This window comes from Vidua chalybeata, chromosome Z, assembly GCF_026979565.1.
Source record: "Vidua chalybeata isolate OUT-0048 chromosome Z, bVidCha1 merged haplotype, whole genome shotgun sequence".
Lineage (NCBI taxonomy): Eukaryota > Metazoa > Chordata > Aves > Passeriformes > Viduidae > Vidua > Vidua chalybeata.
The window spans coordinates 36,882,123-37,020,581 of NC_071570.1; the positions used below are offsets into that span (position 1 = coordinate 36,882,123).

The 138,459-nt window shown below is 48.7% G+C and overlaps 7 protein-coding genes across 46 annotated transcripts; 5 read left to right on the forward strand and 2 right to left on the reverse strand.

Moving 5' to 3' along the window:
• Positions 1–9,952: 9,952 nt before the first annotated feature.
• Positions 9,953–32,489, forward strand: LOC128781772 (uncharacterized). 20 transcript variants are annotated; one of them, XR_008428507.1, is made up of 14 exons: positions 9,953–10,040; positions 10,566–10,643; positions 10,763–11,613; positions 11,953–16,625; positions 17,151–17,228; positions 17,348–18,198; positions 18,538–23,210; positions 23,736–23,813; positions 23,933–24,783; positions 25,123–25,271; positions 25,431–29,795; positions 30,321–30,398; positions 30,518–31,368; positions 31,708–32,489. XR_008428507.1 is itself a non-coding variant. In XM_053931678.1 (6 exons), the coding sequence occupies exons 1-6, from the start codon at positions 29,705–29,707 to the stop codon at positions 32,085–32,087; spliced, it is 606 nt and encodes a 201-aa protein (XP_053787653.1). In that variant the 5' UTR covers positions 26,406–29,704; the 3' UTR covers positions 32,088–32,489. The 20 variants fall into 20 exon arrangements, 4 of the variants coding, with proteins under 4 accessions (XP_053787654.1, XP_053787651.1, XP_053787653.1 ...); XR_008428510.1 differs by having other exon boundaries at positions 25,434–29,795; XR_008428504.1 differs by having other exon boundaries at positions 23,933–24,025; positions 24,518–24,783; positions 25,123–29,795.
• Positions 32,490–33,146: 657 nt separating this feature from the next.
• On the forward strand, positions 33,147–39,075 carry LOC128802463 (uncharacterized). 4 transcript variants are annotated; one of them, XM_053968872.1, is made up of 6 exons: positions 33,153–36,381; positions 36,907–36,984; positions 37,104–37,196; positions 37,829–37,954; positions 38,294–38,442; positions 38,605–39,075. In XM_053968872.1, the coding sequence occupies exons 1-6, from the start codon at positions 36,291–36,293 to the stop codon at positions 38,671–38,673; spliced, it is 606 nt and encodes a 201-aa protein (XP_053824847.1). In that variant the 5' UTR covers positions 33,153–36,290; the 3' UTR covers positions 38,674–39,075. The 4 variants fall into 4 exon arrangements, with proteins under 4 accessions (XP_053824848.1, XP_053824847.1, XP_053824845.1 ...); XM_053968871.1 differs by having other exon boundaries at positions 33,156–36,381; positions 38,602–39,075; XM_053968873.1 differs by having other exon boundaries at positions 33,147–36,381; positions 37,689–37,954; positions 38,294–39,075.
• A 190-nt stretch (positions 39,076–39,265) lies between these two features.
• On the forward strand, positions 39,266–58,830 carry LOC128802462 (uncharacterized). Of its 15 annotated transcripts, none has more exons than XR_008435450.1 (11): positions 39,266–42,966; positions 43,492–43,569; positions 43,689–44,539; positions 44,879–49,551; positions 50,077–50,154; positions 50,274–51,124; positions 51,464–51,612; positions 51,775–56,136; positions 56,662–56,739; positions 56,859–57,709; positions 58,049–58,830. XR_008435450.1 is itself a non-coding variant. In XM_053968867.1 (6 exons), exons 1-6 carry the CDS (start codon positions 56,046–56,048, stop codon positions 58,426–58,428), a joined length of 606 nt encoding a protein of 201 aa, XP_053824842.1. In that variant the 5' UTR covers positions 52,747–56,045; the 3' UTR covers positions 58,429–58,830. The 15 variants fall into 15 exon arrangements, 4 of the variants coding, with proteins under 4 accessions (XP_053824843.1, XP_053824840.1, XP_053824842.1 ...); XR_008435446.1 differs by having other exon boundaries at positions 50,274–50,366; positions 50,859–51,124; positions 51,464–56,136; XR_008435449.1 differs by having other exon boundaries at positions 44,879–45,027; positions 45,190–49,551; positions 51,464–56,136.
• A 467-nt stretch (positions 58,831–59,297) lies between these two features.
• Positions 59,298–65,415, forward strand: LOC128802464 (uncharacterized). 4 transcript variants are annotated; one of them, XM_053968876.1, is made up of 6 exons: positions 59,332–62,721; positions 63,247–63,324; positions 63,444–63,536; positions 64,169–64,294; positions 64,634–64,782; positions 64,945–65,415. In XM_053968876.1, the coding sequence occupies exons 1-6, from the start codon at positions 62,631–62,633 to the stop codon at positions 65,011–65,013; spliced, it is 606 nt and encodes a 201-aa protein (XP_053824851.1). In that variant the 5' UTR covers positions 59,332–62,630; the 3' UTR covers positions 65,014–65,415. The 4 variants fall into 4 exon arrangements, with proteins under 4 accessions (XP_053824853.1, XP_053824849.1, XP_053824851.1 ...); XM_053968875.1 differs by having other exon boundaries at positions 59,339–62,721; positions 64,942–65,415; XM_053968878.1 differs by having other exon boundaries at positions 59,298–62,721; positions 64,029–64,294; positions 64,634–65,415.
• Positions 65,416–67,141: 1,726 nt separating this feature from the next.
• Positions 67,142–71,999, forward strand: LOC128802465 (uncharacterized). Its single transcript, XM_053968879.1, has 6 exons — positions 67,142–69,306; positions 69,832–69,909; positions 70,029–70,121; positions 70,754–70,879; positions 71,219–71,366; positions 71,526–71,999. Exons 1-6 carry the CDS (start codon positions 69,216–69,218, stop codon positions 71,836–71,838), a joined length of 849 nt encoding a protein of 282 aa, XP_053824854.1. The 5' UTR covers positions 67,142–69,215; the 3' UTR covers positions 71,839–71,999.
• Positions 72,000–113,953: 41,954 nt separating this feature from the next.
• On the reverse strand, positions 113,954–121,877 carry FBXO4 (F-box protein 4). Its single transcript, XM_053932823.1, has 7 exons — positions 121,701–121,877; positions 121,329–121,564; positions 119,487–119,707; positions 118,423–118,498; positions 117,735–117,913; positions 116,712–116,887; positions 113,954–115,664 (listed from the first exon to the last, which is right to left on the reverse strand). The coding sequence occupies exons 1-7, from the start codon at positions 121,875–121,877 to the stop codon at positions 115,575–115,577; spliced, it is 1,155 nt and encodes a 384-aa protein (XP_053788798.1). The 3' UTR covers positions 113,954–115,574.
• A 98-nt stretch (positions 121,878–121,975) lies between these two features.
• Positions 121,976–125,666, reverse strand: RIMOC1 (RAB7A interacting MON1-CCZ1 complex subunit 1). The gene is made up of 6 exons (XM_053931521.1): positions 125,594–125,666; positions 125,178–125,278; positions 124,647–124,790; positions 124,121–124,252; positions 123,795–123,909; positions 121,976–122,393 (listed from the first exon to the last, which is right to left on the reverse strand). Exons 1-6 carry the CDS (start codon positions 125,664–125,666, stop codon positions 122,104–122,106), a joined length of 855 nt encoding a protein of 284 aa, XP_053787496.1. The 3' UTR covers positions 121,976–122,103.
• Positions 125,667–138,459: the final 12,793 nt, after the last annotated feature.

A 138,459-nucleotide genomic window follows, 5' to 3' on the forward strand; every position in this document is an offset into this window, starting at 1 on the left:
GGGATCACCACCGAGGACCTCGTGCTATTGTTCCAGCTTCTGAAGGGTGATGAGGACCTTGATGCTCTGCAATCCCTCACACCTGAGGCCAAAGTAGCGGTACAAAAAGTAGCTGGTGCCCGACAAACCAAACAGGCGCACAGGTACACTCCTAACTTATCATTTTCCTTGGCTATCCTTGGCACAAGTCCCAAATTCCATGCTTTAATTTTCCAATGGGACTCAAAAACATCTGATCCCTTGATAATCATAGAATGGGTTTTCAGAACCCGCCAACCTAATAAGACAATCACCATGCCACCAGAAGTAATGGCCCAACTGATAATAACGGCTAGAATGTGTCTGTAGTCCCTAGCAGGAATAGACTTTGCCAATATATACCTTCCCTTCACAACAAACACCTTAACTGGCTCTTGCAAACATCCGAGCTGCTGCAGTAAGCCTTGGACAGATATTCTGGACAGATTTCTATTCATTTTCCAAAACATAAATTATTTAATTCAGCCTTTAATTTGGTCCCCAAACCTTTAAGGAGTCAAACTCCATTAAAGGCTCTGAATGTCTTTACAGATGAATTGTGGGAGTTCCCATAAGTCTGTTATTACCTGTAAAGACCCTGCAATGGGAGTCAGATATTGAAATCGTTCATGGGTCCCCCCAGATAGCAGAATTAGCCGCAGTAGTCAGAAGCCTTTTTCCAAATCAGAAAAACAAATTAATTTGATTACAGATTCGGCCTATGTCTTTGGCGTAGTGCAGCGTGCTGAAAATTCAATCCTAGAAGATATCCCCAATCCCCAATTATATGATTTACTCTCCCACTTTATTTATCTTTTATCCCATAGAAAACATCCATACTACATAATGCAAACAAGATCCCATATCACCCTTCCTGGCTTTATCGCAGAGGGAAACCAGAGAGCAGACACTCTAGCAATGGTGGCACAAAACACCACACTTCTTAAAATATTTGAGCAGACTAAAATCAGCCACCAGTTTTTTCACCCAAATGTTCCTGCCTTAGTCCACATATTTAGAATCACTAGGGAGCAAGCTAAGTCCATCATAGCAACCTGCCCAAATTGTCAATCCTACATGCTTCCCTCTGATGGAGCAGGAGTCAATCCCAGAGGATTGAACAGTCTCCAGCTCTGGCAGACTTATGTGACCCACTATGCCCCTTTTGGGCGATTGAAATACATACACGTGTCAATAGACACTTTATCTGGTGCAGTCTCCATCACACGCTGGGGAATAAACAAAGGATGTGATAAAACATTACTTGTTAGCATTCTCCACCTTAGGCATTCCACAAGAAATAAAAACAGACAAAAAATAAGCAGCTTTCTGATCTCCAAAGGTCTGTCCTTCACCTCTTTCATCAGCCATCACAGCAAGTGTGCTCTGGGCCATAAAAGCACTGGTTTCTCTCAGAAGAACCTGTTGAAGTGTGCTGGTTTAGTTTGGGATTTTCCCCAAACCCCAAGCTATCCAATCTGACAATGGTACCCACTTTGCAGCAAGAGTGGTACAAGAGTGGACTACCGAGGAGTGAAGTAAGTGGGTGTTTCATGCACCCTACTATCCCCAGGCAAAGGGGATAGTTCAGAGGACAAATTGACTATTAAAAAGGTACGTAAAACCTCAAAAACCAAAATGGGCTAAATGATTCAGTGAAGTGGTGGCGCTTGTGAACAACAGATGGGGGGTGAATATGAATGATTGCCCTAAGGTTAATGCTTTTATGTCCCCAAGCACCAACAACCCTGCCTGTTCATCCGAGCCCAGAACACTCCCGCAAACCCATCCTGGACAGCCAGCGCTGGCAAAACTCCTGACCATCTGTCTTAATTTAGGGTAAAATTTGGGAGAAGACTTCCAGAAGGATCCCCCAGAAAGCAAACCCCCTACAACCCCTCCTCTACCTGGTTTGGGAAGGATTTCCTTAGAGAGAAATGGAAAAAAACCTGCTTATTTAACAAGCAAAAACACTCCCCAATACAAAAAAAAAAAAAAAAAAAAAAAAAATCAACACCAGATGACAAAACCCTTTTACCGTTCTGAAGAGATGACAAATTCAGAAAGTCTCTCCTGGGAGTGGTCGCCCAGCTATCAGTCTCCGGTGCTGGGGATGGCTGCTGCAGGTCACAAAATATAGACTCTTGGTGTTTCTTGATGTTTTCCAGGTCCAGGTCTAGAGCAGGTTCAGATGATATTCAGGAAAGGGAAAGGGAAGGGAAAAAGAAACAGTCTAGGGTAAAAATTGGACTGCCTAGCTAAACTAACTAATAAGCAAAAGCAAAAGCAAAAGCAAAAGCAAAAGCAAGCCAGCAAGCAAACTCAAGCCAGCCAAGCCTCTCTTAGGCACAGACTATGGGGGGAGGTGAGCCGGCTGATAACAAGACAAAACAATCCTTCACTTTCAGAGTCAGTCCTGAAGGCACAGAACATAATATCAGGCATAAACAGAACACACAATTTGGGATACAAACACTATAGGACCTTAGGACATTCTACCCCTTATCTCCAAATTGTCAACATAACTACTAAACATCATATAAAAACTTTATCAAGTAAAACTTCTTTCACTTATTCAGACCTTTAACACTTACACATTTCTTTTTATTTTACTTGCTCAAACTTTTGACACACATTTTTTTCTGTCTCATGTTTGTGTGGTTTAATGTATAAACAATGGCAGTAACACCTAGCAAATTGAGATATTTGTATATGAGTCTCACCCCACAATCAGGTCTTCTTGAGGTACACATTGTGTTCTTCTATCTTTTTGCATTATCTACCATGTATAACCTGGTCCTTCACCAAAGACAATTTCACAAATGGGTTCATCTGTACTTGAGGCAGAATTGATCTACACTGTCTTTCTTAACAAACTTTTGATATGTGCTACTGGGACTTTATTTCTGTCTACTATATTTAGGGACTCAGACTGGGCAGGACCTGCTCGACTGGTGGAACTTCGGGTGTTAACTAACTAGGTGGCCTTTGCTAAACGCTGCTCCCAGTTTTTGAAAGATCTCTCACTTAATGCTTTTAAGGTGGCTTTTAACAGTCTACTGTACTTCTCTACCTTGCTTGTAGCTGTTGTATGGTAGGGGATATGGTACACCTACTTAATGCCATGTTTTCTAGCTTAGGAGTTGCTAAGGCTGTTCTTAAAATTAGTTTTATTGTCTGACTCAATCTTTTTAGAGGTACTATGCTTCTAAAGGACTTGCCTTTTAAGGCTTAGGATGGTGTTATGGGCTGTAGCATGAGACACAGGGCAGGTTTCTAACTATTCCGTGGTGGCTTCTACTATTGTGAGCACGTAGCGCTTGCTTTGGCGTGTTTGGGGCAGTGTGATGTAGTTAATTTGCTACGTTTCTCTATACCTGTACTTGGACCACCGTCCCCCATACTATAGGGGCTTTACTCGCTTGGCCTGTTTGGTGGCAGCACACGTCTTACAGTCATGGATAACTTGAGAAATACTGTCTATGGTTAAATTTACCCTTCGGTCTTGTGCTTACTTATAGGTGGCATCTTTATCTTGATAGCCTGAGGCATCATGGGCTCATCGTGCTAGGAATAACTCTCTCTTGTGTTGCTAATCTAAATTTATTTTTGACACCTCTATTTTTGCAGCTTGATTTACTTGCTGATTGTTTTGCTGCTCTTCATTAGTTCTACTCTTGGGGACATGAGCATCTACATGGCGAAACTTCACAGGTAGTTTCTCTACTTGGGTAGTAATGTCTTTCTGTTCTTTAGTAGCTTAAATTGGTTTTCTTCTATGCTGCTAGTTAGCCCCTTTCTATCTCTCTAGCTATCTTTACAGAGCATTGGCTACTATTCATGAATTAGTGTAGAGGTAGAGAGCTGTGGCCACTTCTCTCTTTTTGCAATGTCTAGGGCTAGTTGAACGACTTTGAGTTTAGCAAGTTGACTTGATCCACCTTCTCCTTCAGTAGCTTCAGCAACCTGCAGTGTGGGGCTCCACATGGCTGCTTTCCACTTCCGTTTCATTCCCACAATACGGCAAGAACCATCAGTGAAAAGAGCGTAACGTGTTTCTTCTGCTGGCAGTTAGTTATATGGTGGAGCTTCTTCAGCCCGTGTCACTGGTTCTTGTTCTTTATCTGTGACACTAAAGTTTTTACTTTTAGGCTAATTTGTAATTACTTCTAAAATTTCAGGGCGATTTAGTTTACTAATATGGGTGCGCTGTGTGATGAGAGCAATCTACTTGCTCTGTGTAGCACTGGTGGCATGGTGGGTAGTAGGAACTTTTTTTCTGAACATCTATTTTAGCACCGGTAGTCGGGGTGCTAGGAGGAGTTGTGCTTCTGTACTAATCACTTTTGAGGCAGCTTGGACTCCTTCGCAGGTAGCTAAGATTTCTTTTTCTGTTGGGGTGTAGTTGGCTTTAGACCCTTTGTAGCTCTGACTCTAAAATTTTAGCGGTTGGCTTCAAGTCTTAATAGGCACTTTCTGCTAAAGGCTCCAGGACAGACCATGGTTCTTGGCTACAGAGTACAGCACATTCTTGACTTCTGTTCCTGTCCTGACTGGGCTAAGGGCTATTTCATGAGCAATTTCTTGCTTAATCTGGGTAAAAGCTTGTTGCTGCTCAGGGCCTCAATGGAAATCGTTCTTCTTGTGGGTGACCAGGTAAAGAGGGCTTACGATCTGACTGTACTTAGGAATGTGCATTCTCCAAAAGCCTATGGCACTTAAGAAAGCTTGCGTTTCTCTTTTGTTGGTTGGTGGGGACATAGCTGTGATCTTGTTGATGACATTTGTAGGAATTTGATGCCGCCCATCTTGCTACTTTACTCTTAGGAACTGGATTTCTTGAGCAGGTCCCTTAACTTTACTCTTCTTGATGGCGAAACTAGCTTCCAGGAGGATTTGGATGATTTCTTCTCTTTTCTCAAACACTTTTGTTCCTGTGTTCCTCTACACAATGATATCATCAATATACTGTAAATGTTCTGGAGCCTTACTCTTTTCTAGTGCAGCCTGGATCAGTTTATGGCAGATGGTAGGACTGTGCTTCCACCCCTGGGGCAGTCGATTCCAGGTATATTGCACTCCCCTCTACGTAAAGGCAAACTGAGGCCTGCATTCTGCTGCCAGAGGAATGGAGAAAAACGCGTTAGCAATGTTAATAGTGGCGTACTACTTTGCTGCCTTGGACTTCAGCTCGTACTGGAGTTCCAGCATGTCTGGCACAGCAGCGCTCAGTGGTGGAGTCACTTCGTTTAATGCACGGTAGTTTACAGTCAATCTCTATTCTCTTTCAGATTTACGCACAGGTTAAATAGGGCTGTTGAAGGGTGAGTGGGTTTTGCTGACTACCTCTTGACTCTCTAGCTCTCAACTCATCTTATGGATGGGAACTACAGCATTTCAAGTTGTTCTGTATTGCCGGCAATGCACTGTTGAAGTGGCAATTGGTACCTTTTGCTCTTTTCTCTTTAGAAGTCTTACTGTAGTTGGATTTTTAGACAGACTAGGCAAGGTGTTTAATTGTTGGATGCCTTCTGTTACTGCTGCTGCTATCTTAAATGCCCACCTGAGTCCTTTTGGGTCTTTAAAATACTTCCTTTGGAGGTAATATCCAAAATATATGGGGCCTCTGGGCCAGTCACAATAGGGTGTTTTTTCTACTCATTACCGGTCAGGTTCACTTTAGCTTCTATTAAGGCAAAGTCTTGTGATCTCCCTGTCACGCCAGCAATGGAGACAGATTCTGTTCTTACATGTCTTGATGGAACTAATGTGCATTGTGCACTAGTGTCAACTAAAGTCTTATATTTCTGTGGTTCTGATATGTCAGGCCAACGGATCCACACAGTCCAGAAAACTAGGTTTTCCTTCATCTCTACCTGGCTAGAGGCAGAGCCCCTCTAAGCCTGGTTATCTTTCTTTCTTTGGGCATATGTTTTAGAGGTTTTTTCAGGGGATCGGACATGTCACCATCATACTTGGAGGCTTGGCTACGGGCATTTGGGGCTGCTTTCTTTTTGGTGGAACTTCTTTTTTGAGTCTTACTTTCTTTTAATTCACGCACCCATTGTGCTAGAGCAGCAGTAGATTTTTTGTCTCATCTCCTCATGTTTTTTCTGCAATTACGCAAGAAGAACCACAGTTCAGCTCGTAGGGTGTACTTTCTCTCCCCATCTGGGGAACAACTGCTTTGGATACCAGCGCCTCTAATTTGTACTGCTGATATTTGGAGAAGGTCCTCTTTAATTTCTTCCTTGAGTTTCTGGTGATTCTTCTCTATCTTGTCTTCTAATTTTTGTAGACATGTTTCTACTGCTACAATTCTGGCATGTTTCGGGCTATGTACAGCATCTGCATATGCTCGGAGCTTTTTTGCTATATCAAGCACGGTCTCATTCCTGTCATCCCGCTTCATTACTGCTAAAGCAGAAGCGTATTCATGTGGCCTAAGCTGTACAAGTTTTCGCCACATTACAGATGTACATGGTACCATGTCTGGATTCTTAGTTGTTATTTTATCAGAGAAGATAATTTCTGCCACTGCCATTTCTCTCAGGCATTGGATTTCTTGTTCTATAGTCTTCTACTGGGTCTGCTGTATGTAAAGATCATCTGCACACAGGTATCTTTGTGCTACACTTTCCAGGACCTGTGCCCAGAGGCTGTGAGGGTTAGCTCCCCTCATCATTTTTTGGTTGATGACAGGATCATGTGATAGGGATCCCAAATGCCTCGCTTCAGTGCTATCCAGGATTGTGGCTTTACTTGCAGCATCCCAAAGACGGACCAACCAACTAATTATAGACTCATCAGGTCATCGAGTGTAATCCTTTCTCAGGCCACGGAGGTCCTTTAGGGAAAAGGACTTAATATTGGCCTCTGATCTTGTACTAGTTGCTCTGACTCCTGATTTCATGTCAGGAGGCGTTGAGGGTCCTTCTCTTGCATTATAATCATCATCGTCATCTACTGGTTGATCGGTCTTGTCTGTGCACTTTTCACTTCTCGTGCTAGTAGCAACAGCCATTGGTTGAGGCTTACAGTCTGGTTTAGCTGCTGGCTTCAGGTATGGGCTGTTGGCTGCAGCCTGAGTGACTGGGATAGCTGCTGGTTTATCTCCCTGCCCCTCTTCCTCTGTCTGCTGCCTTACAGTATCTAGCAGAGTGCGATAAGCATATGCCAGGGCCCAGCTCACTGCAATGATCTTTTTCTCCTTAAGGGTATCATGGCACTTTTTTTTCAGGTACTTTGCCACCTCAGCTGGGTTCTGAATTTGTTCACATGAAAAGTCTCAGACTATAGGGTCAGAAAACTCTTCTAAGATTTGGCCCATATCCTTTCATTTCCCACACCACTCAGGATTTCTTACACTTTGGGTCTGCTCTTGGGTCAGGGGTCTCATCAGCCCTACTAGAAATCTCAGCCCTCATTCTAGAGAAGCTGCAGATTGTATAGAGAAAGCTTACTAAATTAAATACCAGAAAGATGGTATCTTTAACATTTAGGGGAAACTGAACATTCTCTAATAGGGATGTAACAGATTCAGAGGAGAAGAAGGAAAGCAAAGGCTGAAAAGCCTCATCTCCTGCTTCTCCTCTAACAAACTGGGTGCACAACTATAACTACGAACTATACATTCCTGGAACAGACTCCAGCACCTTTATAAACCTCCTGCAAGCCATTACAACCAAAACTAGCCCGATGGATATTCTGGTCAGTGCCCCTCTACTGCAAAAACTACATATTAGGGACAATACTGAAGCTACTTCTGGATAAGAAAGTAAACTTAAGGACTATTGAGGTATTAAGATTTCAAAAAACCCTAGGGACCAGAAACACATGTAGGCCTGCACCCCGAGAGACATTATGAATTCAAACAACATAACCAGTAACTGCTTTATACTAGCCCAGAGTAATTGCAACCAAAATATGATTAGAACAGGGTTTTTTCTACTCTCTCAAGCCCCACATTGGGCGCCAAAATATTTGTCTTAGTTTAGGGTAAAATTTGGGAGAAGACCTCCGGAAGGATCCCCCAGAAAGCAAACCCCCTACAGCCCCTCCTCTACCTGGTTTGGGAAGGATTTCCTTAGAGAGAAATGGAAAAAAACCTGCTTATTTAACAAGCAAAAACACTCCCCAATACAAAAAAAAAAAAAAAAAAAAAAAAAAAAAAAAAAAATCAACACCAGATGACAAAACCCTTTTACCGTTCTGAAGAGATGACAAATTCAGAAAGTCTCTCCTGGGAGTGGTCGCCCAGCTATCAGTCTCCGGTGCTGGGGATGGCTGCTGCAGGTCACAAAATATAGACTCTTGGTGTTTCTTGATGTTTTCCAGGTCCAGGTCTAGAGCAGGTTCAGATGATATTCAGGAAAGGGAAAGGGAAGGGAAAAAGAAACAGTCTAGGGTAAAAATTGGACTGCCTAGCTAAACTAACTAATAAGCAAAAGCAAAAGCAAAAGCAAAAGCAAAAGCAAAAGCAAAAGCAAGCAAGCCAGCAAGCAAGCCAGCAAGCAAACTCAAGCCAGCCAAGCTTCTCTTAGACACAGACTATGGGGGGAGGTGAGCCGGTTGATAACAAGACAAAACAATCCTTCACTTTCAGAGTCAGTCCTGAAGGCACAGAACATAATATCAGGCATAAACAGAACACACGACTTGGGATACAAACACCATACCATCACCTTAGGACACAATCAGAAAGGTACCATTAGTATTCAATGCTCCTTTGAACAAATACACCTGGAGGGCAAGAAATGCTTAAGGAAAGGAGCACAAAATTAACATTAGATGGATTGTTTCCTCATTTGCAGGTTACACTTTCTCAGCTTTGGGAGGACTGAGAATCTGTGTTGCAGGGTGAAGATCAGGAGACAGAGGCAGTTTGGCTATGTTGATGTTTTACCCTACATTGTTCCATTTTTAATCCATTTAATTTACCATGCTGTTGGAAAAATGAATTCTGTAGTTGTGACATTGACTGACAGCATTAAATATGTAAAGCCACACTGCCATTTTGCCTCCACATCCTTGCCTGCTGATCCAGCCTGCCCTGCCAGCCTGATGCAGCCTGATGCTGCAATCCTCACCATGACCCTCTCCAGGGCCCTGGACCTCCAGTCCAAGAGCCCACTCAGTGCTTGCCCCTTTGCCCATCACAGTGGGAGCCGCATCTGTGAAGCCACACCTCTCCTAGAGCTATGCAGGCTCACACAGATTCCAAAAGCACTCCCTGATAACTGGTGGTAATGCCCTTTTTCCTCCACATCTTCCCTCTCTGTCTCTCTCTCCTCCTCCTATTCCTTTACCATTTTGATCCCCTCTTTTCTGTCTTTTCCAGCCCTCCTTTGCTTGGGTAACTCCATTTGCTTTTTGTTTTTTCATAAGCACTAAATGATTCTTAAGTATAACATTTCCCTTGTTTGGCATAATTTTGTTCCTGACAATCTAATTCTAAAAGAACTCTTTGTGATTTCTCTCAGTGGAACACAACACTTGCCAGAATGCTGCTGGACAAAAATAGTACCAAAAAAAGATACTTGCAGTTAGGTTTTTTTAATGCAGCCTTCGAGGTTTTTTATAGGGATTTCTGTGGAGAAAGATCACAGTGTCTCTGCACTCCAATTCACAGTACTGTGTCTCATCCATCCTTCTCTATTATGCTCCTTCCAGGCCTGTGCACAATGAGGAAATTGCACAGAGGGGAGGTCCAGGAATTCACAAGCAACAAGGGTGTACATTGGGAAGCATTGGCAGAGGAGTAAAGGCCCAATGGTGAGCGCTAAGTTCAAAGATTGCACTTTGTCATGAGATCACAGATCTCTGATGTGAGGTTCCAGAGCCCCACTGCTGCTCTTCAGTGCTCGCTCTGGGCAACACTGCAGCAGCAGCAGTGGCAGGAGCAGCAGAATGTTGCGAGCAGGGGGGGATCATGGTCCTGGGCCACTACCTCCTGCTCCTCTTTCTCCTGGCCCTGCAAGCCCAGAATGCCCAGAGTGCTCCAACACCTGGGCAGGGAGCAGGTAGGCAGGCAGGGGCCAGCACATAGCCCTGGCTGATGGCAGTGGGGCCAGGACTGGGGCTGGCTGAGCCAGGAAGCCACCACGGTGCAGGCAGTGGGGCAGACACACCAGGGGAGGTGGGAGGGGCTGCAGCTGCTTTAGGGTGCAGCATGGAGAGAGAGTCCTAAGGAGCAAGGAGGTGGGAAGTGGCAGTTCAGGCCCAGAACCACAGCAGTGCTTATCCATCACTCAGCTCTGGTTATCTATCACTCGGCTCTGGTTGTCCATCACTCAGCTCTGGTTATCCAGCTTCCCGGCCTGGCTTCAGGGCTGAGGCCCCCACAGGTCATGTGTGCACGCCATGGCTTTTCACTTCATGTGAGAGCTGCCAGCTCAGTGTCCCAAGGGCAGCCAGACCCCCCTGCAGCTGTGAGAACACACACCTGCTTGTGCGTGCCCTGTCAATACCTTCCACATCCAGGCCTTGAGGTATGACCATGAGGGCAGTGCATGTGATGGTAAATTCTTGTGGGTGTTTGGTTGTAGTTGTGGACACAGAGAGAACTCTTTCAGCCCCTGAGCTGGAGCCAAATACCATGCTGATTCCGAGCTGGTACCTCAAGCGTGAGTCATCAGTCTCTACCGCCTTCACGAGAATGAGCACTCCTTTCTCCTTTTCCCTGTGTTATTCATGAGAAATACACCTTCATAGGTATGTCATCCTTTCATAAATCTAACAATAGGGAATAATTATGACAAGGTTCCTGAAGAATTCCCTGAAGGATTCCCAGATGTTTCAGAGGAGCTCCTGAACACCTTGCATGAAGCCCCATCTGGTTAGTATATCCCACTCTGTTAACCCTGGGACCTGGGAAGCTGAGCTTTTGGTTCCTGGAGGGATGTGCTGTATCCTGGACAGCCAGAAGTGCTGCAGGGATTTCACACCATTTCACACCTCCTGGAGTGAGCCATAGAGATGGTCCAGCACAGCGTCTGCTCACAGCTCTGCTTCCAGACGATTGCCAGGGGCATCTCCAGATGCTGCTGCAATTGTACCATTACTGGCCAGAGCTGCTGTGTGCAGACACTGGCATCCAGATGTGGGGAAAAGGCCTGTGCTGAATTTGTGTTCGCCTCACACTCAGCACAGCATGGAGGCAGAAATGCTATCCCACAAAATCTTGGCTGCCCCTGCCAAACCTCAGGCTCAGGGATGGGCTGAAGCTGGACCCCAAGTGTGAGGGTGAACCTGGAGGTATTCCTTCTGTGGGTCATTTGGTTGATTAAGTCTTGGCTGGTTTGGGTCTGCATTTCTTGTTGCACTGCAGAAAATCTGGCTATGGATTCCTCTTGTCTTGGGGGACAGCAGGCTCCTCACTGCCACTTGCCAGAATGCCCGGCCACGGTACTGTGCTCTTGGAAAGGGACAGTGGCTTCTGGTTACAGTGTCCAGTGTTTTTTTCTGAAGAGACGGATTCTGAGACTGTGCTGGAGACCTTCCCTATGGAAGAAAATGGCAGCCTGCCAGGCTCAGATGAAGAAAGAGAACCAACAGAGGACACCAGCACACTTGCTGAGCCTGGGGAATATTCATGTGAGTGCTTGAGCGATGCTGTCTTGGAAGAAGAGCAGCTTTTCTGCTATATCCCTGCAGTGCCCTCCAGGGATGAGTTGCAGCGCCCAGCACACAGCCCTGGCCTGCAGCTTGGAAGAAGAGATAGGAACTGTGCTGGTGCAGCTGCTCCCTGGCACACACTGGGCTCTTCTCCATGGGAACTTTATGGGATCCCTCTTGTTCCTTTGTGCTGAGACACCAGAGCCAGAGGAACAGATCTCTGAAGACAATAATCCTTGGGCATCTAAAGCACACTGTGGGATTATCCCTAGTGCAGAGTACAAACATTGTCTCTCACATTGTCTTTTGTCCTGCCAGGGTCAGCTGCTGGGCAAAAAGCCAAGACTGCTGGACAGTGGGAATTTAGCAAGAACTACATTCTAGCATCTGTAGCAGTCTCGGCTCTGCTGCTGCTTGCAGCAGTGGTTGGGTACATAATCATGTACCAGGCTGCTGAAGCGAGACATGTGAGTTATTCATTGCTGCCATTGGCAATGAAGGGTTTGCACCAGGCTGGAGTGCCCAGGCAGCTCCTAGCAAGGCTCTGTGGAAACCGCTGCAGTGCAATGCTTTAACTGTGCTCCAAATTCATATCTATGAGGAGTCTTGGAAATCTGTTTCTACAGCAGGACTCAGGAAGACAAGGAGGCAACAAGACAGGACTGGGACTCTTCCAGGGAAAGCTGTGGTCTGCCTAGACGTGAAGCAGAATCAAGCTGCCGCCTGTTTCCTGAGGTCTTTGCAGCAGAGCTTGCCCAGGTGTACAAGAACATGGGCACAGACCGCTCACCTCTGCCCATGTGTTCCTTCTGTGCTCTGGCTGACGGTGCTTCTTCACGGGACCACTGGATTTCCCTGGACTCACCTCAGCCCACACCATTCTGGTGCCCCTGCTACCAGTACCAGCAGGAACACTTTATATTAGGGGACCATGATTAGTGATAGTGAGAGTTATAAATAGTGATAGGGATGGTGACACCTGCAGTGATACTTTTAGTGGTAGTGACACTTTTAGTGATAGTGATACTTTATATTAGAGGATAACGATTATTTTACTGATAGTGGTAGCATATAAATAAATGTATTTCCAAAAGCAGTAAGTCCTTGGCTGTTGCGGATGTTTCTGTTGGGGTAGAATGCACAGAGCTGGGAGCAGGTCTGGGGCTGGTAGAGGAGCTCTGAGCAACTTGCACTGCAGTGCAGGAGCTGTTTGTGCCAGCCTCAGCCTGCTTTCCCAGCAGTGGCCAGTAACAAGGCTTTCCTTCACCAGAATAAGGACACGCTAGTGAGGAGTGACATGCAGAAACTCCTCTACGAGCTCATTTGGGATGCTGCCCAGAATCAGGAAGGTCTGGACAGAGAGGATAGGATGTTGTGGGAAGGATGGCTGTCCAGTGCTAATCACATCAAGGAGACCTGAGATCGTGACTTAGATCATGGGGGATGTGGCAGTTCCCTCCCCAAAGAACTCAAAGAGGATCAAGGAGCAGAAAGCTGGAGCTGGGCTGTGTGAGATGCAGAGGGGAAGGAATGCGATACTAGTCACAGGAGCATTACTAAAAATTATATTGATAACAGAGAGAGCAGTTATAATAAAAAACACAGTATTTTCCCACTCACTATGGGAAAAAAGCCGAAGGTGGAGCAAAGCTTGGGAAGTTTGCTCTGGGCTTTTGCTTGAGCAAGTGCGGCAGTTGCAGGCTGTGTGTGGCTCCTTAGTTGCTGTTTTGGGACTTGGCTTTTGTTTCAGGGAGATTAAGACCAAAGCAATACAGACCTGGGCATTTCCTGCTCAATTTCTAAAGTAACGGAATGTAGGACTGTGAAGAAGGCCGTTGAGGTAGAAAGAAGTGACAGAGTGCCCGCCTCAGATGAAGAAAGTGAGGCAGTGCAAGAAACCAGCATGATGGAATAGCTGCCCTGGGATGATGAGTCAGATTCACTGTGGTCCCGCAGGCCTTTCCTCATGCCTGCTCCAGCTTGGCCACCTACAGCCAAAGCTGGAGGTGTGAGTGCAGCAAAGCTGTTGTCCAGAATCACGGCACAGGCTCTGAGGCTGATTGTTGCCTGCAGTGTGTGGGGAGGATATTGCCAGCAGCAATTGCCAGAGAGATGCTTGACGGCATCTCTGGACACTGTGGGGTTTTGGAGGGGTTCTTACACTTTTAGCTCAGGCAGTAAAGACTGTCCCAAGACAATGCTATTCCCTTTGAAGTGCTGAAGAGGAACCACTGAGCTCCTCACCCTTGTCCCTCTCCTCTCCACAGCAGCTCCAGCTCCACCTCTGGGCTGTCTCTCATGGGGCTCTTAGCAGCCTCTGAGATACCCCACCTCCTGAGAGGGCAGCCCAAGCTCTTTTCAGAAGAGAGCTGTGCCTCAACACTTGAACCAAGCCTTGCAAACTCTTGTGATATAGACATCCACACTTGCAGCCCTGCAGATGCACATGTGAACTGAGATGCACATGTGGGACACATGCATGCCCATGCCCTGCAGTGCTATTTCTGAAATGCCCGGGCTGCTTCTGAGGGAGCTGACGTGCCACTGCAGCAGGAAAACACCTCTGCATACAAGGGGCTGCAGCAACAACCACCCCTGGGTTTCTCCTTGTGTGTTGTTCTGTTCAGTCGCCAGTCCCTTGGTTTCTCGCTATATTCCTGTTCTCTCCCACTCCCTCTCTGTCTTGCTGTCTATCCAAAGCTTCTTCAACAATCTCCATCCCGCCCCAACCCAGACTTCGTTCTCTCCTACTCATTCTGCTCCTTTCTGCTCATTCTGCGTCTCTTCCTCTTTCCCTGCTGCGTCTTCCTGCAGCTCTGCTCCCATTCCCTGCCCCTCTTTTGCTCTCGTTGCCTCTCCGTTCTGCTTCCTGTCCCTGTCTCTTCTGTCTTTATTTCTCGGCTCTGCTCCCTGTGCCACGCTCAGCTCAGACTCCCAGGCGAGCTGCCCCGGCAGCCGGGACACGGCGGAGAGCTCTCCTGCAGCAGCGGCGAATCGGGCCCGGGAGAGGCGCCTCGGCCCTCGGGCCGGAGCGGGGGCGCTCCGCGCCAGCGGGAGCAGCTGGAGCTGCGGCCCGGGAGGCGGGGCGGGCACAGCCCCACAGCCCCGTTCCCGCCCCTCATGGCCACAATGGGAAAGAACAGGGGTTCTCTTGGGAAACCAAGAGACTGGCAACTGGACAGAGCAACACACAAGGGGAAACCCAGGGGCGGTTTTTGCTGCAGCCCAATAAATCCAGAGGTGTTTTCCTGCTGCAGTGGTTGCTCCGAGCCAGCGGGAGCAGCTGGAGCTGCGGGGCGGGCACAGCCCCACAACCGCGTGCCCGCCCCTCACGGCCCCGTGCGAAATGGCGGCAGCAGGGGGCAAGGAGGCCGCGGGCCCCGGGCAGCGCTGCCTCCGTGCCGTGCCACACACGCGGCAGGCGGCTTCAGCAGCAGCACAGGTCTCGGGGCACTGGTCCCACAGCTGGTGACGAGCCGCCGAGCAGCGCAATGCCTCGAGTGCGTTAAAGGAGAGACTGGGTGTATAACCCGTTAAAGGAACAAAGAAGGGCAGTGTTCATCGGTGCCACCCCTCGGGCAGGAATAGAGGGCCCGAGATAGCACTCAGACTCAATGCCGAGGCAGCTGGGCAGCCTGCCTGGCTTCTGGGCAGGAGATGTCACCAAGACATCCTCCAGCCTGGTACGGCCCTCTGCTTATCATTATGTGCCACAGCCTTCAAGGTGGGCTGTGATCTGTGCTCAATTCCAGAGGATGGCATTGGCCAAGCTGATGCGGCTTGTCGGTTGGAGTCTGCTTATGAGCCTTGGAGAGACACCCTAAAGGGGGAAATCTGTCCGTGCCTCTGTGCTTGCAGCTCTAAACACCTGGGGGTTAACTGGTGCTTCAGGGGCAATTATACCAAAGGTGCTCTAGAAGGCTTTCCAAGAGATTCTAGCGTAGCGTGCCTGGCGCACGTAAATCCTGAATATTTCCTTCCCAGAAGAGCTGCTAAGCTAAAAGGCTACCCGTGTTAACTGTTACCTGCAGGAACTGACACATTTGTGTGTCTCCCATGGCATTACCACCTGGGGTCTGAGGACAAGCAAGAGGGAGCTCAGGGCCTCTGGATGACTGCTTGAGGGATCTGGGCCGCATGTGGTATTTACTTCTGCCACTTGCAGTGACCCAGACACAGAAAGGTTCTAGAGGTGAATACCTGGCACCCTGGTGTGCCCAACAGAAGTGTAGGGCTTTGACTGTGGGTTACTCCACAGGACACCAGGCCTGATGGTGGCACATGGGCTACACCTGCCTCCAAGGGAAAAAGGATCTTGGCTCAGGAGTTAGTGGGGCTCCTTAAGAGGGCTTTACGTAGGTTTGGAAGTGGAAAGGGAATATACTAGGCTCACCTGGGAGAAGCATGAGCACTGCAAACACATGTTTGCATGACAGTGGAGGATGGAAGCAGTGCTGCCATCAAAGATCATGAAACTGTAGCACAAGTAATGGGGAAAACAGGTTTCTTGCCAGAATGCTGTCAGACAAAAATACTACCAAAGAAAGACACAATTGAGTTTTTTACAGCAGCCTTCATACAGGGCTGCTGATGGGGATTTATGAAGAATAAATCATGAGTGCCTCTGCATTCCCATGCACAGTGCTGCCTCCCAGAATACATCAACCCTTCTCCATTTTGCTCCTTCCATTCCTATGCAGAATAAGGAAATCAATAGAGGGCGGGTCCAGGAATTCACATGCAATGTGGGTGTACATTGGGGAGTTCACAGACACCACTATGTTATGAGGTCACAGAGCCCTGTTTGATGTGAGGTTCCAGAGCCCCACTGCTGCTCTTCAGTGCTCGCTCTGGGCAACACTGCAGCAGCAGCAGCAGCAGTGGCAGGAGCAGCAGAATCATGGTCCTGGGCCACTACCTCCTGCTCCTCTTTCTCCTGGCCCTGCAAGCCCAGAATGCCCAGAGTGCTCCAACACCTGGGCAGGGAGCAGGTAGGCAGGCAGGGGCCAGCACATAGCCCTGGCTGATGGCAGTGGGGCCAGGACTGGGGCTGGCTGAGCCAGGAAGCCACCACGGTGCAGGCAGTGGGGCAGACACACCAGGGGAGGTGGGAGGGGCTGCAGCTGCTTTAGGGTGCAGCATGGAGAGAGAGTCCTAAGGAGCAAGGAGGTGGGAAGTGGCAGTTCAGGCCCAGAACCACAGCAGTGCTTATCCATCACTCAGCTCTGGTTATCTATCACTCGGCTCTGGTTGTCCATCACTCAGCTCTGGTTATCCAGCTTCCCGGCCTGGCTTCAGGGCTGAGGCCCCCACAGGTCATGTGTGCACGCCATGGCTTTTCACTTCATGTGAGAGCTGCCAGCTCAGTGTCCCAAGGGCAGCCAGACCCCCCTGCAGCTGTGAGAACACACACCTGCTTGTGCGTGCCCTGTCAATACCTTCCACATCCAGGCCTTGAGGTATGACCATGAGGGCAGTGCATGTGATGGTAAATTCTTGTGGGTGTTTGGTTGTAGTTGTGGACACAGAGAGAACTCTTTCAGCCCCTGAGCTGGAGCCAAATACCATGCTGATTCCGAGCTGGTACCTCAAGCGTGAGTCATCAGTCTCTACCGCCTTCACGAGAATGAGCACTCCTTTCTCCTTTTCCCTGTGTTATTCATGAGAAATACACCTTCATAGGTATGTCATCCTTTCATAAATCTAACAATAGGGAATAATTATGACAAGGTTCCTGAAGAATTCCCTGAAGGATTCCCAGATGTTTCAGAGGAGCTCCTGAACACCTTGCATGAAGCCCCATCTGGTTAGTATATCCCACTCTGTTAACCCTGGGACCTGGGAAGCTGAGCTTTTGGTTCCTGGAGGGATGTGCTGTATCCTGGACAGCCAGAAGTGCTGCAGGGATTTCACACCATTTCACACCTCCTGGAGTGAGCCATAGAGATGGTCCAGCACAGCGTCTGCTCACAGCTCTGCTTCCAGACGATTGCCAGGGGCATCTCCAGATGCTGCTGCAATTGTACCATTACTGGCCAGAGCTGCTGTGTGCAGACACTGGCATCCAGATGTGGGGAAAAGGCCTGTGCTGAATTTGTGTTCGCCTCACACTCAGCACAGCATGGAGGCAGAAATGCTATCCCACAAAATCTTGGCTGCCCCTGCCAAACCTCAGGCTCAGGGATGGGCTGAAGCTGGACCCCAAGTGTGAGGGTGAACCTGGAGGTATTCCTTCTGTGGGTCATTTGGTTGATTAAGTCTTGGCTGGTTTGGGTCTGCATTTCTTGTTGCACTGCAGAAAATCTGGCTATGGATTCCTCTTGTCTTGGGGGACAGCAGGCTCCTCACTGCCACTTGCCAGAATGCCCGGCCACGGTACTGTGCTCTTGGAAAGGGACAGTGGCTTCTGGTTACAGTGTCCAGTGTTTTTTTCTGAAGAGACGGATTCTGAGACTGTGCTGGAGACCTTCCCTATGGAAGAAAATGGCAGCCTGCCAGGCTCAGATGAAGAAAGAGAACCAACAGAGGACACCAGCACACTTGCTGAGCCTGGGGAATATTCATGTGAGTGCTTGAGCGATGCTGTCTTGGAAGAAGAGCAGCTTTTCTGCTATATCCCTGCAGTGCCCTCCAGGGATGAGTTGCAGCGCCCAGCACACAGCCCTGGCCTGCAGCTTGGAAGAAGAGATAGGAACTGTGCTGGTGCAGCTGCTCCCTGGCACACACTGGGCTCTTCTCCATGGGAACTTTATGGGATCCCTCTTGTTCCTTTGTGCTGAGACACCAGAGCCAGAGGAACAGATCTCTGAAGACAATAATCCTTGGGCATCTAAAGCACACTGTGGGATTATCCCTAGTGCAGAGTACAAACATTGTCTCTCACATTGTCTTTTGTCCTGCCAGGGTCAGCTGCTGGGCAAAAAGCCAAGACTGCTGGACAGTGGGAATTTAGCAAGAACTACATTCTAGCATCTGTAGCAGTCTCGGCTCTGCTGCTGCTTGCAGCAGTGGTTGGGTACATAATCATGTACCAGGCTGCTGAAGCGAGACATGTGAGTTATTCATTGCTGCCATTGGCAATGAAGGGTTTGCACCAGGCTGGAGTGCCCAGGCAGCTCCTAGCAAGGCTCTGTGGAAACCGCTGCAGTGCAATGCTTTAACTGTGCTCCAAATTCATATCTATGAGGAGTCTTGGAAATCTGTTTCTACAGCAGGACTCAGGAAGACAAGGAGGCAACAAGACAGGACTGGGACTCTTCCAGGGAAAGCTGTGGTCTGCCTAGACGTGAAGCAGAATCAAGCTGCCGCCTGTTTCCTGAGGTCTTTGCAGCAGAGCTTGCCCAGGTGTACAAGAACATGGGCACAGACCGCTCACCTCTGCCCATGTGTTCCTTCTGTGCTCTGGCTGACGGTGCTTCTTCACGGGACCACTGGATTTCCCTGGACTCACCTCAGCCCACACCATTCTGGTGCCCCTGCTACCAGTACCAGCAGGAACACTTTATATTAGGGGACCATGATTAGTGATAGTGAGAGTTATAAATAGTGATAGGGATGGTGACACCTGCAGTGATACTTTTAGTGGTAGTGACACTTTTAGTGATAGTGATACTTTATATTAGAGGATAACGATTATTTTACTGATAGTGGTAGCATATAAATAAATGTATTTCCAAAAGCAGTAAGTCCTTGGCTGTTGCGGATGTTTCTGTTGGGGTAGAATGCACAGAGCTGGGAGCAGGTCTGGGGCTGGTAGAGGAGCTCTGAGCAACTTGCACTGCAGTGCAGGAGCTGTTTGTGCCAGCCTCAGCCTGCTTTCCCAGCAGTGGCCAGTAACAAGGCTTTCCTTCACCAGAATAAGGACACGCTAGTGAGGAGTGACATGCAGAAACTCCTCTACGAGCTCATTTGGGATGCTGCCCAGAATCAGGAAGGTCTGGACAGAGAGGATAGGATGTTGTGGGAAGGATGGCTGTCCAGTGCTAATCACATCAAGGAGACCTGAGATCGTGACTTAGATCATGGGGGATGTGGCAGTTCCCTCCCCAAAGAACTCAAAGAGGATCAAGGAGCAGAAAGCTGGAGCTGGGCTGTGTGAGATGCAGAGGGGAAGGAATGCGATACTAGTCACAGGAGCATTACTAAAAATTATATTGATAACAGAGAGAGCAGTTATAATAAAAAACACAGTATTTTCCCACTCACTATGGGAAAAAAGCCGAAGGTGGAGCAAAGCTTGGGAAGTTTGCTCTGGGCTTTTGCTTGAGCAAGTGCGGCAGTTGCAGGCTGTGTGTGGCTCCTTAGTTGCTGTTTTGGGACTTGGCTTTTGTTTCAGGGAGATTAAGACCAAAGCAATACAGACCTGGGCATTTCCTGCTCAATTTCTAAAGTAACGGAATGTAGGACTGTGAAGAAGGCCGTTGAGGTAGAAAGAAGTGACAGAGTGCCCGCCTCAGATGAAGAAAGTGAGGCAGTGCAAGAAACCAGCATGATGGAATAGCTGCCCTGGGATGATGAGTCAGATTCACTGTGGTCCCGCAGGCCTTTCCTCATGCCTGCTCCAGCTTGGCCACCTACAGCCAAAGCTGGAGGTGTGAGTGCAGCAAAGCTGTTGTCCAGAATCACGGCACAGGCTCTGAGGCTGATTGTTGCCTGCAGTGTGTGGGGAGGATATTGCCAGCAGCAATTGCCAGAGAGATGCTTGACGGCATCTCTGGACACTGTGGGGTTTTGGAGGGGTTCTTACACTTTTAGCTCAGGCAGTAAAGACTGTCCCAAGACAATGCTATTCCCTTTGAAGTGCTGAAGAGGAACCACTGAGCTCCTCACCCTTGTCCCTCTCCTCTCCACAGCAGCTCCAGCTCCACCTCTGGGCTGTCTCTCATGGGGCTCTTAGCAGCCTCTGAGATACCCCACCTCCTGAGAGGGCAGCCCAAGCTCTTTTCAGAAGAGAGCTGTGCCTCAACACTTGAACCAAGCCTTGCAAACTCTTGTGATATAGACATCCACACTTGCAGCCCTGCAGATGCACATGTGAACTGAGATGCACATGTGGGACACATGCATGCCCATGCCCTGCAGTGCTATTTCTGAAATGCCCGGGCTGCTTCTGAGGGAGCTGACGTGCCACTGCAGCAGGAAAACACCTCTGCATACAAGGGGCTGCAGCAACAACCACCCCTGGGTTTCTCCTTGTGTGTTGTTCTGTTCAGTCGCCAGTCCCTTGGTTTCTCGCTATATTCCTGTTCTCTCCCACTCCCTCTCTGTCTTGCTGTCTATCCAAAGCTTCTTCAACAATCTCCATCCCGCCCCAACCCAGACTTCGTTCTCTCCTACTCATTCTGCTCCTTTCTGCTCATTCTGCGTCTCTTCCTCTTTCCCTGCTGCGTCTTCCTGCAGCTCTGCTCCCATTCCCTGCCCCTCTTTTGCTCTCGTTGCCTCTCCGTTCTGCTTCCTGTCCCTGTCTCTTCTGTCTTTATTTCTCGGCTCTGCTCCCTGTGCCACGCTCAGCTCAGACTCCCAGGCGAGCTGCCCCGGCAGCCGGGACACGGCGGAGAGCTCTCCTGCAGCAGCGGCGAATCGGGCCCGGGAGAGGCGCCTCGGCCCTCGGGCCGGAGCGGGGGCGCTCCGCGCCAGCGGGAGCAGCTGGAGCTGCGGCCCGGGAGGCGGGGCGGGCACAGCCCCACAGCCCCGTTCCCGCCCCTCATGGCCACAATGGGAAAGAACAGGGGTTCTCTTGGGAAACCAAGAGACTGGCAACTGGACAGAGCAACACACAAGGGGAAACCCAGGGGCGGTTTTTGCTGCAGCCCAATAAATCCAGAGGTGTTTTCCTGCTGCAGTGGTTGCTCCGAGCCAGCGGGAGCAGCTGGAGCTGCGGGGCGGGCACAGCCCCACAACCGCGTGCCCGCCCCTCACGGCCCCGTGCGAAATGGCGGCAGCAGGGGGCAAGGAGGCCGCGGGCCCCGGGCAGCGCTGCCTCCGTGCCGTGCCACACACGCGGCAGGCGGCTTCAGCAGCAGCACAGGTCTCGGGGCACTGGTCCCACAGCTGGTGACGAGCCGCCGAGCAGCGCAATGCCTCGAGTGCGTTAAAGGAGAGACTGGGTGTATAACCCGTTAAAGGAACAAAGAAGGGCAGTGTTCATCGGTGCCACCCCTCGGGCAGGAATAGAGGGCCCGAGATAGCACTCAGACTCAATGCCGAGGCAGCTGGGCAGCCTGCCTGGCTTCTGGGCAGGAGATGTCACCAAGACATCCTCCAGCCTGGTACGGCCCTCTGCTTATCATTATGTGCCACAGCCTTCAAGGTGGGCTGTGATCTGTGCTCAATTCCAGAGGATGGCATTGGCCAAGCTGATGCGGCTTGTCGGTTGGAGTCTGCTTATGAGCCTTGGAGAGACACCCTAAAGGGGGAAATCTGTCCGTGCCTCTGTGCTTGCAGCTCTAAACACCTGGGGGTTAACTGGTGCTTCAGGGGCAATTATACCAAAGGTGCTCTAGAAGGCTTTCCAAGAGATTCTAGCGTAGCGTGCCTGGCGCACGTAAATCCTGAATATTTCCTTCCCAGAAGAGCTGCTAAGCTAAAAGGCTACCCGTGTTAACTGTTACCTGCAGGAACTGACACATTTGTGTGTCTCCCATGGCATTACCACCTGGGGTCTGAGGACAAGCAAGAGGGAGCTCAGGGCCTCTGGATGACTGCTTGAGGGATCTGGGCCGCATGTGGTATTTACTTCTGCCACTTGCAGTGACCCAGACACAGAAAGGTTCTAGAGGTGAATACCTGGCACCCTGGTGTGCCCAACAGAAGTGTAGGGCTTTGACTGTGGGTTACTCCACAGGACACCAGGCCTGATGGTGGCACATGGGCTACACCTGCCTCCAAGGGAAAAAGGATCTTGGCTCAGGAGTTAGTGGGGCTCCTTAAGAGGGCTTTACGTAGGTTTGGAAGTGGAAAGGGAATATACTAGGCTCACCTGGGAGAAGCATGAGCACTGCAAACACATGTTTGCATGACAGTGGAGGATGGAAGCAGTGCTGCCATCAAAGATCATGAAACTGTAGCACAAGTAATGGGGAAAACAGGTTTCTTGCCAGAATGCTGTCAGACAAAAATACTACCAAAGAAAGACACAATTGAGTTTTTTACAGCAGCCTTCATACAGGGCTGCTGATGGGGATTTATGAAGAATAAATCATGAGTGCCTCTGCATTCCCATGCACAGTGCTGCCTCCCAGAATACATCAACCCTTCTCCATTTTGCTCCTTCCATTCCTATGCAGAATAAGGAAATCAATAGAGGGCGGGTCCAGGAATTCACATGCAATGTGGGTGTACATTGGGGAGTTCACAGACACCACTATGTTATGAGGTCACAGAGCCCTGTTTGATGTGAGGTTCCAGAGCCCCACTGCTGCTCTTCAGTGCTCGCTCTGGGCAACACTGCAGCAGCAGCAGCAGCAGTGGCAGGAGCAGCAGAATCATGGTCCTGGGCCACTACCTCCTGCTCCTCTTTCTCCTGGCCCTGCAAGCCCAGAATGCCCAGAGTGCTCCAACACCTGGGCAGGGAGCAGGTAGGCAGGCAGGGGCCAGCACATAGCCCTGGCTGATGGCAGTGGGGCCAGGACTGGGGCTGGCTGAGCCAGGAAGCCACCACGGTGCAGGCAGTGGGGCAGACACACCAGGGGAGGTGGGAGGGGCTGCAGCTGCTTTAGGGTGCAGCATGGAGAGAGAGTCCTAAGGAGCAAGGAGGTGGGAAGTGGCAGTTCAGGCCCAGAACCACAGCAGTGCTTATCCATCACTCAGCTCTGGTTATCTATCACTCGGCTCTGGTTGTCCATCACTCAGCTCTGGTTATCCAGCTTCCCGGCCTGGCTTCAGGGCTGAGGCCCCCACAGGTCATGTGTGCACGCCATGGCTTTTCACTTCATGTGAGAGCTGCCAGCTCAGTGTCCCAAGGGCAGCCAGACCCCCCTGCAGCTGTGAGAACACACACCTGCTTGTGCGTGCCCTGTCAATACCTTCCACATCCAGGCCTTGAGGTATGACCATGAGGGCAGTGCATGTGATGGTAAATTCTTGTGGGTGTTTGGTTGTAGTTGTGGACACAGAGAGAACTCTTTCAGCCCCTGAGCTGGAGCCAAATACCATGCTGATTCCGAGCTGGTACCTCAAGCGTGAGTCATCAGTCTCTACCGCCTTCACGAGAATGAGCACTCCTTTCTCCTTTTCCCTGTGTTATTCATGAGAAATACACCTTCATAGGTATGACATCCTTTCATAAATCTAACAATAGGGAATAATTATGACAAGGTTCCTGAAGAATTCCCTGAAGGATTCCCAGATGTTTCAGAGGAGCTCCTGAACACCTTGCATGAAGCCCCATCTGGTTAGTATATCCCACTCTGTTAACCCTGGGACCTGGGAAGCTGAGCTTTTGGTTCCTGGAGGGATGTGCTGTATCCTGGACAGCCAGAAGTGCTGCAGGGATTTCACACCATTTCACACCTCCTGGAGTGAGCCATAGAGATGGTCCAGCACAGCGTCTGCTCACAGCTCTGCTTCCAGACGATTGCCAGGGGCATCTCCAGATGCTGCTGCAATTGTACCATTACTGGCCAGAGCTGCTGTGTGCAGACACTGGCATCCAGATGTGGGGAAAAGGCCTGTGCTGAATTTGTGTTCGCCTCACACTCAGCACAGCATGGAGGCAGAAATGCTATCCCACAAAATCTTGGCTGCCCCTGCCAAACCTCAGGCTCAGGGATGGGCTGAAGCTGGACCCCAAGTGTGAGGGTGAACCTGGAGGTATTCCTTCTGTGGGTCATTTGGTTGATTAAGTCTTGGCTGGTTTGGGTCTGCATTTCTTGTTGCACTGCAGAAAATCTGGCTATGGATTCCTCTTGTCTTGGGGGACAGCAGGCTCCTCACTGCCACTTGCCAGAATGCCCGGCCACGGTACTGTGCTCTTGGAAAGGGACAGTGGCTTCTGGTTACAGTGTCCAGTGTTTTTTTCTGAAGAGACGGATTCTGAGACTGTGCTGGAGACCTTCCCTATGGAAGAAAATGGCAGCCTGCCAGGCTCAGATGAAGAAAGAGAACCAACAGAGGACACCAGCACACTTGCTGAGCCTGGGGAATATTCATGTGAGTGCTTGAGCGATGCTGTCTTGGAAGAAGAGCAGCTTTTCTGCTATATCCCTGCAGTGCCCTCCAGGGATGAGTTGCAGCGCCCAGCACACAGCCCTGGCCTGCAGCTTGGAAGAAGAGATAGGAACTGTGCTGGTGCAGCTGCTCCCTGGCACACACTGGGCTCTTCTCCATGGGAACTTTATGGGATCCCTCTTGTTCCTTTGTGCTGAGACACCAGAGCCAGAGGAACAGATCTCTGAAGACAATAATCCTTGGGCATCTAAAGCACACTGTGGGATTATCCCTAGTGCAGAGTACAAACATTGTCTCTCACATTGTCTTTTGTCCTGCCAGGGTCAGCTGCTGGGCAAAAAGCCAAGACTGCTGGACAGTGGGAATTTAGCAAGAACTACATTCTAGCATCTGTAGCAGTCTCGGCTCTGCTGCTGCTTGCAGCAGTGGTTGGGTACATAATCATGTACCAGGCTGCTGAAGCGAGACATGTGAGTTATTCATTGCTGCCATTGGCAATGAAGGGTTTGCACCAGGCTGGAGTGCCCAGGCAGCTCCTAGCAAGGCTCTGTGGAAACCGCTGCAGTGCAATGCTTTAACTGTGCTCCAAATTCATATCTATGAGGAGTCTTGGAAATCTGTTTCTACAGCAGGACTCAGGAAGACAAGGAGGCAACAAGACAGGACTGGGACTCTTCCAGGGAAAGCTGTGGTCTGCCTAGACGTGAAGCAGAATCAAGCTGCCGCCTGTTTCCTGAGGTCTTTGCAGCAGAGCTTGCCCAGGTGTACAAGAACATGGGCACAGACCGCTCACCTCTGCCCATGTGTTCCTTCTGTGCTCTGGCTGACGGTGCTTCTTCACGGGACCACTGGATTTCCCTGGACTCACCTCAGCCCACACCATTCTGGTGCCCCTGCTACCAGTACCAGCAGGAACACTTTATATTAGGGGACCATGATTAGTGATAGTGAGAGTTATAAATAGTGATAGGGATGGTGACACCTGCAGTGATACTTTTAGTGGTAGTGACACTTTTAGTGATAGTGATACTTTATATTAGAGGATAACGATTATTTTACTGATAGTGGTAGCATATAAATAAATGTATTTCCAAAAGCAGTAAGTCCTTGGCTGTTGCGGATGTTTCTGTTGGGGTAGAATGCACAGAGCTGGGAGCAGGTCTGGGGCTGGTAGAGGAGCTCTGAGCAACTTGCACTGCAGTGCAGGAGCTGTTTGTGCCAGCCTCAGCCTGCTTTCCCAGCAGTGGCCAGTAACAAGGCTTTCCTTCACCAGAATAAGGACACGCTAGTGAGGAGTGACATGCAGAAACTCCTCTACGAGCTCATTTGGGATGCTGCCCAGAATCAGGAAGGTCTGGACAGAGAGGATAGGATGTTGTGGGAAGGATGGCTGTCCAGTGCTAATCACATCAAGGAGACCTGAGATCGTGACTTAGATCATGGGGGATGTGGCAGTTCCCTCCCCAAAGAACTCAAAGAGGATCAAGGAGCAGAAAGCTGGAGCTGGGCTGTGTGAGATGCAGAGGGGAAGGAATGCGATACTAGTCACAGGAGCATTACTAAAAATTATATTGATAACAGAGAGAGCAGTTATAATAAAAAACACAGTATTTTCCCACTCACTATGGGAAAAAAGCCGAAGGTGGAGCAAAGCTTGGGAAGTTTGCTCTGGGCTTTTGCTTGAGCAAGTGCGGCAGTTGCAGGCTGTGTGTGGCTCCTTAGTTGCTGTTTTGGGACTTGGCTTTTGTTTCAGGGAGATTAAGACCAAAGCAATACAGACCTGGGCATTTCCTGCTCAATTTCTAAAGTAACGGAATGTAGGACTGTGAAGAAGGCCGTTGAGGTAGAAAGAAGTGACAGAGTGCCCGCCTCAGATGAAGAAAGTGAGGCAGTGCAAGAAACCAGCATGATGGAATAGCTGCCCTGGGATGATGAGTCAGATTCACTGTGGTCCCGCAGGCCTTTCCTCATGCCTGCTCCAGCTTGGCCACCTACAGCCAAAGCTGGAGGTGTGAGTGCAGCAAAGCTGTTGTCCAGAATCACGGCACAGGCTCTGAGGCTGATTGTTGCCTGCAGTGTGTGGGGAGGATATTGCCAGCAGCAATTGCCAGAGAGATGCTTGACGGCATCTCTGGACACTGTGGGGTTTTGGAGGGGTTCTTACACTTTTAGCTCAGGCAGTAAAGACTGTCCCAAGACAATGCTATTCCCTTTGAAGTGCTGAAGAGGAACCACTGAGCTCCTCACCCTTGTCCCTCTCCTCTCCACAGCAGCTCCAGCTCCACCTCTGGGCTGTCTCTCATGGGGCTCTTAGCAGCCTCTGAGATACCCCACCTCCTGAGAGGGCAGCCCAAGCTCTTTTCAGAAGAGAGCTGTGCCTCAACACTTGAACCAAGCCTTGCAAACTCTTGTGATATAGACATCCACACTTGCAGCCCTGCAGATGCACATGTGAACTGAGATGCACATGTGGGACACATGCATGCCCATGCCCTGCAGTGCTATTTCTGAAATGCCCGGGCTGCTTCTGAGGGAGCTGACGTGCCACTGCAGCAGGAAAACACCTCTGCATACAAGGGGCTGCAGCAACAACCACCCCTGGGTTTCTCCTTGTGTGTTGTTCTGTTCAGTCGCCAGTCCCTTGGTTTCTCGCTATATTCCTGTTCTCTCCCACTCCCTCTCTGTCTTGCTGTCTATCCAAAGCTTCTTCAACAATCTCCATCCCGCCCCAACCCAGACTTCGTTCTCTCCTACTCATTCTGCTCCTTTCTGCTCATTCTGCGTCTCTTCCTCTTTCCCTGCTGCGTCTTCCTGCAGCTCTGCTCCCATTCCCTGCCCCTCTTTTGCTCTCGTTGCCTCTCCGTTCTGCTTCCTGTCCCTGTCTCTTCTGTCTTTATTTCTCGGCTCTGCTCCCTGTGCCACGCTCAGCTCAGACTCCCAGGCGAGCTGCCCCGGCAGCCGGGACACGGCGGAGAGCTCTCCTGCAGCAGCGGCGAATCGGGCCCGGGAGAGGCGCCTCGGCCCTCGGGCCGGAGCGGGGGCGCTCCGCGCCAGCGGGAGCAGCTGGAGCTGCGGCCCGGGAGGCGGGGCGGGCACAGCCCCACAGCCCCGTTCCCGCCCCTCATGGCCACAATGGGAAAGAACAGGGGTTCTCTTGGGAAACCAAGAGACTGGCAACTGGACAGAGCAACACACAAGGGGAAACCCAGGGGCGGTTTTTGCTGCAGCCCAATAAATCCAGAGGTGTTTTCCTGCTGCAGTGGTTGCTCCGAGCCAGCGGGAGCAGCTGGAGCTGCGGGGCGGGCACAGCCCCACAACCGCGTGCCCGCCCCTCACGGCCCCGTGCGAAATGGCGGCAGCAGGGGGCAAGGAGGCCGCGGGCCCCGGGCAGCGCTGCCTCCGTGCCGTGCCACACACGCGGCAGGCGGCTTCAGCAGCAGCACAGGTCTCGGGGCACTGGTCCCACAGCTGGTGACGAGCCGCCGAGCAGCGCAATGCCTCGAGTGCGTTAAAGGAGAGACTGGGTGTATAACCCGTTAAAGGAACAAAGAAGGGCAGTGTTCATCGGTGCCACCCCTCGGGCAGGAATAGAGGGCCCGAGATAGCACTCAGACTCAATGCCGAGGCAGCTGGGCAGCCTGCCTGGCTTCTGGGCAGGAGATGTCACCAAGACATCCTCCAGCCTGGTACGGCCCTCTGCTTATCATTATGTGCCACAGCCTTCAAGGTGGGCTGTGATCTGTGCTCAATTCCAGAGGATGGCATTGGCCAAGCTGATGCGGCTTGTCGGTTGGAGTCTGCTTATGAGCCTTGGAGAGACACCCTAAAGGGGGAAATCTGTCCGTGCCTCTGTGCTTGCAGCTCTAAACACCTGGGGGTTAACTGGTGCTTCAGGGGCAATTATACCAAAGGTGCTCTAGAAGGCTTTCCAAGAGATTCTAGCGTAGCGTGCCTGGCGCACGTAAATCCTGAATATTTCCTTCCCAGAAGAGCTGCTAAGCTAAAAGGCTACCCGTGTTAACTGTTACCTGCAGGAACTGACACATTTGTGTGTCTCCCATGGCATTACCACCTGGGGTCTGAGGACAAGCAAGAGGGAGCTCAGGGCCTCTGGATGACTGCTTGAGGGATCTGGGCCGCATGTGGTATTTACTTCTGCCACTTGCAGTGACCCAGACACAGAAAGGTTCTAGAGGTGAATACCTGGCACCCTGGTGTGCCCAACAGAAGTGTAGGGCTTTGACTGTGGGTTACTCCACAGGACACCAGGCCTGATGGTGGCACATGGGCTACACCTGCCTCCAAGGGAAAAAGGATCTTGGCTCAGGAGTTAGTGGGGCTCCTTAAGAGGGCTTTACGTAGGTTTGGAAGTGGAAAGGGAATATACTAGGCTCACCTGGGAGAAGCATGAGCACTGCAAACACATGTTTGCATGACAGTGGAGGATGGAAGCAGTGCTGCCATCAAAGATCATGAAACTGTAGCACAAGTAATGGGGAAAACAGGTTTCTTGCCAGAATGCTGTCAGACAAAAATACTACCAAAGAAAGACACAATTGAGTTTTTTACAGCAGCCTTCATACAGGGCTGCTGATGGGGATTTATGAAGAATAGGACCTGAGTGCCTCTGCATTCCCATGCACAGTGCTGCCTCCCAGAATACATCAACCCTTCTCCATTTTGCTCCTTCCATTCCTATGCAGAATAAGGAAATCAATAGAGGGCGGGTCCAGGAATTCACATGCAATGTGGGTGTACATTGGGGAGTTCACAGACACCACTATGTTATGAGGTCACAGAGCCCTGTTTGATGTGAGGTTCCAGAGCCCCACTGCTGCTCTTCAGTGCTCGCTCTGGGCAACACTGCAGCAGCAGCAGCAGCAGTGGCAGGAGCAGCAGAATCATGGTCCTGGGCCACTACCTCCTGCTCCTCTTTCTCCTGGCCCTGCAAGCCCAGAATGCCCAGAGTGCTCCAACACCTGGGCAGGGAGCAGGTAGGCAGGCAGGGGCCAGCACATAGCCCTGGCTGATGGCAGTGGGGCCAGGACTGGGGCTGGCTGAGCCAGGAAGCCACCACGGTGCAGGCAGTGGGGCAGACACACCAGGGGAGGTGGGAGGGGCTGCAGCTGCTTTAGGGTGCAGCATGGAGAGAGAGTCCTAAGGAGCAAGGAGGTGGGAAGTGGCAGTTCAGGCCCAGAACCACAGCAGTGCTTATCCATCACTCAGCTCTGGTTATCTATCACTCGGCTCTGGTTGTCCATCACTCAGCTCTGGTTATCCAGCTTCCCGGCCTGGCTTCAGGGCTGAGGCCCCCACAGGTCATGTGTGCACGCCATGGCTTTTCACTTCATGTGAGAGCTGCCAGCTCAGTGTCCCAAGGGCAGCCAGACCCCCCTGCAGCTGTGAGAACACACACCTGCTTGTGCGTGCCCTGTCAATACCTTCCACATCCAGGCCTTGAGGTATGACCATGAGGGCAGTGCATGTGATGGTAAATTCTTGTGGGTGTTTGGTTGTAGTTGTGGACACAGAGAGAACTCTTTCAGCCCCTGAGCTGGAGCCAAATACCATGCTGATTCCGAGCTGGTACCTCAAGCGTGAGTCATCAGTCTCTACCGCCTTCACGAGAATGAGCACTCCTTTCTCCTTTTCCCTGTGTTATTCATGAGAAATACACCTTCATAGGTATGTCATCCTTTCATAAATCTAACAATAGGGAATAATTATGACAAGGTTCCTGAAGAATTCCCTGAAGGATTCCCAGATGTTTCAGAGGAGCTCCTGAACACCTTGCATGAAGCCCCATCTGGTTAGTATATCCCACTCTGTTAACCCTGGGACCTGGGAAGCTGAGCTTTTGGTTCCTGGAGGGATGTGCTGTATCCTGGACAGCCAGAAGTGCTGCAGGGATTTCACACCATTTCACACCTCCTGGAGTGAGCCATAGAGATGGTCCAGCACAGCGTCTGCTCACAGCTCTGCTTCCAGACGATTGCCAGGGGCATCTCCAGATGCTGCTGCAATTGTACCATTACTGGCCAGAGCTGCTGTGTGCAGACACTGGCATCCAGATGTGGGGAAAAGGCCTGTGCTGAATTTGTGTTCGCCTCACACTCAGCACAGCATGGAGGCAGAAATGCTATCCCACAAAATCTTGGCTGCCCCTGCCAAACCTCAGGCTCAGGGATGGGCTGAAGCTGGACCCCAAGTGTGAGGGTGAACCTGGAGGTATTCCTTCTGTGGGTCATTTGGTTGATTAAGTCTTGGCTGGTTTGGGTCTGCATTTCTTGTTGCACTGCAGAAAATCTGGCTATGGATTCCTCTTGTCTTGGGGGACAGCAGGCTCCTCACTGCCACTTGCCAGAATGCCCGGCCACGGTACTGTGCTCTTGGAAAGGGACAGTGGCTTCTGGTTACAGTGTCCAGTGTTTTTTTCTGAAGAGACGGATTCTGAGACTGTGCTGGAGACCTTCCCTATGGAAGAAAATGGCAGCCTGCCAGGCTCAGATGAAGAAAGAGAACCAACAGAGGACACCAGCACACTTGCTGAGCCTGGGGAATATTCATGTGAGTGCTTGAGCGATGCTGTCTTGGAAGAAGAGCAGCTTTTCTGCTATATCCCTGCAGTGCCCTCCAGGGATGAGTTGCAGCGCCCAGCACACAGCCCTGGCCTGCAGCTTGGAAGAAGAGATAGGAACTGTGCTGGTGCAGCTGCTCCCTGGCACACACTGGGCTCTTCTCCATGGGAACTTTATGGGATCCCTCTTGTTCCTTTGTGCTGAGACACCAGAGCCAGAGGAACAGATCTCTGAAGACAATAATCCTTGGGCATCTAAAGCACACTGTGGGATTATCCCTAGTGCAGAGTACAAACATTGTCTCTCACATTGTCTTTTGTCCTGCCAGGGTCAGCTGCTGGGCAAAAAGCCAAGACTGCTGGACAGTGGGAATTTAGCAAGAACTACATTCTAGCATCTGTAGCAGTCTCGGCTCTGCTGCTGCTTGCAGCAGTGGTTGGGTACATAATCATGTACCAGGCTGCTGAAGCGAGACATGTGAGTTATTCATTGCTGCCATTGGCAATGAAGGGTTTGCACCAGGCTGGAGTGCCCAGGCAGCTCCTAGCAAGGCTCTGTGGAAACCGCTGCAGTGCAATGCTTTAACTGTGCTCCAAATTCATATCTATGAGGAGTCTTGGAAATCTGTTTCTACAGCAGGACTCAGGAAGACAAGGAGGCAACAAGACAGGACTGGGACTCTTCCAGGGAAAGCTGTGGTCTGCCTAGACGTGAAGCAGAATCAAGCTGCCGCCTGTTTCCTGAGGTCTTTGCAGCAGAGCTTGCCCAGGTGTACAAGAACATGGGCACAGACCGCTCACCTCTGCCCATGTGTTCCTTCTGTGCTCTGGCTGACGGTGCTTCTTCACGGGACCACTGGATTTCCCTGGACTCACCTCAGCCCACACCATTCTGGTGCCCCTGCTACCAGTACCAGCAGGAACACTTTATATTAGGGGACCATGATTAGTGATAGTGAGAGTTATAAATAGTGATAGGGATGGTGACACCTGCAGTGATACTTTTAGTGGTAGTGACACTTTTAGTGATAGTGATACTTTATATTAGAGGATAACGATTATTTTACTGATAGTGGTAGCATATAAATAAATGTATTTCCAAAAGCAGTAAGTCCTTGGCTGTTGCGGATGTTTCTGTTGGGGTAGAATGCACAGAGCTGGGAGCAGGTCTGGGGCTGGTAGAGGAGCTCTGAGCAACTTGCACTGCAGTGCAGGAGCTGTTTGTGCCAGCCTCAGCCTGCTTTCCCAGCAGTGGCCAGTAACAAGGCTTTCCTTCACCAGAATAAGGACACGCTAGTGAGGAGTGACATGCAGAAACTCCTCTACGAGCTCATTTGGGATGCTGCCCAGAATCAGGAAGGTCTGGACAGAGAGGATAGGATGTTGTGGGAAGGATGGCTGTCCAGTGCTAATCACATCAAGGAGACCTGAGATCGTGACTTAGATCATGGGGGATGTGGCAGTTCCCTCCCCAAAGAACTCAAAGAGGATCAAGGAGCAGAAAGCTGGAGCTGGGCTGTGTGAGATGCAGAGGGGAAGGAATGCGATACTAGTCACAGGAGCATTACTAAAAATTATATTGATAACAGAGAGAGCAGTTATAATAAAAAACACAGTATTTTCCCACTCACTATGGGAAAAAAGCCGAAGGTGGAGCAAAGCTTGGGAAGTTTGCTCTGGGCTTTTGCTTGAGCAAGTGCGGCAGTTGCAGGCTGTGTGTGGCTCCTTAGTTGCTGTTTTTGGGACTTGGCTTTTGTTTCAGGGAGATTAAGACCAAAGCAATACAGACCTGGGCATTTCCTGCTCAATTTCTAAAGTAACGGAATGTAGGACTGTGAAGAAGGCCGTTGAGGTAGAAAGAAGTGACAGAGTGCCCGCCTCAGATGAAGAAAGTGAGGCAGTGCAAGAAACCAGCATGATGGAATAGCTGCCCTGGGATGATGAGTCAGATTCACTGTGGTCCCGCAGGCCTTTCCTCATGCCTGCTCCAGCTTGGCCACCTACAGCCAAAGCTGGAGGTGTGAGTGCAGCAAAGCTGTTGTCCAGAATCACGGCACAGGCTCTGAGGCTGATTGTTGCCTGCAGTGTGTGGGGAGGATATTGCCAGCAGCAATTGCCAGAGAGATGCTTGACGGCATCTCTGGACACTGTGGGGTTTTGGAGGGGTTCTTACACTTTTAGCTCAGGCAGTAAAGACTGTCCCAAGACAATGCTATTCCCTTTGAAGTGCTGAAGAGGAACCACTGAGCTCCTCACCCTTGTCCCTCTCCTCTCCACAGCAGCTCCAGCTCCACCTCTGGGCTGTCTCTCATGGGGCTCTTAGCAGCCTCTGAGATACCCCACCTCCTGAGAGGGCAGCCCAAGCTCTTTTCAGAAGAGAGCTGTGCCTCAACACTTGAACCAAGCCTTGCAAACTCTTGTGATATAGACATCCACACTTGCAGCCCTGCAGATGCACATGTGAACTGAGATGCACATGTGGGACACATGCATGCCCATGCCCTGCAGTGCTATTTCTGAAATGCCCGGGCTGCTTCTGAGGGAGCTGACGTGCCACTGCAGCAGGAAAACACCTCTGCATACAAGGGGCTGCAGCAACAACCACCCCTGGGTTTCTCCTTGTGTGTTGTTCTGTTCAGTCGCCAGTCCCTTGGTTTCTCGCTATATTCCTGTTCTCTCCCACTCCCTCTCTGTCTTGCTGTCTATCCAAAGCTTCTTCAACAATCTCCATCCCGCCCCAACCCAGACTTCGTTCTCTCCTACTCATTCTGCTCCTTTCTGCTCATTCTGCGTCTCTTCCTCTTTCCCTGCTGCGTCTTCCTGCAGCTCTGCTCCCATTCCCTGCCCCTCTTTTGCTCTCGTTGCCTCTCCGTTCTGCTTCCTGTCCCTGTCTCTTCTGTCTTTATTTCTCGGCTCTGCTCCCTGTGCCACGCTCAGCTCAGACTCCCAGGCGAGCTGCCCCGGCAGCCGGGACACGGCGGAGAGCTCTCCTGCAGCAGCGGCGAATCGGGCCCGGGAGAGGCGCCTCGGCCCTCGGGCCGGAGCGGGGGCGCTCCGCGCCAGCGGGAGCAGCTGGAGCTGCGGCCCGGGAGGCGGGGCGGGCACAGCCCCACAGCCCCGTTCCCGCCCCTCATGGCCACAATGGGAAAGAACAGGGGTTCTCTTGGGAAACCAAGAGACTGGCAACTGGACAGAGCAACACACAAGGGGAAACCCAGGGGCGGTTTTTGCTGCAGCCCAATAAATCCAGAGGTGTTTTCCTGCTGCAGTGGTTGCTCCGAGCCAGCGGGAGCAGCTGGAGCTGCGGGGCGGGCACAGCCCCACAACCGCGTGCCCGCCCCTCACGGCCCCGTGCGAAATGGCGGCAGCAGGGGGCAAGGAGGCCGCGGGCCCCGGGCAGCGCTGCCTCCGTGCCGTGCCACACACGCGGCAGGCGGCTTCAGCAGCAGCACAGGTCTCGGGGCACTGGTCCCACAGCTGGTGACGAGCCGCCGAGCAGCGCAATGCCTCGAGTGCGTTAAAGGAGAGACTGGGTGTATAACCCGTTAAAGGAACAAAGAAGGGCAGTGTTCATCGGTGCCACCCCTCGGGCAGGAATAGAGGGCCCGAGATAGCACTCAGACTCAATGCCGAGGCAGCTGGGCAGCCTGCCTGGCTTCTGGGCAGGAGATGTCACCAAGACATCCTCCAGCCTGGTACGGCCCTCTGCTTATCATTATGTGCCACAGCCTTCAAGGTGGGCTGTGATCTGTGCTCAATTCCAGAGGATGGCATTGGCCAAGCTGATGCGGCTTGTCGGTTGGAGTCTGCTTATGAGCCTTGGAGAGACACCCTAAAGGGGGAAATCTGTCCGTGCCTCTGTGCTTGCAGCTCTAAACACCTGGGGGTTAACTGGTGCTTCAGGGGCAATTATACCAAAGGTGCTCTAGAAGGCTTTCCAAGAGATTCTAGCGTAGCGTGCCTGGCGCACGTAAATCCTGAATATTTCCTTCCCAGAAGAGCTGCTAAGCTAAAAGGCTACCCGTGTTAACTGTTACCTGCAGGAACTGACACATTTGTGTGTCTCCCATGGCATTACCACCTGGGGTCTGAGGACAAGCAAGAGGGAGCTCAGGGCCTCTGGATGACTGCTTGAGGGATCTGGGCCGCATGTGGTATTTACTTCTGCCACTTGCAGTGACCCAGACACAGAAAGGTTCTAGAGGTGAATACCTGGCACCCTGGTGTGCCCAACAGAAGTGTAGGGCTTTGACTGTGGGTTACTCCACAGGACACCAGGCCTGATGGTGGCACATGGGCTACACCTGCCTCCAAGGGAAAAAGGATCTTGGCTCAGGAGTTAGTGGGGCTCCTTAAGAGGGCTTTACGTAGGTTTGGAAGTGGAAAGGGAATATACTAGGCTCACCTGGGAGAAGCATGAGCACTGCAAACACATGTTTGCATGACAGTGGAGGATGGAAGCAGTGCTGCCATCAAAGATCATGAAACTGTAGCACAAGTAATGGGGAAAACAGGTTTCTTGCCAGAATGCTGTCAGACAAAAATACTACCAAAGAAAGACACAATTGAGTTTTTTACAGCAGCCTTCATACAGGGCTGCTGATGGGGATTTATGAAGAATAGGACCTGAGTGCCTCTGCATTCCCATGCACAGTGCTGCCTCCCAGAATACATCAACCCTTCTCCATTTTGCTCCTTCCATTCCTATGCAGAATAAGGAAATCAATAGAGGGCGGGTCCAGGAATTCACATGCAATGTGGGTGTACATTGGGGAGTTCACAGACACCACTATGTTATGAGGTCACAGAGCCCTGTTTGATGTGAGGTTCCAGAGCCCCACTGCTGCTCTTCAGTGCTCGCTCTGGGCAACACTGCAGCAGCAGCAGCAGCAGTGGCAGGAGCAGCAGAATCATGGTCCTGGGCCACTACCTCCTGCTCCTCTTTCTCCTGGCCCTGCAAGCCCAGAATGCCCAGAGTGCTCCAACACCTGGGCAGGGAGCAGGTAGGCAGGCAGGGGCCAGCACATAGCCCTGGCTGATGGCAGTGGGGCCAGGACTGGGGCTGGCTGAGCCAGGAAGCCACCACGGTGCAGGCAGTGGGGCAGACACACCAGGGGAGGTGGGAGGGGCTGCAGCTGCTTTAGGGTGCAGCATGGAGAGAGAGTCCTAAGGAGCAAGGAGGTGGGAAGTGGCAGTTCAGGCCCAGAACCACAGCAGTGCTTATCCATCACTCAGCTCTGGTTATCTATCACTCGGCTCTGGTTGTCCATCACTCAGCTCTGGTTATCCAGCTTCCCGGCCTGGCTTCAGGGCTGAGGCCCCCACAGGTCATGTGTGCACGCCATGGCTTTTCACTTCATGTGAGAGCTGCCAGCTCAGTGTCCCAAGGGCAGCCAGACCCCCCTGCAGCTGTGAGAACACACACCTGCTTGTGCGTGCCCTGTCAATACCTTCCACATCCAGGCCTTGAGGTATGACCATGAGGGCAGTGCATGTGATGGTAAATTCTTGTGGGTGTTTGGTTGTAGTTGTGGACACAGAGAGAACTCTTTCAGCCCCTGAGCTGGAGCCAAATACCATGCTGATTCCGAGCTGGTACCTCAAGCGTGAGTCATCAGTCTCTACCGCCTTCACGAGAATGAGCACTCCTTTCTCCTTTTCCCTGTGTTATTCATGAGAAATACACCTTCATAGGTATGTCATCCTTTCATAAATCTAACAATAGGGAATAATTATGACAAGGTTCCTGAAGAATTCCCTGAAGGATTCCCAGATGTTTCAGAGGAGCTCCTGAACACCTTGCATGAAGCCCCATCTGGTTAGTATATCCCACTCTGTTAACCCTGGGACCTGGGAAGCTGAGCTTTTGGTTCCTGGAGGGATGTGCTGTATCCTGGACAGCCAGAAGTGCTGCAGGGATTTCACACCATTTCACACCTCCTGGAGTGAGCCATAGAGATGGTCCAGCACAGCGTCTGCTCACAGCTCTGCTTCCAGACGATTGCCAGGGGCATCTCCAGATGCTGCTGCAATTGTACCATTACTGGCCAGAGCTGCTGTGTGCAGACACTGGCATCCAGATGTGGGGAAAAGGCCTGTGCTGAATTTGTGTTCGCCTCACACTCAGCACAGCATGGAGGCAGAAATGCTATCCCACAAAATCTTGGCTGCCCCTGCCAAACCTCAGGCTCAGGGATGGGCTGAAGCTGGACCCCAAGTGTGAGGGTGAACCTGGAGGTATTCCTTCTGTGGGTCATTTGGTTGATTAAGTCTTGGCTGGTTTGGGTCTGCATTTCTTGTTGCACTGCAGAAAATCTGGCTATGGATTCCTCTTGTCTTGGGGGACAGCAGGCTCCTCACTGCCACTTGCCAGAATGCCCGGCCACGGTACTGTGCTCTTGGAAAGGGACAGTGGCTTCTGGTTACAGTGTCCAGTGTTTTTTTCTGAAGAGACGGATTCTGAGACTGTGCTGGAGACCTTCCCTATGGAAGAAAATGGCAGCCTGCCAGGCTCAGATGAAGAAAGAGAACCAACAGAGGACACCAGCACACTTGCTGAGCCTGGGGAATATTCATGTGAGTGCTTGAGCGATGCTGTCTTGGAAGAAGAGCAGCTTTTCTGCTATATCCCTGCAGTGCCCTCCAGGGATGAGTTGCAGCGCCCAGCACACAGCCCTGGCCTGCAGCTTGGAAGAAGAGATAGGAACTGTGCTGGTGCAGCTGCTCCCTGGCACACACTGGGCTCTTCTCCATGGGAACTTTATGGGATCCCTCTTGTTCCTTTGTGCTGAGACACCAGAGCCAGAGGAACAGATCTCTGAAGACAATAATCCTTGGGCATCTAAAGCACACTGTGGGATTATCCCTAGTGCAGAGTACAAACATTGTCTCTCACATTGTCTTTTGTCCTGCCAGGGTCAGCTGCTGGGCAAAAAGCCAAGACTGCTGGACAGTGGGAATTTAGCAAGAACTACATTCTAGCATCTGTAGCAGTCTCGGCTCTGCTGCTGCTTGCAGCAGTGGTTGGGTACATAATCATGTACCAGGCTGCTGAAGCGAGACATGTGAGTTATTCATTGCTGCCATTGGCAATGAAGGGTTTGCACCAGGCTGGAGTGCCCAGGCAGCTCCTAGCAAGGCTCTGTGGAAACCGCTGCAGTGCAATGCTTTAACTGTGCTCCAAATTCATATCTATGAGGAGTCTTGGAAATCTGTTTCTACAGCAGGACTCAGGAAGACAAGGAGGCAACAAGACAGGACTGGGACTCTTCCAGGGAAAGCTGTGGTCTGCCTAGACGTGAAGCAGAATCAAGCTGCCGCCTGTTTCCTGAGGTCTTTGCAGCAGAGCTTGCCCAGGTGTACAAGAACATGGGCACAGACCGCTCACCTCTGCCCATGTGTTCCTTCTGTGCTCTGGCTGACGGTGCTTCTTCACGGGACCACTGGATTTCCCTGGACTCACCTCAGCCCACACCATTCTGGTGCCCCTGCTACCAGTACCAGCAGGAACACTTTATATTAGGGGACCATGATTAGTGATAGTGAGAGTTATAAATAGTGATAGGGATGGTGACACCTGCAGTGATACTTTTAGTGGTAGTGACACTTTTAGTGATAGTGATACTTTATATTAGAGGATAACGATTATTTTACTGATAGTGGTAGCATATAAATAAATGTATTTCCAAAAGCAGTAAGTCCTTGGCTGTTGCGGATGTTTCTGTTGGGGTAGAATGCACAGAGCTGGGAGCAGGTCTGGGGCTGGTAGAGGAGCTCTGAGCAACTTGCACTGCAGTGCAGGAGCTGTTTGTGCCAGCCTCAGCCTGCTTTCCCAGCAGTGGCCATTAACAAGGCTTTCCTTCACCAGAATAAGGACACGCTAGTGAGGAGTGACATGCAGAAACTCCTCTACGAGCTCATTTGGGATGCTGCCCAGAATCAGGAAGGTCTGGACAGAGAGGATAGGATGTTGTGGGAAGGATGGCTGTCCAGTGCTAATCACATCAAGGAGACCTGAGATCGTGACTTAGATCATGGGGGATGTGGCAGTTCCCTCCCCAAAGAACTCAAAGAGGATCAAGGAGCAGAAAGCTGGAGCTGGGCTGTGTGAGATGCAGAGGGGAAGGAATGCGATACTAGTCACAGGAGCATTACTAAAAATTATATTGATAACAGAGAGAGCAGTTATAATAAAAAACACAGTATTTTCCCACTCACTATGGGAAAAAAGCCGAAGGTGGAGCAAAGCTTGGGAAGTTTGCTCTGGGCTTTTGCTTGAGCAAGTGCGGCAGTTGCAGGCTGTGTGTGGCTCCTTAGTTGCTGTTTTGGGACTTGGCTTTTGTTTCAGGGAGATTAAGACCAAAGCAATACAGACCTGGGCATTTCCTGCTCAATTTCTAAAGTAACGGAATGTAGGACTGTGAAGAAGGCCGTTGAGGTAGAAAGAAGTGACAGAGTGCCCGCCTCAGATGAAGAAAGTGAGGCAGTGCAAGAAACCAGCATGATGGAATAGCTGCCCTGGGATGATGAGTCAGATTCACTGTGGTCCCGCAGGCCTTTCCTCATGCCTGCTCCAGCTTGGCCACCTACAGCCAAAGCTGGAGGTGTGAGTGCAGCAAAGCTGTTGTCCAGAATCACGGCACAGGCTCTGAGGCTGATTGTTGCCTGCAGTGTGTGGGGAGGATATTGCCAGCAGCAATTGCCAGAGAGATGCTTGACGGCATCTCTGGACACTGTGGGGTTTTGGAGGGGTTCTTACACTTTTAGCTCAGGCAGTAAAGACTGTCCCAAGACAATGCTATTCCCTTTGAAGTGCTGAAGAGGAACCACTGAGCTCCTCACCCTTGTCCCTCTCCTCTCCACAGCAGCTCCAGCTCCACCTCTGGGCTGTCTCTCATGGGGCTCTTAGCAGCCTCTGAGATACCCCACCTCCTGAGAGGGCAGCCCAAGCTCTTTTCAGAAGAGAGCTGTGCCTCAACACTTGAACCAAGCCTTGCAAACTCTTGTGATATAGACATCCACACTTGCAGCCCTGCAGATGCACATGTGAACTGAGATGCACATGTGGGACACATGCATGCCCATGCCCTGCAGTGCTATTTCTGAAATGCCCGGGCTGCTTCTGAGGGAGCTGACGTGCCACTGCAGCAGGAAAACACCTCTGCATACAAGGGGCTGCAGCAACAACCACCCCTGGGTTTCTCCTTGTGTGTTGTTCTGTTCAGTCGCCAGTCCCTTGGTTTCTCGCTATATTCCTGTTCTCTCCCACTCCCTCTCTGTCTTGCTGTCTATCCAAAGCTTCTTCAACAATCTCCATCCCGCCCCAACCCAGACTTCGTTCTCTCCTACTCATTCTGCTCCTTTCTGCTCATTCTGCGTCTCTTCCTCTTTCCCTGCTGCGTCTTCCTGCAGCTCTGCTCCCATTCCCTGCCCCTCTTTTGCTCTCGTTGCCTCTCCGTTCTGCTTCCTGTCCCTGTCTCTTCTGTCTTTATTTCTCGGCTCTGCTCCCTGTGCCACGCTCAGCTCAGACTCCCAGGCGAGCTGCCCCGGCAGCCGGGACACGGCGGAGAGCTCTCCTGCAGCAGCGGCGAATCGGGCCCGGGAGAGGCGCCTCGGCCCTCGGGCCGGAGCGGGGGCGCTCCGCGCCAGCGGGAGCAGCTGGAGCTGCGGCCCGGGAGGCGGGGCGGGCACAGCCCCACAGCCCCGTTCCCGCCCCTCATGGCCACAATGGGAAAGAACAGGGGTTCTCTTGGGAAACCAAGAGACTGGCAACTGGACAGAGCAACACACAAGGGGAAACCCAGGGGCGGTTTTTGCTGCAGCCCAATAAATCCAGAGGTGTTTTCCTGCTGCAGTGGTTGCTCCGAGCCAGCGGGAGCAGCTGGAGCTGCGGGGCGGGCACAGCCCCACAACCGCGTGCCCGCCCCTCACGGCCCCGTGCGAAATGGCGGCAGCAGGGGGCAAGGAGGCCGCGGGCCCCGGGCAGCGCTGCCTCCGTGCCGTGCCACACACGCGGCAGGCGGCTTCAGCAGCAGCACAGGTCTCGGGGCACTGGTCCCACAGCTGGTGACGAGCCGCCGAGCAGCGCAATGCCTCGAGTGCGTTAAAGGAGAGACTGGGTGTATAACCCGTTAAAGGAACAAAGAAGGGCAGTGTTCATCGGTGCCACCCCTCGGGCAGGAATAGAGGGCCCGAGATAGCACTCAGACTCAATGCCGAGGCAGCTGGGCAGCCTGCCTGGCTTCTGGGCAGGAGATGTCACCAAGACATCCTCCAGCCTGGTACGGCCCTCTGCTTATCATTATGTGCCACAGCCTTCAAGGTGGGCTGTGATCTGTGCTCAATTCCAGAGGATGGCATTGGCCAAGCTGATGCGGCTTGTCGGTTGGAGTCTGCTTATGAGCCTTGGAGAGACACCCTAAAGGGGGAAATCTGTCCGTGCCTCTGTGCTTGCAGCTCTAAACACCTGGGGGTTAACTGGTGCTTCAGGGGCAATTATACCAAAGGTGCTCTAGAAGGCTTTCCAAGAGATTCTAGCGTAGCGTGCCTGGCGCACGTAAATCCTGAATATTTCCTTCCCAGAAGAGCTGCTAAGCTAAAAGGCTACCCGTGTTAACTGTTACCTGCAGGAACTGACACATTTGTGTGTCTCCCATGGCATTACCACCTGGGGTCTGAGGACAAGCAAGAGGGAGCTCAGGGCCTCTGGATGACTGCTTGAGGGATCTGGGCCGCATGTGGTATTTACTTCTGCCACTTGCAGTGACCCAGACACAGAAAGGTTCTAGAGGTGAATACCTGGCACCCTGGTGTGCCCAACAGAAGTGTAGGGCTTTGACTGTGGGTTACTCCACAGGACACCAGGCCTGATGGTGGCACATGGGCTACACCTGCCTCCAAGGGAAAAAGGATCTTGGCTCAGGAGTTAGTGGGGCTCCTTAAGAGGGCTTTACGTAGGTTTGGAAGTGGAAAGGGAATATACTAGGCTCACCTGGGAGAAGCATGAGCACTGCAAACACATGTTTGCATGACAGTGGAGGATGGAAGCAGTGCTGCCATCAAAGATCATGAAACTGTAGCACAAGTAATGGGGAAAACAGGTTTCTTGCCAGAATGCTGTCAGACAAAAATACTACCAAAGAAAGACACAATTGAGTTTTTTACAGCAGCCTTCATACAGGGCTGCTGATGGGGATTTATGAAGAATAGGACCTGAGTGCCTCTGCATTCCCATGCACAGTGCTGCCTCCCAGAATACATCAACCCTTCTCCATTTTGCTCCTTCCATTCCTATGCAGAATAAGGAAATCAATAGAGGGCGGGTCCAGGAATTCACATGCAATGTGGGTGTACATTGGGGAGTTCACAGACACCACTATGTTATGAGGTCACAGAGCCCTGTTTGATGTGAGGTTCCAGAGCCCCACTGCTGCTCTTCAGTGCTCGCTCTGGGCAACACTGCAGCAGCAGCAGCAGCAGTGGCAGGAGCAGCAGAATCATGGTCCTGGGCCACTACCTCCTGCTCCTCTTTCTCCTGGCCCTGCAAGCCCAGAATGCCCAGAGTGCTCCAACACCTGGGCAGGGAGCAGGTAGGCAGGCAGGGGCCAGCACATAGCCCTGGCTGATGGCAGTGGGGCCAGGACTGGGGCTGGCTGAGCCAGGAAGCCACCACGGTGCAGGCAGTGGGGCAGACACACCAGGGGAGGTGGGAGGGGCTGCAGCTGCTTTAGGGTGCAGCATGGAGAGAGAGTCCTAAGGAGCAAGGAGGTGGGAAGTGGCAGTTCAGGCCCAGAACCACAGCAGTGCTTATCCATCACTCAGCTCTGGTTATCTATCACTCGGCTCTGGTTGTCCATCACTCAGCTCTGGTTATCCAGCTTCCCGGCCTGGCTTCAGGGCTGAGGCCCCCACAGGTCATGTGTGCACGCCATGGCTTTTCACTTCATGTGAGAGCTGCCAGCTCAGTGTCCCAAGGGCAGCCAGACCCCCCTGCAGCTGTGAGAACACACACCTGCTTGTGCGTGCCCTGTCAATACCTTCCACATCCAGGCCTTGAGGTATGACCATGAGGGCAGTGCATGTGATGGTAAATTCTTGTGGGTGTTTGGTTGTAGTTGTGGACACAGAGAGAACTCTTTCAGCCCCTGAGCTGGAGCCAAATACCATGCTGATTCCGAGCTGGTACCTCAAGCGTGAGTCATCAGTCTCTACCGCCTTCACGAGAATGAGCACTCCTTTCTCCTTTTCCCTGTGTTATTCATGAGAAATACACCTTCATAGGTATGACATCCTTTCATAAATCTAACAATAGGGAATAATTATGACAAGGTTCCTGAAGAATTCCCTGAAGGATTCCCAGATGTTTCAGAGGAGCTCCTGAACACCTTGCATGAAGCCCCATCTGGTTAGTATATCCCACTCTGTTAACCCTGGGACCTGGGAAGCTGAGCTTTTGGTTCCTGGAGGGATGTGCTGTATCCTGGACAGCCAGAAGTGCTGCAGGGATTTCACACCATTTCACACCTCCTGGAGTGAGCCATAGAGATGGTCCAGCACAGCGTCTGCTCACAGCTCTGCTTCCAGACGATTGCCAGGGGCATCTCCAGATGCTGCTGCAATTGTACCATTACTGGCCAGAGCTGCTGTGTGCAGACACTGGCATCCAGATGTGGGGAAAAGGCCTGTGCTGAATTTGTGTTCGCCTCACACTCAGCACAGCATGGAGGCAGAAATGCTATCCCACAAAATCTTGGCTGCCCCTGCCAAACCTCAGGCTCAGGGATGGGCTGAAGCTGGACCCCAAGTGTGAGGGTGAACCTGGAGGTATTCCTTCTGTGGGTCATTTGGTTGATTAAGTCTTGGCTGGTTTGGGTCTGCATTTCTTGTTGCACTGCAGAAAATCTGGCTATGGATTCCTCTTGTCTTGGGGGACAGCAGGCTCCTCACTGCCACTTGCCAGAATGCCCGGCCACGGTACTGTGCTCTTGGAAAGGGACAGTGGCTTCTGGTTACAGTGTCCAGTGTTTTTTTCTGAAGAGACGGATTCTGAGACTGTGCTGGAGACCTTCCCTATGGAAGAAAATGGCAGCCTGCCAGGCTCAGATGAAGAAAGAGAACCAACAGAGGACACCAGCACACTTGCTGAGCCTGGGGAATATTCATGTGAGTGCTTGAGCGATGCTGTCTTGGAAGAAGAGCAGCTTTTCTGCTATATCCCTGCAGTGCCCTCCAGGGATGAGTTGCAGCGCCCAGCACACAGCCCTGGCCTGCAGCTTGGAAGAAGAGATAGGAACTGTGCTGGTGCAGCTGCTCCCTGGCACACACTGGGCTCTTCTCCATGGGAACTTTATGGGATCCCTCTTGTTCCTTTGTGCTGAGACACCAGAGCCAGAGGAACAGATCTCTGAAGACAATAATCCTTGGGCATCTAAAGCACACTGTGGGATTATCCCTAGTGCAGAGTACAAACATTGTCTCTCACATTGTCTTTTGTCCTGCCAGGGTCAGCTGCTGGGCAAAAAGCCAAGACTGCTGGACAGTGGGAATTTAGCAAGAACTACATTCTAGCATCTGTAGCAGTCTCGGCTCTGCTGCTGCTTGCAGCAGTGGTTGGGTACATAATCATGTACCAGGCTGCTGAAGCGAGACATGTGAGTTATTCATTGCTGCCATTGGCAATGAAGGGTTTGCACCAGGCTGGAGTGCCCAGGCAGCTCCTAGCAAGGCTCTGTGGAAACCGCTGCAGTGCAATGCTTTAACTGTGCTCCAAATTCATATCTATGAGGAGTCTTGGAAATCTGTTTCTACAGCAGGACTCAGGAAGACAAGGAGGCAACAAGACAGGACTGGGACTCTTCCAGGGAAAGCTGTGGTCTGCCTAGACGTGAAGCAGAATCAAGCTGCCGCCTGTTTCCTGAGGTCTTTGCAGCAGAGCTTGCCCAGGTGTACAAGAACATGGGCACAGACCGCTCACCTCTGCCCATGTGTTCCTTCTGTGCTCTGGCTGACGGTGCTTCTTCACGGGACCACTGGATTTCCCTGGACTCACCTCAGCCCACACCATTCTGGTGCCCCTGCTACCAGTACCAGCAGGAACACTTTATATTAGGGGACCATGATTAGTGATAGTGAGAGTTATAAATAGTGATAGGGATGGTGACACCTGCAGTGATACTTTTAGTGGTAGTGACACTTTTAGTGATAGTGATACTTTATATTAGAGGATAACGATTATTTTACTGATAGTGGTAGCATATAAATAAATGTATTTCCAAAAGCAGTAAGTCCTTGGCTGTTGCGGATGTTTCTGTTGGGGTAGAATGCACAGAGCTGGGAGCAGGTCTGGGGCTGGTAGAGGAGCTCTGAGCAACTTGCACTGCAGTGCAGGAGCTGTTTGTGCCAGCCTCAGCCTGCTTTCCCAGCAGTGGCCAGTAACAAGGCTTTCCTTCACCAGAATAAGGACACGCTAGTGAGGAGTGACATGCAGAAACTCCTCTACGAGCTCATTTGGGATGCTGCCCAGAATCAGGAAGGTCTGGACAGAGAGGATAGGATGTTGTGGGAAGGATGGCTGTCCAGTGCTAATCACATCAAGGAGACCTGAGATCGTGACTTAGATCATGGGGGATGTGGCAGTTCCCTCCCCAAAGAACTCAAAGAGGATCAAGGAGCAGAAAGCTGGAGCTGGGCTGTGTGAGATGCAGAGGGGAAGGAATGCGATACTAGTCACAGGAGCATTACTAAAAATTATATTGATAACAGAGAGAGCAGTTATAATAAAAAACACAGTATTTTCCCACTCACTATGGGAAAAAAGCCGAAGGTGGAGCAAAGCTTGGGAAGTTTGCTCTGGGCTTTTGCTTGAGCAAGTGCGGCAGTTGCAGGCTGTGTGTGGCTCCTTAGTTGCTGTTTTGGGACTTGGCTTTTGTTTCAGGGAGATTAAGACCAAAGCAATACAGACCTGGGCATTTCCTGCTCAATTTCTAAAGTAACGGAATGTAGGACTGTGAAGAAGGCCGTTGAGGTAGAAAGAAGTGACAGAGTGCCCGCCTCAGATGAAGAAAGTGAGGCAGTGCAAGAAACCAGCATGATGGAATAGCTGCCCTGGGATGATGAGTCAGATTCACTGTGGTCCCGCAGGCCTTTCCTCATGCCTGCTCCAGCTTGGCCACCTACAGCCAAAGCTGGAGGTGTGAGTGCAGCAAAGCTGTTGTCCAGAATCACGGCACAGGCTCTGAGGCTGATTGTTGCCTGCAGTGTGTGGGGAGGATATTGCCAGCAGCAATTGCCAGAGAGATGCTTGACGGCATCTCTGGACACTGTGGGGTTTTGGAGGGGTTCTTACACTTTTAGCTCAGGCAGTAAAGACTGTCCCAAGACAATGCTATTCCCTTTGAAGTGCTGAAGAGGAACCACTGAGCTCCTCACCCTTGTCCCTCTCCTCTCCACAGCAGCTCCAGCTCCACCTCTGGGCTGTCTCTCATGGGGCTCTTAGCAGCCTCTGAGATACCCCACCTCCTGAGAGGGCAGCCCAAGCTCTTTTCAGAAGAGAGCTGTGCCTCAACACTTGAACCAAGCCTTGCAAACTCTTGTGATATAGACATCCACACTTGCAGCCCTGCAGATGCACATGTGAACTGAGATGCACATGTGGGACACATGCATGCCCATGCCCTGCAGTGCTATTTCTGAAATGCCCGGGCTGCTTCTGAGGGAGCTGACGTGCCACTGCAGCAGGAAAACACCTCTGCATACAAGGGGCTGCAGCAACAACCACCCCTGGGTTTCTCCTTGTGTGTTGTTCTGTTCAGTCGCCAGTCCCTTGGTTTCTCGCTATATTCCTGTTCTCTCCCACTCCCTCTCTGTCTTGCTGTCTATCCAAAGCTTCTTCAACAATCTCCATCCCGCCCCAACCCAGACTTCGTTCTCTCCTACTCATTCTGCTCCTTTCTGCTCATTCTGCGTCTCTTCCTCTTTCCCTGCTGCGTCTTCCTGCAGCTCTGCTCCCATTCCCTGCCCCTCTTTTGCTCTCGTTGCCTCTCCGTTCTGCTTCCTGTCCCTGTCTCTTCTGTCTTTATTTCTCGGCTCTGCTCCCTGTGCCACGCTCAGCTCAGACTCCCAGGCGAGCTGCCCCGGCAGCCGGGACACGGCGGAGAGCTCTCCTGCAGCAGCGGCGAATCGGGCCCGGGAGAGGCGCCTCGGCCCTCGGGCCGGAGCGGGGGCGCTCCGCGCCAGCGGGAGCAGCTGGAGCTGCGGCCCGGGAGGCGGGGCGGGCACAGCCCCACAGCCCCGTTCCCGCCCCTCATGGCCACAATGGGAAAGAACAGGGGTTCTCTTGGGAAACCAAGAGACTGGCAACTGGACAGAGCAACACACAAGGGGAAACCCAGGGGCGGTTTTTGCTGCAGCCCAATAAATCCAGAGGTGTTTTCCTGCTGCAGTGGTTGCTCCGAGCCAGCGGGAGCAGCTGGAGCTGCGGGGCGGGCACAGCCCCACAACCGCGTGCCCGCCCCTCACGGCCCCGTGCGAAATGGCGGCAGCAGGGGGCAAGGAGGCCGCGGGCCCCGGGCAGCGCTGCCTCCGTGCCGTGCCACACACGCGGCAGGCGGCTTCAGCAGCAGCACAGGTCTCGGGGCACTGGTCCCACAGCTGGTGACGAGCCGCCGAGCAGCGCAATGCCTCGAGTGCGTTAAAGGAGAGACTGGGTGTATAACCCGTTAAAGGAACAAAGAAGGGCAGTGTTCATCGGTGCCACCCCTCGGGCAGGAATAGAGGGCCCGAGATAGCACTCAGACTCAATGCCGAGGCAGCTGGGCAGCCTGCCTGGCTTCTGGGCAGGAGATGTCACCAAGACATCCTCCAGCCTGGTACGGCCCTCTGCTTATCATTATGTGCCACAGCCTTCAAGGTGGGCTGTGATCTGTGCTCAATTCCAGAGGATGGCATTGGCCAAGCTGATGCGGCTTGTCGGTTGGAGTCTGCTTATGAGCCTTGGAGAGACACCCTAAAGGGGGAAATCTGTCCGTGCCTCTGTGCTTGCAGCTCTAAACACCTGGGGGTTAACTGGTGCTTCAGGGGCAATTATACCAAAGGTGCTCTAGAAGGCTTTCCAAGAGATTCTAGCGTAGCGTGCCTGGCGCACGTAAATCCTGAATATTTCCTTCCCAGAAGAGCTGCTAAGCTAAAAGGCTACCCGTGTTAACTGTTACCTGCAGGAACTGACACATTTGTGTGTCTCCCATGGCATTACCACCTGGTGTCTGAGGACAAGCAAGAGGGAGCTCAGGGCCTCTGGATGACTGCTTGAGGGATCTGGGCCGCATGTGGTATTTACTTCTGCCACTTGCAGTGACCCAGACACAGAAAGGTTCTAGAGGTGAATACCTGGCACCCTGGTGTGCCCAACAGAAGTGTAGGGCTTTGACTGTGGGTTACTCCACAGGACACCAGGCCTGATGGTGGCACATGGGCTACACCTGCCTCCAAGGGAAAAAGGATCTTGGCTCAGGAGTTAGTGGGGCTCCTTAAGAGGGCTTTACGTAGGTTTGGAAGTGGAAAGGGAATATACTAGGCTCACCTGGGAGAAGCATGAGCACTGCAAACACATGTTTGCATGACAGTGGAGGATGGAAGCAGTGCTGCCATCAAAGATCATGAAACTGTAGCACAAGTAATGGGGAAAACAGGTTTCTTGCCAGAATGCTGTCAGACAAAAATACTACCAAAGAAAGACACAATTGAGTTTTTTACAGCAGCCTTCATACAGGGCTGCTGATGGGGATTTATGAAGAATAGGACCTGAGTGCCTCTGCATTCCCATGCACAGTGCTGCCTCCCAGAATACATCAACCCTTCTCCATTTTGCTCCTTCCATTCCTATGCAGAATAAGGAAATCAATAGAGGGCGGGTCCAGGAATTCACATGCAATGTGGGTGTACATTGGGGAGTTCACAGACACCACTATGTTATGAGGTCACAGAGCCCTGTTTGATGTGAGGTTCCAGAGCCCCACTGCTGCTCTTCAGTGCTCGCTCTGGGCAACACTGCAGCAGCAGCAGCAGCAGTGGCAGGAGCAGCAGAATCATGGTCCTGGGCCACTACCTCCTGCTCCTCTTTCTCCTGGCCCTGCAAGCCCAGAATGCCCAGAGTGCTCCAACACCTGGGCAGGGAGCAGGTAGGCAGGCAGGGGCCAGCACATAGCCCTGGCTGATGGCAGTGGGGCCAGGACTGGGGCTGGCTGAGCCAGGAAGCCACCACGGTGCAGGCAGTGGGGCAGACACACCAGGGGAGGTGGGAGGGGCTGCAGCTGCTTTAGGGTGCAGCATGGAGAGAGAGTCCTAAGGAGCAAGGAGGTGGGAAGTGGCAGTTCAGGCCCAGAACCACAGCAGTGCTTATCCATCACTCAGCTCTGGTTATCTATCACTCGGCTCTGGTTGTCCATCACTCAGCTCTGGTTATCCAGCTTCCCGGCCTGGCTTCAGGGCTGAGGCCCCCACAGGTCATGTGTGCACGCCATGGCTTTTCACTTCATGTGAGAGCTGCCAGCTCAGTGTCCCAAGGGCAGCCAGACCCCCCTGCAGCTGTGAGAACACACACCTGCTTGTGCGTGCCCTGTCAATACCTTCCACATCCAGGCCTTGAGGTATGACCATGAGGGCAGTGCATGTGATGGTAAATTCTTGTGGGTGTTTGGTTGTAGTTGTGGACACAGAGAGAACTCTTTCAGCCCCTGAGCTGGAGCCAAATACCATGCTGATTCCGAGCTGGTACCTCAAGCGTGAGTCATCAGTCTCTACCGCCTTCACGAGAATGAGCACTCCTTTCTCCTTTTCCCTGTGTTATTCATGAGAAATACACCTTCATAGGTATGACATCCTTTCATAAATCTAACAATAGGGAATAATTATGACAAGGTTCCTGAAGAATTCCCTGAAGGATTCCCAGATGTTTCAGAGGAGCTCCTGAACACCTTGCATGAAGCCCCATCTGGTTAGTATATCCCACTCTGTTAACCCTGGGACCTGGGAAGCTGAGCTTTTGGTTCCTGGAGGGATGTGCTGTATCCTGGACAGCCAGAAGTGCTGCAGGGATTTCACACCATTTCACACCTCCTGGAGTGAGCCATAGAGATGGTCCAGCACAGCGTCTGCTCACAGCTCTGCTTCCAGACGATTGCCAGGGGCATCTCCAGATGCTGCTGCAATTGTACCATTACTGGCCAGAGCTGCTGTGTGCAGACACTGGCATCCAGATGTGGGGAAAAGGCCTGTGCTGAATTTGTGTTCGCCTCACACTCAGCACAGCATGGAGGCAGAAATGCTATCCCACAAAATCTTGGCTGCCCCTGCCAAACCTCAGGCTCAGGGATGGGCTGAAGCTGGACCCCAAGTGTGAGGGTGAACCTGGAGGTATTCCTTCTGTGGGTCATTTGGTTGATTAAGTCTTGGCTGGTTTGGGTCTGCATTTCTTGTTGCACTGCAGAAAATCTGGCTATGGATTCCTCTTGTCTTGGGGGACAGCAGGCTCCTCACTGCCACTTGCCAGAATGCCCGGCCACGGTACTGTGCTCTTGGAAAGGGACAGTGGCTTCTGGTTACAGTGTCCAGTGTTTTTTTCTGAAGAGACGGATTCTGAGACTGTGCTGGAGACCTTCCCTATGGAAGAAAATGGCAGCCTGCCAGGCTCAGATGAAGAAAGAGAACCAACAGAGGACACCAGCACACTTGCTGAGCCTGGGGAATATTCATGTGAGTGCTTGAGCGATGCTGTCTTGGAAGAAGAGCAGCTTTTCTGCTATATCCCTGCAGTGCCCTCCAGGGATGAGTTGCAGCGCCCAGCACACAGCCCTGGCCTGCAGCTTGGAAGAAGAGATAGGAACTGTGCTGGTGCAGCTGCTCCCTGGCACACACTGGGCTCTTCTCCATGGGAACTTTATGGGATCCCTCTTGTTCCTTTGTGCTGAGACACCAGAGCCAGAGGAACAGATCTCTGAAGACAATAATCCTTGGGCATCTAAAGCACACTGTGGGATTATCCCTAGTGCAGAGTACAAACATTGTCTCTCACATTGTCTTTTGTCCTGCCAGGGTCAGCTGCTGGGCAAAAAGCCAAGACTGCTGGACAGTGGGAATTTAGCAAGAACTACATTCTAGCATCTGTAGCAGTCTCGGCTCTGCTGCTGCTTGCAGCAGTGGTTGGGTACATAATCATGTACCAGGCTGCTGAAGCGAGACATGTGAGTTATTCATTGCTGCCATTGGCAATGAAGGGTTTGCACCAGGCTGGAGTGCCCAGGCAGCTCCTAGCAAGGCTCTGTGGAAACCGCTGCAGTGCAATGCTTTAACTGTGCTCCAAATTCATATCTATGAGGAGTCTTGGAAATCTGTTTCTACAGCAGGACTCAGGAAGACAAGGAGGCAACAAGACAGGACTGGGACTCTTCCAGGGAAAGCTGTGGTCTGCCTAGACGTGAAGCAGAATCAAGCTGCCGCCTGTTTCCTGAGGTCTTTGCAGCAGAGCTTGCCCAGGTGTACAAGAACATGGGCACAGACCGCTCACCTCTGCCCATGTGTTCCTTCTGTGCTCTGGCTGACGGTGCTTCTTCACGGGACCACTGGATTTCCCTGGACTCACCTCAGCCCACACCATTCTGGTGCCCCTGCTACCAGTACCAGCAGGAACACTTTATATTAGGGGACCATGATTAGTGATAGTGAGAGTTATAAATAGTGATAGGGATGGTGACACCTGCAGTGATACTTTTAGTGGTAGTGACACTTTTAGTGATAGTGATACTTTATATTAGAGGATAACGATTATTTTACTGATAGTGGTAGCATATAAATAAATGTATTTCCAAAAGCAGTAAGTCCTTGGCTGTTGCGGATGTTTCTGTTGGGGTAGAATGCACAGAGCTGGGAGCAGGTCTGGGGCTGGTAGAGGAGCTCTGAGCAACTTGCACTGCAGTGCAGGAGCTGTTTGTGCCAGCCTCAGCCTGCTTTCCCAGCAGTGGCCAGTAACAAGGCTTTCCTTCACCAGAATAAGGACACGCTAGTGAGGAGTGACATGCAGAAACTCCTCTACGAGCTCATTTGGGATGCTGCCCAGAATCAGGAAGGTCTGGACAGAGAGGATAGGATGTTGTGGGAAGGATGGCTGTCCAGTGCTAATCACATCAAGGAGACCTGAGATCGTGACTTAGATCATGGGGGATGTGGCAGTTCCCTCCCCAAAGAACTCAAAGAGGATCAAGGAGCAGAAAGCTGGAGCTGGGCTGTGTGAGATGCAGAGGGGAAGGAATGCGATACTAGTCACAGGAGCATTACTAAAAATTATATTGATAACAGAGAGAGCAGTTATAATAAAAAACACAGTATTTTCCCACTCACTATGGGAAAAAAGCCGAAGGTGGAGCAAAGCTTGGGAAGTTTGCTCTGGGCTTTTGCTTGAGCAAGTGCGGCAGTTGCAGGCTGTGTGTGGCTCCTTAGTTGCTGTTTTGGGACTTGGCTTTTGTTTCAGGGAGATTAAGACCAAAGCAATACAGACCTGGGCATTTCCTGCTCAATTTCTAAAGTAACGGAATGTAGGACTGTGAAGAAGGCCGTTGAGGTAGAAAGAAGTGACAGAGTGCCCGCCTCAGATGAAGAAAGTGAGGCAGTGCAAGAAACCAGCATGATGGAATAGCTGCCCTGGGATGATGAGTCAGATTCACTGTGGTCCCGCAGGCCTTTCCTCATGCCTGCTCCAGCTTGGCCACCTACAGCCAAAGCTGGAGGTGTGAGTGCAGCAAAGCTGTTGTCCAGAATCACGGCACAGGCTCTGAGGCTGATTGTTGCCTGCAGTGTGTGGGGAGGATATTGCCAGCAGCAATTGCCAGAGAGATGCTTGACGGCATCTCTGGACACTGTGGGGTTTTGGAGGGGTTCTTACACTTTTAGCTCAGGCAGTAAAGACTGTCCCAAGACAATGCTATTCCCTTTGAAGTGCTGAAGAGGAACCACTGAGCTCCTCACCCTTGTCCCTCTCCTCTCCACAGCAGCTCCAGCTCCACCTCTGGGCTGTCTCTCATGGGGCTCTTAGCAGCCTCTGAGATACCCCACCTCCTGAGAGGGCAGCCCAAGCTCTTTTCAGAAGAGAGCTGTGCCTCAACACTTGAACCAAGCCTTGCAAACTCTTGTGATATAGACATCCACACTTGCAGCCCTGCAGATGCACATGTGAACTGAGATGCACATGTGGGACACATGCATGCCCATGCCCTGCAGTGCTATTTCTGAAATGCCCGGGCTGCTTCTGAGGGAGCTGACGTGCCACTGCAGCAGGAAAACACCTCTGCATACAAGGGGCTGCAGCAACAACCACCCCTGGGTTTCTCCTTGTGTGTTGTTCTGTTCAGTCGCCAGTCCCTTGGTTTCTCGCTATATTCCTGTTCTCTCCCACTCCCTCTCTGTCTTGCTGTCTATCCAAAGCTTCTTCAACAATCTCCATCCCGCCCCAACCCAGACTTCGTTCTCTCCTACTCATTCTGCTCCTTTCTGCTCATTCTGCGTCTCTTCCTCTTTCCCTGCTGCGTCTTCCTGCAGCTCTGCTCCCATTCCCTGCCCCTCTTTTGCTCTCGTTGCCTCTCCGTTCTGCTTCCTGTCCCTGTCTCTTCTGTCTTTATTTCTCGGCTCTGCTCCCTGTGCCACGCTCAGCTCAGACTCCCAGGCGAGCTGCCCCGGCAGCCGGGACACGGCGGAGAGCTCTCCTGCAGCAGCGGCGAATCGGGCCCGGGAGAGGCGCCTCGGCCCTCGGGCCGGAGCGGGGGCGCTCCGCGCCAGCGGGAGCAGCTGGAGCTGCGGCCCGGGAGGCGGGGCGGGCACAGCCCCACAGCCCCGTTCCCGCCCCTCATGGCCACAATGGGAAAGAACAGGGGTTCTCTTGGGAAACCAAGAGACTGGCAACTGGACAGAGCAACACACAAGGGGAAACCCAGGGGCGGTTTTTGCTGCAGCCCAATAAATCCAGAGGTGTTTTCCTGCTGCAGTGGTTGCTCCGAGCCAGCGGGAGCAGCTGGAGCTGCGGGGCGGGCACAGCCCCACAACCGCGTGCCCGCCCCTCACGGCCCCGTGCGAAATGGCGGCAGCAGGGGGCAAGGAGGCCGCGGGCCCCGGGCAGCGCTGCCTCCGTGCCGTGCCACACACGCGGCAGGCGGCTTCAGCAGCAGCACAGGTCTCGGGGCACTGGTCCCACAGCTGGTGACGAGCCGCCGAGCAGCGCAATGCCTCGAGTGCGTTAAAGGAGAGACTGGGTGTATAACCCGTTAAAGGAACAAAGAAGGGCAGTGTTCATCGGTGCCACCCCTCGGGCAGGAATAGAGGGCCCGAGATAGCACTCAGACTCAATGCCGAGGCAGCTGGGCAGCCTGCCTGGCTTCTGGGCAGGAGATGTCACCAAGACATCCTCCAGCCTGGTACGGCCCTCTGCTTATCATTATGTGCCACAGCCTTCAAGGTGGGCTGTGATCTGTGCTCAATTCCAGAGGATGGCATTGGCCAAGCTGATGCGGCTTGTCGGTTGGAGTCTGCTTATGAGCCTTGGAGAGACACCCTAAAGGGGGAAATCTGTCCGTGCCTCTGTGCTTGCAGCTCTAAACACCTGGGGGTTAACTGGTGCTTCAGGGGCAATTATACCAAAGGTGCTCTAGAAGGCTTTCCAAGAGATTCTAGCGTAGCGTGCCTGGCGCACGTAAATCCTGAATATTTCCTTCCCAGAAGAGCTGCTAAGCTAAAAGGCTACCCGTGTTAACTGTTACCTGCAGGAACTGACACATTTGTGTGTCTCCCATGGCATTACCACCTGGGGTCTGAGGACAAGCAAGAGGGAGCTCAGGGCCTCTGGATGACTGCTTGAGGGATCTGGGCCGCATGTGGTATTTACTTCTGCCACTTGCAGTGACCCAGACACAGAAAGGTTCTAGAGGTGAATACCTGGCACCCTGGTGTGCCCAACAGAAGTGTAGGGCTTTGACTGTGGGTTACTCCACAGGACACCAGGCCTGATGGTGGCACATGGGCTACACCTGCCTCCAAGGGAAAAAGGATCTTGGCTCAGGAGTTAGTGGGGCTCCTTAAGAGGGCTTTACGTAGGTTTGGAAGTGGAAAGGGAATATACTAGGCTCACCTGGGAGAAGCATGAGCACTGCAAACACATGTTTGCATGACAGTGGAGGATGGAAGCAGTGCTGCCATCAAAGATCATGAAACTGTAGCACAAGTAATGGGGAAAACAGGTTTCTTGCCAGAATGCTGTCAGACAAAAATACTACCAAAGAAAGACACAATTGAGTTTTTTACAGCAGCCTTCATACAGGGCTGCTGATGGGGATTTATGAAGAATAGGACCTGAGTGCCTCTGCATTCCCATGCACAGTGCTGCCTCCCAGAATACATCAACCCTTCTCCATTTTGCTCCTTCCATTCCTATGCAGAATAAGGAAATCAATAGAGGGCGGGTCCAGGAATTCACATGCAATGTGGGTGTACATTGGGGAGTTCACAGACACCACTATGTTATGAGGTCACAGAGCCCTGTTTGATGTGAGGTTCCAGAGCCCCACTGCTGCTCTTCAGTGCTCGCTCTGGGCAACACTGCAGCAGCAGCAGCAGCAGTGGCAGGAGCAGCAGAATCATGGTCCTGGGCCACTACCTCCTGCTCCTCTTTCTCCTGGCCCTGCAAGCCCAGAATGCCCAGAGTGCTCCAACACCTGGGCAGGGAGCAGGTAGGCAGGCAGGGGCCAGCACATAGCCCTGGCTGATGGCAGTGGGGCCAGGACTGGGGCTGGCTGAGCCAGGAAGCCACCACGGTGCAGGCAGTGGGGCAGACACACCAGGGGAGGTGGGAGGGGCTGCAGCTGCTTTAGGGTGCAGCATGGAGAGAGAGTCCTAAGGAGCAAGGAGGTGGGAAGTGGCAGTTCAGGCCCAGAACCACAGCAGTGCTTATCCATCACTCAGCTCTGGTTATCTATCACTCGGCTCTGGTTGTCCATCACTCAGCTCTGGTTATCCAGCTTCCCGGCCTGGCTTCAGGGCTGAGGCCCCCACAGGTCATGTGTGCACGCCATGGCTTTTCACTTCATGTGAGAGCTGCCAGCTCAGTGTCCCAAGGGCAGCCAGACCCCCCTGCAGCTGTGAGAACACACACCTGCTTGTGCGTGCCCTGTCAATACCTTCCACATCCAGGCCTTGAGGTATGACCATGAGGGCAGTGCATGTGATGGTAAATTCTTGTGGGTGTTTGGTTGTAGTTGTGGACACAGAGAGAACTCTTTCAGCCCCTGAGCTGGAGCCAAATACCATGCTGATTCCGAGCTGGTACCTCAAGCGTGAGTCATCAGTCTCTACCGCCTTCACGAGAATGAGCACTCCTTTCTCCTTTTCCCTGTGTTATTCATGAGAAATACACCTTCATAGGTATGACATCCTTTCATAAATCTAACAATAGGGAATAATTATGACAAGGTTCCTGAAGAATTCCCTGAAGGATTCCCAGATGTTTCAGAGGAGCTCCTGAACACCTTGCATGAAGCCCCATCTGGTTAGTATATCCCACTCTGTTAACCCTGGGACCTGGGAAGCTGAGCTTTTGGTTCCTGGAGGGATGTGCTGTATCCTGGACAGCCAGAAGTGCTGCAGGGATTTCACACCATTTCACACCTCCTGGAGTGAGCCATAGAGATGGTCCAGCACAGCGTCTGCTCACAGCTCTGCTTCCAGACGATTGCCAGGGGCATCTCCAGATGCTGCTGCAATTGTACCATTACTGGCCAGAGCTGCTGTGTGCAGACACTGGCATCCAGATGTGGGGAAAAGGCCTGTGCTGAATTTGTGTTCGCCTCACACTCAGCACAGCATGGAGGCAGAAATGCTATCCCACAAAATCTTGGCTGCCCCTGCCAAACCTCAGGCTCAGGGATGGGCTGAAGCTGGACCCCAAGTGTGAGGGTGAACCTGGAGGTATTCCTTCTGTGGGTCATTTGGTTGATTAAGTCTTGGCTGGTTTGGGTCTGCATTTCTTGTTGCACTGCAGAAAATCTGGCTATGGATTCCTCTTGTCTTGGGGGACAGCAGGCTCCTCACTGCCACTTGCCAGAATGCCCGGCCACGGTACTGTGCTCTTGGAAAGGGACAGTGGCTTCTGGTTACAGTGTCCAGTGTTTTTTTCTGAAGAGACGGATTCTGAGACTGTGCTGGAGACCTTCCCTATGGAAGAAAATGGCAGCCTGCCAGGCTCAGATGAAGAAAGAGAACCAACAGAGGACACCAGCACACTTGCTGAGCCTGGGGAATATTCATGTGAGTGCTTGAGCGATGCTGTCTTGGAAGAAGAGCAGCTTTTCTGCTATATCCCTGCAGTGCCCTCCAGGGATGAGTTGCAGCGCCCAGCACACAGCCCTGGCCTGCAGCTTGGAAGAAGAGATAGGAACTGTGCTGGTGCAGCTGCTCCCTGGCACACACTGGGCTCTTCTCCATGGGAACTTTATGGGATCCCTCTTGTTCCTTTGTGCTGAGACACCAGAGCCAGAGGAACAGATCTCTGAAGACAATAATCCTTGGGCATCTAAAGCACACTGTGGGATTATCCCTAGTGCAGAGTACAAACATTGTCTCTCACATTGTCTTTTGTCCTGCCAGGGTCAGCTGCTGGGCAAAAAGCCAAGACTGCTGGACAGTGGGAATTTAGCAAGAACTACATTCTAGCATCTGTAGCAGTCTCGGCTCTGCTGCTGCTTGCAGCAGTGGTTGGGTACATAATCATGTACCAGGCTGCTGAAGCGAGACATGTGAGTTATTCATTGCTGCCATTGGCAATGAAGGGTTTGCACCAGGCTGGAGTGCCCAGGCAGCTCCTAGCAAGGCTCTGTGGAAACCGCTGCAGTGCAATGCTTTAACTGTGCTCCAAATTCATATCTATGAGGAGTCTTGGAAATCTGTTTCTACAGCAGGACTCAGGAAGACAAGGAGGCAACAAGACAGGACTGGGACTCTTCCAGGGAAAGCTGTGGTCTGCCTAGACGTGAAGCAGAATCAAGCTGCCGCCTGTTTCCTGAGGTCTTTGCAGCAGAGCTTGCCCAGGTGTACAAGAACATGGGCACAGACCGCTCACCTCTGCCCATGTGTTCCTTCTGTGCTCTGGCTGACGGTGCTTCTTCACGGGACCACTGGATTTCCCTGGACTCACCTCAGCCCACACCATTCTGGTGCCCCTGCTACCAGTACCAGCAGGAACACTTTATATTAGGGGACCATGATTAGTGATAGTGAGAGTTATAAATAGTGATAGGGATGGTGACACCTGCAGTGATACTTTTAGTGGTAGTGACACTTTTAGTGATAGTGATACTTTATATTAGAGGATAACGATTATTTTACTGATAGTGGTAGCATATAAATAAATGTATTTCCAAAAGCAGTAAGTCCTTGGCTGTTGCGGATGTTTCTGTTGGGGTAGAATGCACAGAGCTGGGAGCAGGTCTGGGGCTGGTAGAGGAGCTCTGAGCAACTTGCACTGCAGTGCAGGAGCTGTTTGTGCCAGCCTCAGCCTGCTTTCCCAGCAGTGGCCATTAACAAGGCTTTCCTTCACCAGAATAAGGACACGCTAGTGAGGAGTGACATGCAGAAACTCCTCTACGAGCTCATTTGGGATGCTGCCCAGAATCAGGAAGGTCTGGACAGAGAGGATAGGATGTTGTGGGAAGGATGGCTGTCCAGTGCTAATCACATCAAGGAGACCTGAGATCGTGACTTAGATCATGGGGGATGTGGCAGTTCCCTCCCCAAAGAACTCAAAGAGGATCAAGGAGCAGAAAGCTGGAGCTGGGCTGTGTGAGATGCAGAGGGGAAGGAATGCGATACTAGTCACAGGAGCATTACTAAAAATTATATTGATAACAGAGAGAGCAGTTATAATAAAAAACACAGTATTTTCCCACTCACTATGGGAAAAAAGCCGAAGGTGGAGCAAAGCTTGGGAAGTTTGCTCTGGGCTTTTGCTTGAGCAAGTGCGGCAGTTGCAGGCTGTGTGTGGCTCCTTAGTTGCTGTTTTGGGACTTGGCTTTTGTTTCAGGGAGATTAAGACCAAAGCAATACAGACCTGGGCATTTCCTGCTCAATTTCTAAAGTAACGGAATGTAGGACTGTGAAGAAGGCCGTTGAGGTAGAAAGAAGTGACAGAGTGCCCGCCTCAGATGAAGAAAGTGAGGCAGTGCAAGAAACCAGCATGATGGAATAGCTGCCCTGGGATGATGAGTCAGATTCACTGTGGTCCCGCAGGCCTTTCCTCATGCCTGCTCCAGCTTGGCCACCTACAGCCAAAGCTGGAGGTGTGAGTGCAGCAAAGCTGTTGTCCAGAATCACGGCACAGGCTCTGAGGCTGATTGTTGCCTGCAGTGTGTGGGGAGGATATTGCCAGCAGCAATTGCCAGAGAGATGCTTGAAGGCATCTCTGGACACTGTGGGGTTTTGGAGGGGTTCTTACACTTTTAGCTCAGGCAGTAAAGACTGTCCCAAGACAATGCTATTCCCTTTGAAGTGCTGAAGAGGAACCACTGAGCTCCTCACCCTTGTCCCTCTCCTCTCCACAGCAGCTCCAGCTCCACCTCTGGGCTGTCTCTCATGGGGCTCTTAGCAGCCTCTGAGATACCCCACCTCCTGAGAGGGCAGCCCAAGCTCTTTTCAGAAGAGAGCTGTGCCTCAACACTTGAACCAAGCCTTGCAAACTCTTGTGATATAGACATCCACACTTGCAGCCCTGCAGATGCACATGTGAACTGAGATGCACATGTGGGACACATGCATGCCCATGCCCTGCAGTGCTATTTCTGAAATGCCCGGGCTGCTTCTGAGGGAGCTGACGTGCCACTGCAGCAGGAAAACACCTCTGCATACAAGGGGCTGCAGCAACAACCACCCCTGGGTTTCTCCTTGTGTGTTGTTCTGTTCAGTCGCCAGTCCCTTGGTTTCTCGCTATATTCCTGTTCTCTCCCACTCCCTCTCTGTCTTGCTGTCTATCCAAAGCTTCTTCAACAATCTCCATCCCGCCCCAACCCAGACTTCGTTCTCTCCTACTCATTCTGCTCCTTTCTGCTCATTCTGCGTCTCTTCCTCTTTCCCTGCTGCGTCTTCCTGCAGCTCTGCTCCCATTCCCTGCCCCTCTTTTGCTCTCGTTGCCTCTCCGTTCTGCTTCCTGTCCCTGTCTCTTCTGTCTTTATTTCTCGGCTCTGCTCCCTGTGCCACGCTCAGCTCAGACTCCCAGGCGAGCTGCCCCGGCAGCCGGGACACGGCGGAGAGCTCTCCTGCAGCAGCGGCGAATCGGGCCCGGGAGAGGCGCCTCGGCCCTCGGGCCGGAGCGGGGGCGCTCCGCGCCAGCGGGAGCAGCTGGAGCTGCGGCCCGGGAGGCGGGGCGGGCACAGCCCCACAGCCCCGTTCCCGCCCCTCATGGCCACAATGGGAAAGAACAGGGGTTCTCTTGGGAAACCAAGAGACTGGCAACTGGACAGAGCAACACACAAGGGGAAACCCAGGGGCGGTTTTTGCTGCAGCCCAATAAATCCAGAGGTGTTTTCCTGCTGCAGTGGTTGCTCCGAGCCAGCGGGAGCAGCTGGAGCTGCGGGGCGGGCACAGCCCCACAACCGCGTGCCCGCCCCTCACGGCCCCGTGCGAAATGGCGGCAGCAGGGGGCAAGGAGGCCGCGGGCCCCGGGCAGCGCTGCCTCCGTGCCGTGCCACACACGCGGCAGGCGGCTTCAGCAGCAGCACAGGTCTCGGGGCACTGGTCCCACAGCTGGTGACGAGCCGCCGAGCAGCGCAATGCCTCGAGTGCGTTAAAGGAGAGACTGGGTGTATAACCCGTTAAAGGAACAAAGAAGGGCAGTGTTCATCGGTGCCACCCCTCGGGCAGGAATAGAGGGCCCGAGATAGCACTCAGACTCAATGCCGAGGCAGCTGGGCAGCCTGCCTGGCTTCTGGGCAGGAGATGTCACCAAGACATCCTCCAGCCTGGTACGGCCCTCTGCTTATCATTATGTGCCACAGCCTTCAAGGTGGGCTGTGATCTGTGCTCAATTCCAGAGGATGGCATTGGCCAAGCTGATGCGGCTTGTCGGTTGGAGTCTGCTTATGAGCCTTGGAGAGACACCCTAAAGGGGGAAATCTGTCCGTGCCTCTGTGCTTGCAGCTCTAAACACCTGGGGGTTAACTGGTGCTTCAGGGGCAATTATACCAAAGGTGCTCTAGAAGGCTTTCCAAGAGATTCTAGCGTAGCGTGCCTGGCGCACGTAAATCCTGAATATTTCCTTCCCAGAAGAGCTGCTAAGCTAAAAGGCTACCCGTGTTAACTGTTACCTGCAGGAACTGACACATTTGTGTGTCTCCCATGGCATTACCACCTGGGGTCTGAGGACAAGCAAGAGGGAGCTCAGGGCCTCTGGATGACTGCTTGAGGGATCTGGGCCGCATGTGGTATTTACTTCTGCCACTTGCAGTGACCCAGACACAGAAAGGTTCTAGAGGTGAATACCTGGCACCCTGGTGTGCCCAACAGAAGTGTAGGGCTTTGACTGTGGGTTACTCCACAGGACACCAGGCCTGATGGTGGCACATGGGCTACACCTGCCTCCAAGGGAAAAAGGATCTTGGCTCAGGAGTTAGTGGGGCTCCTTAAGAGGGCTTTACGTAGGTTTGGAAGTGGAAAGGGAATATACTAGGCTCACCTGGGAGAAGCATGAGCACTGCAAACACATGTTTGCATGACAGTGGAGGATGGAAGCAGTGCTGCCATCAAAGATCATGAAACTGTAGCACAAGTAATGGGGAAAACAGGTTTCTTGCCAGAATGCTGTCAGACAAAAATACTACCAAAGAAAGACACAATTGAGTTTTTTACAGCAGCCTTCATACAGGGCTGCTGATGGGGATTTATGAAGAATAGGACCTGAGTGCCTCTGCATTCCCATGCACAGTGCTGCCTCCCAGAATACATCAACCCTTCTCCATTTTGCTCCTTCCATTCCTATGCAGAATAAGGAAATCAATAGAGGGCGGGTCCAGGAATTCACATGCAATGTGGGTGTACATTGGGGAGTTCACAGACACCACTATGTTATGAGGTCACAGAGCCCTGTTTGATGTGAGGTTCCAGAGCCCCACTGCTGCTCTTCAGTGCTCGCTCTGGGCAACACTGCAGCAGCAGCAGCAGCAGTGGCAGGAGCAGCAGAATCATGGTCCTGGGCCACTACCTCCTGCTCCTCTTTCTCCTGGCCCTGCAAGCCCAGAATGCCCAGAGTGCTCCAACACCTGGGCAGGGAGCAGGTAGGCAGGCAGGGGCCAGCACATAGCCCTGGCTGATGGCAGTGGGGCCAGGACTGGGGCTGGCTGAGCCAGGAAGCCACCACGGTGCAGGCAGTGGGGCAGACACACCAGGGGAGGTGGGAGGGGCTGCAGCTGCTTTAGGGTGCAGCATGGAGAGAGAGTCCTAAGGAGCAAGGAGGTGGGAAGTGGCAGTTCAGGCCCAGAACCACAGCAGTGCTTATCCATCACTCAGCTCTGGTTATCTATCACTCGGCTCTGGTTGTCCATCACTCAGCTCTGGTTATCCAGCTTCCCGGCCTGGCTTCAGGGCTGAGGCCCCCACAGGTCATGTGTGCACGCCATGGCTTTTCACTTCATGTGAGAGCTGCCAGCTCAGTGTCCCAAGGGCAGCCAGACCCCCCTGCAGCTGTGAGAACACACACCTGCTTGTGCGTGCCCTGTCAATACCTTCCACATCCAGGCCTTGAGGTATGACCATGAGGGCAGTGCATGTGATGGTAAATTCTTGTGGGTGTTTGGTTGTAGTTGTGGACACAGAGAGAACTCTTTCAGCCCCTGAGCTGGAGCCAAATACCATGCTGATTCCGAGCTGGTACCTCAAGCGTGAGTCATCAGTCTCTACCGCCTTCACGAGAATGAGCACTCCTTTCTCCTTTTCCCTGTGTTATTCATGAGAAATACACCTTCATAGGTATGACATCCTTTCATAAATCTAACAATAGGGAATAATTATGACAAGGTTCCTGAAGAATTCCCTGAAGGATTCCCAGATGTTTCAGAGGAGCTCCTGAACACCTTGCATGAAGCCCCATCTGGTTAGTATATCCCACTCTGTTAACCCTGGGACCTGGGAAGCTGAGCTTTTGGTTCCTGGAGGGATGTGCTGTATCCTGGACAGCCAGAAGTGCTGCAGGGATTTCACACCATTTCACACCTCCTGGAGTGAGCCATAGAGATGGTCCAGCACAGCGTCTGCTCACAGCTCTGCTTCCAGACGATTGCCAGGGGCATCTCCAGATGCTGCTGCAATTGTACCATTACTGGCCAGAGCTGCTGTGTGCAGACACTGGCATCCAGATGTGGGGAAAAGGCCTGTGCTGAATTTGTGTTCGCCTCACACTCAGCACAGCATGGAGGCAGAAATGCTATCCCACAAAATCTTGGCTGCCCCTGCCAAACCTCAGGCTCAGGGATGGGCTGAAGCTGGACCCCAAGTGTGAGGGTGAACCTGGAGGTATTCCTTCTGTGGGTCATTTGGTTGATTAAGTCTTGGCTGGTTTGGGTCTGCATTTCTTGTTGCACTGCAGAAAATCTGGCTATGGATTCCTCTTGTCTTGGGGGACAGCAGGCTCCTCACTGCCACTTGCCAGAATGCCCGGCCACGGTACTGTGCTCTTGGAAAGGGACAGTGGCTTCTGGTTACAGTGTCCAGTGTTTTTTTCTGAAGAGACGGATTCTGAGACTGTGCTGGAGACCTTCCCTATGGAAGAAAATGGCAGCCTGCCAGGCTCAGATGAAGAAAGAGAACCAACAGAGGACACCAGCACACTTGCTGAGCCTGGGGAATATTCATGTGAGTGCTTGAGCGATGCTGTCTTGGAAGAAGAGCAGCTTTTCTGCTATATCCCTGCAGTGCCCTCCAGGGATGAGTTGCAGCGCCCAGCACACAGCCCTGGCCTGCAGCTTGGAAGAAGAGATAGGAACTGTGCTGGTGCAGCTGCTCCCTGGCACACACTGGGCTCTTCTCCATGGGAACTTTATGGGATCCCTCTTGTTCCTTTGTGCTGAGACACCAGAGCCAGAGGAACAGATCTCTGAAGACAATAATCCTTGGGCATCTAAAGCACACTGTGGGATTATCCCTAGTGCAGAGTACAAACATTGTCTCTCACATTGTCTTTTGTCCTGCCAGGGTCAGCTGCTGGGCAAAAAGCCAAGACTGCTGGACAGTGGGAATTTAGCAAGAACTACATTCTAGCATCTGTAGCAGTCTCGGCTCTGCTGCTGCTTGCAGCAGTGGTTGGGTACATAATCATGTACCAGGCTGCTGAAGCGAGACATGTGAGTTATTCATTGCTGCCATTGGCAATGAAGGGTTTGCACCAGGCTGGAGTGCCCAGGCAGCTCCTAGCAAGGCTCTGTGGAAACCGCTGCAGTGCAATGCTTTAACTGTGCTCCAAATTCATATCTATGAGGAGTCTTGGAAATCTGTTTCTACAGCAGGACTCAGGAAGACAAGGAGGCAACAAGACAGGACTGGGACTCTTCCAGGGAAAGCTGTGGTCTGCCTAGACGTGAAGCAGAATCAAGCTGCCGCCTGTTTCCTGAGGTCTTTGCAGCAGAGCTTGCCCAGGTGTACAAGAACATGGGCACAGACCGCTCACCTCTGCCCATGTGTTCCTTCTGTGCTCTGGCTGACGGTGCTTCTTCACGGGACCACTGGATTTCCCTGGACTCACCTCAGCCCACACCATTCTGGTGCCCCTGCTACCAGTACCAGCAGGAACACTTTATATTAGGGGACCATGATTAGTGATAGTGAGAGTTATAAATAGTGATAGGGATGGTGACACCTGCAGTGATACTTTTAGTGGTAGTGACACTTTTAGTGATAGTGATACTTTATATTAGAGGATAACGATTATTTTACTGATAGTGGTAGCATATAAATAAATGTATTTCCAAAAGCAGTAAGTCCTTGGCTGTTGCGGATGTTTCTGTTGGGGTAGAATGCACAGAGCTGGGAGCAGGTCTGGGGCTGGTAGAGGAGCTCTGAGCAACTTGCACTGCAGTGCAGGAGCTGTTTGTGCCAGCCTCAGCCTGCTTTCCCAGCAGTGGCCAGTAACAAGGCTTTCCTTCACCAGAATAAGGACACGCTAGTGAGGAGTGACATGCAGAAACTCCTCTACGAGCTCATTTGGGATGCTGCCCAGAATCAGGAAGGTCTGGACAGAGAGGATAGGATGTTGTGGGAAGGATGGCTGTCCAGTGCTAATCACATCAAGGAGACCTGAGATCGTGACTTAGATCATGGGGGATGTGGCAGTTCCCTCCCCAAAGAACTCAAAGAGGATCAAGGAGCAGAAAGCTGGAGCTGGGCTGTGTGAGATGCAGAGGGGAAGGAATGCGATACTAGTCACAGGAGCATTACTAAAAATTATATTGATAACAGAGAGAGCAGTTATAATAAAAAACACAGTATTTTCCCACTCACTATGGGAAAAAAGCCGAAGGTGGAGCAAAGCTTGGGAAGTTTGCTCTGGGCTTTTGCTTGAGCAAGTGCGGCAGTTGCAGGCTGTGTGTGGCTCCTTAGTTGCTGTTTTGGGACTTGGCTTTTGTTTCAGGGAGATTAAGACCAAAGCAATACAGACCTGGGCATTTCCTGCTCAATTTCTAAAGTAACGGAATGTAGGACTGTGAAGAAGGCCGTTGAGGTAGAAAGAAGTGACAGAGTGCCCGCCTCAGATGAAGAAAGTGAGGCAGTGCAAGAAACCAGCATGATGGAATAGCTGCCCTGGGATGATGAGTCAGATTCACTGTGGTCCCGCAGGCCTTTCCTCATGCCTGCTCCAGCTTGGCCACCTACAGCCAAAGCTGGAGGTGTGAGTGCAGCAAAGCTGTTGTCCAGAATCACGGCACAGGCTCTGAGGCTGATTGTTGCCTGCAGTGTGTGGGGAGGATATTGCCAGCAGCAATTGCCAGAGAGATGCTTGACGGCATCTCTGGACACTGTGGGGTTTTGGAGGGGTTCTTACACTTTTAGCTCAGGCAGTAAAGACTGTCCCAAGACAATGCTATTCCCTTTGAAGTGCTGAAGAGGAACCACTGAGCTCCTCACCCTTGTCCCTCTCCTCTCCACAGCAGCTCCAGCTCCACCTCTGGGCTGTCTCTCATGGGGCTCTTAGCAGCCTCTGAGATACCCCACCTCCTGAGAGGGCAGCCCAAGCTCTTTTCAGAAGAGAGCTGTGCCTCAACACTTGAACCAAGCCTTGCAAACTCTTGTGATATAGACATCCACACTTGCAGCCCTGCAGATGCACATGTGAACTGAGATGCACATGTGGGACACATGCATGCCCATGCCCTGCAGTGCTATTTCTGAAATGCCCGGGCTGCTTCTGAGGGAGCTGACGTGCCACTGCAGCAGGAAAACACCTCTGCATACAAGGGGCTGCAGCAACAACCACCCCTGGGTTTCTCCTTGTGTGTTGTTCTGTTCAGTCGCCAGTCCCTTGGTTTCTCGCTATATTCCTGTTCTCTCCCACTCCCTCTCTGTCTTGCTGTCTATCCAAAGCTTCTTCAACAATCTCCATCCCGCCCCAACCCAGACTTCGTTGTCTCCTACTCATTCTGCTCCTTTCTGCTCATTCTGCGTCTCTTCCTCTTTCCCTGCTGCGTCTTCCTGCAGCTCTGCTCCCATTCCCTGCCCCTCTTTTGCTCTCGTTGCCTCTCCGTTCTGCTTCCTGTCCCTGTCTCTTCTGTCTTTATTTCTCGGCTCTGCTCCCTGTGCCACGCTCAGCTCAGACTCCCAGGCGAGCTGCCCCGGCAGCCGGGACACGGCGGAGAGCTCTCCTGCAGCAGCGGCGAATCGGGCCCGGGAGAGGCGCCTCGGCCCTCGGGCCGGAGCGGGGGCGCTCCGCGCCAGCGGGAGCAGCTGGAGCTGCGGCCCGGGAGGCGGGGCGGGCACAGCCCCACAGCCCCGTTCCCGCCCCTCATGGCCACAATGGGAAAGAACAGGGGTTCTCTTGGGAAACCAAGAGACTGGCAACTGGACAGAGCAACACACAAGGGGAAACCCAGGGGCGGTTTTTGCTGCAGCCCAATAAATCCAGAGGTGTTTTCCTGCTGCAGTGGTTGCTCCGAGCCAGCGGGAGCAGCTGGAGCTGCGGGGCGGGCACAGCCCCACAACCGCGTGCCCGCCCCTCACGGCCCCGTGCGAAATGGCGGCAGCAGGGGGCAAGGAGGCCGCGGGCCCCGGGCAGCGCTGCCTCCGTGCCGTGCCACACACGCGGCAGGCGGCTTCAGCAGCAGCACAGGTCTCGGGGCACTGGTCCCACAGCTGGTGACGAGCCGCCGAGCAGCGCAATGCCTCGAGTGCGTTAAAGGAGAGACTGGGTGTATAACCCGTTAAAGGAACAAAGAAGGGCAGTGTTCATCGGTGCCACCCCTCGGGCAGGAATAGAGGGCCCGAGATAGCACTCAGACTCAATGCCGAGGCAGCTGGGCAGCCTGCCTGGCTTCTGGGCAGGAGATGTCACCAAGACATCCTCCAGCCTGGTACGGCCCTCTGCTTATCATTATGTGCCACAGCCTTCAAGGTGGGCTGTGATCTGTGCTCAATTCCAGAGGATGGCATTGGCCAAGCTGATGCGGCTTGTCGGTTGGAGTCTGCTTATGAGCCTTGGAGAGACACCCTAAAGGGGGAAATCTGTCCGTGCCTCTGTGCTTGCAGCTCTAAACACCTGGGGGTTAACTGGTGCTTCAGGGGCAATTATACCAAAGGTGCTCTAGAAGGCTTTCCAAGAGATTCTAGCGTAGCGTGCCTGGCGCACGTAAATCCTGAATATTTCCTTCCCAGAAGAGCTGCTAAGCTAAAAGGCTACCCGTGTTAACTGTTACCTGCAGGAACTGACACATTTGTGTGTCTCCCATGGCATTACCACCTGGGGTCTGAGGACAAGCAAGAGGGAGCTCAGGGCCTCTGGATGACTGCTTGAGGGATCTGGGCCGCATGTGGTATTTACTTCTGCCACTTGCAGTGACCCAGACACAGAAAGGTTCTAGAGGTGAATACCTGGCACCCTGGTGTGCCCAACAGAAGTGTAGGGCTTTGACTGTGGGTTACTCCACAGGACACCAGGCCTGATGGTGGCACATGGGCTACACCTGCCTCCAAGGGAAAAAGGATCTTGGCTCAGGAGTTAGTGGGGCTCCTTAAGAGGGCTTTACGTAGGTTTGGAAGTGGAAAGGGAATATACTAGGCTCACCTGGGAGAAGCATGAGCACTGCAAACACATGTTTGCATGACAGTGGAGGATGGAAGCAGTGCTGCCATCAAAGATCATGAAACTGTAGCACAAGTAATGGGGAAAACAGGTTTCTTGCCAGAATGCTGTCAGACAAAAATACTACCAAAGAAAGACACAATTGAGTTTTTTACAGCAGCCTTCATACAGGGCTGCTGATGGGGATTTATGAAGAATAGGACCTGAGTGCCTCTGCATTCCCATGCACAGTGCTGCCTCCCAGAATACATCAACCCTTCTCCATTTTGCTCCTTCCATTCCTATGCAGAATAAGGAAATCAATAGAGGGCGGGTCCAGGAATTCACATGCAATGTGGGTGTACATTGGGGAGTTCACAGACACCACTATGTTATGAGGTCACAGAGCCCTGTTTGATGTGAGGTTCCAGAGCCCCACTGCTGCTCTTCAGTGCTCGCTCTGGGCAACACTGCAGCAGCAGCAGCAGCAGTGGCAGGAGCAGCAGAATCATGGTCCTGGGCCACTACCTCCTGCTCCTCTTTCTCCTGGCCCTGCAAGCCCAGAATGCCCAGAGTGCTCCAACACCTGGGCAGGGAGCAGGTAGGCAGGCAGGGGCCAGCACATAGCCCTGGCTGATGGCAGTGGGGCCAGGACTGGGGCTGGCTGAGCCAGGAAGCCACCACGGTGCAGGCAGTGGGGCAGACACACCAGGGGAGGTGGGAGGGGCTGCAGCTGCTTTAGGGTGCAGCATGGAGAGAGAGTCCTAAGGAGCAAGGAGGTGGGAAGTGGCAGTTCAGGCCCAGAACCACAGCAGTGCTTATCCATCACTCAGCTCTGGTTATCTATCACTCGGCTCTGGTTGTCCATCACTCAGCTCTGGTTATCCAGCTTCCCGGCCTGGCTTCAGGGCTGAGGCCCCCACAGGTCATGTGTGCACGCCATGGCTTTTCACTTCATGTGAGAGCTGCCAGCTCAGTGTCCCAAGGGCAGCCAGACCCCCCTGCAGCTGTGAGAACACACACCTGCTTGTGCGTGCCCTGTCAATACCTTCCACATCCAGGCCTTGAGGTATGACCATGAGGGCAGTGCATGTGATGGTAAATTCTTGTGGGTGTTTGGTTGTAGTTGTGGACACAGAGAGAACTCTTTCAGCCCCTGAGCTGGAGCCAAATACCATGCTGATTCCGAGCTGGTACCTCAAGCGTGAGTCATCAGTCTCTACCGCCTTCACGAGAATGAGCACTCCTTTCTCCTTTTCCCTGTGTTATTCATGAGAAATACACCTTCATAGGTATGACATCCTTTCATAAATCTAACAATAGGGAATAATTATGACAAGGTTCCTGAAGAATTCCCTGAAGGATTCCCAGATGTTTCAGAGGAGCTCCTGAACACCTTGCATGAAGCCCCATCTGGTTAGTATATCCCACTCTGTTAACCCTGGGACCTGGGAAGCTGAGCTTTTGGTTCCTGGAGGGATGTGCTGTATCCTGGACAGCCAGAAGTGCTGCAGGGATTTCACACCATTTCACACCTCCTGGAGTGAGCCATAGAGATGGTCCAGCACAGCGTCTGCTCACAGCTCTGCTTCCAGACGATTGCCAGGGGCATCTCCAGATGCTGCTGCAATTGTACCATTACTGGCCAGAGCTGCTGTGTGCAGACACTGGCATCCAGATGTGGGGAAAAGGCCTGTGCTGAATTTGTGTTCGCCTCACACTCAGCACAGCATGGAGGCAGAAATGCTATCCCACAAAATCTTGGCTGCCCCTGCCAAACCTCAGGCTCAGGGATGGGCTGAAGCTGGACCCCAAGTGTGAGGGTGAACCTGGAGGTATTCCTTCTGTGGGTCATTTGGTTGATTAAGTCTTGGCTGGTTTGGGTCTGCATTTCTTGTTGCACTGCAGAAAATCTGGCTATGGATTCCTCTTGTCTTGGGGGACAGCAGGCTCCTCACTGCCACTTGCCAGAATGCCCGGCCACGGTACTGTGCTCTTGGAAAGGGACAGTGGCTTCTGGTTACAGTGTCCAGTGTTTTTTTCTGAAGAGACGGATTCTGAGACTGTGCTGGAGACCTTCCCTATGGAAGAAAATGGCAGCCTGCCAGGCTCAGATGAAGAAAGAGAACCAACAGAGGACACCAGCACACTTGCTGAGCCTGGGGAATATTCATGTGAGTGCTTGAGCGATGCTGTCTTGGAAGAAGAGCAGCTTTTCTGCTATATCCCTGCAGTGCCCTCCAGGGATGAGTTGCAGCGCCCAGCACACAGCCCTGGCCTGCAGCTTGGAAGAAGAGATAGGAACTGTGCTGGTGCAGCTGCTCCCTGGCACACACTGGGCTCTTCTCCATGGGAACTTTATGGGATCCCTCTTGTTCCTTTGTGCTGAGACACCAGAGCCAGAGGAACAGATCTCTGAAGACAATAATCCTTGGGCATCTAAAGCACACTGTGGGATTATCCCTAGTGCAGAGTACAAACATTGTCTCTCACATTGTCTTTTGTCCTGCCAGGGTCAGCTGCTGGGCAAAAAGCCAAGACTGCTGGACAGTGGGAATTTAGCAAGAACTACATTCTAGCATCTGTAGCAGTCTCGGCTCTGCTGCTGCTTGCAGCAGTGGTTGGGTACATAATCATGTACCAGCTGCTGAAGCGAGACATGTGAGTTATTCATTGCTGCCATTGGCAATGAAGGGTTTGCACCAGGCTGGAGTGCCCAGGCAGCTCCTAGCAAGGCTCTGTGGAAACCGCTGCAGTGCAATGCTTTAACTGTGCTCCAAATTCATATCTATGAGGAGTCTTGGAAATCTGTTTCTACAGCAGGACTCAGGAAGACAAGGAGGCAACAAGACAGGACTGGGACTCTTCCAGGGAAAGCTGTGGTCTGCCTAGACGTGAAGCAGAATCAAGCTGCCGCCTGTTTCCTGAGGTCTTTGCAGCAGAGCTTGCCCAGGTGTACAAGAACATGGGCACAGACCGCTCACCTCTGCCCATGTGTTCCTTCTGTGCTCTGGCTGACGGTGCTTCTTCACGGGACCACTGGATTTCCCTGGACTCACCTCAGCCCACACCATTCTGGTGCCCCTGCTACCAGTACCAGCAGGAACACTTTATATTAGGGGACCATGATTAGTGATAGTGAGAGTTATAAATAGTGATAGGGATGGTGACACCTGCAGTGATACTTTTAGTGGTAGTGACACTTTTAGTGATAGTGATACTTTATATTAGAGGATAACGATTATTTTACTGATAGTGGTAGCATATAAATAAATGTATTTCCAAAAGCAGTAAGTCCTTGGCTGTTGCGGATGTTTCTGTTGGGGTAGAATGCACAGAGCTGGGAGCAGGTCTGGGGCTGGTAGAGGAGCTCTGAGCAACTTGCACTGCAGTGCAGGAGCTGTTTGTGCCAGCCTCAGCCTGCTTTCCCAGCAGTGGCCATTAACAAGGCTTTCCTTCACCAGAATAAGGACACGCTAGTGAGGAGTGACATGCAGAAACTCCTCTACGAGCTCATTTGGGATGCTGCCCAGAATCAGGAAGGTCTGGACAGAGAGGATAGGATGTTGTGGGAAGGATGGCTGTCCAGTGCTAATCACATCAAGGAGACCTGAGATCGTGACTTAGATCATGGGGGATGTGGCAGTTCCCTCCCCAAAGAACTCAAAGAGGATCAAGGAGCAGAAAGCTGGAGCTGGGCTGTGTGAGATGCAGAGGGGAAGGAATGCGATATTAGTCACAGGAGCATTACTAAAAATTATATTGATAACAGAGAGAGCAGTTATAATAAAAAACACAGTATTTTCCCACTCACTATGGGAAAAAAGCCGAAGGTGGAGCAAAGCTTGGGAAGTTTGCTCTGGGCTTTTGCTTGAGCAAGTGCGGCAGTTGCAGGCTGTGTGTGGCTCCTTAGTTGCTGTTTTGGGACTTGGCTTTTGTTTCAGGGAGATTAAGACCAAAGCAATACAGACCTGGGCATTTCCTGCTCAATTTCTAAAGTAACGGAATGTAGGACTGTGAAGAAGGCCGTTGAGGTAGAAAGAAGTGACAGAGTGCCCGCCTCAGATGAAGAAAGTGAGGCAGTGCAAGAAACCAGCATGATGGAATAGCTGCCCTGGGATGATGAGTCAGATTCACTGTGGTCCCGCAGGCCTTTCCTCATGCCTGCTCCAGCTTGGCCACCTACAGCCAAAGCTGGAGGTGTGAGTGCAGCAAAGCTGTTGTCCAGAATCACGGCACAGGCTCTGAGGCTGATTGTTGCCTGCAGTGTGTGGGGAGGATATTGCCAGCAGCAATTGCCAGAGAGATGCTTGAAGGCATCTCTGGACACTGTGGGGTTTTGGAGGGGTTCTTACACTTTTAGCTCAGGCAGTAAAGACTGTCCCAAGACAATGCTATTCCCTTTGAAGTGCTGAAGAGGAACCACTGAGCTCCTCACCCTTGTCCCTCTCCTCTCCACAGCAGCTCCAGCTCCACCTCTGGGCTGTCTCTCATGGGGCTCTTAGCAGCCTCTGAGATACCCCACCTCCTGAGAGGGCAGCCCAAGCTCTTTTCAGAAGAGAGCTGTGCCTCAACACTTGAACCAAGCCTTGCAAACTCTTGTGATATAGACATCCACACTTGCAGCCCTGCAGATGCACATGTGAACTGAGATGCACATGTGGGACACATGCATGCCCATGCCCTGCAGTGCTATTTCTGAAATGCCCGGGCTGCTTCTGAGGGAGCTGACGTGCCACTGCAGCAGGAAAACACCTCTGCATACAAGGGGCTGCAGCAACAACCACCCCTGGGTTTCTCCTTGTGTGTTGTTCTGTTCAGTCGCCAGTCCCTTGGTTTCTCGCTATATTCCTGTTCTCTCCCACTCCCTCTCTGTCTTGCTGTCTATCCAAAGCTTCTTCAACAATCTCCATCCCGCCCCAACCCAGACTTCGTTCTCTCCTACTCATTCTGCTCCTTTCTGCTCATTCTGCGTCTCTTCCTCTTTCCCTGCTGCGTCTTCCTGCAGCTCTGCTCCCATTCCCTGCCCCTCTTTTGCTCTCGTTGCCTCTCCGTTCTGCTTCCTGTCCCTGTCTCTTCTGTCTTTATTTCTCGGCTCTGCTCCCTGTGCCACGCTCAGCTCAGACTCCCAGGCGAGCTGCCCCGGCAGCCGGGACACGGCGGAGAGCTCTCCTGCAGCAGCGGCGAATCGGGCCCGGGAGAGGCGCCTCGGCCCTCGGGCCGGAGCGGGGGCGCTCCGCGCCAGCGGGAGCAGCTGGAGCTGCGGCCCGGGAGGCGGGGCGGGCACAGCCCCACAGCCCCGTTCCCGCCCCTCATGGCCACAATGGGAAAGAACAGGGGTTCTCTTGGGAAACCAAGAGACTGGCAACTGGACAGAGCAACACACAAGGGGAAACCCAGGGGCGGTTTTTGCTGCAGCCCAATAAATCCAGAGGTGTTTTCCTGCTGCAGTGGTTGCTCCGAGCCAGCGGGAGCAGCTGGAGCTGCGGGGCGGGCACAGCCCCACAACCGCGTGCCCGCCCCTCACGGCCCCGTGCGAAATGGCGGCAGCAGGGGGCAAGGAGGCCGCGGGCCCCGGGCAGCGCTGCCTCCGTGCCGTGCCACACACGCGGCAGGCGGCTTCAGCAGCAGCACAGGTCTCGGGGCACTGGTCCCACAGCTGGTGACGAGCCGCCGAGCAGCGCAATGCCTCGAGTGCGTTAAAGGAGAGACTGGGTGTATAACCCGTTAAAGGAACAAAGAAGGGCAGTGTTCATCGGTGCCACCCCTCGGGCAGGAATAGAGGGCCCGAGATAGCACTCAGACTCAATGCCGAGGCAGCTGGGCAGCCTGCCTGGCTTCTGGGCAGGAGATGTCACCAAGACATCCTCCAGCCTGGTACGGCCCTCTGCTTATCATTATGTGCCACAGCCTTCAAGGTGGGCTGTGATCTGTGCTCAATTCCAGAGGATGGCATTGGCCAAGCTGATGCGGCTTGTCGGTTGGAGTCTGCTTATGAGCCTTGGACAGACACCCTAAAGGGGGAAATCTGTCCGTGCCTCTGTGCTTGCAGCTCTAAACACCTGGGGGTTAACTGGTGCTTCAGGGGCAATTATACCAAAGGTGCTCTAGAAGGCTTTCCAAGAGATTCTAGCAAAGGGTGCCTGGCACATAGCCCTGGCTGATGGCAGTGGGGCCAGGACTGGGGCTGGCTGAGCCAGGAAGCCACCACGGTGCAGGCAGTGGGGCAGACACACCAGGGGAGGTGGGAGGGGCTGCAGCTGCTTTAGGGTGCAGCATGGAGAGAGAGTCCTAAGGAGCAAGGAGGTGGGAAGTGGCAGTTCAGGCCTGGACCTGAGTGAGCATGGGTTATCTATCACTCAGCTCTGGTTGTCATCACTCAGCTCTTGTTATCATCACTCAGCTCTGGTTATCTATCACTCAGTTCTGGTTGTCCATCACTCAGCTCTTGTATAAAATTAGGTCCTCTGGGGGTTCCCTGGGTTCCCAGCCAGTCCGGGGAGTGATCCTTGGCTGACCGGTCCGCAGGGAGGGGTAGATGTAACCCAGAAAGCTCCACCAAATAAAGACGAGACGTCTCCCGAGCAGCAGGATCCGAGAGGCTTATTGTAGGAGAGAGAAGGAGCAGGAGGAGAAGGCAAGGAACAGCAACCTCTCGAAGGGAAAACTGATGCCGGGGAGCCCAGTACAAGGGCGGGACTGAGAATATAAGGGCAGAGGGATAGGAGTGGCTAGGGCACAAACCAACCAATGGGTAAAGGGTAGAGGGAAGGAGATGGGATGGGGTGACATGTAATGAACCAATCGGGATACAGGAGAGGAGTGGCATTCTAACAGGGTCCAATGGGATTAACAGAACAGAAGAACTTTCTAGAACCGGGGAGTGTGTTAAGCTTTGACAGAGAGCCTCAACTGGGGAGGGAAACAGCATGTGATTGACAACTTTTTGCTATATTGAAGTTGCCTCCCAAGGGAGGGCGGGGACCCCTCCCACAACTCCCCCTTTTTGGTTTATTAAAAAAACATTTCCCATTGTCCTAGTTAGCAATTTCTTAAAGATGGTTAACGCAACAGAAATTAAGAAAATTATGATTAAAACCCAAACTAAACTTTTAACAATTGGAATGGCCCACCCAGGAACACCCCATTGAGAAAAGATCTTGTTCACAGCGTCCACAGCCCCAGTTTCAGTCTTTAAGTCCTTTACCAACGCCTGGATCCGCTGGTTGCTGGCTTGGATGGATGTGCTCTTTGATGACAAATTGAAGCAGCACATCCCCTCAAAGTCCTCGCAACTGTGGCCATGGGCAAGCAGCAGAAAGTCGATGGCACACCTCCCATGGCCATGCAGAGTTGTTCCTGCCCGATGGACTTTGCCAGCGTGACCCAGACGTTCTCTTTGGGCTGTAGTACGATCCAGCTTCCTGCCAGGTGAAACCACACGATGATGAAAACTGCTGCTGCAGGAAGCCGGTCACTGCAGGGTGTTCTGGCTGCTGCGACTGCCATTCTGGGTGGACCAAAGTCTAATAAATAGACATATAACGGAAATAAGAATAGTGACCCCTTTGAATCCCCATCCTCCCCCGTGTAAATCGAAATAGTAACAAAACAGGAAAACAAAATCAGGTCAGGTATGAGGGAAGAAAGGGTGAGGAAAGTGGTAGGACGGAAAAGGGTGAGGGATGGTAGGGGATGGGGTCAGAGGGTAAACAGTCCAAGCGGGCGGGAAATGCCGGTTAGTTATTAAAGTCCTGACGGCGATACTGGCTGGTCTAGTCTTCTTCCTTTTCCTTCGACTCTACGCGACGGTGGTTTCCGATGGAGCTGGCGTCTCGGGGGAGTGTTCCGGGGGTTGGCTTTCTGTAGAGATGTTCTCCCGGTATGGTTTGATGAATTCTCCGGGGATCCACCTGGGGCCCTGTTCTGTTGAAACACATCCATACCCTCTCCCCCACGTTATTAGAGGGTATGGACCTTTGATAACTTTAGACTCAGGGTCTTTTATGAGCACAGGAGGCCTCTCCTTCAACTGCGCCCTGGTGTTATTATGGAAATGGCGCAGGATTGGGGGGTTTGGCTCACGGTCTGAACAGTTCATGAAATTGAGAACATACAGGGCCTTGCACAACCTCTCTACAGGGCTCGTGGTGATGGCCGAATCGTTTTGTTGTTCTAATAATTTCTTAATCTCTTGGTGTTTCCGTTCCACGATTGACTGCCCTGTAGGGTTGTGTGGAATTCCAGTAACATGGTCAATGCCCCATAGTTGCACAAATTCCATGAACTGTTTGGACACAAACCCTGGTCCGTTATCAGTCTTGATAGTTTTTGGGACACCCAGAGTGGAGAAAGCCATATATAGATGTTTTATAATGTCTTTGGTTTTTTCCCCCGTATGTGTGGAGGCGAACATTGCCCCCGAGAATGTGTCCACCGACACGTGGAGATATTTGAGCCGCCCAAAGGAAGGAAAATGAGTAATGTCTGTCTGCCAGATGTCCAATGCTCCCAGTCCCCGGGGGTTAACCCCCGTCGCTACTGATGGTAATGCGTGGGACTGGCAGTTGGGGCAGGTGGCTAAGATGGCTCGCGCCTGCTCCTTAGAGATCTTAAATTGGCGGCATAGAGTTGGAGCATTCTGATGGTAAAAGGCATGGCTCATCTTAGCCTGCATATGGACATCTGGCAAGGTGGGTCTTAGAACTGTCTGGTTTACAGAAGTGGAGGTGGCCAGCATGGCCAGGGTATCTGCTCTCCGGTTGCCCTCAGTGATGTCACCTGGCAGGTCGGTGTGTGACCTAACATGCAGAATATGATAAGGTTGCTCTTGGTGGGAGATCAGCCAAATTAGTTCTGAGAGCAAGCTATAGAGCGTTTTGTTTTGAATTTCTTTGAGCAGGGCATGTTCGGCCCGCTCTGCTATCCCGGCTACATATGCCGAATCAGTTACCAAATTGAAAGGTTGTTGGAATTTTCTGAAGGCTCTCACAACCGCTGCAAGTTCAGCGATTTGGGGGGATCCCTGAACTATTTGGACGTCAGATTCCCACTTCTGACTATCCGGGTCCTTCCAAGTGATCACTGATTTGTGGGATCTTCCTGACCCATCAGTGAACACTGTGAGAGCATTTTTTAGTGGTATTTTGCTTTTAAAAATTTTTGGAGCCAGGTATAAAGTGTCTTTAAATAATTTGTGCTTGGGATAGTGTATCCGAATTTGACCAGGATAGCTATCTACTGAAACCTGCAAATTTTCATTTGTTTGTAAGAGGAAATCCAATTGGTCCAAATTTAATGGTAAATAGATGCATGCTGGGTCACACCCTGCGAGGGTCCGGAGGCGCTGGCGGGCCTTAATGATTAGTTTAGACATGAGTTCAGGAAATGTTGTTACTGTCTTGGTGGGTTGGTGGGGGAGGAACAGCCACTCGATGATAAGGAGTGGGTCTCTCTGGCTGTCGTCCCACTGGAATAGCAGGGCGTGTAAGTTGGGAGACTTACCCAGGATGGCACACTGGATTGGGAGGGACCGCGCGACCCGATGCGCCTGGCGGGACTTGATAGCAGCTGCGACTCTCTCCAAGGCCTCACGGGCATCCGGTGTGAGATGTCGTGGGGATGCCAGGTCGCCGTCGCCTTTCAGCAGGTGAAAAAGTGGCGACAGCTCTTCTGTGGTGAGTCCCAGGAGAGGTCGAATCCAGGTGATGGTACCGCAAAGCTGCTGCAAATCCCGCAGGGTCCGTGGGTCGTCCTTGATGACAAGAGACTGGGGCGCGACGGTCCTTCCCGTAATCAGGAAGCCCAGGTATTTCCAGGGGGACGACAGCTGGATCTTGTCTTCTGCGATTTGAAACCCCGCATCTTTAATGGCTTTAACGGTCCTGTCCAAGGCTGCTTGTAGATATGTTGAGCTAGCAGCACAAATCAAAATATCATCCATATAATGAAGGATGATGGCCTCTGGAAAAAGGCGACGAATTGGGGAAAGGACCTGTGCCACAAAGGTTTGGCAGAGCACCGGAGAATTCTTCATTCCCTGGGGCAGAGTGGTCCATTGATACCATTTGTACGGCTCACCTCGGTTGACAGAAGGAACCGAAAACGCAAACCTGGGAGCATCTCCGGGGTATAACGGGATGTTGAAGAAACAATCCTTGATATCAAGGATTGTGAGCTGCCAATCCCGGGGCAGCATAGAGGGAGAGGGAAGGCCTGGTTGCAAGGGTCCCATATCCTCAATAGCATCATTAACCCTGCGTAGGTCTTGGAGCAGGCGCCACCTGTCTTTGCCGGGCTTTTTAATAACAAAGACAGGTGTGTTCCAGGGGCTGGTGGAAGGTATTAAATGCCCCAGGCGCACCTGCTCCTCTACTAGTTCGTTGAGCGCATTAAGTTTTTCAATTGGCAAGGGCCACTGGTCCACCCACACCGGTGTATCAGTTTTCCAATTAAGCGGTGGGGAGATGCGCTCCGCAGTGGCCCAGACTAAAAATCCCACGCAGGGCTAGGGATGTCGAGACGGGCACCCCATTGGACAATACGTCCCTGCCTAATAATTTGATGTTAGATGCAACTACGAAAGGCCGAATTGTGGCAACCTGGCCCTCCGGCCCCTCTACACACACGAGGTGCTTACTGTGTCGGGAATTGACGGCTCCTCCGACGCCGGAGATTGTGCCACAAGGGGACACTAACTCCCAGTCGCGCGGCCACTCTGCCTGAGGGACGATGGTAACGTCCGCACCGGTGTCTGCCATCAGGTCCAACGAAATGTTTTTCCCCTGAAAGACAAAAGTAGTTTTAATAATTGGTCTTTGTCTGCTAACGTTTTGAATGAAGAAAGCAGAAGGGTCTTGATCCGTAGGAAAGTCTGATAGAATGTTGCAACCAGTGTCCCTGAAGTGCATGTGTAAGATGTAGCACAGAGCTAAAGGAGACCCTCTCGGCAGAGAGAACGGAGGATGATGGCACACCACGGAGACGTTGAGCTCTGCCCCTGGCTCGAAGTAGACGACCTCCGGGATGATGGTGAGGTCGTCCGGCGTGCTGATGGAGTCCCCGATGAACAGCACTGTGACTGGGTGGTCGCAGTATGGTGGCGGCAGGAATCCTACCGGGACACGGACCAAGTCCTCATCTGGAAACATGATGTGGATGGAACTCCGGAGGACTTGGCGGCGGGCACTGTTCAGTTGTTGAGTCCGTCTGAGGAGCCGGAGCCCGTCCTCCTGGCTGCGGATGTCCGGAGAAACGTGCCGTTGGGGCAGTGGTTCTCCGGGAGCGATGGCAGCGCAGGGCGTTGGGACGGGCCATTTGTTGTCGTAGCGTGGCCCCTCAGCGCGCTCCGCCTCCCGTTTCCCGGCCGATGATAACGAGGATTCCTGTAAGGTGGTCTCGGGGAGGGGTTATAATGAGGGTAGGACCTCTCTGGTGGCCAGTGTGGGCAATTGGCTTGTATATGGCCCAGCTGGCCGCAGCCGAAGCAGCGCGTGTTCATGAGGTCCACCATTGCCTCCCCCACACCCCTGCTCACCGCAAACGCCACAGTCTGCTCCATCGATGCCGCTTTTGTGCACGCCTCGACCATCTTGGCGATGGTTGGCTCCGGATCCTGGGGGAGAGCTCGCAGGATCTTCTTTGTCTCCGGGTTAGCGTTGGTCAAGGCCATCTTACGCAGCAGTTCTTCTCGGGCCTCGACGTTCTCAATCTGCCGGTCTATAGCCTCCTTTAACCTGTCAATATACTTAATAAAAGTCTCATCAGGGCCTTGGAAGATGGAGGTGAAGTTCTGGAGAGGGGTGGTTCCATCAAGTATTTTTAGTAGGGCCTCCTTCCCAGCTTGTCGGATGTCAGTTAGCAGGTTGTCGGGAAGGAGGATCTGATCTTCTGGTTTACAAAATTCCCCTTCCCCTGCCAGCGCCTCCAGGCCCTCGGCGCCATCTCCCAGCACCTCCTTAAGGTCGTATTTGGTTAGAATAGGTTTTAATAGCTTTTTCCAATGTATTTCCCACAGAAGAAATTCTGTGGGGGACAGCAGAGCCTTTGCCATATATCGAATGTCATGCTGCACTAAAGTATGTCCAGTAAAAGTAAGGTCCAATATGTTTTTAAAAAACGGGGAATTTCTCCCATAGTCCTTGGCTGCCTTCCTCAACGCCAATTGTATAAAATTAGGTCCTCCGGGGGTTCCCTGGGTTCCCAGCCAGTCCGGGGAGTGATCCTCGGCTGACCGGTCCGCAGGGAGGGGTAGATGTAACCCGGAAAGCTCCACCAAATAAAGACGAGACGTCTCCCGAGCAGCAGGATCCGAGAGGTATAGGAGAGAGATAGGAGAGAGAAGGAGCAGGAGGAGAAGGCAAGGAACAGCAACCTCTCGAAGGGAAAACTGACGCCGGGGAGCCCAGTACAAGGGCGGGACCAAGAATATAAGGGCAGAGGGATAGGAGTGGCTAGGGCACAAACCAACCAATGGGTAAAGGGTAGAGGGGAGGAGACGGGATGGGGTGACATGTAATGAACCAATCGGGATACAGGAGAGGAGTGGCATTCTAACAGGGTCCAATGGGATTAACAGAACAGAAGAATTTTCTAGAACCGGGGAGTGTGTTAAGCTTTGACAGACAGCCTCAACTGGGGAGGGAAACAGCATGTGATTGACAACTTTTTGCTATATTGAAGTTGCCTCCCAAGGGAGGGCGGGGACCCCTCCCACAAGCTCTGGTTATCTATCACTCGGCTCTGGTTGTCCATCACTCAGCTCTGGTTATCCAGCTTCCCGGCCTGGCTCCAGGGCTGAGGCCCCCACAGGTCATGTGTGCATGCCATGGCTTTTCACTTCATGTGAGAGCTGCCAGCTCAGTGTCCCAAGGGCAGCCAGACCCCCCTGCAGCTGTGAGAACACACACCTGCTTGTGCGTGCCCTGTCAATACCTTCCACATCCAGGCCTTGAGGTATGACCATGAGGGCAGTGCATGTGATGGTAAATTCTTGTGGGTGTTTGGTTGTAGTTCAGGCCAGAGAGGGTTCTACAACTCCTCAAGCAGATTCCATGCTGAATCCGATCTGGTATCTCAAGCGTGAGTCATCGGTCTGTATTTGACTTCATTGAATAAAGACTTCTTTTCCTTGTGTAATCCATGGGAAATTTACCTTCATGCGGGAATTATCTTTTATAAATATAACATAGGGAAAGATTCCCAGAAGATACCTGTGGTTCCAAAGGGGCTTCTAAGAGCATTGGTGAAAGCTGCATCTGGTTAGTATATCTCACTCTGTTAACCCTAGGACCTGGGAAGCTGAGCTTTTGGTTCCTGGAGGGATGTGCTGTATGCTGGACAGCCAGAAGTGCTCAGTCACAGATTTGCTGCAGGGATTTCACACCATTTCACACCTCCTGGAGTGAGCCATAGAGATGGTCCAGCACAGCGTCTGCTCACAGCTCTGCTTCCAGACAATTGCCAGGGGCATCTCCAGCTGCTGCTGCAATTGTACCATTACTGGCCAGAGCTGCTGTGTGCAGACACTGGCATCCAGATGTGGGGAAAAGGCCTGTGCTGAATTTGTGTTCGCCTCACACTCAGCACAGCATGGAGGGAGACCTATCAGTCAGGGTTGGTTTGAAGCTGCCAAACCTCAAGCATGAAGGTTGATTTAGTTGAAGGGATTCTTCTGTGGGTTGATTATGTTACGGGTGGTTTTGGTCTGCATTTCTTTTTGCATTGCAGAAAATCTAGCTGTGGATTCCTCTTTTCTTTGGGTACAGTGGGCTGCCCACTGCCACTTATCAAAGTTCCCAGGCCATGGTACTGTGCTTCTAGTAAGGAGCAGTGGCTTCTATTTATGTCCCATGCTCTTTCTAAAAGACTGATCATGAGTTTGTGCAGGAGATCTATCCTATGGGAGAAATTAACAGCATACCAGTCTCAGATGAAGAAACAGAAGGAGTAATGGATACCTGAACACCTGCTCAGCATGAGAGACATAGAGGCAGTGACTGCTTGGGAAGATGCTGTCTTGGAAGAAGAGCAGCTTTTCTGCTATATCCCTGCAGTGCCCTCCAGGGATGAGTTGCAGTGCCCAGCACACAGCCCTGGCCTGCAGCTTGGAAGAAGAGATAGGAACTGTGCTGGTGCAGCTGCTCCCTGGCACACACTGGGCTCTTCTCCATGGGAACTTTATGGGATCCCTCTTGTTCCTTTGTGCTGAGACACCAGAGCCAGAGGAACAGATCTCTGAAGACAATAATCCTTGGGCATCTGAAGCACACTGTGGGATTATCCCTAGTGCAGAGTACAAACACTGTCTCTCGCATTGTCTTTTGTCCTGCCAGGGTCAGCTGCTGGGCAAAAAGCCAAGACTGCTGGACAGTGGGAATTTAGCAAGAACTACATTCTAGCATCTGTAGCAGTCTCGGCTCTGCTGCTGCTTGCAGCAGTGGTTGGGTACATAATCATGTACCAGCTGCTGAAGTGAGACATGTGAGTTGGCCTTTCCCTTGAGTGATTTATTGCTGTTGTGTGCAATTAAATGTTTGCATCGTGCTGGAGTGCCAGGGTAGCTCCTGGCAGTGCTCTGCAGAAACCTCCACCATGCAGTTCTTTAACTGTGCTTTTATCTCATATCTGAGGAGTCTCTCGGAAATTATTTCTACAGGAGGATTCAGGGAGACAAAGAAGCATCGACAGAATTCAACACTTACTCTTTTTGGCACAGCAAAGGTTATAGTAAAATTAAAGGCGAAGCAGAATGAGGAGATTGCTGAGGAGGGTTCAAGAGAGCCCAAGCGAACAAGTTCAACCACAGTTGCCGCTTGTCACCAGAGATCTCTGTTGGAAAGCTTGTCCAACTGTACGAAACCATGGATGCAGACCCCCCACCTCTGCCTGCCTCTTGCAGGTGCCATTTGTCTGATGGGGCCTTTTCACAGGTGTTCTAGGTGACCTAGGTGGTTTATATAGTTATATATTTATTATGTTTCCTGTATGTCAATACATGCTGTCTGTGTCACTGTGTTTTTAAGACCCAAAAACCCACATAACAGAACCTGTGTGTTTTGCGCCGGGTTCATGGATGGGGTGATGTGCTGGGTCCCTTGCAAAAGAGGGAATGGACACACACAGGCACTCTTTTGTTTCTCTCTGGGCTCTGGATGGGATTGCCTGGCACAGGTCTGCCATGGAGGCAGGGGGGTGGTAAGAGTGCCGCAACCTTCTTGAAGAGTGTCCTAAGAAGGACGGCTCAGAGGCACAGGCACGTCCTTCTCCCAGCCTGGTATGTGATGTTCATCTTCAGCATCCTTCTTCAGGCGACATGGAGAAAAGATACTGGAGCTCTGTATGGCATTCCACAGAGTAGTAGCCTTTATTAAGAGCAGGGCCCTCCTTAAAGGGAGCCAGGGACAGAAGCTCCCTGAACTAGGGAAAAACAGGGGTTATATAGGGAAGGCCAGGGGTGGAACAAAACCGGTAACCACTGGGGTAAGGGTTCAGGGGCTGGGCATAATGGGAAAGACAATGGGTAACAAGGGATTAAATAACATAGAAACGCAAAGGCCTCTGAGGGTGGTATTTGCTTACCCTAACTAGAAAGTGGGTAGCTCAGGGGTTGGCCTTCCAGGGGAGTGTGACAAGCTTTTCTTTTGCCAGATCTCCAGCCCCCAAACACCCCCTTCTTTATCTAATAAAAAAGCTTCCCCCAGAGACCTTGTGAGTAACTTCTTAAAACAGCTGAACATGCATAGAAAACCAGAAACCATTAGAAGGACCCAAAAACCATTTTTTAGGAGGGAACCAACCCACCCCTTGAGTCCCCAATGTCCAAAGAGATTTTTGAACCATTGAGGCTCTCTCTCAGCCTTAAGTTCCTGGACTAGATTTTAGATCTTCTGGATTCGACTGTGGATGCCTTCGCTGTGGCTGGATAAGTTGAAGCAGCACAGCCCCTCGAACTCTTCGGAGCCGTGTCCATGGGCAAGAAGGAGAAAGTCAATTGCAATTCTGTTTTGGAGTGTGGTTTGCTTAATAGTTTCCTCATCTGACAGGAAGTCACAACACAGCAGATGTTAAGTTGGCCTGCTTACCAAGCCAACACTCCAGCTTAGAAAGCTCACTGAGGGCTCACTGCGTGTAGCATCCCATGAACTCTCTGCTTTCAGTCAATTCCCAAGTCCTCTGCCCTGGCCACGGCAGTGACTAACTACCACAGAGTAGTCCTCCTGGGGGGAAAAGACAGACTCCCTCATGGACTTCCCCTGGTTTCTCCTTCCCTGTTCCCTCATTGGTTGGATACCCCTCGTGGCTGTGCCCTTTCCCCTGGAGACTGGTCCCCTCTGCCCAGCCCTTAGCCCCACCCCCCACCCCTTCCCCTTCTTAAGCTGCCTGTACCACGTGGTGGTTCTCTTTCTTGCCAGGTTCCCTTTAGCCTCATGTGACCTCGCTGGAATAAAACCTTGCAAAAAGAGCTTTTCTTGCCTCTCTCAGATGTGGTGAGTGTGGTCTGACTGTGTTGCCTGAATGTTAACTCCACCTGCTTTTCTACAAGAGAGATTTGTTGGGAACAAATAATAGGCAGCAGCACCCACCATCCATCTCCTGCATTTTTAATGCAGTGTTAACCCAGGGTAGAAAAATGGACATCACCACCCTCTTCATATGTGGCCAATCAACAATTTTGCTATCACAATTTTCATCTAATTGAGTGAGCTCTTTTTTTTGGCGGAACAATTTATTCTTTTTCTGCCAATCATGAATCAGTATTGAGTTTGGGGTGAGGATGGTAAGCTGGCTAAGCGTACAAGGACCTCCCTGCAGATGGGAGGGGATTCCTCCCCACACCCTCTCCCCATAAATCAAGAACACACCCTGGAGCAGCACACTGGGATGACAAGAGGAAACAGATAGTGTGTTGCTGGTATAATTGAACCAGTTAATTGAATTGTAGATATTGTTGGTAGGTGACATGTCTTTTACATAGATTGATTTTTGGTATTCGGAGGCAGGCTGTACTCTTTACCTGATGGTCTGTAATAGAGTTTAACACAGTAGGTGGCCTTGGAAGACTCCAGAAGCTCTAATTCTTGGGGTTCCTCTGGTGCATGGGGCAAAATCCTCATCCACTCGTCTCAAGTGTCCACCAGGCTGGGCTCCTTCCCTGTGAAAGGGTATTCATTGGGCCTTAAAGGAATCCCTGTCAGGCATTGGCTAAGGGATTGCTGGCACTACCCATGGACAAGCACATGTTCTGTTGAAGAGTCTTCGCAGGTGTTCCATTTGGTGATCCAAATGTTCTCTTTGGGCTGTGCTACTAGCAGGCATCCACCGCTGATGGTCTCAGGAGCATCCAGAAGGCTATGAACTCTTAAGAGGGCTTTACTCGACATCTTCATGAAGAGTTGGTGCTTCTGTGAAGGGAGGTTTAAATGAGAAAATGTTCATTTTGGAGGGGTGTAATTTTCTTCTGTCTTCTTTCCCCCACTTTTTCTAAAAATTGTTAAAAGAGGACAGGTATTGGGTTTATAATGATGAAGAAATTAACAGTTTTTTGAGGTAGTGGTTTGCCAGTGGGATCATTTTGCACAATGCGGACGCATGATCCGTCACTGGCAGCGGCAGCATTAAGGTGCAGTAGCAACATTGTAAGTAGAGGTTTGCACGGGGAAGGTAAATATTGGTTTCATGGGGAAGGGGAAAGGGAAAGTGTTGGGGTACACAGGTAAGTGATGGAGTTTTTGGGGCAGGAAAGTAGGGGAAATAGGAGGAGGATAAGGAAGGCGAGAGGAGTTTTAGGAGCTTTGCTTATTGTCTGTTGTTGGAGGGTAGCAGCTTCAGTGTGTTTGGTTTGGTGCAGAATTTGGTCTGGGCTGAGATCTGGTGGCAGGACGACTGGGTCTCTGCTGTGGTCATTTTTGCCGGTGTCTCCATCTCCAGGTCGCTAACTGTTCATCTTGAGAACTTGTGTGGGTGTCAGCAGATAGTGGTCTGTTGTAAGAGTAGTGTTTGCAGGGCCCAGGTATGGTTTTATGTTTTTCCCTGGGAGCCATTTGGGACCGGATGCTGGGGACACACAGACATACCCTCTCCCCCAGGTAGTCAATGGGAAAGGCCCAGATGTTTGTTGTGATTCAGGGTCCTTAATCAGCACCAGCAGCTTCTTGGTGAGCTTAGCTGGGGTTGAATTGGAGAAGTGCTGCAATACAGGGGGGTCAGGCTCTGAGGACGAACAATTTAGGAAATTGATGACATAAAGAGCTTTGCAGAGCCTCTCAGTGGGAGGAATGCTCTCTGTTCCTCCCCACTGCTGATCAAGGACCCTCTTAAGAGTTTGGTGGGTCCTTTCCACAATTGACTGCCCCGTTGGAGAGTGTGGTATGCCCATGGTGTGCTTCACTCCCCACTGATGGAAGAAATCCCTCAATGTATGGGAGGATAAGCAGGCCCATTGTCTGTTTTTATCTGCTCTGGGATTCCCAGGGTGGCAAACACAAGGAGAAAATGCTGGATGGTGTGCTTGGCATTTTCTTCTGCATGGGCCGAGGCAAATGCTGCGCCAGAAAAGGTGTCTACTGACACATTTATATATTTGGACCTTCCAAAGGAAGGGTTGTGCATGACATCAGTTTGGCATATTTGGCAATTGCTGAGACCATGAGGGTTAACCCCGGAGTTCATGGATGGAATTTGATATATTTGACAATTTAGGCAGGTAGTCACAATTGTCCTGGCCTGGTCTCTGGGTAGCCTAAACATTCTTATTAAAGCTGGACGTTTTGTTGAAAAAAGGAGTGTGACAACTTTGCCTGGGCGAAGATGTCGGGAACATTGGATGTTCCTGCAAGCATGGCTAGTGCATCTGCCCTTTTGTTTTCCTTTGCAATGGCACCTGGGAGGTCAGTGTATGACCTCACATGCATGATGCAATATGGTTGCTTTCTGTGGGAGATGAATTGTATTAATTTAGAAAACAACTTGTACAGATTCAGGTTGGAGACCTCTTTTAGAAAAGAACATTCAGCCTTCATAGCTACTCTGGCGACATAAGCCGAATTGGTCACCAAATTGTAAGGTTCTTTGAACTTCTCAAAAGCTCTGATGACAGCTGCTAGTTCTGTAATCTGTTGTGATGCTTTGACCACCTGGACATCAGACTCGCATTTCTATGTCCTGGAATCCTCCAAGTCATCACTGACTTGTGGGATTTTCCTGAGCCATCAGTGAAAACAGTCAGAGCTTTGAGTGGTGTTCTACTTTGTAATGTTTTGGGGACAAATTAAATATTGGTTTAAACAGTTTGTGGCCAGGGAGATAGATGGAAATTTGGCTTGTGTAGCTATCTAGGGCGAACTGGAGGCTGTTGGTTATAGAGTAAAGGCTCCAAATCCCCAATCTTCAGTGGAAGGAAAATGCATGTGAACTCACACCCTACAAGAGCATGGAGGCAGGCTCTGGCCCTTTTAGTAAGTTCTGTCATGATTTCCTGCAGAGTAGTGATGGTTTTGGTGGGTTGGTTATGTGCGAAGGCCCACTCAATGATAAGGAGTGGGTCTCTCAGTGCCCAGTCCCACTAAAAAACTAGCGCATAGAAGCAGGAAGCCTTACCCAGAATGGCCAGTTGGAAGGACAGGCTGGGCTCGTATCAATGGGCTTGTTGCGAAGACAAGGCCTCATGAAGCTTCATGAGGGAGTCCCAGGCCTCCGGCGTGAGGGTGCGTGGTGAATCCAGCTCTTTGCTGCCACAGAGCAGGCTGAAGAGTGGCGCAAGGACCTCCGTCAGTATCCCCGACGGAGGGGCTAACGGAGGGAATGGAGAATGCGAATCTCAGGGTGTCCTGGGGGTGGAGAGGAATGTTGAAGAAGCAGTCCTTTGATACCTGTTATAGTGAGCTTCCAGCCCCAAGGCAACATGGAAGGTGAGGGCATGCCAGGTTGCAGGGGATTCATATCTTCAATCACTTAATTTATTTTCCTGAGGTTGTGGAGGAGCCTCCACCTATCTTTGCTAAGTTTTCCTAAAACAAAGATAGGAGAGTTCCAAGGGCTGTTAGTCTCAGTAATGTGGCCCTTGGTAAGCTGCTCCTCCATGAGGGCCTCTAGTGCATGCAGCTTGGTGTCAGACAGGGGCAACTGATCAATGTGTCAAAAATAAACTAGGCCAGCAACCTTTAAAAGGTGAACCTGTTCATTGTAAACAAGGAAAAAAGTTGGAAACTAGGCCCCAGGATAAGCCCAGGGCCTGTGCGACAAGCCAGAGTAACAATAAACTGCATGACACGTGGGGTGCTCCCTTGGACTTCGAATTCCGTAGGAGGACCAGGCGCTGAGCACCTGGGGGCCTTTGAAGTCTTTTGCACCACCACATTGGTGCGTTTCTCAATCCTTGCACTGATTGGTCTCCTTTCTGTTCACTGGTTAGTCTATACCGCTGTGTAATCCTGACCAATCATTTCAGAATAAGTCCATTTTATTGGATGGCTCATTCTCCAGTCACAGTTCAGGGTGTTCTCATCATCTCTTGTACCTCATGAGGTAATATTATAGAAGGTTCCTTCTAGTCAATGTTTGGTTCTTGTTATAGCTCCATCTAGTGACATACCTGTACATTAGCACATTTAACTTAACAACTCATTACATTAATTATATTATTAACAATTCATAATTTCATCTACGAATGCCAGCTTATCCATAACAACTACTTCCTCTAAATCTTTGATTAGGCATTAGCCCGCATCAAACTTTTTATGAAACGGGCTTTCATAGGTTTGATAAAATTTTCTCAATTTCTGGTATTTCTTGTAAGTTTCTCTGACAGTTTCCAGGTTTTTTTCTCGATTATTTTCTTGCTCCATCATGATCTTGATTTTCTCGTCACTTAACTTCTCTAAGGAATTCTGAACAATGTTAGTAATCATATGGATTAAACAAGGTATAGTACAAGGGAGAAAAATAACACTCATCAATACACCTCCTCCAACAAGTAAGATCTTTTTCCACTACCTGCCGAGCTGCGTGGGCTTGGTAGCCCGTCAGCAAGAAGGCTCGGATAGCTGGATATCTGAGGGTCCACCAGAAGAACGGGAGGGACACTCGGGTTGCTGAAATCCTGTCCATTTATTTGAGGGAGAGCAGATGGGGAGACAACGAGACAGAAGGGAAGCAAGCTCCGAGAGCCCCGAGGGGCGGGGTAAGGGATCTTTTAACTGGGAAAAGGTAGGCGGGTCCAGGGTACAAGGAACCAACTGGGAAAGGGCTAAAGGGAGGGGAGATACAACAGTACCCAATGAGGGTATGAGGAAGGAGTGGTCTTGGCAGGGGAACCAATGAGGAAACAGGGAACAGAGAAGATTCTGGACTAAGGGGCAGAATGAACAATAATTGACAGAACAGGGGGAGGACACAATTCTGTAACAAGGGGTGTTATATAACTGCCGTTTCCCATGGCGACCCTAGGCTGCCTTCCCCAACCCCTCCTCGTACATCTCCCCTGTTTTTATTTATTTAAATAAATTTATTTAAATAAATAAATTATTTATAAAATAAATAATAAAATAAATTATTTTAAATTATAAAATAAATAAAATAAATTTATTTAAATAAGCATTTCCTAATGTCTTAAGGAGCATATGTTTAAACAAAAATAAAGCAAACGATATAATAAAAATTATCAGAAAAATCCAGAAAAGTCCTCTGAGAATGATGACAACCCACCCTGGGACACCCCATTGGGATAACAGTTTATTTACTGGGTCCACAGCCGAGGTCTCTGTCTTGATGTCATCGACTTGTTCCCAGATCCGCTGGATGTTGACTTGAATGGATGTGCTCTTCAATGACAAGTTGAAGCAACACATCCCCTCAAAGTCCTCACAGCTATGGCCATGGGCGAGCAGTAAAAAGTCAATGGCGGCTCTATTTTGCAGTGTGGCGTGCCTGGTGACTTCTTCGTCCGCTAGCAGGTTGGAAAGGGCAGCGGACATGGCGTTAGCCTGCTTACTGAGCCAGCACTCGAGGTGAGAAAGCTCACTGAGGGCCTTTGCTGCGGCATACCATGGTAAAAAGATGGATACAGTGACCATCTTTGTTTTGCCCCAGTTGTAAATTTCGGAGTCACAATTTTCCTCGAATTGGTTATAGGATCTCTTTTTGCGTGCCAATTGACTTTCTTTCTTCCAATCTAGAATTTGGGTTTTGTTCAGTGTCAGTGTAGTAAGCTGGCCAAGGCTGCAGGGGTTTCCTTGTATCTGGGAGGGAATCCCTGCCCACACCCTGTCCCCACAGATGCGGAAAACCCCCCTGGGGAGCATCCTGGGAATTGAGGAGGACTTAGATACTGTAGTCGAGGTGTAATTGCACCAATTGGCTGCATTGTATCTCCGATTGTGGGGAGATACATCATGTCTTTCTATTTGTTGGGTACCAGCCGGGTGGAGTTTTGCTATTTGATCCCAGTCTTCCTGGGAGGGCTGGTACCTAAATCTGACACAGTATGTTGCCTGTGAGGAGCCCAATAGGTCCAATTCTTGGACTCCTGTGGTGCATGTGGCAGAATCCTCGTCCACTCGTCCCAGGTGTCCACAGGGTTAGGCTTTTTCCCTGCATATGGGTATTCTTTTGGCGACAGGGGAATTCCTACCAGGCACGTGGATAGCAGATTGTCCACACTTCCCATGGCCATGCAAAAATTGTCCTGCTTTAAGGACTTTACCAGCGTGATCCATATGTTTTCTCTCGGCTGTGGAACGATCCACCTCCTGACCGGTGATAACCAGACAATGGCAATCAGGAGCATCAGATGGTTTGAAGATGTCCTCAGGGTGGTGGTCATCCTCAGAGTCTTGTACTAAAAGAAAACATAAGTAATAAATTCCCCTCAGTGGTTCCTCCCCAACCTCCCCCGTTTCTATTTATTAAATAAGGGCAAATTAAAATTAAGGGAAAAGAGTAAGGATTGAGGGAAAAGGGAAGGTTAGGGAAAGGGAAAAAACACAGGGGACGATTGGGTGATTAGGAGTGTTGTGTCCGGTGGTAAAAAGTATCTTCTGGTTATCAGGACACGCGTCATGATGTTGGGAGGAACGGTCTTCTTTGTCCTCCTCTTCCAGGCAGTGGAAGCTCTGTCAGGTGATGAGGTGTTTTCAGCAGTTTGTACCAGGGATGCGTTGTCTTGTTGAGCTGGCATCTCTACGAAGGGTTTGACATATTTCCCCGGAATCCATCTTGGTCCTCGATCTGTTGAAACAGGCATACCCTCTCCCCCAGGTTATTAGAGGGAAAGGGCCCTGGATGGCTTTGGATTCCGGGTCCTTTATCAACTCTGGTGGCCGCTCAGTGAGTTGCGCTCTGGTGTTATTATGAAAATGGCGGATAATAGGAGGGTCAGGCTCCTTCTCTGAGCAGTTTAAAAAATTCAGGACATACAGGGCCTTACATAACCTTTTGGCCGGACTCACTGTTATGTCTGGGTTGTGTTGCTGCTCGAGGAGCCTTTTTAAATTTCTATGAGCCCTCTCTATTATCGCCTGACCTGTTGGATTGTGGGGAATTCCGGTGGTATGGGAAATTCCCCACTGCTGCGCAAACTCACCAAAGCGCTTTGAGGTGTAACATGGGCCATTGTCTGTTTTTATAGTGGATGGTACTCCCAACGTAGAGAATGCCATGAAAAGGTGTTTAATGGCGTTCTTGGTTTTTCGCCTGTATGGATGGAGGCAAACACTGCACCGGAAAACGTGTCTATGGAGACATGTATATATTTCAGCTGGCCAAACGGCTCAAAGTGCGTAACATCTGTCTGCCAAATCTCCAGCGCTCCCAACTCCCGGGGATTTGTCCCCGTAATGAGGGAGGGAAGTGCGAAAGACTGGCAGCTCAGGCAGGTGGAGACAATAGCTCTCGCCTGTGCGATGGAGATCTTAAATTGCCGCACTAGAGCCGGGGCATTCTGATGATAAAATGCATGGCTGACCCGTGCTTGGCGGAGTATGTCAGGTAAGGCAATAGAAGTGGTAGCTGATATCTGTGTTGTCATTGCCAGTAGGTCCGCTCTCCGGTTACCCTCGGTGATTTCTCCGGTAAGTCGGTGTGTGACTGTATGTGCATAATGTGGTAAGGTTGCTCTCTGTGGGAGAGTAGCCAAATGAGATCAGAGAGCAAGCTATATAAATTTGAGACTTCTTTGAGGAGGGCACCTTCTGCCCTTTCTGCTACCCCAGCTACATATGCTGAATCAGTGACCAGATTTAGAGGCTGTTGAAACTTTTTAAACGCTCTCACGACTGCGGCAAGTTCCGCTATCTGGGGGGAACCCTCAACCAGTTGGACGTCAGACTCCCACTTCTGACTATCCGGGTCCTTCCAAGTGATCACCGATTTATGGGATCTTCCTGATCCATCAGTGAACACCGTGAGAGCGCCTGGAATGGGTGTTTTACTTTTGAATATTTTTGGGGCCAAATGTAAGGTATCTTTAAACAACTTATGTTTAGGATAATGGACCGAAATTTGTCCAGGGTAGCTGTCTAATGCGATGAGAAGATTTTCATTTGTTTGCAAAAGGGAATCCAATTGATCTAATGGAATAGGTATATAAATGCACGCAGGGTCACACCCTGCGAGGGTTCGGAGGCGGTGTTGTGCTTTCATTATTAATGTGGCAATCAACTCTGCAGGGGTTGTGATCATCTTGGAGGGCTGGTGTGGTAAGAAAAGCCACTCCAAGATGACCAGGGGATTGGGTGTATTGTGATACCATTGGAAGAGAAGTCCATGGAGGTAGGGGCACTTACCCAACACCGCAAAGCTCACGGGAAGGGATCGGACTACGCGGTGTGCCTGGCGAGACCTCAGAGCAGCAGCAACCTGTCCCAGGGCTTCTCGCACAGCAGGTGTAAGCTCACGCGGCGAGGCGAGATCTCCGTCGCCTCGAAGCAGACGGAAGAGGGGTGACAGCTCCTCCGTCGTCAGTCCCAGGAGGGGGTGGATCCAGGTGATCGTCCCGCACAGCTGCTGAAGGTCTCGCAGAGTCCTCGGATCCTCATTGATGGTTAACGCCTGTGGTGTTACTGTCCTTCCCATGATGAGGAATCCAAGGTACCTCCATGGTGCTGAATGTTGGATCTTCTCTTCCGCTATCTGGAACCCTGCAGCTTTGATTGCCTTAATGGTCCTGTCCAAAGCTGCTTTTAAGTAAGTCGAGTCCGCAGCACATACCAGCACATCATCCATATAATGTAGGATGATGGCCTCAGGGAAAAGCCGGCGCACGGGTGACAAAATTTGCGCTACAAAAGTCTGGCAGAGCACAGAGGAATTTTTCATCCCTTGAGGCAGGGTGGTCCAGTGGTATCTCTTAAAAGGTTCTGCCCTGTTTAATGATGGTACCGAAAAGGCGAAGCTGGGAGCATCCCCGGGGTAGAGCGGGATGTTAAAAAAGCAGTCTTTGATGTCAATTACTGCTAGCTGCCAATCTCTGGGAAGCACAGAAGGTGATGGAAGGCCTGGCTGAAGGGGGCCCATGTCCTCTAGACATCGTTAACCTTTCGCAGGTCTTGGAGCAGGCGCCACCTGTCTGTGCCAAGTTTTCGAATTACAAAGACAGGGGTATTCCAAGGGCTGGTGGAAGGTATTAAGTGCCCAAGTTTCACCTGCTCCTCTACTAATTTATGGAGCGCACTCAATTTCTCTGATGGAAGGGGCCACTGATCCACCCAGACCGGTGTGTTGGTCTTCCAGGTCAGGGGTGGGGAGGTGCGCTCTGCAGTGGCCCACACTAAAAATCCCACGAAGGGCTAGGGATGTCGAGGCAGGCTCCCCATTGGGATAAAACATCCCTTCCTAGTAACAGTGTATTTGAGGAGACAACAAAAGGTCTCACCGTGGCTAATTGTCCTTCCGGTCCTTCCACGCAAATGAGGTGCTTGCTTCTCAGAGAGTGGACCGCTCCACCCACACCGGAGATCCTGCCGCAAGAGGGCGCGAGCTCCCAGTCGCTGGGCCACCTCGCCTGAGGGATGATGGTCACATCCGCTCCTGTGTCTGCCATGAGCCGCAGCTGCACCTGCTTTCCCTGGAAAGATTATTCGAGGGAGAGCAGACGGGGAGACAACGAGACAGAAGGGAAGCAAGCTCCGAGAGCCCCGAGGGGCGGGGTAAGGGATCTTTTAACTGGGAAAAGGTAGGAGGGTCCAGGGTACAAGGAACCACCTGGGAAAGGGCTAAAGGGAGGAGGAGATACAACACTAACCAATGAGGGTATGAGGAAGGAGTGGTCTTGGCGGGGGAACCAATGAGGAAACAGGGAACAAAGAAGATTCTGGACTAAGGGGCAGAATGAACAATAATTGACAGAAAAGGGGGAGGTCACAATTCTGTAACAAGGGGTGGGGAACTTATATAACTGCTGTTTCCCATGACAACCCTAGGCTGCCTTCCCCAACCCCTCCTCCTACAACCACCTTCCTTCCAGAAGGTTGTCCCACCAATTAGCCTTTAATAAAGGGGTCCACTTCTGTTCAGGTACATGCACCAGCTTTCTTATGTTAGTAGTGATATTTTTAATGGCTTTTCCATGAACATCAATCTCAATACAACATTCTGACAAGTTAAGTTTCCCACATACCCCTCCTTCTTCTGCTAACAAGTAATCTAATGCTAGTCAATCCTGGTAGGTAACTGTCCTCATCTGATGTGACTGGGTGGAGATTTGATCTAAGACCAGGGCTGATTGATTAGTTATTATTTCCAGTAAAGCTTGTAACTGGATAATTCGATTTAACATATAAATGGGAGTTCTATAACCATGAACCATCTTGGGCCCAGATGGCAGGGCCATATGTGGCAATTATTCTTTCTGGGGGCCATTTATCTTCCCTCCACTTTTGGATTCCACCAATTAAATCTCTCTTCTTGCGTTCCAATTAATCATATAAAAGTACTCTTAAATGTTGACCTTCATCTCTTGGGAGTAAGAAGAAGGAGAGTTTGATAATACCTAGGGTGCAACTTCCCACCCAATCTTTGGGTAACATAACATAAGCCATTTTTCCACAGAGCTAAAATAGTTCTTTCAGGGCCGTCCAAAACCTCAGAGATTCTACAGTAGTAATTTCATTCTTACTCCAAAATTTAGAGATTTGGGGTTCATCATAGAAAGAGTTGGGCTCTCTGGTAATGCACTCATATAATTGTTCTCACTTGATGTAAGAGGATCCTTGCTTTTGTCTTTTAGACCAGTATAAATGAGTAGCCCAGGGAATCCACCACTGATGGGTGCTATTGGTTACTAGATACTGTTTGCAAGATAGCTCACCTACATAAGAGATATACTTTGGTCCCCTTCTTCATAAACATTCCTCACCAACCGCTTCTGAGCTCAAGCTCCACACTTCTTCATCATCCCACTCAGGTGGTAATTCCTGGTCCTTTGCTTTGTCTTTCATCAGTTTCAGAATTTCCTGTGGGCTCAGAGCTATCCCCTCCCATGGTCAGATCTCTGCCATTCTAGTATCTCCACAAATCCAATATTAAATGCACGACTTACTAACCAGATCTAAAACCAAATTTTCCCACCTAGGATCCTGATTCCCATCCCTTTTTTGGTCACCCCTTTTACTTCTTTTTCTTTTATTAAGTCTGGTTCATATACTCCCTTCTTTACTCTTTTTTCCCCAAGATTCCCTTTTGAGCATATCCATTTTTCTCTTGTAGGGCATTCTCCCAGCAGTTTTTGTTTAAAATTCCCTATGTTTTCAGAGAGCCAATAGGTTTTGCCATCTTCTACACACAGTTTTAATTGTAAAAAGTCAATACAATTGGGACTCTGGGTTTGTGTGGATACTTAGGATGGCACTCCAAGAGTCTCCTGCATAGAGAGGGTAGTAACATTTATCACAGGGGTCCATCTGACTTCCCTGGATGTTTATTATTAGCAGTGCTAACATCACCAGGGGTCTGGTACAGGACACTCTCCCAGCTGCCATGTTTCCCACTCCCTTTTGGGACAGTCTACAGAGTATCTGTGACTCAGAGCATTTTTATGGTAAGAGTATGAACTGATCCAGTCTTGCCCCCTGTAATGTGTTCTTACCGGTTACTTTGCTTTGCAGTGACTCACCTTCCTTCTTGTATTGACTTGTATGTTCTTTTTGGAGCCTGATTGCTAAGTGAGTGGGAAGATGCTCTATTCTTCAGGATCTCAGGTCTTTAGATCTATAATGAGAAATACCATAAATTTAAAATGGTCCATAATAAATATTTAAATAGAATTCATAACATCTCAATTCACAAGTAACTTTTAACTTTTACATTTCATAGAGGGTTAAAAATTCTGCCTCTTTTTTTACTGTACTTCTCCTGGAGTTTTTCAGGGTTAGTTTCATATCTGTTGCATTGATCACTGTCCATTTGATAAGGGCTAGTACCAGATCTTTACCTCTGGTGACATGAGTCCATCCTCTCTCTTGTGTCCTTTCTGCAGTTTCGGTGGTTAGAAGGATGTGGAAGGGACCCTGTACTTGGGGGTTAATGGTTGTTCTTTCCACATCTTTATTAAAACCTAATCTCCTGGCTGGAACGCATGAATTTTAAAGTCAATTGGTGTGCTTTGGAGAAGGTATCTGTTCTTCTTTAATTCTTCTAGGATGTTTTTAATAATCTCTATACACTTCTTCGTACTCTGTTCTCCTTCCTCGTAAGTCCCCACACAATCTGAGGTAGTTAGAAATGGTAATCCAAACATCGTTTCATAGGGGGAAACACCTCTGTCAGCTCTTGGTTTTGTTCTTATCCGCATTAATGCCAGTGGGAGACAGTTTCTTCCTTTGGTCTCACTTTAATCATACAATCACAAGAATGAATTACACCTTCACTTGGGGAATTCTGTTTATTTATAATCTCCTTACTTTATAATCTCCTTACTTTTGATTTATAATCTCTTTACTAGTTAATGACACTCCTGAGGAAACTTGGGGTATTAGGGAGATACTAGGGAGGAGGGGCTGAAGTATAGAAGGAGCAGGAGGAGGTACAGGGGAAACTTGGGGTATCTGAGGAAAATTGAAGGGGAGAGGCTGGGGGCAGTGGGAGCAGGGAGGGGCATAGGATGAATAACAGGGGAGGGGGCTGTTGCAGATATTTGAAGGGGAGGAAGGGGCATGGGTTGGCTAGGAAGAGTTAGTGGAGGGGGAGGGATAGGGGTAGGGGTTGGATAGGAAGAGGTAACGGAGGAGTAGGAAGATGGGCTGTTGGGAGCACAGGAGAAGGAGGGGTGGGAGACAGTCCAATGGGTTCCACTTTGTCCTGGCTTGTAAGATAAGCATATATTCTATTTGCCATCTGTTGGGCAGTTTTCTTATCTCTTCCAAGAACAATGTCTCCCTCCGGGGAGATATCTTCTGTTAATGTACCATTGAATGGCTCACTACATGACTGAGAAAGTTACATCATCCCATTGTCAGATGCTTCACCCAGAGGGAGGAGCCAAGCGTCCCTACCTGCATAAAATCAGCATTTCTTGGGACATCAACTCAGCCTATTCACTGGATTCCCAGAGGAAGACCAGGCCCTCACCAGACCTTCAGAGAAAACTACACCCTTCTACTGGATCATCGCTTCAACAGCATTTCTTCTGCCACTCCAGGAGCAGGAGGAGCAGCCACCATTTTAACTGGACTATCACTAACACCCTGACTCTTCAGGGTGTCAGGTTTCTGACTCTATCAGTAGTTTTGTTTGTACTAATTACATTTTTTTTTAATTTAGTTTTTTTCCTAGTAAAGAACTGTTATCCCCATTCCCATATCTTTGCCTGAGAGCCTTTTTATTTTGAAATTGTGGTAATTTGGAGGGAGGGGGTTTACCTTTTCCATTTCACGGAAGGCCCTTGCCTTCTTTCACAGACTCCTGTCTTTTCAAAGAAGATTTTGGTGCCCAAAGTGAGGCTCGAGGGCATTGAGAAGAAAAAAGGATTAACAGTTCTTAAGTAATCTGATTTTTTTGGTGTGTGCTGATATAGAAACATCTTTAAGAATGGTGGTCTAGTTTACCCTGGTTTGGGTGGCACGTAGTCGTGGCTATATTTCTCCCATTTGTAGGCCCTTATCTAGACATGGGTCCTATAACTAAGGCTGCTGTGGCTGTTACCCAGTTTGGCTTATGGGTTAATAAGGTGAGGAATTCATGGATCTTTAACTTCCTCTGGAAGGCAGGTACATGGATTTAAAGCTATCACACACTTACCTGTATGTTTTTGGGGTTACTTTAATAATGGTACCTACTGTGAGGAAATGACACCGGGGGAAATTTTTTCCCAACCTTTTAACCATCTTTTTGGGTCTGCTCCACCAGTTTTTGAAGGGTTGAGATCCACTCTAAATGCTAATGACATCATACAATGGGTGGTGTTGCTGATAGGCCTGTTCTATTTAGAACTCAGAGATAAGGGAAGATTAACCTGGGTAACTACCCTGACACCTACACCAGAGACTAGGGATACTGCTGCAGAGCCTGACACTGCCCCAGAGACTAGAGATGCTGCTGCTCCAGAGCCTGACCCTGCCCTGCAGCCCGCCTCAGAAATGAGCCACCCAGACTGGGTGAGGGTTCTTGTTAAGGAGATACGTGAGATGCTGAAGGAGTGCATTTCCCCAGCTGGTGAGAAACCCTCCCTTTGCCTTGAAGAGGAACAGTCTAATAGTACAGCTGTGGAACCCATAGATGTTACAGCTGTCCAGGTTCCAGCTGAACCACAAAGCCAGTCCCAGCCAGCAGCAGTTGCCCCGGTAGAAACAAGGAGGTGTAAGATGAAAGCAGAGTACCCAGATAGGGATAGGAATGGAGGAACCTCACAAACCACAGGGGAGCCAGAGGTTGCGATCATCACCGAGTCCCTGACATACAAAAGTCTCCGCAACTTGCACAAAGACATTGTGTGACGAGGATGTGAGGCTTATACTACCTGGTTACTCCAGGTCTGGGACCTTATGGGTACAGGCATCCAGCTGGACGGTGGGGAGGCAAGGAACTTGGGACCGTTGACCCAGGACTCAGGTATGAATCAAATTTTTGTAAGGGAGCCAGGGTCCCTTTCTCTCTGGGAGCAGCTTTTAATGAGTGTCAGAGAGAGGTTTGTCCACAGGGAGAGAATGCAGGAGCACCATCATAGAATGTGCTGGAAGACCCTTGAGGAAGGGATCCAGCAGATGAGGGAAGTGGCAGTATTAGAGGTACTCTTTGGGAGGGATAGACAGCATGATAATGACCCCGACAAGGTCAGGTGCACTGTGGAGTCTAGCAAATCTTGGGCCATCTCAGTACACCATTTTCATCGCAACAATTGATGCTGACTCTAACCAAGAGACAGTGGGTTCTGTTGCCAACAAACTTAGGAATTATGAGAGTATGATTAATGGCCCAATGCAGGCTCATATCTCAGCTGTAATTAAGGAGTTCAAAGAGGAGATGAGGGAGGAGATGAGGAAGGTTAATGCAGCACCCGTGTGAGTCACAGGCCCCAAAGCCAGAGCCCAACATTCCCCAGATAGAGAGAGAGGGTACACCCCAAGGGCTAATCTGTGGTTCTTCCTGCGTGACCATGGGGAAGACATGGGAAGGTGTGATGGGAAATCCATTTCTGTCCTGGCAGCACGGGTCAACTCAAGGAGGAAAACCCTAACCGGGGGAGCTCCACCATATAACCAGCTACCAGCAGAGGAAACATGCTATGCTCTTTTCACTGAGGGTTCCTGTTGCATCGTAGGGATGAACTGGAAGTGGAAAGCAGCCATATGGAGCCCCACACGACAAGTTGCACAAACTACTGAAGGAAAAGGTGGATCGAGCCAACTCGCTGAACTCAAGGCCGTTCAGCTAGCCCTGGACATTGCTGAAAGGGAGAAGTGGCCAAAGCTCTACCTTTATACCGATTCGTGGATGGTAGCCAATGCTCTGTGGGGCTGGCTGGGAAGGTGGAGAAAGGCCAACTGGCAACGTAGAGGAAAACCAATCTGGGCTGCTGATATATGGAAAGACATTGCCTCTCGGGTGGAGAAACTAACGGTGAAAGTCCGTCATGTAGATGCCCATGTCCCCAAAAGTCAGGCACAGAAAATGCGAACCTAGAAGTATCTCTGGGGAATAATGGGATGTTGAAGAAGCAGTCCTTGATGTCAATGACTGCGAGCTGCCAATCTTCTGGGAAGCATAGAGGGAGAGGGAAGACCAGGTTGAAGGGGGCCCATATTTTCTATTACTGATACTGTTGACCTGTTGTGGTTTGACATGGAAGTGAATTTTTTTTTTTAAGAAGTTGGGTCAAATTAATTAGTAGTCAGGTTTGGATATTGGCACTTGGAGTGACTATTGAAAGTATGGACACGCTTCTGAGAACACAAGGGGTTAAAAGCAAGAACTTTTAGGGGAACTGTCTTTTTAGTTTTGGTCATTAGAGTGTAGACTCTCTCCTGCCCAGCCATGGGCTGGGTGGGGGAGGGGAAGTTACACGGCTTTGTTTAGGTAGGCTGAGGGGGCTGAAGGTTTAGAACTGAGCTAGCTTTTGTGGACAGAAGGGTGGAGAGAAGCGGAGATGCTTTTGTCTTCCCTCTTGAAGAGGGAAAGTGACAGAGAGCCTGACGGTACTTGGAAATTTGCTGGCAGAGGAGAAGGAGAAAGGGGGGGGATGATGCTTAGCGTGGGAGATGGGATGCTGGACAGAGATTTTAGCTGTTTAGGGAGTTTGAACTTTTAACTTTTTCTGGGAAATGAGGGCTTTGTAAAATATTACTCTTCTTTGATTTGTAGTGGAAGAGAGACAGTCTGAGACTTGATATGTTAGAAGAAGAAATATTTAGGTAGCAGGAGATGATGAAGTAGCTTTTGGTTGGACTTTTTTTGTTAGCTAAAGACTGAACTAAAATCTTCTGCAATAGAGACTGCATTTTAGGGGGATGCAGTAGTGACTCAAGGAGATTTGTTTCAGTAACTACTGGCGAAGGAATGGCAAGAATAGAGGAAAGTTGAGGAGGGAATGGTGATGCTTTCTGTTTTTAAGAAGAAGATGATTTTTGTTTTTAGACTCTTGGCTTCAGGGGAAAATAGGGGGGGCTGTAGTCTCAGGATGAGAAGCTGAACTGTTGTATTTTTGAGTTTGTGGTAAAGCATCTTTAAAGGAGTCTTATGAGCAGTCTGTTTATGCACAGTGGTGAGAGCACTGTGACACAGAAAGGAGAGTGTCACACTAGCAGATTTTCTCCAGGCGGTTGCCATGTGTGACAGGGAAACACAAGAAGTGGCAACTGTGTTTCCTGGGGGGTCTGTGGTGTAAGAGAGACTTCTCTCTCCCTTGATAGTTTAAGTATTGATTATCTGAAGGGTAGTAATTTGATCAGGAATCCCAGGTGATGTTTCATGGTGGGTGTTTTGGAAACTGAGAGGAAGAGGGGTGTTTTAAAAGGTCCTAGATTTAAATCCTAGATTTAGTTCATGTGTTTTCTGTAGTAGTGGTAGTTTAATAAAGTTTTTTTTCCCTTTGTTATTAAGCTTGGGCCTGCTCTGCTCTATTCCTGATAACATCTCACAGCATTTATTTGGGAAGGTGCATTTTCATAGGGGCGCTGGCATTGCACCAATATCAAACCATGACATGACCCTACGGTGATCTTGGAGCAGGCGCCACCTGTCTTTGCCAGGTGCATTTTTTTTAATCACAAAGACAGGTGTGTTCCAGGGACTGGTGGAGGGTATTAAATGTCCCAGGCACACCTGCTCCGCAACTAATTCTTGGAGCGCCTTTAATTTCTCCACCGGGAGGTGCCACTGGTCCACCCACACCGGTGTGTCTGATTTCCAATTCAAAGCTGGGGTGGTGCGCTCTGCTGTGGCCCACACTGAAAATCCCAGTTAGGGTCAGGGATGTCTAGTTTGGCTCCCCACTGCGACAATACGTCTCTGCCTAGCAGCATGATGTTAGATTAGACAACAAAGGGTTGGATAGTTGCCAATTGACCCTGGGGTCCCTCTATGCTTACCAGGTTTTTGCTCCTCTGAGAATTGATGGCTCTTCCCACTCCAGAGATAGTGCCACAAGGGAACAGTAACTCCCAGTCGCGGGGCCACTTTGCCTGAGGGAGGATGGTGATGTCCACTCCAGTTTCTGCCATCATCATCAGGGAGGTGGATTTCCCCTGGGAAGAAATGATAGATTTAATTAAGGGTCTTTCTCTACACACATTCTGTGTAAAAAAGACATGTGGATTGTCATTGTTGTCATCAGAGTATTGTGTGTCCAGGATATAAAGTAAAGCAAAAGGTGACCACTCACACAACGAAAATGGGGGGTCGGTGCAGGTCACAGAAACTGTGATCTCATTACCTGGTTCCACACAGACTACCTCAGGGATGATTGTCAGTTTGTCGGGGGTATTCAGACTGTCTCCAAGGAGGAGGACAGTTGTTGATTTTCGGAGAAGCTCATCTCTCACTTCAGCATTATCAAACTGCCTATCTATTGCGTCCCTCAGTCTGTCTATGAATTTTATAAATGTCTCTTCCGGGCCTTGTGTAACAGATGCAAAGTTCTGGAGGGGGGTAGTCCCATCAGGGATCTTAAGGAGTGCGGCCTTGCCAGAATCTCTGATCTCATTCAACAAATCGTTTGGAAGTAATATTTGGTCCTCAGGCCGACTAAACTCCCCCTCTCTCCAGCGAGGGCTTCAAGTCCCTCAGTCCCTTCTCCCATCACTTCCGTGAGATCATATTTTTTTAGAAGTGGCTTTAACAGTTTTTTCCAATGGATTTCCCATAAGAGGAGTTCTGTGGGAGAGAGAAGTGCCTTTGTGATTTATCTCAAATTGTGTTGCACTAATGTGTGGCCTGAGAACGTGAGGTCTAACAGTTCTTAAAAAATGGTGAGTTGCACCCATAGTCCTTAGCAGCTTTCCGCAATTCTTTAACCTCTACATATGGCAACTGCTCCCACCTGGGTTCTTTCCCTCTTTTCAAAATCACAGGTGCTGCAAACGCTTCCAAGTCCCTGGCAAGATCCAGGTCCCCATCCTGGATGGCCTCTTCCCTGATCAGGCCCAGCTCCCCGCAGCGTGGTGGTAGGCCAGGGGTCGTCACTGTCCTCATCCTCATCTGCGGATGAAGCAGGACGGGCTAGGGTGCAGAGCCTCTCCTTGACTGGTGGATCTCGGTGACAAGAGACCCTGCAGGCTAAGATGGCATGGGCTGCTCCCAGTTCCAGTAGTGTGGGAATTAGGAAAGGCAGGGGAGGGTGTGTGGCCTGACCTGATTTATTAAAGAAATATGGATATTGATCTAGTACCGATATCCAATTGTGATGGACAAAAACTCTCTTAACAGTTTAAAGTTAGAAAGTGTATGTTTATTGTGACGCTGGGCAGTGTGTGGGATAGCTCCCAAATGCACGCTGCACCTTTCAAATGATTACAGAGTCCTTTTATCCACACAAGAATTGAATACCCAAAATACAAATACATATTCATCATTTTGGTACATCCCATTCCTTGCTTCGTATGCTAATAATTTCAAAAGCTATTAAGCATACGTAGTTTGTTCCTTGAAATGGGTAGGTGGTCCCTTTCATGGGGAGGGGTCCCAAAATGAGGAAGTAAATTAAGTCTTCCTCATTCTGACCTTTCTACCTTTTCAATGCAAATATGACAAATGAACCCTGGTAGAACTCCCATTCCTTGTCTTCAATTGGTTTCGGAACAGAGAAGGCCCACAATTGTCTTATGTTCCTAAAAGCTGTTCGTCAGTTTCTATACTCTCCATTATAAACCCAGCTAACTAAACATTGTGTTGACAAGCAATCAATTATTAGTTAACTACTAACTCTTAACTTCATCAAGGCCTACTTACAGAGTCCTTTTATTTTAATTAACTCTAGTAAGGCTTATCTCTAACTAAAATCTTAGTTCCTCTAAAATCTCTAAATCCCTTAAAGTTTATGTTTCAGACCCACCCACCAGGGCGTGGCCTTCCTGTAGGCCTGTCCCACCCACCAGGTGCCCACGCAGGGGTGTGGCCAGGGAGGCAGGAGGGGAGGGTCCCGACAACACAGAAGTCGACGCGACGGCAAGGGAGGGACCCGATGCAGGGGCGGCACCCGACAATGAAGGGAGTGGCGATGGGAGTGGTGGGAACCCGAGGGAACAATGAAGGAGGGAAAACTCCATTTTGTAGGGTCTGACAATCAGCCATGTGGCTGTCGCCATTTTGTATAGCTGACCCCTTATTAAAACTATCATTGCAAGTGGGATTAGAACAGGGATCGGGGGTTCCTGGAGTGAGGGAGTGGGTAGAGCTGATACTGGGGTGGCCAGTCCCAGTACAAGAGAGGGACAGAGTGGGATGGGAAGCAGCAGGGAGACGGCAGCAACCCTGTGCCTCTTGGCAGGGTCTGTCTCCCGACCCACCCTTAGGGGAAGTGGGAATAGGACTGGGAGGGAGGGGTAGGAGAACTGGGAACCCAACTCTCCCCTTTCGATTTAAATTAAAAATGGAATCATAAATAGAAAAATAACGCTCCACTTTAAAGTTCCCAGCAACTTATAAATCATAAATGTGATAAATTGAGGCGAATAATTTGATTCAGCCTTTTTAAGGTCAATTAGAATTTTATTAATTACAGCAAGCAGTAGCAAGCAAAACAGCGCTGGGTGGGTAGGGGTCTCCTAACCGCCCCTCCTGCAGTGTCCCACACTGCAGTGCCCCACACCCCACTCCCTTATTCAGTTTCTTTTTATAGTTTCTTGGAGGTTTCTTCATTCGTGTCTTTTGCGATAGTGGTGTGCGTAGCTTGAGCATCCCTCTGCATCGTGTCTGCGTTATGTCGAGGCAGGTGATCGCTAATTTCACAATCGGCTCCGGACAGTGATGGGCGTACCCGGAGCACTCCTACGTTGTCTAGTCCGGTGGCCGTTGCCTGGTGGTCGCTGATTTCATAATCAGCTCCGGCCATCCCCCGACATCCTTAGCCTGTGTCTGCAAAAAAGCTACAAAAAGCTCCCTATATGGTGATTAATCATACTTTAATTTTTATATTTCCTCCTTTAATATTCCAATTCTTTTGATGAACAAACAAGTTACCACAGTTTATCACAATCCCCCATTTTCTCTTTTACCATTTTGTTCATCAAATCGCTTTGCTGCTTCGTAGGCTAGAAGTAAAGTGTTCAGCATTGTCCTGACTAGAAACACCACTAGGACAGAGCAATAGAAAACTAATAATTTGCCAATAAGGGTGGAGTCCTAGCCTTGTTTTTGTTACATAATATCCTGTTTTCCCCTTTTTGGCTTGCTGCTCCCTTGGTGTTTCGGAGGCACTTGGACTGGTCCTTTGAGGGATCCTAGTACTCGGCTGGCAATAGTTGGAGCATTTCAGCATTGTTCCACTTAGAGGGGGCTTGGCCTTTTCCTCTCTGCCTCGCTCGCCGACTCGGGTGCTTTGAGCCGCGAGGTAAACCATCTTCTCGGCAGCAGCAGTACTCGCCTGAGCGTCCCCTTTTCCGCTCCTGCCTAGCCTTGTACTGTTCCCAGTTCTTATCTTTGACCAGAGGTGGATTGCAAGGAATCCCCTTCAGTTCCTTTCGACAACACGCTTTTATTATCTGAGCAGCAAATGGAGTGGGCTCGTTAGTATGAAAACAAGAATATTTCCCACCACTCAGATCCAAAACTGACCCACCGGTTTTCCAATTCTCCTATCCTTAGCACAGTTTCAGTTAGTTTGCGCTGAGTTTTATAGCACTCAGTACAAACCCCAATTGGTGGTCTTCCCCTCTGGCAATGGACCCACCACCGTTCTTGGCAAATTTTACATATAAAGCACACAAAAGGGTAACAATCTCCACAACCTTCCTTATTACAAATCACTATATAGTCTTTAGCTAGTTTGTAATTGTATCCCTTTGCTTCCCCTTATGGTTGATTTGGATAATGTCCACAGAGTTCATTAGTTTTTCTTAAGAATCACTTTCAAGTTCCCAGGCTGGCTAGTCACTCTCCACTGGTTATTTGTGGCAACCGGGCCTTTCACTTGGCTGGCGTGAGTCCACCCCTTTTCGGCCGTCCTGACTGTCGTTTCTGTGGTAAGCAAAACAAGAAAAGGACCTTCCCCACATGGAGTTAAGGAATCTTCCTTCCAAGACTTAATAAGTACTTGATCCCCTGGTTTTATCTTATGGATTGTGATATCCAGAGGTGGTCTCTGTGCCAACACTCCTTTCTTCCTCAATTCCTGCCTTCTGCTCATAATTTGGGTAATGTAGAATTTAATATGAGAATCTTTTAGGCAGGGGTGATCTGTGGGGGCTTCCATATCATAAGGCATTCCAAATAGCATTTCAAATGGGGAGATTCCCACATCAGTTCGGGATTGAGTTTGAATGTTCAATAAGGCAAGAGGTAGGCGCTTAACCCATGACATTTTTGTTTCCAGCATTAACTTTGTGAGTTGTTTTTTATTTCTCCATTCATTCTTTCCACCCTCCCCGAGCTCTGTGGATGCCATGGGGTGTGATATTTCCATTGAGTCCCCAAAGCTGTCAGGACATCTTTTGCAATTTTAGAGGTGTAATGGGGTCCCCGGTCCGAGTCTAAACACTCAATTAATCCATACCGGGGGATAATTTGCTCTAATAATACTTTTACCACAGTGTTCGAAGTAGCTCGGGCCGTAGGATAAGCTTCCACGTAATGGGTTAAGTGGTCTACCAGTACCAATAGATATTTATACCTCCCCACTTTTGGTAATTCTGTAAAATCTATTTGTATATGTGAAAAGGGTCGTTGTGCCAGTTCCCTTCCGCCCATTGGTCTTTCTCTTAATTGTTGTTTATTTATTCTTTGACAGGTTAAACATTGTTGGGTTAACTGTTTTGCAAGATTATAGACCCCTATACACATATATTTAATTGCAAATTGGTCAACCAGGGCTTGAGTTCCCCAGTGGGTTTTCCTATGGATTGCTTGCAGGACCCTCATTGCCATTCCTTTTGGGAGTACCTCCCGCCCGTCTGGTAGTATCCACTTGCCTCCCTCTTTTTCCTTCACCCCCATTTGGTTTAATTTTTGTTTTTCCTGTACCATGAAGGCTAACACATGGTTAGTGGGTTCATGGAACCGGCAATGTTTGTCTTGGGGGTTATCACAGGCACACTGTATCGAATCAATCCCGTATGCATCCCAACAAGCCCAACATGGTTCTTCCTCTAAGTCAGCTCCACAAGTGGAGCAATCTTCCCTTTGTGTGACCCCCCCCCCCCACTTATATGGTTTTAAACTCATTAGAGCTGCCTTTTTTGCCTCCTGGTCGGCTAAGTTATTTCCCTGTACTGAGTTTCCCATCCCCACTTGATGTCCTTTTACATGAACAATAGCTATTCTTTCCGGACCTCTCAAGGCCTGGAGCACTTTCTGAATTAATTCCCCATGTATCAACCCCTTTCCCTGTGAATTGATAAGTCCCCTTTCTTCCCAGATTTTACCAAATGTATGAACCACCCCATAAGCATATTTTGAATCAGTACAAATGGTCCCAACCTTTCCTCTTAGCAGTTCTAAAGCTCTGAGCACTGCATACAATTCACATGCTTGTGCTGACCAGCTGGGGTTAAGAGGACCAGATTCTATTTTCTTAAAAATTTTCCCATCCACAATAGCATACCCAGATTTCCTTTTCACTTCAAGGACCTGAGAGGATCCATCTACATAATATCGATATCCTTCCTCTAATTCCTCCTCTTTGAGATCTGGTCTTATTTTTGTTTGTTCCTCTATTTACAAAAGACAATCATGAGTTAGTCCCACAATTGGTTCCCCATATAGAAACTGGGCTGGATTTTGTAAGCTTGTGGTTTCAATACTTAACCTAGGAGAAGAAATTAGGATGCCTTCATACTTTAGGAGTCTGGCATCTGTTATCCATTTATCCGCTTTTTGTTGTAGTACTCCACGAATGTTATGAAGAGATAAAACCTTCAGTTCACTCCCAAAAGTTATCTTTCCTGCTTCTTCTACCAAAAGGGCAGCAGCCACTATCGATTGCAGACAGGCAGGCCACCCTCGGCTAACAGGGTCGAGAAGCTTTGAAAGATATGCCACTGTTTTCTTTTCCTCCAGCCCATTCCTGGGCTAACACCCCGTATGCCACCCCTTCCTTGACATTAATGAATAAAAAGAGTGGTCTTTTTAGATCCGGGAGGCTGAGAACCGGGGCATTGACCAGTTCAGTTTTTAATGATTTTAACCGGGTCTCATCCTCGGAGCTCCATTTTAATAGCCCGTCTGTTGTTAATTTTTCATACAGAAATTTAACTTTCCCACTAAAATTTTCAATCCATTGTCTGCAATACCCAAAAAGTCCCAGTAACTGTCAAACCTGCCTTTTAGTTTTTGGAGCTTCCAGGGAAAGTATTCCCTGGACTCTATCAGTATCCAATTTCTTAGTCCCCTGAGTCAGCCAGTGTCCGAGGTACTTAACTTCCTCTTCCACGAATTGTAATTTCGACTTTGAAACTTTGAGTCCCTTAAGGCTTAAATAATTTAGGAGTTTTATAGTTTCATCCCTTACTTTTTCTTCTTCTTTCCCTGCAATTAATAAATCATCTACGTATTGTAGAAGCACAATCCCCTCCCCCTGTGAATATTCTGCTAATATTTGTTCCAGAGCTTGCCCAAACAAATTTGGGGATTCGGTAAACCCCTGGGGAAGGACTGTCCACCTCAATTGTTGTTTTCTATGTGTATCTGGGTCTTCCCACTCAAAAGCAAAATAATCTCTAGAAGTTTCCTTAAGGGGACAGGCCCAAAAAGCATCTTTAAGATCTATTACACTATACCACTGGTTTTCTGGGCCAAGTTGGCTTAAAATAGTATGTGGATTGGCTACGACCGGGAATCTTTCAACTGTTCTTTTATTGATTTCCCGCAAGTCATGCACCAATCTGTAACTGCCATTCGGTTTCTTTACCGGCAGAATGGGGGTATTGAAAGGGGACATGCAGGGTTCTAAAAGTCCCTTTTCCAAAAGTCTCTTTATTTCTGTTTTTAGTCCTTCCCTCCCCTCTTTGGGTATGGGATATTGCCGAATCCTGACAGGGATTTCTGGGTTCCTGATAGTTACCTCAAAGGGTTCAATATTTAATTTCCCCACACTGTCGGGGGTATACCAAACTTCTGGGTTAATCTTTTTTTTTCGTCTTCAGCCCGGAGAGGATATAGTTTTACTGTTAGTTCTCCCTTTTTTTTTGCCTCTATCCCTATCCCCAACTCGACCATCAAATCTCTCCCTAATAGATTATAATCTGCTTCTGGAACTAGTAAAAATGACCCAATTCCTAATTTAGAATCACTTTCTAAGAGTACATCCTTAATTACAGGTACTCCAAAGGGTTCCCCTTTGGCCCCAATCACCTGTATTATCTCAGGTGAAATCTTACACCCTTGGGGAAGGGTCTGGACGGTTGATCTCTCCGCCCCTGAGTCCACAAGGAACTCATATTCTTGTTGCTGGGGACCTATTTTTAATTTTACCAGGGGCTCTGTTCTTTCTCTTGTCCCCAGCAGATAGAGCCCCCGACCCCCCTAATCTTCTTTGAACTGTTCCTCATCAGCAATCTTCTGCCGACACTCTCTCCTCATGTGTCCCTTCTTCCCACAATAGAAACAGACAATGCTCTCTCCACCTCTCAACTTCCCTTCAAACCAACTCTCGACTTCCCTTCAAACCAACTTTGCTGGACTGACCTCCAGTTCCCCCCACCGGGGACTCCGCTGTCCCCCCCCACTGCTGCTAACACAATTCCAGACTGCTTTTTAAAACTCTCATCCTCTCTCCCAACATACACCTTTTGAGCCTCTCACAACAACTCATCCAATCCTCTCGCCTGCCATCCCTCCAACCTCTCCAACTTCTTCCGAATGTCCACCCAAGAATCGACCAGAAAATGCACCTTCAAAAGTGTCTCACCCTCTGGGGTATTGGGGTCCACCCCTGAATACAACTGGAAAGCTTTCTTCAATCTCTCCCACTATCCAAAGAGCTGCATATTCGCTCTCCTCTTGGTTAAAGGGCTCTTTGGAGTTAACATATATATTTAGAGCTTGACAGGTCCAATCCTCAAACGACCCAAATACGGGCCAATATAGTTGGTCTCCCCTTATTTGTTTACCTCCCCAAATTTCCATACAATAATGGATCATTTTAACCTTATCTTTTCCTTTTCTAGAAGGAAAGGCATCCCAATACTCTACCATTAAGCCTAGTGGAAGTTTTACTGAGATTCTCCCACCCATGGGTTGAGCAGATTTACTTTTTCTCTGACCCATCTTCTAGAGTGCCTTCTCACACTCAACACAAAAAATACGACAGTCGCTTCCCCCAATTCGTGGCCCACTCCATCGCCGGATATGGGAAACGCACTACTATGGGGTCCACACTCACTTGGGGAATCTGAGCTGCCAGTTCCCCTCTCACACACACGTTCGCATTCGCTACACTCCAGGACTCCCACCCCTGACCGAGCGACCGAGCAGACCGGACTACTCACGTCTTTCCGGCGCCTCCGTTTGTCGACCGGGGCTTCGCCCTGTGTGTCTTCTTATTCCCCTCAATCACCCCGGGACTACACACCCCTAAACAACTCTTAAAGACCCCGTTTCCGGGGTCGAGGCTTTGTCCCTTTCACATGCACTCCGGAGCCCGCTTGTACGGGGCCCACCGTCTTTTTCACACGCACACGCATTCTGGAGCCCGCTTGTACGGGGCCCACCGAGCACATACACTTATACTAAATTAGTAAGCCGAAACTTGGGGAAGTTTCTCCGGGGATCCCCCACCCCAGGAACTTTGACGCAGTCCACCTCCACGTCTGGGTTAGGCCCGCTTGCTCTCCTCCTAACCCAGGAGCCTCCCCACCGAGGGTAACTCGACGCCGAGGGGGTGCAGCTCTCCCCCTCCTACGTCACCCAACCCTGGGAAAAAAGAGGCCCACCACCCACCGGGAAAAAGAGGCCCACCGGGGGCTACTTACGCTTCCTGCGTGTTCACTCTTCCGCGGTTCTTCGTGCACAAAGATTAACAGGGGTACCTTTGCTTGCTACTGAGTTTTAGGTTCGTCGGTAAAGGCCCAAGGAGGAAGCCCCCCTTAGGTCCACCGCAAAAAGGCGGTGGGGCGCCTCACCCTAGTGGGGCCTCCCTCCCGGGTTTCCTTTATCCGAGTCACGGCACCAAATTGTGATAAATTGAGGCGAATAATTTGATTCAGCCTTTTTAAGGTCAATTAGAATTTTATTAATTACAGCAAGCAGTAGCAAGCAAAACAGCGCTGGGTGGGTAGGGGTCTCCTAACCGCCCCTCCTGCAGTGTCCCACACTGCAGTGCCCCACACCCCACTCCCTTATTCAGTTTCTTTTTATAGTTTCTTGGAGGTTTCTTCATTCGTGTCTTTTGCGATAGTGGTGTGCGTAGCTTGAGCATCCCTCTGCGTCGTGTCTGCGTTGTGTCGAGGCAGGTGATCGCTAATTTCACAATCGGCTCCGGACAGTGATGGGCGTACCCGGAGCACTCCTACGTTGTCTAGTCCGGTGGCCGTTGCCTGGTGGTCGCTGATTTCATAATCAGCTCCGGCCATCCCCCGACATCCTTAGCCTGTGTCTGCAAAAAAGCTACAAAAAGCTCCCTATATGGTGATTAATCATACTTTAATTTTTATATTTCCTCCTTTAATATTCCAATTCTTTTGATGAACAAACAAGTTACCACAGTTTATCACAATAAATATATCTCCCAACTTTTCCCCAGAACATAACAGATGAAGCATCTTCCTTAGTGACATCGGGAAAATGCTCAAACATAAAGTTAACAAAGGATTTTAACTCCCTTTTCTTAAAATAAATGTTCCCCAGAACAAGGGTGGATTTAACTTGGGAGTAGAACTCCTGTCTCGCTGGGGAAAGGTGATAGCCCATATTTCCCACAGCAATTAAAATCCCAACCAAAGCAAAGGGAAAAATAAAGCAACAAGCCTGTGTCGGCTGCTATCAGCAGCAAAAACTCACCACACGAAGACACAGACGAAAAGAAAGGAGCGTTGGAAGGGTGGTGGAGTCCTATCGGTCCTGTAGGGTCCAAAGCTTCTCCAGAAGCTACAGGTCTGGACTTCTACAGGGTGTCGGCAGGGCCAGGAAGCAGAGGTCTTCTTAGATAAAAGCACAACTGTTCCTGGAATTGGTTCGGAACGACACTTAAAGTCCTGAAAATCCGGGTCACAGATCCAAGAAGTTTGAGAAGTTTGCACTGGCCAGGGAGTGGATAGTGTGTTCCGGCACCAATTGTAAAGTGCCCGCAGAGCCGGTCCAGCAGGATGGCCCACAGCTGGCTGATCCACAGGTGCCCAGATAGTAATGGATAGCTCCACCAGAGAAACAGGAGGACGCTCAGGCTGCTGTGTTCCATGAGGGTTTACTGTAGGAGAGGCAGAGGGTGAGGGAGGTAGGAGAGGGGCAGGGAGACAACCACTCAGAAGGGAGGCAGCTCCGAGAGTGTCGAGGGAAGGCGGGGCCGGGGCACACAGCAGTGGGGGGCGGGGGGGGGTAGGAGTGGTCGGGGTACAAACAAACCAACAGGGGAAAGGCCAAGGGGAGGAACAAGGATGGAGTAACATACACAGAACCAATGGAGAGAGGGGAAAGGAGTGGCTTTACAGAAAGAATCAATGGGGTAACGAGAACAGTGAACTTTCTGGAACAGGGGAGTAAACCAACTGTTGACTGACATAGATCAGGAGGGCGTAACATCTGATGGATAAGTTCACTTATACTTGGGTAGCTTCCCAGGGCAGCCCAGGGGCCCCTCCCACAGGTAAGGATGGCAAAAATTCTCCCACTCCTGGAGTCCCTCGGAGTACCACACTCACTCATAACTCCACTTGCTTCCCTCTTTTCCCAGCTGGGCTCCTCCCGGAAAACCTGAACTGTAGTACTCAGAGGTTCACATTTGATTCGGGAGTCCACTTTAGCTTTAAGTTAATCTAACAGATGTTCTTTCAGAAAAATTACATACCCTACATTATCCTAACAATTTGAAATGACAGTGAGTTATCTTAGTTGAACTGGTAACATATAATAACCTTGTTCATTAATGACTATTGATGACAATGGTTATTTGTTATGACAGTGTGATTGCAGTGTGCACACATGTAAGGGGATTAACACACATAAGAAGACTTTAAATGTCATTCTTTTAAAAAGTATTTATTCCTTATGAAGAAAGTAGAAAAAGGATCTTCCATAATCCCTCCATATTCGTAACAGCTAACACAGAATCAGGTTGCTGCATTCAATCCCCTACATATAGACCACTATGAAATTAATGTGATTAGGAGAAAAATCACATACACCCAGCCACAAAGCATGGAATTTTACCCCAAACACTCATAAATCCATTGTGCCTGCTCTATTTTAAAGAGCAAAACACACACACTTTATTTAAAAAAAAAAAAAAGACAAACCACAGAATTTTCATTGTAATGTTCTTCTGGATTTTCCCTTGAAACTCCCATGTGTCCCTGATTAGGACACACCAAAAAAATCTGCAAAAATGGATTAATTGCACATAAAGATGAAAAAAAATAGATACTTTCTAGTTCATTAAAATTCCCAAATATCTTCTCGAATGGAATGTTTCTGACATGGCTGTGTTGATCATCACCCAAGTATCCCAGATTGAGAGCAGTTACAGCTTTATGTGCGCTACGCAATCATTTATCTAGGTACCAAGAAAAAATTGTGAGAGACTTGAATTTCCATGATGATAGGAGAAAAATAAAAAAAAAGCCCAGAATAAAGCAAATAAATGCCCTGGTGAGAAATCCAAGTGAATTTTCTGAACATTCACCCAATAATAACAACATGAAAAGGTGGAAGATGATGACTATCCTGAAAGACATCAATATGGAAAACACAATTCCAGCTTTAAAATGTTGCTTTGCTTTTCATAAAATTATTTGCAAAATTACTTGTGTAGAAAATTTCAAGACAGGTATAATTCACATCTGCAAATGGCCACAACTGTTTGGGAAACTTGATAGTCTATGCGTGCAATAAAGTCCTAAATGATCCTATTTAACATTTGTTCATGGAATCAGAGGCATATCCAGTTCAAGATAATGATTTCAGTGCAACAGAAAGCTAAAGATGCTGAAGTCTGTTGTGGTTGGCTAGTAAGTAAGATCACAACAAAGAGTGATTTGTGCAGGAGTGTTTGTTTGCTTCTAAGAAATTTGGTCTGGGCTGAAAATTCCCCCCACTGTTTTTTATCTAGGCATTTTTTCTAGAAAAACACAGGGGAACTCACTTTTCTGAAATCAAGAGTTACAGTCTTTCTGTCAGCCTCCTACTGTACAACCTACAGTATATTTTCTTTGGTCAGGAACTGTCACTGTAAAGATCTCCACTGAATATATTTACTAAATGTGTATAGGGCTGTGCTGATAAATTAAAATAGTATTACATATTTATTTACAGAAGATATTAGACTATCAGATATATTGGAAAAGATTGTACTCTAAAGGCCTCTGGTTGAAAAGAAAGAAAAACAACAAAACAAAACACTCAGATCGTCCCCCCAAATCACTTCTTTATCGCAGCTAGAATCGAGGCAATCCTACTTGTACTTCTAATTGAGGACTATAGTTGGAAATATGTTAAGGATTTGAGTATGTGCAGTGAAACATATGCAGGTTTGCCTTATTAGTTTTCCCTTCTGACACTACTCTTGCAGAAGGACAAGATTCTTACTTCAACTGAAATGAAAAATACCGGAAGTTTTATACAGTGCAACAATGCCTAATCCTACTACTGAGCACTTTTATAATTTGCTTCTTCCAAGAGCCACTCAATTCCATTTAGCAATCCGTCTAAAGTTGCAGCTACAGTGTCCTGCATCTGTGAAAACAAAATTAAAAGTTAATGTATTAGAGATAACAGCTAACAGGATCTAACAGTATCTTAATATCACTTTCTGTCTATCTGTAAAGTCAGAAACACCTCATATCAAATCTAAATTTTTATCAATAGTGTAAAGGTCCCTTAGACAAAAAAAGGTTTCATAAGAGTAAGAAAACAAACAAAAAAAACCTCGTCATGTTAAGAAAGCTTTCACTCTTAGTATCAGAGTGAATTTGTTTCAATTTGATACTAAGAGTATCAATTCACTCTGATAAAATCAATTGTTTCATCAGCTTTTATGGAAGATTACATTTACTTTACAGATGGCAATCCACTTGAAAGATCTTCTTGTTACTCTTAAAGCAAAAATGCCCTGAGCTTTAGACTTCTATGCATATCATTAACACTCAGATTTTGTAATATCCCATGCAGTGGCTATTATAAATGGTATGTTTTGTAAAAAGCCTATAAACATTTTCCTTATGAAAACAAAGAAATTACCTCAAATCAGGATTTTTTTCTGATTAAGTTATTCCTCAGCTACAGAACATCAACAAAAATTAATTCTGTTCTGGCTGAACCAGGGTGATAGATACTGTGTTTGACAAACATAAAAAAACAGGTTCAGGACCTCACATCCTAGGTAGAAAACTGATCTGTCAAAAACTGAAGACATCAACTGAGTGACAGTAAACAGTCTTTTAAAAATGTCATAAAAATCTATGTTGTGTCCAAGGCTGTGATTCAGGAAATTTATATTTAAATGAACTGAAGCTTCCTTATTCCCTTCAAGACCATCATTTGTCCTTCCTAACATTCTAGCTCCATCTTAAGTCTCTTGTGTGCTTTTGGGCAAGTCACTTAGCTCCTTGTTTTCAGACAGGCTAATAATTCATCTTGGAGCACCAGAGAAAGAAGATACTTCACTTAAATGGAAAGCTCGTGTACTAGTGTTCGGTTAGGTGGGTATAGTTAAGAAAACTCAGAGCCTAAATTAAATTTAAACCACAGAAAAACAGAAAATAAAGGTTTAAGAGCAAGTACCATCCAAGGCTGATGCAGCAGATTTAGTTGCAACTGATGTGCCATGTAAACACATGGAATTCTTTTCACACCAACGTGAGACACACAGGACAAAACCAGCAGAGGTCTGTTCGGAGGCCCAAGGGCTGGATCAATCATTGCCAAAATACGAGCCAACTCCTCCTGACGATCATGCTCTAAGAAACAATTTTTAATATATGAGTCTTAAGTATATGCAAAACCAAGGTGTTTTTGTTTTGGTTATTTTTTTTTATTTCAGAGGCAATTAGACAGAGGGCTGGAAGGGCCAAATGATCTTGTTCTGCTTATCACAAGACTTACTCATCTACCCTTATGTTACACAAATATTGATGACATTTAGATGTTAAAGATCTCCATACATTCTACAGGCAGCCTATTTCAATCTTAACATCAGAGTACCTTCTGTACAGAAGTACATTCTGAGTACCTCACAGAGATCAAAACCATAAAACACCTTTCAGAAATACTCATACACTGCACAGTCAGCAGCCCTTCCCTACCGAATGCACTTTTCCCTTAGTGTATCCCTTCAAAGTTTTTTTGCCTGTCTCTTTTCTGAGATAGCTGTCTTCCTCCATTCAAAGCTGATGAATGTAAAGACAATTATGGTAATTGTTAACTGGATTATCATCTTACAGGACTAAACTGATTTAGACTAATTGCATTTTTACTGTTTTCCTGTTGAAGGTTGTTTCCACAGCACAAACAATGTACTTTCAAGTTTATCCTATACATACTCTTGGGGCTTTTTTTAAATCCATGTAATTTCCCACATGTAATTTAGATAGCAACTATATCAGTATGTGCCATAAACAAAACAAGGGGCCACAATCCCTAACATGTTGATAAGAGAATGTCTAGAACAGGAGACCTCTTCAACAGGGTATGACATAAAGAAATAGATTTTGAAAGGATCAGAACATGGATTTTCATGTGTTGCATATTCTTTGTAATCTAACACTCCAGTTATTCACAAAATATAAATAAAGAGAAACCCCTTACCTCTATGAGCTTCTGCATTAGCAACATAAATGAATCCATCAACTACTTCGCACACCTTCCTCACTTGAGCTATTACACTGTAGTGCATGGCTTGCGGGTTCCCTACTGTGCTGTTCTCTTGGTAAAACATCTTGTTCACAGCAACAGCTTGCTCCTTCCTTGCTCTTCTCCTTTCCACACTGAAAGATATTTCAGTAGTCAGATTAACTGAGAATGCCACAACAGAGTCTTGAAAATCTAGGTCGTGCAGGAAAGGGACAGGAAAATGGTCCAAGCCAGAAAAATGGTTTCATTTCTCCCTGTCCCCTCCTGCCCTCCTTTCTTTCTGAGTGCACAGAGATAGTTGGTAAACTGCAAGATGCTTATGAAAATACACTCCAGAATGAGTTCATTGAGTGTTTTAAAAGGGACTTAATCAAGGTATTAAGAGGGAAGAAGCACCTGTAATGTACCTGTTGTACACCTTTGGTACATATACTGTTTGAAAAAGCTTTATTACTTCCATGTGAAAGCTTAGTGGTTGAAAAAAGAAAGGAAAAGCAAAGGCAGGCATTGAAACTTCAATTTATAAGGGATAGCCATGCATGAGAAAGTGCACATGAAAGTCACATGACAAGAATATGAAGAAAAGTCTGAAATAAATTAGAAACTGTACTTTTCATTTGGTGGAGAACAGATCTTATCTTACCTCGTGGTGGAATACAATGTCACAATATTGAATTTTTGATTGCTGTTAAACTGGAAACTGACTCCTGATCCAATTCCTACAGGGAAAAAAATGAATCTATGAGATTACAGCTATTTGGCTACTGAATACAATTAAGTGGTAGTTCAAAAATTCCAGTGGTGCCATAAAATGAATATATTCAAACCTATATATTGCTGCTAGGGATAGCAGATTTACTATTTTACAATTAAATTTTATACATGCTCCAATTGATCAGACTTTTAATTTCATGAAAATCTAGTCAGTGGTATTAAAACCATTTCCATATTTTTGATTATTAGATTTGAATCTAGAAATCTAAATCAGAAATTTGTATTTATTAGCTGGAACTGGCATAGAAAAGGCTCCAGTCTGCTTACAACAAGCTGCATTGAAAAGGACATACGAAAAAAATAAAAAACCCACTAAAAATAATTGTCATGCTTCCTATAAATATAATTTAATTATTCAAGTTTTGCTATGATGAAATAAACTTTAGTTAAAAAGTAACACATTTTTGTCTCTGGCTTGGACTGAAGTCAAATTAGACTTTCAAAGCTACTCTTTTAAACATCAAAAAAATCCCTCACCTGCTCCTTTAACTCTTCTAAGTCAAATTTACATCATTTGATACCAGAATAATGAATCATATAAGGATCAGCCTTGAGTTCCTGTGTAAAATCACAAATGTGTTTTTTAGCCATTTACTGCAAGCAGTACTGAAAGAAAGGCCTGTCTGCACTTACTGATCACAACAGCAGCAGTAACATGGGATTTTGGATGAAAATAGAAGTACAAGGAGCAAAATGATTCTTCTGATAATGTCCAAATTTAATAATGGATTCACTGAAGTGATTAGTTTGTCCCAAATGTTCATTGCATTTAGCCTTCTGAACAAATCAGAGAGAAAATGGTTTGCTTTTACCATGATTCTACTGAATTTTAAGGATACAAAAAATCATTCCTTTTCCTCATTTCTTCCTCAAAGTTTTTTGTGTTGGATCTATTTACAAAATAAGAAGGCCAAAAGCCAAAACCATCATTACCATGAATTTGTCTATGAGGTAAGCCAGCTACCAGCAGAATTTCTGGGCATGTCATCATCTTTTGTACTAAAGAGTTGTCCAGCTCTTCCAAACCTGGCCCAAACATAGCAAAGCGAGGTTCTGCCTGAGTGACCAGTGATTGCAAAAATGAAGTCACAGTCCCATACCGGGGACGGCTCGATTTCAAACTTCTTCTACCCCGAGGACAGCTCCTTCTATATCTGTTTAAAATAGATGTAACTAGAAATTAAACACAAAATACAAAAGGGGTATTAATCAAACAAATTAATTTAGGCCCCACACTTCTTATGCTTTGCTACTGGTACAACTCAAAGCATAGGTAAAAAATTATGAAGTTCCAAAGTGATGGTTTCAAGCACCAGTAAAAAGCAGGCAAAGCATCAGTTCTTTTAACATCTTAATACTGACGTTTTGGACCTCAGTATACTTCTATCTACAGATCTTTCAGTTCATTTGAAAATAGAACAAAAATCACAAATTCCCCATCCTCACTGAATACACAATGTAGGTAAAATAACATCAAAGCAGAAGAGTCACATTAAAAATATAATTTTAAAAGTGAGCATTGTGAGTGCATTTTAAACCCTAATTAAATTCTTTTGTGTTTATAACAAGTAACCACCTGAAAAGAAACATTCTCCCTGTAGGTAGAGAGCATGCAAGCTGTGGAAGGAGACAAGTGTTTCCTGCAAACTTATATGCTCGTTTGGTGTGGATGCTAGAAGGCATGGAAAGACTGGTAATTGAGGGGAAGAAAAACAGTCAGACATTCTAGAGCAGCAGCTTCAGTTTGCTTCTGGAGTCACGGTAGGCTGCTGCTGAACAAAGCTCTTCAAGGAAACATCAAATGTGGGCTGCTTTATACCCACACTGAAATGTTTCAGTTGAGATCAGAAAAACTGCTAAGTGCACACAGACACAATGGAAATCAGTGACAGGTGTTTCAAATTGGTGGTTCAGACTTAAACAGATTTAAATCCAATTTCAAAATCAGTCCATATTTTGCAGATCAAATTCTGGGTGTACTGTTCTCACCTATTAAAAGGGGATGGAGGGTACAGAGATTGCAGAAGTTAATGCACTTACCACAAAGCAAAGTGTTAAGGACCATCTTTGGAAAATGTAACTGCAAATAAATCGAGAATCCCAAACAAATCCACAGATGACTACTGCAAATCAAGGGAACTGAATGAAGTTTAGAAAAGAAATCACCACAAACTAACTTGTTTTAAGAGTTCTTCTCAATCATCCAAACATATTTGTTGTGTTGATGTGTTTTTCAACTATACTAGCAGAAACCAGTCTTTGTCTCACAGCCTTTGACAATCAGACCTAAAACAATACAACTTGTTATTCTGTGCACATTCTGTGCACTTTTTTATTATTAGGTCTTCCAAATAAGATGAAAAACAATGAAGATTCATTTCATTTGCTGTAGTTTGAAGACTTCTTGGTACTTTTATGAAAATACCGCTGTGGCACTGAGAGCAAAGAACACTTCTATACCAAGATCAACAGTATGCAGTATTTCTGTGCCACAGTAGACAGACAGTTTACAAAAACCTGCAACTTTTTATAGCATTAGCATTGTGTTTTTTACGTTTTACATTCCTGCTGAGTTCCAAAAAGAAAGAGCTGACCAAACGATGGAGCAACAGGAAATTGCATTTCCAAAATAAACAACGGATTTGAGACACATCAAAATTTAAACAGCAGCTTACAACAGAGCTTTATTTCTGTAAATACGAAATATGCCTGTGGGCTGAATACTACTGCTGTAAGCACACTTGAAGTCATGTAAGATAATATGGAGATACTTACACTGCCATGTGATCATACAGTGCATTGTCGCTGACATCTGAAAAGGCTTTATTAAAAATCTCCTCATCTGGAAGTGATTTCCAATCAATAGATATCCAAGAGGGGAGATCCCGCAGGAGAAAATACCTCCATAACAACGGGTCTTGCACAGCTGCCCTCCAGTAACAACTCGTGCTTCCTAAGCGGCACAAATCTTGGGGCGAGAGGAAGGACATGATGTTGAGCTGCACATCGATCTGAAAACCATTGAGAGCAGCGGTTTAACGAATCCCGAATTCAGCAGTGAAGAAGGACGGGGTGGGACGCAGCGCTTTGCCCCCTCTTCCCCCAACTACATCCCCGCCCCGCCCTTCGCCACCGGGCCCCGCTCACCGGCAGCCTCTGCAGGACGCTCACTCCCTCCGCGCCGTCCGGGGGCGCCGGCAGCGGGGCGGGCGCGGTGCCGCCGCGCTCGCGGGTGCCCCGCATCCAGCGCTCCCGGAGGACGCGCAGCCCGCCCCGCACCGCGGCCTCCAGGCCGGCGCCGCGCTGCTCCGCTGCCGCCGCCATGGCGCCGCCCCCGCTCCAGCAGCGCCGGGCCGCTGGCCCAGCGTGGCTTCCGCACCCACACCCCAACAGCGCACTGCACTTCGGACCGCAGGCCGGGAGTCCTTGGAATACGTGTTTTTAATGCAACAAAAGTATACATTTCGGTTGGAAAAAGAAAAGAAGTCAGTGACGAAGACTGTGCTTTGATGCCTCAAGTTTTCTTCTAGCACAGACAATGCAGTGGATCTTAGCCGTGAGATTTCACAAAGTAATGCAGCATTTGTTTTGCAGTTGTTGTGTTCCATCCTTGACCTTTTAAGGGTCCCTCACATATGGCCACATATTTTGTTAACATGTTTCTTCCTGTTTCTTGGAAATTCAGCAGTATGCTCTGTGATCTGCTGCCCAGGTCACTGTTAGACACAGGATCTAATGTCTCAAGGTTTTCCAGCTTCCCTTCTCCACAGTGTTTCAGTCCCCAGTAGCACATTTCTCCACTGTACATCATTGCCAGTAAGTGAGTGTCACTAAATATACCTGCAAAAATAATTTAGATCAAGTACTTTATTGTTCTGCTATAAGCAAGTACACAGCTTGTTAATTCTTTTTCAGTAACAATAGGGAAGAAAATTCCAAAAAGACAGTATAAGTATATAATTATATAACTATTATGTCCAGAAGAAAACCATGGATCAAGACCATGCTCATTTCTCTGTCCAGTTTGGCCCTCCATAATGTTAAAATCTTTTAAGATTGCCATATAAATATTATTTCTGTAATTGTGTTTGCCTAATTATCTCATAGAATTTCAGTATTTCTTTACAGTCTCTTTAGCACAGACATGACTGTACATATTTACTTTGGAGTATTTCTGTGCCTCCCACAGTTTAAGCCTAAAAGATACTGTATGAGGTCATCTTAACTCAGGTTAGCCAGCAGCAGCTTTATTAGTATTTGAATTCAAAGGCACACGTGTGTCTTTCACAAAAAAAAAACAAAAAAACAAAACAAAAAAAAAAACCAAAACAAAACAAAAAACCCCAAAAACCAAAACAAAAAAAAACCCCCACAAAACAAACAAACAAACAAAAAAACCCACCAAAACCCAAAAACAACAAAAAAAAAAAAAAAAAAAAACCTGCTAAATAAATCTACAACTTGACTTTACATTATGGAGCTATATAACAGCAATGCCACTTTCAGATGAAATTAAACAAGGTGCTACACATCCTGCTAAAGTCAGAGTAGAGCTGTTTTTGAGTGTGCTCAATATGGACATCATGTCCTCAGCACCAGGTGGTTTACCTTACAAATCCCCTCCTGCTGTATCACCCTACCCGCATCACACTGATGCAGCCTAAGATCCTCCTAGAAACACTCAATAGGAATGAAATTTATATAAAGCTACATAAAGTGGTGACAGAGAACATTTGCCAAATCTAACCAATTCTGCTTATAGTTTTTACCTGCAAAAAGTCTGTAATTGTGTTTGTACCTGTGCTGTCCTATAGCTAAAAGGGAAGATCAATACGTGAACCTCTGGCACCCTCTGCAGTCATATCTGTGCCTTCAACATCTGGCAATTGTGAACTGGATGGTCCACAATAAAATACTGTGTATAAACACTGCCAATGTAAAACACTACTGTGCATCAAACACTCGTTGCCTCAGTTCACCTCCCTCCAGTGAACTCATAAAACACCAGGAAAATGAGCACTGACACCTCCTAAAATTCACGAGTCAAAAAAGAAAAGGGGGAGGCACTCTTGCCTGCTTATTTGCCTCATTTATTTATCTTCTTGTTCTAAAAATTGTTATGTCTTGAACATAAACAGGTCAAACAATAAAAATACACAAAAAAGCATTTCATAAAGTAAAGCAATTATTAAGAGGAGTGGGTTAAAAGGTTTTTTGGAGTTATTTTTTGGGTTTTTTTACCTTCACTGAGTAATCTAGCTGTGTCTTTATCTTGAAGTGAGATATCTTCATCTAGCTGAAGAGGGCATCTAAAGCTAAGCATCTTCATCAAGTACTGAACTCCATCATTAAGACACTGAGTACAGTTAAAAATGAGGAAAAAATAAGTTCCTGTTAAATTAATGATATGCAGAAATACTTCTTCCTATGAAGCACCAAAATCCTAATTAAAGAAAAAAAAAAACAAAAAAAAAAACAGAACAAAAAACCCAGCCATATTTTAAAAGTGAAGAGCCAAACTTCAAAGCTGTATTGACAAGCTCATAGAACATTTTCATCTCCTTTACCTTTTTAAATGTGGCAACATTTTCTTGTAGCCATTCATTCCTTTCTTTTACTGTGTGGCAATACATGTAAAGCAGGGCTCCTTTTCTCCAGTAAAGACATTCTAACAACTCTGCACCAAGGATGTTGATGGGCTGAAATAAAATCCAACAAACTGGTCTAACACAAAAATAAACCACCTGAACTACTTATAAGCACTGGCACACATGCAAACACTGCGTAAATCTCTTACTTCAGGGACTGTGTTTGACAGCAACACTCAGAGAGACAAGCCTAGCCTAACCTAACACTGTAGGTCAAATAGAAGCGTTAACTGCCTGTGGAATCATGAAATGTTAGCAAGAGAAATTCCAAGCACACAACAAGGCATTTGAAACAATATTTTCAGGAATCACTACTTAAATACCAAAAAGACTTGAAAATGTTTCAAAATATTTTAAATTCTGCCCATCAAAAATATTAACACTATGTCCCATTTCAGACTTTTTGTTTTTAAATAATTAAATAACTCACCCTCTGACTACTCACTTCTTTTATGCCACATTCCCTCACTAGGTCTTCTGGTTCTGAAAGAACAGAAATGAGTTCTTTAAGTTTTTGCAAGGCAGATTCTTCTGGAAAATCTTCATCCACAAGCTGGTTTTCCTCAAAATATGTAATGTCTAGGACAGCCTATAAAAACAAGAACATGCAAAATAGAAATGCTACCATCAAAATAATCAAATGGATGGTGTGTTGTAACATAGAAAACACGTTAGTTTATAAAACATTGCAATTTGAAGGTATTTTTAACATCTAGTTGACAAAATGTGCAGGTCAGAAGTATTGAAGGATGAGTGATGGTGAATATCAAGCCAAATCCCCTTCTGTCCCCAAAGTAATAGCACGAACGACTCCAAGTTATTCAAGTCAAAAGCAGTTCTGTGCTTCACAGACGCTCACCATACACCCCCAAGTTTATGGAGCCGCCTTTCTGCCCCGCCTTCCTTTTTTACACCCAACCGTCTCCCACATCCTACACATTTTCTTGAAAGGCAGTTTGATGTCCATAACAAATACCTGGGTATATAGCTGAAAAAGCGTGGAAGGATGTTCCTTCCCTTCGTTGCAGAGGTCCTTCAACTTGTCCAGATTAGCAGAGCCTTTCGTTAAGAAGATATCTGAGGGAAGAACACAATGCTCCCTTAGCACCGATGAGCACTCAGCAGGAGCTTTACACACGCTCCTTTTCCATATGGCTTTATCATCCATCCTTGGGACATCTACAAGAGCGGCTGAACAATACAGCACTGAAGCAGGCCAGTCATCCTGTCAGACCGCACCTTTCATCACTAAATTAAGGCCATCCGCGGCCAGGCTCTGATGCTCCCAAGCGCACACGCCGTTTGCGAAGATGCCCTCGGGGCCGCCCGTGCCCTCCGGGCCACCCGCGCCGCCCCCGCCCCCGCCGCGCCGCGCCACGCCACGCCGCTCACCGCGGGCCCCGGGCGCCCCGAGCCGCCGGCCCAGCGCCGCCACTCGCGGCCGCAGCGCCGCCGCCGCCGCCATGGCCGGCCCGCACGTGGCCCGTCCGCGCAGGCGCAGCAGCGCGCGCCCGGGGGGCGGGAGCGGCTCCGGCCGCGGCTCCGGGGAAGCGTGCGGGGCCTGGTGGTGCCGCTGCCGCCCGACCCGGCCGGGACACCCGGTCCCCGATCCCGGCCGGACACCGCCAGCCCGCCCGCCCTGCGCGCATTGTTGGCGGGGACTGCAGTTTTGGGCTTGTGTGGGCGTGAAAGCTCTTTGATAACAGAAGGGTCGCGTCTGCAATGCCCTGTCTGTCCCCCGGGGAGAGACCCTCTGTTTACAGAATTTACGGAATCAATTTACAACTTGGAAAAGACCTCTGAATCCAACCTATGACCGAATATCACCGTGTCGACCAGACCATAGTACTGAGTGCCACGTCCAGGCTTTTCTTAAACAGTTCCAGGGACACCCTTTCCGTGAAGCAATTTGAAACAATGTTTTGTGAAGTGTTTTATGAAATACTTCGTGAAACAGTCTTACGTCCAACCTAGATCTCCCGTGGCACAGGTTGAGACTATTTCCCGTCTTCCTATCGCTGGTTGCCTGCAGAAGATGCCAACCCCCATCTGGCCACAGCCTCCTTTCAGGCAACTGTAGGGAGTGATAAGGTCACCCCTGAGCTTCCTTTTCTCCAGAATAAGCACCCCGAGCTCCCTCAGGAGCTGTGCTCCTCACAGGACTTGTGCTCCAGACCCTGCCCCACCTCCATTGTCCTTCTCTGGATTTGCTCCAGCACCTCGATATGTTTCCTGAATTGCAGGGTGCAGAGCAGAATTTGAGGTGTGGCCTCACCAGTGCCCAGTATAGGGGGACAATCCCTGCCCTGCTCTGTCGCCCTGGTTATCAAGAGTTTTCTAAAGCCTTCTGAGTTTACATTCTTGTAGAGAACTTTCTCACACAACTTTCTGTAAATAACCTATTATTTTGCATTCTTTCATAGAGGCGGAGAAATTTGATGTACAGGTAGTTTGTCCAGTGTCGTTGGAGAGGTGGCACGTTCACCCTCCAATCCACTGGCATCTTTTGAGAACTAGAAAAGATTGGAGTCAGAAAAAATAAATTAGTCTCTTCATCGTGACCAAGGCTGTGGTGCGTCGTTTTTGCTTGTGTCATTTAGTGACACTGCTCCTGCTGGCCACACCATTGCTGATCTAGGCCAGGATGCCATTGGCCCCCTTGGCCACCTGGGCACACCGCGGCTCATGTTCAGCTGCTGTCACCAACACCCCCAGGTCCTTTTCCATTGCAAAAATTGGACTGGGGTTTTACCCCTATCAGTGTATGCTTTCCAGCCTCACTGCAAAATAGGTGTTACCCATAAAACAAACTGAAACAAAAGCAGCAAAGATCAAGCCCAGACTTACTTTTCAATAAATGGGTTTGGTTTTTTTTTTAACTACATTTTAGCATTTAATTACTTAAAATGCAGAAGCACAGCCGTAAAAACATATTAAATAATCCTGAAACTAAATACCTTCGATTAGAGAAATGAAGCAGTTGCTCCAACATTTTGTCCAGCTTTTAATAATACTCTTCATGAACTTCATAAATAATAAAGAGTTTGCATATATGAGGGGAAAACTGTAAGCTTTCCTTTTATTTTTAACAACATCTTCCTACTATCTGACAGGCAATCATCAAATACTTTGTGTTACATTTTATGGTATTGTTTCCCTAGCCTTCTCCGTATCTTTACCTATCTGTAAAAAGCTAATACCCCAGTGCCTATTCTAGCAATGTAAAACAAACTCACACAATATTGAGAATTTTGTCAACTTGAATATTTTGAAAGAATAATTGACTAAAGACTTTTTCCCATTTTGAGGTCATATGCTGTTCATTCTGTCACTGCCTGTGTTCCACCAAAGTACCTAAAAAAACCAACCAACCAACCAATCATTCACCAAGCCTCCCCCTCCCTGCATCCCCCAAAAATAAAGTGTCATTTACTGGAGTACTTTAAAAGTGAAAAGCTGTCTACTTCCAGGCAGAGTTATTTTTGCTGTTATCTGTCTTATATCTTATGAAAGAGTTACCACACAGATTAAATACAACAAAAAAAGTAGAACCTAAAAAGAAAAATTGTGTTTTCTTCCCAAAATGATTTGATTTATAGAAGAAATCAGTGTTTTGATTGGATATGTATTGTTGTTCATTCCTGCATGGTTGGTATTCAGATGCAATTTTGCATCAAAGGAACAGTTGTGTTAAGAATACCAAAAGCATTCTGGTAGCTAACCTGTGAGTGAAGGAGATGGTGCTTCATGCCTTAAGTGAAATACAGCACTTTCCATGTTGCCAGCTTTGGGACTGAAAAAGGCTTGTGAGATTGAGACATCCCCTTCTTCAGATCCTTTGCTTGCTTGGTCCTTACTTCTCCTCTTCAACCCCCAGCTATGATTTAAGTGTTGCTTTTTTTCATACCTAGTCAAGTGGGCAAGTGCATCAGCCCTTAATAGTGAAGGAGATGTCATCCAGCCTTCAAGATGTCTCCTGTAAAAAAAAAAAAAAAAATTAAAGAGCCCCAAACATCCTTAACCAGAACAAAACACCAAATGGTTGTATGTTGACTCATTTGATAAAGGAAGTGGTATTCTTTCTTCCTGTGCTTCAGGCACTGATGCAGCTTTCTTTAGTTGTATACATTTAAAAACTATGTGTATATGCAGTGATTGTTTTTTCCCAGAAATTGTTATCCACTCTTTCTGTAAATATCCAGTGAAATTGGTTTTGACCTTATCAGTTGCTGAGATGAAAGGGGTGTGTTTCTATTAATTCCAAGCTGGTAAAATAGAAGCTGCTATAAAGGTTAAAAAAGGTAGTGACACACAATTCTCTTGGATTATTTGTAGTGTTTGGTTTTTTATTTCCCCCAACTTGATTTTTATCATGAAATGTGTAACGGAGCAGAAGACATCTCTAGAGGCATTTTTCTTGGCATTTGTTTCTTTCATACTCTGCATACTCCCACTGGGAGCTGGTTCATGAGCAACAGAGATGACAGGACTTCTGGGCAAGTAACTGAGAGACTGCAGATCCTGGAAGAGGGTTGAGGGGCTGAACCAGCATGGGGTGCTGCCTCCTCACTGCAATTGGCAAGCCCTCGCCCCAGGTAGACTCTGCCTCCCTCCTGCCTGGACTGGGCTCTGAACAGCCTTGTGCCCATCCCTTCCCCAAGCTGTATTCCCTTAGGCACCAAACCCCCAAGCTCTGTTTTGAAGTTTATGGAGCTGCTGTGCCTGCCTTTTCCTCACACCATGCAAAGTGCACCAGTCTGAAGACTGGTGAAAGACAAGGTGTCTGATTATTTGAGGGAATGGTGACCTCAATTGCCTTATTTTTTGCTTTTTCTTAGAACCTGTTTGAATGAAATCCCTGTCTGTTGGATATTTCAAGGAGAGTGGACTGGTTCAGGGTTTGCTGAACCTCTCATTATTCTTCCTCACCATTTCTTGGGAAACATAGCACTCAAATTTCTAGAGCTTCAAATGAAGGTGCATCAAATATTTTTCTGAATATTTCTATGTTTAAAAAGAGACTCCAAGCAAAACCATAAATTATGTTGAAGCAAAAAAATGTTTCACTTCATATTCTAGGAAACAGGTATGATAAAATGATCTCTGGTGAGGGAATTCAGGTGGGATTTGTGCTCTTTCAGTGCGTAGCTCTACCTGTTTTAAGGCCACTGCTATCAGTATGGATGAGGAAAGGTGTTTGCTGTTTAGAGACATGCTCTGTTCCTAAATTGATGGAAGAATAACAGGAAGAGTGTTGTTGTGTGTCAATAGTGCAGTTGATGGAAGAGGGAAAGCTAGCATGATTTTATCCTTCAGGGGCAATTGCCACCACAGTTCTCCTGATATTTTGGGTTTGTATGTTAATGTATCTCTATGTATATGTGCATATATGTATACAGGGTGTAAATATAAAGTAGATGCTGTAGATTGCTATATTGGATTCTGTAGCTTCTTTCTTTCCTTCCAAGCCACATGCTCTTCTTGTCCTTCTGTGTGTGTAAATGTGTATGCTGCTAGAGAACAGGCTGGTTGTAATGATACGCTTGGGAATTTTTTTTGTCCTGTGGTATTCCATCAACAATTGCTAACTGCTCTGATATATGTAATTGTGAAACTGGGCTAGCCTGACATCTCCAAATACCTGAAAACTTGTAACATACTAGAATAAGCAATGTATTGGATATACATAGTTAGTCTGCTTTAGTAGCTCTAGGACATATATTATTTATATTGAAAGTTAAAGAAACAGTGCTTAAACACAAGAGAGTTGTTCCTTTGTATATTTAGTATTATTTAAATTAGGGAAATGTCTTTAGTTTTAATCAAAAATACAGTATTGTCTAAGAAATGCAGATTTGCACAACAGTGATTGATAAATTTTTATCATTATTAGCAGCTACAGATCTTTTGAATTGTGCAATTTTTCTTAAACTGTGACACTTACAATAGGTAATATTTATAATAACCTCATATGAATTCCTGGGGAAAGTAGCCAAGAGATGAATTTTGGTGGGTTCAAGTGAACTGTATATGTTCATAGAATCACAAAATACCTCAGGCTGGAAGGAGCCCATAAGGATCAGCAAGTCCAACTCCCTAATGTCCAACCTGAACTTCCCCTGGTGCAGTTTTGTTCCATTTCCTTATGTCCTGATGCAGGTCACCAGAGAGGGGAGATCAGCACCTTCCTCTCCTCTGCCTCCCTGTTCCTGGTTAGGAGGGTGCAGATTCCTGTGAGGTCACCCCTCAGCCTTCTGACTGCTGACCGTTTGGATCTCTGGAAAGAAAGCTAATTTGCTTCTAGCAAATTAGTCCTCTGACCAGAAGTTACAAAGCTTGATGATCACTGGATTTCTTAATGCTTGCTTTGGTTATGAATTGACTCCTAACATTAAGGAAAAAAAAAAAAAAAAAGATTGGGGGAAAAAATGGTTGTGTGGAGGTGGACATAGTAATGGAAAAAAAATTAATGGAATTAGAGAGATAGAAAGATTAGATCAGACTTGATCAGACAAGACTCAGAAGTTGTTAGATTTATTTCTTAACTAGCAGATTCCTAACAGTTTTACAGTCTGTGGTCAAAATTTGTGTTTAAAACTAACAAGGAGAATATCATGGATGTTCATGCAGATGTATTTGGCTAATTTGAGTTTGTAGCAAATAAAGCAGCATAGCATGCTTCAACTCCTGTAGAAAATGGCAGAAGTTATAAGACTGTATTTGGTACAGCATCTTAGAATGACACGGAATTACTATGATTTCAAAAATAAGTATTTGCCCTTATTTTGCAAACATGAATAATTAGTTGAGGAGTACAAGAAGAGTTGGTTATAAAAATACTTGAATAAAGCTAAATTTATTAAAAGGTATATTTGGTCCTCCATTTGTCTTTCATCACTGTATTATTTGAAGTAGATATTTTTGTTATTGAATATAAGCAAAATAAATATTTGCATTTATGACCAGAAAATATGAAACAGAGGTATTTATTTACTCTATGTTAGCTTCATGTGGTTGTTGTAACTAATAATATCTCTAATAATATCTGATGGTCAATAGTATGGTCATCGCCTTTCAGACACCCTTCACATTCAGAAAAGGAGACATACATTTGGCCTCTTTTGCTTCATGGCTTTGCAATTATCAAGGAAGGAGAATAAAACTGGAATTTACTCAGAATAATGCTAAGGAAGTGGAAAATCATTACCAAATATTTCCTTCATGTTTAAGGACTATGAAATGATTTCCAGAATCTAGACTCATATGGAGTAATATCATGGGATTATTCATAATGTCATTATTCACAATATTATAAAGGGCAGTATCAAATTCAGCCATCCCTCTTAAAATTAGGCTGTGTAGTCTGAAATATATCCAGGTGAGAGCATCTGATACTCATATTATCCATGCCAAATATAAAATCAGAGAATAAGTGTGATCTGTAATGGAATTCTACCTTGGTGTCAATAGATGTGAAATATATTTATTTTGGAGAGGCATATGAATGCCAATGATTTGAAATTGCTGGTGTGTCATATTTCCGTTTGTCTGATCATATATGGCTGTTCTTTGTTCTATCTGCTTTCTATTTTGTTTACAGTTCAGGTGGTGCCCTGACAAAATATGAACCAGCTGCTTTCCTACAGCCTGCCACTGGAACAATGTGGAACTGGATTTGAAATAGGTTCTAAACACAGAAGGTAATTTAGCAGTTTGGTATCTGGTTGTTAGAGTGGCATGCACTGAACTTTTATCTTGAAACTGCTGTCTTTTAAAGTGACCTCCCTAGAAGAGGGAAGCATTAAAGACTGACATATAGGAACTTCTTGCTGCTTGAGGGAGATCTGAAGTAATTTCTTTTTAGAAAGGAATCATAAATCTTCTGTACAGTCTTCTCTAAGTAATTAAATGGTTTGTTTTCAACAGGCAGGGAAATATGGGTTTTTCTGTTACATGGTTAATGAACAAAGAGTGGTGTGTACACTGTATGCCTTCATCCAGAGGAATGCTGTGTCTGCCACGTCTCATTTTTAACCTTCTGTCAGTGTTGGTCTGGGAGAACTTGCTTATATCAGTCTTCATCCCTGTCTCCAAATGTTACAGATCACTGAGTTTGTAATTTATGGTATTATTTCACAATTGACTTACAGCAAACACAGAAGTAATGTTCTTTGCTCAAATAGACTCTTTTCAGTTACTACATGTTCCCATCTTTAACTGTATTAATTCTAGAGTCTAGTGTGATGGTTTGGTTTGCAGCATCAGCTCTCATGTTTGACTGAATGTTGCCCATTTCTTGCACAGACCTAGTGTGCTGCTGAATCATCAAGCTGATGTCTGAATATCTTTAGAATGAGACTGTAGCTTTGTTCTGAAACTGTTATGTGTAGCATTACCAGAGAGAATCTTTATTTGGCATTTACTGAAGTTTTTTGCCTTTGTAAGAGGTTTTATACAGTTAATTCCCTTGGATCATAGCAAAATTAAATCTACTAATTTTTTGGGGGTGTTGTATTAATCTATGTAGCACTTAGCACTGAAGCTTTTCTTGTTCTTCTGGGGTTTGTCTTGAGGGCAAAAAACCCAAACCAACCAATGAACATTCCTGAAAGGATCATGCAATCGATAAGTAAAGTGTACTTGAGGTGTACACAAGACAAATGTCATGTCTGGCAAGCTTTACTCTTGGAAGAAAATTAGTTTACTCAACTACTTGGGTCTCTTGACATGTCTTCCCACTCTCTATGACACTGTCTTTTAAATTGTGCTTACATGATTGCATCACATTAATGTGGCTGGAAGGCTCATTAGTGTTAAAAGCCTCCTGACCCCTCTTCCAGTACTACAGTGGGATGTTCAGCTATGCAAATCAATGGACTGCCCTTGCTTGAGCAAGAAGTCTGTGTTTGTTGAATGTTAGATGTGGAGAAGAATGTGAGATGTCTGTGGTGTTCTGGTTGGTTTGCTGGAAGTCTGCTACCTATAAGTGCAACTGCCAAGAGTACCCTCTTGAGCCTATGCTCAACCGAATACCCCATCTTCTGAAGTCATAAGAAAATAAATACAAACATACTGAATTTGATGACCTAATCTTGTCGAAGGTAATTCCTGTGTTACAGTGTGCAACTGTTGAAGTGGCAAACTATGATAAGTGAGGTTTTACCCTGTGAAGTAAACAAAAAATTAAAGATTGTTGACAAATTTTCTGATTCCTCTTGTGCATAACTTGCAAGCTAAGTGAAATTCTTAAAGTGATTACTTGAACTTATTAACAATATAAATGTGCTACAAGCAAAAACTATCATGTTTATCACTTGGATAAATGATCTAGTCATGTGGATTCTACATTCTAAAATTATGTGGGAGTCTTGAGACCTTTCTGCCATTCCCATAGCAATTCGTTTCAATCCAGTCTTACTGCTTACCTTTGCTACCTAATGTTCTCTATGCCAAACTTGCTACAGAAGTAGCACTTCATTGGTGCCTGCTAGTCTTAAGTGCGAATGGGCATTGGTAATGAAGACAAATGTCAAAGACCTCGAAGCCATTTGTGTTAGCGAGTTCAGCAGGATACCACGGGGTGTCACCAACACGCTCAGTACAGTCCAGCTTTTAACCAGGACTTCTCATGGAAGTGATGTCAATGTGTGACAGGGCTCACCCCCAGATTGGGGTGACCCTGGGAGGTGGTAAAGTCTCTCCTCTAACCCGGGCCTTCAAAGAAAGACTCAGAAGTCTTCAGTCGTCCAGTCTCAAGGTAGTTTATTGCATGTTATCTCAAGGCACACACACTCCCTGACATTCTCTCTGACTGCTTCTTCCTCTGCGTCTCTCTCTGTCTCTGTCTCTGTCTCTGTCTCTGTCTCTGTCTCTGTCTCTGTCTCTGTCTCCGTCTCCATCCGTCTCCCCTGCCCAAGGGCTGGTGCCATCTTTTATATCACACATTATGTATTAAATGTTTATAGTTTTTCCCCAATGGCTATCACCTATATTGAACAGTGACTTTCTACTCTAAACCAATCTGTGAGTGCCAACATCACCAAGAACATGGAAGATAGGAAGGAGAAAGAAGGAGGACAGGGCACGCCCAAATCCCTCTATCTTAGAACTTCTGACCCCCATGTACAAAACTCAGACCCCTCTGTACAGCACTAAAACCCCCCTGTACAGCACTCAAAAATCCTTTCTTTCACTTTGTGACTACTTCTATTATAATATCTAAACTTTTGTGACTTCTTGTTCTTCCTGCAAAGTTGGTAAATTGTTCCATGGATCAAATTCAAAACCACAGGGGATTCCAGCTGCCTGCCAGGGTCTCAGATGCTTCTGACCTGGACCCGGAACATCCAAGAGTGTCTGAGGGACACCTTGGGTTCCGACAAATGTGAAATGATTATGTTTTGTGAAACTGCAAAACTTGAAAACCAGAACATGGAAGTCTTCATCTGGCCCCTAAAACAAACTATCAGGGTCTCTGATGAGATGGTCAGATATGCTGAAATTGAGAGCAAGAAACCCAAGAGCTTTGCAACAAGCAACTGTGTACTTGTAAATGCAGGGAATCTGCTGCTTAGGGTTAGCAGACTTCAAAGCTCCTTCTGAGTGTGTAATTATAGAACCAGTTTTAAAATCAGACTCATTTAATTTACCAAAACCAGGGGATGGCTGAAGGAAAACATGATACTCTAAGACTCAAGGATTCTAAGAGTCCTTTTAAAAAGATGGAAAAGTGAATTGTAGGAGTTCATTTTAGACCACCTTCCAAAAAATTAACAGGAAAAGTTTCATATTTTTCCATATATCTTGTGTGCAAGTTCTTATATTTCTTATTAATTCTGTTAATTTGCTTGTGACTGAGAAATGAAATGTCACTGTAAAGGGCTGTCTGCTTTTAGACATGCAAGTTTTGGATTGTTGAGAATACTAACCAAGCCACTGATAAGCTGCCCACTGTAAGGGGGAAGTGGCTCTGACCTCCAGACAGCTGCTCCTTCTGCAGTTGGATGGACTAGAAGAATTAGGAAAAACAATTAGCTTCCAAACCAGTTGGAAGATGGAGTGGCACTTGCATGCATTGAATTTTCTCCCTTGTCAATAAATGGTAATTACAATGAGTAAAGTAATTACAAGGGCTTAGACTACATGCATGAGTTTGTGTGCTAGATTCTTGTAGACAAGAAATGGTGCTTTCTAATTAAGCTCCACACCCATTAAATAGATGGCAAAGTCCAAGTTTCAAAGAGGAAACTACAGTTGCAGGTGAAATCTGCTACCAGGCAGGTGCTCCCTTTCTTCATTTACAGCTCTGGCAGCTTGGCCTTGAAGATTTGCTGTATAGCACTAGCAAGGTGTGGGATATGGTGTGTGCATTTGATCAGTTTACTGTGTATAACCTCTGCAAAAGAATACCTGCATAATCTCATTAAGGCTCTGTATTCATTCTGTATGTTGTGTATCAAATGGAAGGAATAAAATTGGTTTACTAGCAGTTTTACAAAGTCTACCTCTGTTCTGTTTTTATGCTACATTCTGTTGCTCTTGAGGCTTATTTGAAAGAATGCTCTGCAGCTTATTAATGTAACATTGCATTGCAAAATCCTGAAAAGCCTGTTACAGTAGTGCTACCAAACATGAACTGACTTGTCGTGAGACAGCTGCTCAGGATTCCTGTTTAGAGTTTATTGTTTCTGCAGCCACTTTTGCTATATTAACCCTTACAGCACCATTGGTATGGAGTGTAAAAAATCCCATTCTTTCAGTTTGATCAGAGGGTATGGGTGGAAAGACTTCCTGATTCTGTAGCATTCTTGCACCAGAAAATTCATGGCAAATGTGAGGCGTCAGAGGGTAGTAGCATTTTCTGAATAGGCGTTTATACCATCCTCCATAAATATCAAATACACAAACATACAGAACTTGTGCAGTTGATGTCTGCAAATACAAGCTGAATAGACATTTTGGGGTTTCCTCACTGTTGCTGTAAAGGAATGATAAGTTACTTATTCTTTCTTCATAACTGCTAGACAAGCTGACTGTCACTGTCAAAGGTTATTGCACTTAACTTATTTAGACAATATTAACACCAGTTATTAAATGATCAATATATAATTGTGAATAGAAGTGATAAGGATCATGCTGAGTAACAGACTCTGTAGTTCTCTTTAAAGAAAAATGATACCTCAAGTGCTGTGTAATTAGACCTTGTAAGTACTGAAGTTTTGAATTGAGATGCAGCATTTACAATGGAGAGAAAGTTTGAATTTCTGCCATTTTTTTAATAATACGAAATTGCAGTAACTACTTGTCCTAGGTTGACTGTATGATGCTTTTATCCCCAGTCGTCTGTTCTGTTTATGCTGAATAATAAGTTTTGCACCTTTAAGACTTGTTCCAGGGGTGAAGGGAGGGAGAAGAAGCACGGAGTTTGTTTTCAGAAACTGCACTCACTCCTCCACATTCCTTCTCCTGGACTGTGTTGTCTGCAGACAGACAGACAGTGAGACAGAGCTCTCCTTTGCTTTTTAGTTAGTTTTAGCTAGCTGAGGCAAAGAAGTTCTCTGGACTGTGGTTTTTCTTTGGACCTGCTCAAACCAGCTCTGGATTGAACACCCAGAAGAGCACCGGCAGCTCACACCTGTAACCCAAACGGGCCGGGCCTGGGCCGCGGCATTTCCAGCGCCAGAGGAACTGATAAGAGACTGAGTGAGCTGAGCTGCAGCCCAGGCAAGGGGGGGATTTTTCTGAGTTTGTCTCTCTTTTAAAGCAGCAAGAAATTTCATTGTTTAATATTGTTTAGGTTTTCTTGTTTAATAAACATTTTTTTCCACTTTTCTCCAGGGAAGTATTTTTCCCTGAACCGGTTGGAGGGAAGTGCCAATTGAATCTGCCTTCTAGAGGAACCCCTTTGGGGATTCTCTCCCAAATTTATCCTGAACCAGGACAAATACATTTATTGGCGCCCAATGTGAGGCTCGAGAAAGTGGAAAAAACCTTTATTGATTGCATTTTTGTTGTGTTTGTTCTGTAGTGGGTTACAGCAGTCAGTAGCCATGTTGCTTGAACTTGTAATGTCTCTTGGGGTGGAAGCCTTCATGTGGCTCTGGTCTCTAGGGTTCTTTGAAGTTTTAGTACTTTTCTAGTCACTAGGAGTATTGTCCCTTACACATAGTTTTTACAGCAGAGGAGCACGGATTAAAATAGCTATTGTGCTGGCCTTGGTGATAGTGGTTTATAGGGTGTTTGCAAAGATACTGGAGTCTGTTCAAGATATGTATGGTTTATGGTTTCTTCGTCCTACCCTGCGTCCTAGTTCCAGTATTATGTTTTGGGGGTTTATTAGCAATTGCACCCGGTTTATTAGAGGAGGAGCAGGGGATGAGGTTTTCCAGCCTCTCCTTTCCTTCTTCTTCTTTGAATCTGTTATGTCACTTTTTGAGAATGTTCAGTTTTCCCTGAATGTTAAAGAGACCATCTTTCTGGTATCTTTCCTGGTAAACATACTTTATACAATCTGCAACTTCTCTAGAGTGAGGGCTGAGATGTCCAGGAGCTGATGAGACCCCTGACCCAGGTGTGGAAACTCCTGAGTGGTGTGGAGAATGGGAAAAGATGGGCCAAATCTTGAAAGAATTTTCTGACCCTGTAGAGTGGGATTTTCCACATGAACAAATTCAGAACTCAGATGAGAACTGAGAGAGAAGTGCCATGATGACTCTAGGGAGAAAAGGATCATTGCAATAAGCTGGGCCCTGGCCTATGCTAATGGCACCCTGCTAGATACTGTAGGGCGGCAGATAGAGACAGGGGGGCAGGGAGATAAATCAGCAGCTACCCCAGTCACTCAGGCTGCAGCCAACAGCCCAGCTACTCAGGTTGTAGCTAAACCAGACAGTAACCCTAAGCCACTGGCAGTCGCTGCAGGAAAGAAGCACACAGGCAAAACCAATCGGCCAGTGACCGACGATGATGATCCAGGGGAAGGACCCTCAAAGCCAATTACTGACACAAAAGCTGGAGTTGAAGCAACTGATACAAGATCAGAAGCCACTATTGAGTCCTATTCCCTGAAGGACAATCGTGGCCTAAGAAAGGATTACATTCAAAGACCTGATGAATCTATAGTTAGTTCGTTAGTCCGTCTTTGGGATGCTGCGGGCGAGGCTACAATTTTGGACGGTAGTGAAGCAAGGCATTTAGGATCCCTGTCACATGATCCGGTTATTGACCAAGGAATTATGAGGGGGGCTGACTCTCAGAGT

What these genes read in the sequence shown, in the direction of transcription:
- LOC128781772 (XM_053931676.1), top strand. Translation starts at nt 29,705, where the DNA reads ATGGTCCTGGGCCACTACCTCCTGCTCCTCTTTCTCCTGGCCCTGCAA. An exon ending in AACACCTGGGCAGGGAGCAG is followed by an intron (nt 29,796 to 30,320) that starts GTAGGCAGGCAG and finishes GTTTGGTTGTAG; the next exon opens with TTGTGGACACAGAGAGAACT. An exon ending in TCCGAGCTGGTACCTCAAGC is followed by an intron (nt 30,399 to 30,517) that starts GTGAGTCATCAG and finishes ATCTAACAATAG; the next exon opens with GGAATAATTATGACAAGGTT.
- LOC128802463 (XM_053968870.1), top strand. Translation starts at nt 36,291, where the DNA reads ATGGTCCTGGGCCACTACCTCCTGCTCCTCTTTCTCCTGGCCCTGCAA. An exon ending in TCCGAGCTGGTACCTCAAGC is followed by an intron (nt 36,985 to 37,103) that starts GTGAGTCATCAG and finishes ATCTAACAATAG; the next exon opens with GGAATAATTATGACAAGGTT. An exon ending in CTTGCATGAAGCCCCATCTG is followed by an intron (nt 37,197 to 37,828) that starts GTTAGTATATCC and finishes TTTTTTCTGAAG; the next exon opens with AGACGGATTCTGAGACTGTG.
- LOC128802462 (XM_053968865.1), top strand. Translation starts at nt 56,046, where the DNA reads ATGGTCCTGGGCCACTACCTCCTGCTCCTCTTTCTCCTGGCCCTGCAA. An exon ending in TCCGAGCTGGTACCTCAAGC is followed by an intron (nt 56,740 to 56,858) that starts GTGAGTCATCAG and finishes ATCTAACAATAG; the next exon opens with GGAATAATTATGACAAGGTT. An exon ending in CTTGCATGAAGCCCCATCTG is followed by an intron (nt 56,952 to 57,583) that starts GTTAGTATATCC and finishes TTTTTTCTGAAG; the next exon opens with AGACGGATTCTGAGACTGTG.
- LOC128802464 (XM_053968874.1), top strand. Translation starts at nt 62,631, where the DNA reads ATGGTCCTGGGCCACTACCTCCTGCTCCTCTTTCTCCTGGCCCTGCAA. An exon ending in TCCGAGCTGGTACCTCAAGC is followed by an intron (nt 63,325 to 63,443) that starts GTGAGTCATCAG and finishes ATCTAACAATAG; the next exon opens with GGAATAATTATGACAAGGTT. An exon ending in TGAGCCTGGGGAATATTCAT is followed by an intron (nt 64,295 to 64,633) that starts GTGAGTGCTTGA and finishes TTGTCCTGCCAG; the next exon opens with GGTCAGCTGCTGGGCAAAAA.
- LOC128802465 (XM_053968879.1), top strand. Translation starts at nt 69,216, where the DNA reads ATGGTCCTGGGCCACTACCTCCTGCTCCTCTTTCTCCTGGCCCTGCAA. An exon ending in AACACCTGGGCAGGGAGCAG is followed by an intron (nt 69,307 to 69,831) that starts GTAGGCAGGCAG and finishes GTTTGGTTGTAG; the next exon opens with TTGTGGACACAGAGAGAACT. An exon ending in TCCGAGCTGGTACCTCAAGC is followed by an intron (nt 69,910 to 70,028) that starts GTGAGTCATCAG and finishes ATCTAACAATAG; the next exon opens with GGAATAATTATGACAAGGTT.
- FBXO4 (XM_053932823.1), bottom strand. Translation starts at nt 121,877, where the DNA reads ATGGCGGCGGCAGCGGAGCAGCGCGGCGCCGGCCTGGAGGCCGCGGTG. An exon ending in ACCTCATAGACAAATTCATG is followed by an intron (nt 118,499 to 119,486) that starts GTAATGATGGTT and finishes TTTTCCCTGTAG; the next exon opens with GAATTGGATCAGGAGTCAGT. An exon ending in TAATGCAGAAGCTCATAGAG is followed by an intron (nt 116,888 to 117,734) that starts GTAAGGGGTTTC and finishes ATTGTTTCTTAG; the next exon opens with AGCATGATCGTCAGGAGGAG.
- RIMOC1 (XM_053931521.1), bottom strand. Translation starts at nt 125,666, where the DNA reads ATGGCGGCGGCGGCGGCGCTGCGGCCGCGAGTGGCGGCGCTGGGCCGG. An exon ending in CGGGGCGCCCGGGGCCCGCG is followed by an intron (nt 125,279 to 125,593) that starts GTGAGCGGCGTG and finishes TTCTTCCCTCAG; the next exon opens with ATATCTTCTTAACGAAAGGC. An exon ending in TTTTTCAGCTATATACCCAG is followed by an intron (nt 124,791 to 125,177) that starts GTATTTGTTATG and finishes TTGTTTTTATAG; the next exon opens with GCTGTCCTAGACATTACATA.